General features: G+C 34.3%; 3 protein-coding genes and 1 long non-coding RNA gene across 4 annotated transcripts; 1 reads left to right on the forward strand and 3 right to left on the reverse strand.

The window, feature by feature from the left end:
• Window positions 1–3,603: 3,603 nt before the first annotated feature.
• Window positions 3,604–55,722, forward strand: LOC128551288 (uncharacterized). Its single transcript, XM_053532075.1, has 7 exons — window positions 3,604–3,766; window positions 34,597–35,227; window positions 41,003–41,030; window positions 50,589–51,161; window positions 51,750–51,821; window positions 51,929–52,315; window positions 55,601–55,722. The coding sequence occupies exons 2-7, from the start codon at window positions 34,616–34,618 to the stop codon at window positions 55,720–55,722; spliced, it is 1,794 nt and encodes a 597-aa protein (XP_053388050.1). The 5' UTR covers window positions 3,604–3,766; window positions 34,597–34,615.
• A 29,086-nt stretch (window positions 55,723–84,808) lies between these two features.
• Window positions 84,809–92,316, reverse strand: LOC128551121 (zinc finger protein 43-like). Its single transcript, XM_053531557.1, has 2 exons — window positions 92,300–92,316; window positions 84,809–86,957 (listed from the first exon to the last, which is right to left on the reverse strand). Exon 2 carries the CDS (start codon window positions 86,390–86,392, stop codon window positions 85,028–85,030), a length of 1,365 nt encoding a protein of 454 aa, XP_053387532.1. The 5' UTR covers window positions 86,393–86,957; window positions 92,300–92,316; the 3' UTR covers window positions 84,809–85,027.
• Window positions 86,932–114,044, reverse strand: LOC128551289 (mucin-like protein). Its single transcript, XM_053532076.1, has 8 exons — window positions 113,793–114,044; window positions 112,524–112,698; window positions 111,519–111,821; window positions 110,950–111,123; window positions 104,686–104,862; window positions 103,988–104,194; window positions 102,234–102,365; window positions 86,932–86,957 (listed from the first exon to the last, which is right to left on the reverse strand). The coding sequence occupies exons 1-8, from the start codon at window positions 114,042–114,044 to the stop codon at window positions 86,932–86,934; spliced, it is 1,446 nt and encodes a 481-aa protein (XP_053388051.1).
• Window positions 114,045–118,981: 4,937 nt separating this feature from the next.
• On the reverse strand, window positions 118,982–123,330 carry LOC128551122 (uncharacterized). The gene is made up of 3 exons (XR_008368628.1): window positions 123,147–123,330; window positions 120,062–120,155; window positions 118,982–119,064 (listed from the first exon to the last, which is right to left on the reverse strand). It is a non-coding gene; the product is annotated as an uncharacterized LOC128551122 (long non-coding RNA).
• Between the last annotated feature and the right edge of the window lie 20,849 nt (window positions 123,331–144,179).

The raw sequence follows: 144,179 nt of genomic DNA on the forward strand, positions 1-144,179 counted from the left end.
TTACTTTGGACTTCTTTCAAAGTTAGGATCTATTTACTTTGGACTTCCTTCGACTACACCACGGAAGCACATTTTCGATCGAGTCACTGACCTTAACCCTAAAACTAAAAACATATACTAAAGAACTACTAAATCGTACTACAGTCCATATAATAAACAAACGGTATATTTTAAATCTATTTAAAATAATTAATTAACGACGATCACGTTTCTTCTTTCCAGTCGTTAAGTTTTTTAGCCAACCTCATGAATCTCTCGCTAATTATTATTATTGGTTGACTAGTTTATATAACGACGCTTTGGCGCCACTTGTTGAAATTTCTAGTTTACGTGTCACAAGTCTACAAGATAAAGTTGGTAGTACATGTAGTTTGAAACACTCAGAGGAAAATAGTATTTGGATTTGAATAGTTATTACAGCCACAGTTAGAGAGACAGCAGAAGGTATTTTCGTTCAAATAGGCCCATTGGGTTTGCTTTTAAAATTTTCGAACATTAGACTATGTTTTAAAGTGTTTGAGAATACTCGCTCTAAAAATGTGGAACAAAAAACTATGATTAAAGAGAAAAAAACAGTGTTTGGCATGTGAACTAAAGTGAAGTGTTAATTAGAGGATACGAGAACAGATACGTTTTACCCATCTGAGACATTTGTTTCGTTTTGAAACTAAACAGTTGGTGTAATTTCCCGAGCCCATAGTCAGATCTGTAATTATCGTGGAAGACAACAGATTGTTATGCCGAAATTACGAAACGGCATCAAGAAAGATTACAAAAAGGTGCACGAAGGAGGCGCAGAATCTGAGGGAGAGTCGTCTAGTACAGTAGGCATCGCACCACCAAATGTATCTTCAAAGGCCGAGAAACGCATGTCTTCGTCGGGTTTGACAGAGGAAATTTCGACAGAAAGCGAAGATGACATAGAGGCGAATAAGGCAAAAATCGAGCAGTTAGGCCATGAATAAGCCAGGTTACTAAGACTTCGAGGGAAGGAAGAATTGCGTCAGAAACTGGAGGAGAAACGGGCGAAGGTCAATGCTCTGAAAGGTAAAACAGAATTTTCAAAATCAAATTCTAAACCAGTCAAATTAGACATTTTTACAGAAATAGCCACTTCTAAAATCACGATAGATAATCTAACAAAATCAAAGACCCTTAAAGCTAGAGCAGAAAAAGAATTCAAAAGTTTAGTTTTATTTAGTTCAATTGAATTTGATACAGATTCGGACAGCAGTAGTACTTCGGACAGTGATACTGAAGACGGTAGTATTGAAAATAAAGGTTATGTAGATAATTCTCAAAGTATTTCAAACAAATCTAAGAAGAAAAAACACAAGCACAAACACTAAAAGTATAGTAAAAAGTCAGGAATAGCAATGAAATCGTCTGACAAAGTCAAAAACAAACAAAAGTATTTGTTTGTAAACATGGAAGGATCCAAACGGAAGGGGAAGAAGCATTTTATAGCACTAATTCGATGGCAAAATACAATACATATCGTAGCCCTGACCAACCTGTAAACCGGATCAGTCTATTTTATAAGTTAAACAACACGGCTGGCTGTAAAATAATTTGATCACGTGATGCTACGCTTTACGATATATTCTATAAATAGACTGGTTTTTCCAACCCGTAAACCGAGTTTCCCAAAACTCGCTTGATTGATTGTGGCAGTCTAGTGTTTCCTTACATTTTCTTAACAGTCACACAGCAACGGGGAAAGCACATATGTTTTTATGATTATTTACTTGGACATATCGGTAAGATACTATGTTTAAATCTATTTGTACAAACTTTTTCGCCATAGCTGCATTTAACAGTGATTCACATGTCATGGTGCAGGAGAGTAGTTTCCCTAAGGCTGAGTTGTGTATTTAACTGTCACGCATTCCTCAATAATGATTAGTATTTACAAGTAACTTTCTGCCTTCATGAAGCATTCATAGTTATGGAAGCGTCCTGGTGCCAGCAGAGAGATTTAAATTTGTCTTACGCACGACTGTAAATAGTTCTGCCCAAGAAAACATCCTCCAGCAAGACTTAAATAGGTTACAGATATGGGAAAGTAAGTGGGACATGGAGTTCAACCCCTCAAAATGCACTGATATGAACAAACAAGGTAAAAAAAAAACTTTCAAATCAAAGTACACACTCCATGGCCAAGTGTTGGAAACAGTTCCTGATGCAAAGTACCTTGGGTCACTATATCCTCAGATCTTAATTGGAATAAACACATCAATTTAGTCACGTCCAAAGCTACCCGAACACTTAACTTCATCAAGCGAAATATCCCATGCAAGAACCAAAAGTTCGAGAAGTAGCTTATAAAGCCCTAGTCAGGCCACAGCTAGAATATGCTAGCTGTGCTTGGAACCCTTACACCCAACAAAACATCCACCAGATCGAAATGATTCAGCGGAGGACAACGCGATGGGTTAATCATGACTACTCCCCTTACAGCAGTGTCACAAACATGCTATGTCAGCTGAGATGGCGTACCCTTAAAGATAGGAGATCTGATTCACGCCTCCTTATGTTCTACAAGATTGTGAATGGTTTGGTTGCTGTGCCACTCCCTCCCTATGTCAGCCCCCCATCCCGTCTAACAAGACATATACATCCCCACTCCTATACTCAGATCCTCACTCCCTGTAATTACTATAAGTACTCTTTCTTTCCAGTCACCATAGTGCTTTGGAATTCCCTTCCAGTACAACTTGTGCAAGCCCCCACCCTGAACCAGTTTAAGCAGGGTGTGACCAAACATGTACACAATGCTTAACATGATAGACCTGTTTTTAAACTCCTTTTATCTGTAAATCCTTCTTGTTTTTAACACTATCAACTGTATTCATGCTTGCAATACACATCGTTTATTACTTTTATCCTCCTATCCAATCTACTTTCAACTTCTTGTACAGGCGCGCAGCTGCACATAATACTCGCAAAGAGGAGTGCTGCAGTATAAATAGATAGATAGACTTACTATCTCCTACGTAGTACTTAGTATCTCCTACGTAGGACTTAGTATCTCCTAGTAGGACTTACTATCTCCTACGTACGTAGGACATAGTATCTCCTACGTAGGACTTACTATCTCCTAAGTAGGACTTACTATCTCCTACGTAGGACATAGTATCTTCTACGTAGGACTTAGTATCTCCTACGTAGTACTTAGTATCTCCTATGTAGGAGATAGTAATTCGTACGTAAGACAAATATAAATCTCTCTGCTGGCACCAGGACGCTTCCATACATAGTTGAATAATGTTTGAGCGCAGCGGAAGATCTATTTATAAACTGGTAGTAAATTTATTAACGCATTAGAAAACCATTTCTATTTCAAACCAGACAGGTACATGAAAAGTTAAACTTCATGTTAACGTTTACAATAATTAAAAGACACATTACATGGTACTTAAAACTCATTGCACTTTTTCACTGAGTTTAACAGTAACGTTATAAAGTGATGATATGAAAAATCGGAATTTAAAATTGAAAGTAGGGAATTACATCTACGGTGGAAATAACCTATTTCAGTGACCTTCAAATATAATTATTTGCACATTGTTAAAGTTAAAAGATATCATAAAATAGCAATTCATCGTATATGACACTAGTGCTTGCTGAAAATACATCAAACGAAGCATTTCTTTTATCGAAACTTTGTAGATATGGACTTAGACTAACAAAGGATTGTTGTTTTTCAGTGCGTCGAAACCAAAAGTGGAAATATCAGGAGATGAGATGTCTGTCTGAACTATCAGTAAGTGTATCTGGTATTTATTAATATTTGTCATAAGACTAATGAAACCCTTTTTTTTTAAGTTTAGTTGCTTTTGTTTCGGGTGTCATCGGGCTCAGTCTACAAACCAAAAACTAACCGTCATGTGAGGAAGCCATCATGTTGTTCAGTAGACTACTGCAACATATATCTATATAGTCACTCCAGAGTAAGGGGCCTCCGTGACCGAATGGTTAAGGTCGCTGACTTCAAATCACTTGCCCCTCATCAATGTGTGGTTCTACACAGGTGCCCGCTCGTGATGAAATAATGCACGGAGTGGCACCTTCCTTTATCTTTAAAGCTGGAAATTCGCCATATGACCTATCATGTGTCGGTGCGACGTTAAAAAAAAAAAAAAAAAAAAAAAAAAAAAACTTACCACATATAGATCTAGAGCTACTTAGGATTTGTACGAGCTACGACCTTATGTAACAAAGACCATCGGAGAGCATCATAGTAGCTCCCAAAAATAGCAATTTAAATTAATTTAACCTTTTTTTAAATCATGAAGATATCCACAGTGCCTGCCTTTTGATCTTCTAGAATATAAAAAAATCAAGTATCTTAAAGTTTTTAATTTTGACAAAGTCGTTGTTCACTGTTGACCTTTGTTTGTAGAACTTTTAAGAAGTAATTTTAAGTTTTATAAGAAATTTTAAAATAATATGAAGTTTTGAATTATAAATTGAAATGACTCTCTAGTTGAAATATATAGTAGTTTCATTATATATTATACAACTGTTCAGGGGATAATTTTGACAAATTCGTGTTTACTGATAAAATTTGATTATTTTAGAACCAATTTGTTTATTTTAGAACCTTTGAGAAGTAATTTTAAGTTTAAGGATTTTTTTATAAAATAATATGAATTTTAAATGTTTGGTTGGAAGTTGAAATGACTCTCTAGTTGTAATATACAGTAGTTTGATTTTATATTTTACGGCCACCAGGATATCTCTGCAAAACCAGGATTTCGGCAAACTTCGCGACCGTTTCGAAGTGACGTAGGGGCTTCTATTTTAGTTTGGATGGTAGTCTAGGGACCAGGAGCAATAAATGACTTAGTTTTGTAATATTTGTATAATTGATGTACAAAAAGTCAATTAGATATTTTTGTCCGATCGGATTTTTCTAAAATCCAATTGGATATATGGTGTCCGGTCGGATTTTTAGAAAATCCAGTCGGACATTTTCTCCACATTTCGGCGTGCTGACGGAAAACCTAAAAATGGTATTAAATAAATAAATGGTATATTTCACTCAGTTTTATGTTGTACAGTAGTTTTGTCTAGGTAAGAAACAATCCGATTGGACATTTTCAGGAAAAAAATAAGATATTTTGTTTGCGGTTATTAATATTATAAAATAAATACCCTTCTACATAAAGCGTTTAACAAAAATCCGATCGGACACCATATATTCAGTTTGATTTTGGAAAAATCCGATAGCACAATTTTTTTAAATTGATTAATATGTATATAAATAATTTTGAAATTTTACAAAACTCAGTCATTAATTGCTCCGTGGTCCCTAAACTACTATTCAAACCAAAACTGAAGATCCTTGGTCACTTAAAACGGTAGTTAAGCTCCAAAATCCTGGTTTTGCTAAGATATCCTTGTGGCTTTTTTTTGTGCCCCCCATGAGTGGTGTGTGTGTGTGTGTGTGTGGTAGGGGCATATAGATTTGATCTTGTCCGTGCGTGCGTCCGTCCAACCGTCCGAAGTTCGTGACGCGCCAAGCTCAAAAAGTATTTGATATAAATAGATGAAACCTTGCATGAGTCTTTATTATATGAACTTGCGCACCTCCTATTTTTCGTCAGGCTCCGCCCCTTTTTTTAGCTCACCTGAGCACGAAGTGCTCAAAGGTGAGCTTTAGTGATCGTCATGTGTCCGTCGTTTGTCGTCGTCCGTCAGTCGTCCGTCGTCCGTCCGTCATCCGTCCGTCGTCGTCAACAATTTGACTGTATTCTAGAGGTCACAATTTTGGCCCAATCTTAATGAAACTTGGTCAGAATGTCACTCTCATTAAAATCTTGGATGAGTTTAATATTGTTTTATCTCGGGTCAAAAACTAGGTCACCAGGTCAAATCAAAGGAAAAGCTTGTTAACACTCTAGAGGTCACAATTTTGGCCCTATCTTATTGAAACTTAATCAGAATGTAACCCTCAATAAAATCTTGGAAAAATTTGATATTGGGTTATCTGGGTTCAAAAACTAGGTCACCAGGTCAAATCAAAGGAAAAGCTTGTTAACACTCTAGAGGTCACAATTTTGGCCAATCTTAATGAAACTTGGTCAGAATGTTACCCTCAATAAAATCTTGGATAAGTTTGAGATTGGGTCATCTCGGGTTAAAAACTAGGTCACCAGGTCAAATCAAAGGAAATGCTTACTAACACTCTAGAGGTCATAATTTTGGCCCAATCTTAATGAATCATGGGCAGAATGTTACCCTCAATAAAATCTTGGAAGAATTTGATATTGGGTCATCAGGGGTCAAAAACTAGGTCACCAGGTCAAATCAAAGGAAATGCTTGTTAACACTGAAGAGGCCACATTTATGACTGTATCTTGATGAAACATGGTCAGGATTTTAATCTTGATGATCTCAAGGTTCATTATTATTTGGGTCATGTAGGATAAAAAACCTAGGTCACCGGGTCAAATCAAAGGAAAAGCTAGTTAACACTGTAGAGACCACATTTATGACCATATCTCAATGAAACTTGGTCAGAATGTTAATATTGATGACCTATAGATCACTTTCAATCTGGGTTAGTTGGGATGAAAAACTAGGTGACTGGGTCTAATCAAAGGAAAAGCTTGTTAACACTATAGAGGCGAAATTTATGACTGTATCTTCATGAAACTTAGTCAGAATGTTAATCTTGATAATCATTAGGTCAATTTTGAATCTGGGTCATGTGGTATCAAAAACTAGGTCACCGGGTCAAATCAAAGGAAAAGCTTGTTAACAATATAGAGGCCACATTTATAACTGTATCGTCATGAAACTTAGTCAGAATGTTAATCTTGATGATCTTTAGGTCAAGTTTGAATCTTGGTTATGTGGGATCAAAGACTAGTTCACCGGGTCAAATCAAAGGAAAAGCTAGTTAACACTTCAGATGCCACATTTATGACCATATCTTAATGAAACTTGGTCAGAATGTTAATCTTGATGATTTTAGGTCAATAGGTCAGGTGAGCGATACAGGGCTTTCATGGCCCTCTTGTGAGAGGTTTGACCCCTGAAATAGTAAAAAAATGCACATTTACACCTTGTGACACGCCTAGCTCAACAAGTATTTGATATAGATTCATGAAACCTTGCATGAGTCTTAATCATGATATGATCTTGCGCACCTTCTATTTTTCACTTTGGCCTGCCATGTTTTGAGTTATGGCCCCTGAAATAGGCAAAAATGCCCATTTTCAACTTTTGACGCGCCTAGCTCAAAAAGTATTTCAAATAAATTGATTAAACCTTGTATGAGTCTTTATCATGATATGAACTTGTGCACCTTTTATTTTTTGTCTGGCTCTGTCCCCTATTTACAGAGTTATGGCCCCTGAAATAGTCAAAAATGCACATTTTCACTTTGTGACGTGCCTAGCTCAAAAAGTACATGTATTTCATATAAATTGATTAAACCTTGTATGAGTCTTTGTCATGATATGAACCTGCGCACCTCCTATTTTTTGTTTGGCTCCGTCCCCCCTTTTTTAGAGTTATGGCCCCTAAAATAGTCAAAAATGTACATTTTCACCTTTTGACGCACCTAACTCAAATACTATAGGTGTACATTTATTAGCGCGGCAAAAATTTAACGCAAACGCAATTTTTGGTGAAATATCTAATTAATGCGTGGACGTGACTTAGCGCTCTCGCGAGACCGCTAATTTCTAATTTTAAGTGAAGGCAAAAAACAAAACTAAAAAGGTATATATATATATATATATATATATATATATAATATATTATATATATATATATTTCTGCACTTAAAAAAAATACGTCGATTATTATGAAATGAATACCTTCCTAGGAGATAAAAACAGGTGTTATTACGCCATTACAAGGTCAAAATTTCTTATAAGTTACTTGAAGGCTATCTCTCCATCATGATAATTATGATGATCAAAATTAACGACGTTTGAGACAATGTGGCGCGGCGTAAGTGAAATTCTATAGTTTAACTACAGTAAGTATTCGGAGGTTATTTTTTGACAAGTCGTAAAAAACGGTTACGGCGTTGATTTATAACAATAACTCTAAGGCTAATATTTCTTCTAAATAATCAAATAGTTAAAAGCGATAGTATTGTATACAGGGTTGTCAAATTATCTCTGTTTTATTGTTTTATGTTTTTGTTCATAATTACTAAATGTATACAGTTCAACAACTTATGAATGACAAATACGTCGGTTTAACGGCACAATGAAAACCAAACTATTTATATAAAGTTTGCCATGATCAAAGGAAATCGCATGGCTTGAGTCGATACTGACATATATAATCCACTAAATAGACGTTTTGTTGTTTTGCCAATATCTTAAATCTTACCGAAATAATGTCTTTAATTTTGCAGAGTAAGAGAATGTATATCATTGTTTGTCATACTTCAATTAATTTGAATGAATTTAAACCATATTGCTAACTTTTTTTTCATTATTGACTAAATTACAGATATTATCTTACGAAATTTCAATATAAAACATATAGAATTGCAGAAATGAGCTGTTATCTGTAACATAGAATGATATTATTTGACACGAAACTTGTCTAGTATGTCCTAGTATGTCCAAACTAAGCTATTTGTCATCAAAACTGAGTTGTTGTCACATAAAAGATATCAGTGTTGCACTTAATCGAACCGGTATTAAATTTGTGTCAGCTGCGTAAGTTTGGTCAGTACCTGACAATAATTTTCACAACTGCACATTTTAATACCACCAACCATTAACCGTCAATGTTCGAGTCTTAATCTTGACTGAAGATTTCAGAGATGTGTAAATATTTCAAGGTAATTTAACCCCTGAAAATGAAGAAAAAGTGTAAATAAATTATGTGTCGATGTTTTGTCGATGTTTGTGTCGATGTTTACGGTCGAGCTTTTGTCGCGTCGGCGCATTGTCGTGTCGGCGTTTTGTCGTGCCGATGTTTTGTCTGTTGATGTTTTGTCGCACTCCCAGTATAATATTGCCTACTTATCTGTATTGTCTTCTTGTATTTAATTGTAATAATCTGCGTGTTTTATATTCTGTATACTAGTTACAATTGCTGAATTAAAACGAGATTGTCACACATTTTAATCATTGAATCCCCTTTGTCCTACATGCATTGTGTCTTAATACAAACGTTCACACCTTTCCGTAAACGAGCGACTGCAACAACGGACATGCCCGAAGGTGATATGGAAATCGATAACAGCTTGATCAAATGAGAAAAAAAAACACAAACTACAAGCTTAAATATTTTATTTTGCATGATCATGTATTTAAAATAATAATATGAACAATAAACAGGAATATCATACGAACCTTAAAATATTAGCAAGCAGTGTAACTAGTGCAAACTCTCAAGAGTATTTATTTGCAAAAGTTCGAAGAAAACATCATCAAATGAAAATGTACATGAAAATGCTTGGACAAATTGATGCGCGGACATGAATTAGCGCACGTGCGATAGCGCTAAAAGCGCTGTTATTAGTACACAGCTAAAAAAAGTAAGCCTACAGTAGTATTTAATATAAATGGTTTAAAACTTGCATAAGTCTTTATCATGATATAAACTTGCCCACCTTTTATTTTTTGGCTGGCTCCACCCCTATTTAAAAATTATGGCCCCTGAAGTAGTAAAATTTGCACATTTTCACCTTTAGAATTATGTGCCTAGCTTAAAAAGTATTTAATGTAAATTCATGAAACCTTGCTTGCATCTTTATCATGATGTTACCTTTTACACTTGGCATTCTTGTTGAGAATCTTTGCACTTATTACAGAGTTATAGCCCTTGAAATAGCCAATTAAAAATATATGGCCTAGAATAATGAATCCTTTTCATAAAGTATTTGTTGAGGCTATACCCCTTTAACACTGCAAACATTTGAATTATTGCCCCTTATTTGTGACAAATGTATCTATGGGTTGGCGGTTAGGGGGGGGGGGGGGGGGGGCGCACACCCTGTCTCCTACAGACCAGACACATTCTAGTTATCAAATAACTTTAATGACTCTTGAAAATTGGAAATTATACATTAGCTTACAGTGTAAAATGAACATGATCATTCTTTCTTTCTGCAACTTGCTTTAAGGATTTTAGATGAAATGCAATCTTAGGAATAGTCATAAATCTTAGGTGGGTTGTAAAGCTATATGATATGGTGATTAATTGGCTAAATATCATAATATTATATAATATTGTAAGTCTGTAAATTTTTAATATTGATGTTTAATAGTCCCTTATAATTCCAATGAAGGAGTGGCTTTGTGTTATGTAAATGGTTTTATTTGTATTGTTTTGTACCCAAAGATGACACTTTAAAAAGTATGAGTTGAACAAGTAAGTTTTTTGCAGAAAACTTGAAGTAAGTTTTTGCAGAAAGCTTGAAGTAAGTTTTGGCAGAAAGCTTGAAGTAAGCTTTGGCAGAAAGCTTGAAGTAAGTTTTGGCAGAAAGCTTGAAGTAAGCTTTGGCAAAAACTTAAAGTAAGCTTTGGCAGATAGCTTGAAGTAAGCTTTGGCAGAAAGCTTGAAGTAAGTTCTGGCAGAAAGCTTGAAGTAGCTTTGGCAGAAAGCTTGAAGTAAGTTCTGACAGAAAGCTTCTTGTGCTGAGAAACATCCAGTAGTAAATATCGGCTTGCCTAGATCAATGTTTGTAGCAGAGGTAAATCAAAGCCTCTCTTACGATCAAAACGAAACCTCAGTAAGTTACAAGAAGTATCTTTAGAAGACAGATTTATGAACCGTCAACAAATCTCATGCTTGATTACCTCACCAACCGAAAGCAACAAGTTAGACTGGGTGATTTCTGTAGCGATTGGCAAGCTGTTAATAAAGGTGTTGCTCATGGGTCAATTCTAGGTCTCCTGATCTTCAATATTGTCATCAGCGATAAATTTTATTTCATCAAAAAGTCTTCTGTTTACAATTATGCAGATGACACGCTTTCTTGTAACCATAAAGATATAAATGTGCTTAAAAGGAATGTAGGACAAAAACCCACCCGGACAAAAACCCACCCAGTGTTTTTAACATAGGCGGATAAAAACCGACCCTAATTATTTTCCAGATGGACAAAAACCCACCCTATATAATTTGTAGGCGGACGAAAACCCACCTGTGACAAAATATTCAAGGAAGACGAAAACCCACCTGTGACAATAAATTGACTATTTTTGTTAGGATATTAATCGCATTTTTTTCTTTTAAATAAATTAATCAAATATACAGCAAAGTTAAAAATTATTTTATCAAATTCCTCATTCCTCTAATTATTTGAAATATCATCTTATGAAGTTCAAACTGATGTTTATTTGAAGTGTCACCCTTCCATAATTGCTGCATCCCAGGAAATTTGCTATGTACTTTGTAAATGTGCTACTTCAAAAATTTATGTGCTACTTGTGTTTCGTACAAGTCATATTATTAATTCTCCGTGTGACTGGTATACCTGCATTCTTCAGTTACATTTACTTTTAAATCAGGTTCAACTCTTATATGTCGTTTCGATAAGGGTTAACATTGAATACAATATTAATTCCTTAATTTAAGTTTGAATCTAATTATTATATCATTTTAAATCTATTTCTGATCATGTTCAACTATTTCATTTTGATAAGAGTTAACATTGATAAAATAGTTAATCACTCAAATTAATTGCTCATTTTTTTCCGAGTAGATATTGAATGAATATCTAGCTATTTGTCTTGTAATTACATTCATTTATTTATTATTTGTTAATATATAAATATTATAATGTTTTTAGCAGTTTGCATTCAATACCATTGAAAATATTTAAAAATATCTTTAATTGGATAATTTCATCCAATTTTATCATCATCAGCCTTTATTCTTTGTCATGTTATGCAATTAGAAAAATAAAAACTGTTGAATAAAATGTTTCTATTCACTGGCTTTTATTTAGAATGAATGTTATCTATTTCTAGTACTGAAAACTGTTTCATATGTGAACAAAATGTAAGTAATATTATATATTATATAATATTACTTCTACAATATATATAGTATTCTTAATCATTTTGTTCAATTTTGAAACAGTTTATAGATCTAAGAGAGTATAAACTATAGCAAAGGAAAATGTCCACAAAAATGATCAAGAAAACAATTATAAACTCTACCCTTCTGGTAATCATATAGGAATAATAATACAGCAAAAACAGCTGGCACAATACTCACTACTTTATTCCAAAAATTGACACAATATATCAGGTGGGGTTTTGTCCGCCTACAAAATATATAGGGTGGGTTTTTGTCCGCCTGGAAAATATTTACAGTGGGTTTTTGTCCGCCTATGTAAAAATCACTGGGTGGGTTTTTGTCCGGTGGGTTTTTGTCCGTCTCCCGCTTAAAAGACAGTATTAATATGATAAACTGGTTCGAGAACATTTTTTTTGCAGGCAAATCCAGACAAGTTCCAGGCAATATTCATTGGAAGTAACACATCTGATAATATCAAAAGCTTTGAAATATCAGACACAAATATACCTTGTTAATCCCAAGTAAAACTGCTTGGAATTAAAATTGATTCACTAATGAAGCGACTAACCCATACATCGTGGAGTGAGAATTTATAAGATCAAACGTTTACCTATACTGACCTTTAAGTCGCATATTTAATGTTGTGAAAATGTGTTTTTCATTGAATTCTGTCCAAAATCGTAGTTTTCCTAATAAATGCAAAATAAAACCATTCGTCTACCATTTCTGATAAGGGTTTTCCGGTTTACAATAAAACGGAATCCCCGGCCTTCGGCGAACACCTTGCAGACATCAGGTGACAATAGAGCGTGCAAGTAAAGGTATCGCATAATGTAATGACGTTTTGCAAATGTAATTAAAATAGATAAAACAATAATATAAAATGAAATCAGCTCACTATTGTCCTTAGCAAGCGCGGATCCAGCCAATTTTCTCAGAGTGGGTACGACCGAAGTCTTACTATGACAAACATGCGTCTTTATACACTAAATAATCTGATGTGACTCGTGCGGATACTAGCCGTTTACAAATACAGGGTTGCCAATAAGCTTTTGTTGAACAGGCTGAAAATGAAAAGTAATCGAACAGCTAGAGGGTCCGGGGGTGCCCCCACCCCCTCCCTGGAAAACTTTGCAATTCAGCCTTTCATTTCCTGCATTCTGAGGCATTTAAGGAACGTTTAAGAACACATTTTCTTTTCACTGCAATTTTATAAACAATATACCCCTTATTTTCACGTTTTTATGAACTCACCAGTTAAATTTTGGAAAATAATAAGATTAAGTTTTCTTATAGGTAAAATTTCTTGTTTCTTTGAGATAATTAACATAAATATGAATTACGTTAAGGTCGTATTTATCAGCAGCCATATACACTTTGAATACGGTCCTATTGTTGCATTTTCGAAAAAACAGTTTTCTCCATTTTTTCTTTTCTTTTCTTTTTGAATTTTCCAGGGGAAGGGGTGTTAGTATTGACCTGGAAGGGGTGAGGGTATCGAATCTTTTCCGCCCATATCTGCCGAGCCTGATAACATTGATATCAAAAGACAGTTGTATGTTATTCTATTTATCATGAAACTCATACAATCTACCTGAAACAACATATGTCCTCATCTCTTATTTCGTAAAGGTTTACTTATGAAACAGAAATTAATAAATTCATGTTTTATGGATTTGAACATTCATCCGCCTCTGAAACACTTTAACGAAACAATACGACAGCCATACAGAACTTCGACTATGTTTATTGACTTTCTGATATTCCTATAAAAATATGGTATCAAAGAAATAAACTCTTATCTGCGTAAAAATTATCCTCTTGAATAAATCAAATCATGCTTTATTTCCACATTATTAAACATTTGACTCAGACAGCTACATGTCCAAAGCCCTGATAACACAAACATATTTTGCTACTCATTAACAAAAACGGAAGCCTTAAGTTAGGCATAATTCAAGAATAAGTAAATTGTCAAGTGTATTGTAAACCTTTCCAAGAATTGATCTTATGTACGGAGTTCCGTTTGGACAATCGTGACTTTTTATTCAATACTAAACCGCGATGCACGATGGTACGATGATGAAACAACGATTGTACGATGGTGAAAACGCGATGGCACGATGATGAAGTTGCGATGGTGCGATGGTACTATTGTGAAATGTCGATGTAATATCGCGTTTTCATCATCGTACCATCGCGTTTTCACTATCGTATTATCGTACCATCGCGTTTTCCTCATCGTACCATCGCGTTTTCACCGTCGTACCATCGCGTTATCACCATCGTACGATCGCATTTTCACCATCGTACCATCGCCTTCGGGTGGTCATGCGCAGTGGTACAGTATAAGTGTCAGTAAAATACAGGCTTGATTCAATCTCGTTTTCACATTGCACTATGCTCCTTCTACATCCAGTTTGAATAATACCATGTGACTACTACACTCAGATTTTTATTTACTTTCATGCATACATAAAACACAAAGGACGTGGCCTTGAAGATTTTACAGTTTATATGAACTGAGTACTATACATTTTGTGAAACATTTTGCAAAACACCTGAATCTAAATGGAAAATTTCGTCTCACAAAATACATTGAGACACATTTATCTATTGTTGTCAAAAATACAAGTGTACGGGACTACGCGTTTCTAACCGGAAGGCGATGGTACGAAGGTAAAACGCGATAGTACGATGGTGAAAACGCGATGGCACGATGGTGAAACCACGATGGTACGATGATGATAACGCGATGGCACGAAGGTGAAAACACGATGGTACGATGGTGAAAACGCGATGGTACGATGGTGAAACCACGATGGTACGATGATGATAACGCGATGGCACGATGGTGAAAACACGACGGTACGATGATGAAAACGCGATGTCACGATGGTGCGATGGTGAAAATGCGATGGTACGATGATGAAAACGCGATATTACCTCGACATTTCACCATCGTACTATCGCACCATTGCGATTTCATCATCGTGCCATCGCGTTTTCACCATCGTACCATCGTTGTTTCATCATCGTGCCATCGCGTTTTCGCCATCATACCATCGTGCATCGCGGTTTGGTATTAAATAAAAAGTCACGATTGTCCAAACGGAACACCGTACTTATGGCATATAAACATTGTGATGTCATGATGAACGCTCGCAGTGACGTCATTAAGTAATATTGTCTGTGTGATAAATGTGGAGACAAGCATATTTAAAGAAATGAGATGAGATTACAGAATTTGTTTTTTTTTAAAAGTCATGCAACATCAAAACTGGATCTGTAATAAAATTCGATGTGGAAGGAAGCTTATATAAAAATGTGTCTATCAATATGGGAGGTACTTAATTTTTATAGCAGTTCAATGACCTGATATCAAAATAAAATATCAAGCAAGTGATATCAGGAACTTTGCAGTTTGCATGATTAATTACTTTATAATTTAACTTGTATCGCATGTGCAAGTACCTGCACGGACAAATCGTTTACCTGCCAATTTCGGTGTTGATTGTTCGAGTACTGCATCTGACATTTATTAACTTTCAAATTTCATCTACAACGCCGTGAAACCATCTATTAATTTCCAGCGTATATCTTCACTTTAAACGAGAGTGCTACTTATTGTTTTTGTTTGTATTTTGATCAAAAACGACACAATACTGTGCGATACCTATACAGTCCATAAAATAAACAAACGTGTTTGTAAACATGGACGGATCCAAACGGAAGGGGAAGAAGCATTTTACAGACATATTTCGATGGCAAAATACAATATATTTCGTAGCCCTGACCAACCTATAAACCGGGCCAGTCTAATTTAAAAGTGCAACAACACGGTTGACCCATTTAAACGAGCTGTGTAGGACCACATTCGTAACAGATCTCATTTGTAACAGATTTCGTACGTATGCGATCGCATTCGTAACAGGTGAAATGTGTTACGAATGTGTTTGTCCAACATGGGGGTTGACATGAGAAGCACGTATCATGTTGAGTTATATACTGCAAATGTTCAATGAGTTGGTTGTCATCGCAACATCACTAAATGACTGCCATAAGCACCAACACAAGTTAGCGTCGTCGTCGTCGATGTCAGTGACGTCATAAAAGTATATGAGCCGCATCATGAGAAAATGGACCTTCAGGAATATTCGAGGCATTGCAACCAGTGTGCCCAGATAACTCGCGTTGGTCAGATTTTCAAATACTTTGGTAAAAATAACCACTATATATTGACAATCTGTAGTGATCATATTACACCTATTACTCCAAACGTCTCAAATTGTGGCACCTTGAAGAATGGTTTTAATGAATATTATGTTTGTTTGTTGGATTCAGAGCGCCTGTTTTCAACAGTATTTAGGTAATACAGTTTAGGGCAGCTAATCTTACCATTGATCCTAGAACGGACCAGTCCAAGATTATTATTATTATTATTATTATGATGATGATGATAATGATGATAAAAATGTCAATAATATTAAAATTAGTACAACAGTATCTTTATGTTAGTAACCAACAACTTCCCAGCTTGAAACATCCTCGAGTGCCAAAAATCGCAACAGATACGAGTAGTTTTCACCCGGTCTGGAACGTGTGTCCCTCGACACTCTAGTCGATGTTTAGTTTTTCCCATTAATTTCAATTGAAATTATACCCTTGCTCATATACGAGTTTACACTTCGTTCGGTCTGGTAAAACGCACCGATACACGTGATGTCTTAACTGGGTGGATGAGAGACACAATATCTCTGGAAATTCCGGACCTGACTAGGAGTTCAACCCGCTCCGCCGGTTTCGTAATCTGCAAAACTATCCACTGCCCCACCCTCACCGATGGAGTTACTCGTGCCGCTCCTATAGAGATACAAAATAAGAATGTTTCCATACGAATGAAGACACCAGGCCTGGCAAGAAAACTCTCTTAGTAAATATCATCCAAAAAAGTTCATGTCAGGGTTTTAAATGGGACATAATATTATTTCATTTGATGTATCCATTGTCGTCAATATAAGTGTTTTTGATGTTTAAAGCAATGCGAATTGACAAAGATAAACAAAACGAAAACTAAAAACCTTGCAGCGAACCCGCGGACGCCGACGACATCAGCATCAGAACAATTGCCATGAGCAGTCTTCCAATAGTCAAGCTAGTCACTATTTTTAAGTATATATAAATGTATATATACCCGGTGTTCAGCTTTTACAAGACTTTCTATGTTAGTTGAGACTGCCTTGATCTTGATTTTAGTGCACTTTATTTGTTGTTGAAGCGATACAACCAGCGATTTGCCGATTATAAAAGTTGAACAGGGCGGCATGTGGTATGCATCTTTCCCTTCAATCATACATATTCATATACATGTATTCATGCATTTAGTAAAAATGAAATCTTACAAACCAAAACCTATATGGGAAATTTATAAGTGACATGTAGATGTAGTACCATGCTACTATGAACAGACCAGCCATGATAATGGTATTCTTGCCAAGTTTAATTGCCAGATAACAAACCAGTACCAAGATATTAACCTAACCCGAAATATCCCTCTAATAAACAAGAGGGCCGTCATGGCCCACTATAGCTAACATGAGTAATATAACATTATACGTATTATTAAATGTGCGATTTTTGCCATTGTAGGGGTCATAACTCTAAGACAAATAGCGTGATATGGTAAATCTTAAAGGAAAAAAAGCAAGATCTTAATAATATATAATTTCAATGCAAGTTTGGTCAAAATCAAATAATAAATGTGATCTCTGTCATGTTAACAATGCTAAAATTAGCATTTTAGGGGCCATAACTCCAGCACAAATGTTGCTATATAGCTGGTTTTCGTAAGGAACCGAGATGTTATAGATATATAACTTCTATACAAGTTTGGTCAAGATGAAATAATAGATATGGTCTCTATTGCGTTCACAAGACTAAAATAAGCAAATTGTGCCATTTCAGCCATAACTCCGAGACAAATGGCGCGATATAGCCGTTTTAAAAGGAAGTGAGATCCTATATAATTTTATTAACAATCAAAAAAAAATAAATGTAGTTTCTACTGTGTTGACAAGGATATAATCATCTTTTTTTCTTTTTTTTTGCCAATACAGGGACCGTAACTCCAAGTCAAATGGTGTAATACGGTTGTTTTTAAAAGGAACCGAATTCTTATAGAAAAATAAGTTGTATGCAAGCCGAGTTAAAATAACAAAAATGTGGTCTTTATCGCGTTCACAAGGCTAAAATCAGTAATTATTGCCATCTCTGGGACCATAACGCCTAGACGAACAAGGTGATATGGCTGGTTTTCGAAAGGAACCGAAATATCATAGATATATATAAGTTCTGTGCAAGTTTTGTCAAACTCACATTATAAATGTTGCCTCTGTCGTTTTCACAAGAAAAATGTGAACGGACGGACGGTCGGACGACGGACGACGTACAAAGGATGATCACAATAGCTTACTTTGTCACTTCGTATACATGTTACCAATGTGTTTCAGATGTAAAAATGCACTTTTTTGTTCATTTTTCCGATTGAAAATGACATGTGACAAATGTGATCAGATGTCACATCAAAAATCGGCATCGATCACATTTGAATCAAAAATTGTTACATATGTGCTTGATTTCTGTTACATAATGCGATCTCATCTGTAACAGGTGTTACATATGCAATTGCATTTGTAACACCTGTTACAAATGCGATCTGTTACGAATGTGGTCCTACAGAGCTGTATAAAAAGGTTTCGCACAGTAATAAGGCGCTTTGAAATGTAAACAGACAAAACAATAGCATAAAATTAGGTCAATACACTTCGTTTACGCTGCAAGTAACGAATCCTTGTTGGCCGAGCGGTATTGGTATCCGTCTTATACTTTTTCGTCGGGAGTTCGATTCTCGGACCCGTAAAAAATATTTTGAAAACTGTATTTAATTTCTTTTTTTTTCAATACGATCCAACGCAAACAACAAAAATCTGTTAATCTAGTTCTAACTTGTTCACTAACTTATATTTGTCATTGTCAACACATAATCATGTTTAAATAAGCTTCATCTTTAATATGATTTAATGTTTTAGGCTTTCGTGAATAAATTAGAATTCAGAGAAAAACAAACTTACACAAAGTATATAAATTAAATGCAAAATTAATAAATGACGGGTGCAAGTTTCGAACCATCAAAACTATTACTTTACTACAAAATGATTATATGTCTATCCACTCAACCAACTGCGCCATCAAGCCAACTATTAATCTTACTTTCAATATTTTTCCTTTTAAAAGAGATTGCTTAGGACTGATTGTTTATTTACCTGTTGCTAAAAATAAAAACGCCATAATACTGTGCGGTACTTTTTTTTTATAGATACTTATCCGCCCTATTTTTAGAAGCAAAATAAACGCATGCACAGTGTATGGTTTGCTGCCCATGTGATGTTACAGTTCGTTTTTGTAAACATCGTGTTTGTAAACATTAAAGATTATGTTTTGTAACCTTAACTCCGGCTTCCATAATTTAAAGTTTCTAGTATAAGAAAAACGTGAGCTCAATCTAAAACAAAACATAATCAGAAAGTAGAAAGATCATTTTGTAAGTAGAAAAAGTTTAATTTGAAAATGTGTAAATACGCATGACCTAGTAAACGAACTGTAGTGTCATAAAATACTGTCGCGTCTCATTCTATATTTATATCAATGTTTACAAAATAAAGCCAATGTTTACAAAATAAAGCGTTGTAACGGTTTGTAAAAATGCGTGAGAAAAACTGCGAAAACCCGAATGTTCCCGTAAATCTGGAAACTAGAAACTTATCAACCATTTAGTTTCATGTATATATTGTCGGGGTCCAGGGACAATGAATTTAAAAACAATCATTTAAAAAATGTGCGGTTCAAATCCTAGTTCATGCAAGGCTACTTAAGCAATTTTACCTAAGGAGCCATACCCTAATTCCCCGATATACCTATAATATACCACCTAAAGAATGAGAGACATGAGGGATGAAGTACAAGCCATATATGATAAGTTTCAACAATATAATTGAAAAATATTCTCCAAAAAAATGTGTACAAGTAAAATTCATAAATCGTATTTATCTGTTCTGTTCTGTTCTGTACCCCTTGTTATACCAGAACTTTTAAATGACTGGTCAGGATCTAGGTCTTCAATCATGGACATAAGAAGGCACAAAGATGAGCATTACTCATCTAAGCTGTGCAAACTGCAAATATGAGAGTGAGATGAGTGAGACACTCATATACCACTGCCCATGTAAATAAATACAAGCAAAGTTTCATGCGAAAAAGTATTAAATCTGTATCTTGAAATTCAGCATCTTCTAAATGAATCGAAGTTCCTCAAATATAATGCAGCACTCGAAGAAAATGAAAAGGGTTGGACACGAGCATAACCCGCATATCGCCCAATTCACAAAGATAAAAACATCAGTTAGGCTAAACATTCATCTTTATGCATAATTAAATAATCGTTTCTGTACATCAAGTTAATTTATGAATCAGTCAACATCAGCAACTCAGAATATAAACAGAACGGTAAAAACTATCAAAGTAACAAGTTTTCATAACGATCAGCAGCTGACAGTACTCCCAGGATCATCACATCATTTCTTTCTGTCTATCCGTCAAAACGAAAGAAGAACATGTGCAAAACATAAACAAAACAAACGTCATCGGCGCTGAGCATTCTGATTGGCTGACCGCATCACACACCGTTGTATAACAAAATAGTCCAAGAACTGTCATCAATCTTCAGGATAAATAATCACCGTCCGCCATGTTCTTGTACACGATATTAAAAAAAATAGAAAATAGAAATTCAAAACAAGAAATAACTTAACTGAACTCCAGAAACTCCAACTTGAATCCAAACATCGAACGCCATCCTTACTTTCACTTTCGAAATGTTCCTGTTCCGAGTACTAGTGTAAATAGCGTGGAAGAGGTAGATCCAAGGCGCGCTTTTCGTTATATACCATGCGATGATGGATTTGCAGGAAAGTCGGTCAGAATTGCTGGAACTCAAGGTCTCGGGTCTTCCGCCATTACTATCGTTAAATCGTCAGCGCACTTGCTCCACAAGTCTTTCGGGACCGATCCTACCTCCTAATAACTTGTGCTGTACCTAAAATAAATCTTTTAAACACATGCAAGACATGCAAGACAAAAATAATATATTTGTAATAAAATTCGTAATTTCTAGCCTGATATACAAGTTTTATCGACTACCGGAAGGGGTTACTCAAAGATGGAATGTCGTAAACTCCAACATTTCCAGCCACTGTACCCGCAAAATCTACGAGAAGTTATGAATATTTACCAAACGGCCTAACAGAGACACCTAGCGTTAAAAATGACAATCTGTTCATCTGTCTGTACGTTGTTCATCAGGTAAACTATGCAGAAATAGCGGAAAATAAGTCGATAATAACATTTTAAGTTGCACAAATTCGGATAAGCCTTAAGACCGGATTCGAACCATAACAGAGTATCATATTACTATTCTTGTATCCACCAACCATGGTCACCTAGGCCCCACATCCACCCTCTGCTAAATGTTTGTTATAATAAATTATACACAAACATATAAAGAAATAGCACAGTATAAACTATTTATTCATGAAATTACAAACTATTTCATGAGTCTCTAAGTCTGAAGCACATCATGATTTACAGTTAATGTCGAGAACGTGATCTCTCCCGTGGTTTGGCTACATAACGCCTCGCTTCCCTCTCTCTGCACCGGTCCTGCTCTCTACGTACCGAACAAATGAGTTCATAAGCTTTGTTTGATCTTTCTAATACCTTGTCCATAAGAGCACTCTGCTTCTCTAGGGCTGCCTGTAAGTCACAGATTTTAGCAGACATAGCGTTCAGTTTTTCTTTATTTGACGGAAGCAGTCCTTCAGTCTGTGTCTCTGCACTACAACTTGATTTCTTCTCTTCAACTTTACCCTTCTCATTTTCCTCGTCTGTAAAAATATTTCCATCCTCGCTCAACATGATCTGCTCTAACACTCTTTCCTCTGAAGGTGTGCTTGCCTTGTTGCCTAAACTGAGCCAGTGGCTCCTGGATTCTTCCCGAGAAAGTTTAATAATGTCTTCGCCCCACCTCAAAACCCTTGGATTCGGTGACTCGGTAATTGATAGAGCAGCTGTAACGAAATCTCCATTACACTTCTCTTTGTCTTTCTTTCCTGCGTCACCACACTTGAAGTCACATGTCAGGCACTTGAAAGGTACATCATATTCACTAACATGGCTTCTATAGAAATGTGCCTCAATCCTGGACTTCTCGTCTCTCTTGTTACAGGTTACACACTGATAGACTCTGCCCCTCTTGACTACACATTTCAACATCGCTGAGGCCATCTAGAGAAAGAAGTTACACAGACTAAATATTTGCATGCAAAAAAAAAATGTATATCCAAGATTAGACCTTGGCCTTGACCAGTTTAGAACCTTATTTCCTTCTGTAATCTGTCTACCCATTTTGGAACCTTATTCCCAGTATACGGCTTCAGTTTATCATGATGAACCACACGCGATGTGTCAGAATCTTGAAGCCTAATCACGTAGTTCAAACTGTTAACGCGCTTCAAAATGACACACAACTTGTACATAGTTTGCAACTTTGGACTTATACCTGGTAACCTAGTTTCATGAAGATACCATGCACAGTCACCTGCTTTATACCTGCTTTCAGAGAGCTTGACATCGTACCCATACTTATTCCGCAAAGAAGCCTTACCAAGATTCTGCCTTGCAACCTGATGTGCTGTAACTATTCTCTGACGCAACTTTTCTGCATACTCACCATATGATGTTTCACTATTGTCATCCACGACATTTCTAGACAATTCTGCTGGAATTCTTACCTCACGCCCTAACATCAGCATGTTGGATGTCAACCTGTAGAACTATGTGGTGTAGCCCTGTAGGCCGCGGCAAGACATCCAAGGTTCAGGTCCCAATCTGTTTGTTCACCTTTAAGATAAGCTTTTATCATACGTACCAATGTGGCATTGAATCTCTCAGCCTGACCGTTACATTTTGGATTCTTGACTGAAGTTCGAGTCTTACGGACTTCCGTTAACTTACACAGTTCTGTAAAAATCTTACTCTCAAAATTACTACCAAGGTCACTATGAATAGAAATTGGAGACCCATATCGTGAGATGACTTCATTTAAGATAACATTTGCAGTAGTCATTGCAGTCTGATCAGGAACAGCAAATATTTCAACCCACTTTGTAAAATGATCAGTAACAACTAGTATATATCTGTTGCCACGAGGTGTTAAAGGAAATGGACCTAAGATGTCTGTAGCCAAACATTCCATTACACTACCTACAGAGAAACTACCAAGTTGCGCTTTAGGCTTCCTCGCTGGTCGCTTGTCAGCTTCACATGCGTCACACTTACGAACCCAATTATTGGCATCATCTTTCATTTCATACCAGTAGTACTTCATTTTCAGTTTTTGATAAGTCTTTTTCCTACCAAAATGTCCCCCTAACACTGCGCCATGAACTTCATGCAATACTTCTTTCATTAATGATCTAGGCACCACCATTTGCAATACTGGGTTGAGTCCATTTTTCGGGAAAAACTTCTTATAAAGAATACCATCTATCAGCTGTAGGGAATCCCATAGTAACCAATAGTGTTTAGTCGCTGGCCCTGTATCAGTGACATTGCTTGAGTGTGGTCTATTATCAGGGTTTGACATCTTTGCATCATATACGAGTTTAAGGTCTGAGTCTTTATGTTGTAAATCTGCTATCTCACTGCTAGATCTCTGCTGAAGTATTGTTCTCTGTCCTGTCACATCTTTGCTCGTGGTTGGCTGACCCCCTGCTAAGTCTAATCTCTCACCTTTGTCTTCCCCTGACTTCGAAGGTCAACCTTCCTGCAGATCTGTCCCAACTGCCCTCATCGGTTCCTTACTGCAATTATCCCCATTCATACTGTTTTCCATCTCTGTACCAATTTTAAGCTCATTCACCGAGTTTTCAATCCCGCCTTCCTGTGAGACCTTTACCATACTATGGCTGTAGGATTGTCTCAAAGAGTTGTTTCCATTTTCGTGCGTACCGGCTCTTACTGTATTTACCTTAATGATCGGTTCCTCGTGTTCTACATTATTTTCGGCGCCTATGTAGGACATTTCACCTCTCGTTAGGTACAGTCGTCTCTGCCTCAGCCTCTCCAACAGATTCAGGACTCTTTGTCGATCGACGAGACACTTCCGCACCGTTACCTTTACTCATCTTATTAACATATCTCTCCACAGGCACCGGCATGTCTCTTCGTACTCCCGCCTCACACCTTTTACATGGCCCACACCTTAAAACCTCCATCTCTACGAAGTAATTGCACTGACAATCCAAGGGCTTTACACACCTTGACATACCATCTGCATTTGAATGTTTCTTACCTGAACGATACTCAATGACAAAGTCATAGGAAGACAAGATTTCTAAAAACCTTGCCAACCTCCCTTTAGGTTCCTTAAATGAGAACAAATGACTAATGCTTGGTGGTCTGTTCTCACTACAAATTTCCTACCTAACAAATACTGCCTATAGTATTCTACAAAGTATCTCAGAGCTAACAGTTCTTTGTCTGTTACACAGTAGTTCTTCTCAGACTTGGTCAACATTTTACTACCATAGCTAATCACTCTCTCAACACCATCTTGTACTTGGCTAAGTACAGACCCTATTGTAAAAACACTCGCATCGCAATCTAATATGTACTCTCCGTCATCTCTAGGGTAAGCCATAATTTCAGGACTAACAAGGCAAGCTTCAAATTCTGGAAACTGTCCTCACACTCTTTTGTCCAGTCAAACTGTTTACCTTTCTTTGTCAGATCAATCAGAGGTTTCATCATCTGTGAGTAGTTTTTAATATGGCGTCTGTAATAGGACCCCATGCCGAGCAGAGCCCGAACCTGAGTGACTGTCTCTGGTGTTGCAAACTGAAGAATTTTGTTAACATTCCAGACAGACGGAAGAACACCTTCTGCTGAAATAGTATGTCCCAGAAATTCAACTGACTTTTGAAACATATGACATTTTTCTGGCTTAAGTTTAAGACCTGCTTGCTCAATTCTTTCCAGTACCGCACTTACTCATGCTACATGTTCGTCAAAGTTACTTGCGTACACAACAATATCGTCTAAATAAATTAAACATGTAGTCCATTGAAGTCCATAAAGTGCAGCCTCCATGCACCGCTGAAATGTTGCGCTGGAATTTGTCATACCCATAGGCATGGTCAAGTGTTCATATAACCCGTACTTGGTCACAAATGCAGTTTTAGGAATATCTTTCTCTCGTACTGGTATCTGATGGTATGAACTTGTAATATCAAAAGTAGAGAATTAAGTTGCTCCAGCTACCGCGTCCAGCCAATCTTTAGTTCTTGGAATTGGATAACTGTCAGTCTTAGAAATTTTGTTGATAGCGCGATAGTCTATGCATGGCGTAACTTTTCCATCCTTCTTGAACACAAGACACAGCGGACTGGCCCAGGGGCTCTTAGACTTTTGAATAATGCCCTGTCTCTCCATTTTTTCCAAGATTTTGCCCCTTCATCAGCAAATGCGATTGGGACCCTTCTAGGAGGCACTCTAATAGGTCTTGCATCCCCCGTATCGATTTCATGTTCAACCAGCTCCGTGCGTCCAAGGTCATTTTCATCTTTAGAAAAGGCCTTTTCATGATTTAAGAGCAGGTTTGCTATTTTTGCTTTCTCGACTGGTGATCTTTCCTTGCCAGCATCCTCAAAGAGACTCTTCAAGTGGTCAGGTACAACCTTTCTGTCTTGAACTTTGTTTTTAAATGAAACTTCAGAACTTTTTTTCTCATACTGAATCCGCCGGATAGCACCAAAGTTGTCTCTATCTGCAGGACTCTCTTCAGACATAATAGTCTTCAGATCAACATAGCCCTCAGCTGTACCAATCACACTGTCTTGATTTATAGACACCGCTTGCGAAAAAGGATTCATTATACGTACCTTCTGAGTAGGACTGCTGTTAATGTCGACAATGGTATTTGCAATAACAAGAGAATATCTATCGGTAAAACCTGAATTAGGTTCGATTAAAACATCCTTAGCCCTGTCATAGTCATCTTCAGGTAACCTTTCTACAAAAACATCTATCACCTGCTCACTTTTACCTGGTACTACATAATAATCAGCAGCTGTCACTTGTCTTATTCTGTTATCTTTGCCTACTTGCAAAATTGGTATTTCATTTCCATGAAAATTCAATACTCCCTTGCTTAATAGTAAGTCGCTAGGTCCACTTACATCCTCTTGCATTATATCTGCACCAAGTAAGCCTTCATCATTAATTTCAGCAACAATGATGTCTCTTGTAATCACCAGAGGCCCTAGCTTAATTTCAAATAAAGCTTTGCCATATTCTTTCAGTACATTACCACCTGCACCTGATAAAGTTGAAGTTTTTCTCAGAATAGGTCTTACCTGTTCTGGAATTCTTTCATAAACCTTCTTGCTAAGAACTGTCTTTGAAGCACCTGTGTCAATAGTAAAATATAATTGTATATCTTGCACAGTAGAATCTATGTAAGCACCAACACTGTGTGGTAGTTTCTTTTTCTCTCTAATACTATCTTGACCTTTACCTTCAAAATGGCCATGTTTCTCTTTAACAGGGGTCGTTTCTCGGCCAACAGAACCGACCCCTAAAAGTTTAACGACTGTGCTTGCATAGGAGCTCTTTGACTATTACCCATAGGCCTGAAATTTGTCTGGTCATTTCTCTTGTGCATTCCTCGATTCACCTGTTGATCTCCATTAAGCATCGGACATGCTCGTTTAAAATGCCCATAGTTGCCACAATGGTAACATCTGTAGTCCTTTTTCTGATTGGAGTTGTTTCCCCTGTTAATCTCGTCAAGCTTTTTAAGCAGCTCACTCAAAGTCTTGTCAATACTCTCCTTCGTTCTCTCTAGTGAATTCTTGACCAACCCAGTGTCAACCTTCTTTGGCTGCCCACTCACCTTTGATGTTTCTTTTGACCCAAGATTATTTACTGCATTGATCCGTTTTGTACTCATCTTACCAGGTCTGCCTTTGACATCTGGTGCAGTCTCATCTTCACTATCCTCTGTATCATACCATACTTGTCTAGCAGATCTCTTCATGCCCCTATCAACATTTGACTGTACCATAAATGACCTGTCTTTTGTTTCTTGGAATGCGACTACCTGAAAAACTGCTTCATCAATATCTGTAGGCTCCTTGACAAATTCAACCTGAAAACTAGCTTTATCATCATACAAACCATCAAGAAAACGTCGAAGTAAATCTTCACGTCTTGTTGCTGGATCTCTCTCGGAATAAGCACTGTCGTATAACCTTTTAAGATCTAAAGCATATTCTTCTACTGTCCCATTTTGCTTTTGACTACGCCTACTAAACTGTGCACCAAAAGTCTCAGCTGTACTAATTACCCTAAAACGATTGTTAAGCTCTTCTACCAATTTAGTGTAATCATGCCTAACATTTGGTTGCAATTGACCAAATACAAAATCACCTGCATCATGTTGTAACCTAGGCAACAGTTCATCTAACCTATCATCGTCTGTCCACCCAAATCTGTCTGCAACTTCAGAAAATCTGTTAAACCAAACTTTCCAAGTTTCTTTACCTGTAAACACCGGCAACCTAGTTCTTTCTTTCATAACTACACGGTGTACATTACGCCTTACCTCAGATGTGCCTGTATCATTGCTCGAGGAATCTATATCACCGACACCGTACCTTATACCCCTGCGCCTATGCACTCCACCTGCTGATCTCCGCCCTCTGTGTCTAGCAACACTTACTGGTACATCATTCCCTTGAGTCTGCCTGTCTCCATCTAACCTACCCCTTACCTCTGTCATCAAATCACCAAAACCCTGCGTTAAAGCTATATTAGACTGACGAATGGTATCAACTATAGCAGAAGTTATTTCTTTAAGAGCTTGTGTCATGTCAGGATTATCATTACGCCTAACAGAATCACCCATAACATTATCACGCATTCTAAGGTTTTCATGGTTACAATAATCATCAGTTTCTGAAAGGTCAGGGTCACGACGTGGCATGTCACTTACTTGTTGGTTTTGATTAGTATTAGATGAATGCCCCCCTTCAGCTCCCCCAACATCAAAGTCTGTATCAGCATTACTTATACAATCACTTAAATCGGCACCTTCACCCTCATTGTCTCTCTTTTTAAGATTCCTTCTTTTCCCCATAATGCCTACAAAAATTTAGACAACATTAAGAAAAGAGCAAAAAAAAAAAAAAATGAGTTGAAAGCATTTAGTATATGACACAGCTGCTTTAATAATGCTTTTATTGCTTAGTACAATACAATCTGCTGGATATGCAGGAATCTTGATTTCTGCAGGATTTGCTGGATTCGCTGGAACTGCTGAACTCACAAAATCCGCCATTTCCAACAAATTCTTTTCCAACAAAACCAGCACACTCTTCGCCAGGACGCACCATCATTTTCGCAAGGTTCGCATCACTGGATATGCCGGATTCATCTCCCAACTTCAGATTCACCAATCTTCGCCAAATTCCCTGTTGGTAGACATCACAGCACATCCCACTTCTGACACCATAAAATGTGTCGGGGTCCAGGGACGATGAATTTAAAAACAATCATTTAAAAAATGTGCGGTTCAAATCCTAGTTCATGCAAGGCTACTTAAGCAATTTTACCTAAGGAGCCATACCCTAAATCCCCGATATACCTATAATATACCACCTAAAGAATGAGAGACATGAGAGATGAAGTACAAGCAATATATGATGAGTTTCAACAATATAATTGAAAAATATTCTCCAAAAAAATGTGTACAAGTAAAATTCATAAATCGTATTTATCTGTTCTGTTCTGTTCTGTTTTGTACCCCTTGTTCTACCAGAACTTTTAAATGACTGGTCAGGATCTAGGTCTTCAATCATGGACGTAAGGAGGCACAAAGATGAGCATTACTCATCTAAGCTGTGCAAACTGCAAATATGAGAGTGAGATGAGTGAGACACTCATATACCACTGCCCATGTAAATAAATACATGCAAAGTTTCATGCGAAAAAGTATTAAATCTGTATCTTGAAATTCAGCATCTTCTAAAATGAATCGAAGTTCCTCAAATATAATGCAGCACTCGAAGAAATTGAAAAGGGTTGGACACGAGCATAATCCGCATCTCGCCCAATTCACAAAGATAAAAACATCAGTTAGGCTAAACATTCATCTTTATGCATAGTTAAATAATCGTTTCTGTACATCAAGTTAATTCATGAATCAGTCAACATCAGCAACTCAGAATATAAACAGAACGGTAAAAACTATCAAAGTAACAAGTTTTCATAACGATCAGCAGCTGACAGTACTCCCAGGATCATCACATCATTTCTTTCTGTCTATCCGTCAAAACGAAAGAAGAACATGTGCAAAACATAAACAAAACAAACGTCATCGGCGCTGAGCATTCTGATTGGCTGACCGCATCACACACCGTTGTATAACAAAATAGTCCAAGAACTGTCATCAATCTTCAGGATTAATAATCACCGTCCGCCATGTTCTTGTACACGATGTTAAAAAAAATAGAAAATAGAAAACAAGAAATAACTTAACTGAACTCCAGAAACTCCAACTTGAATCCAAACATCGAACGCCATCCTTACTTTCACTTTCGAAATGTTCCTGTTCCGAGTACTAGTGTAAATAGCGTGGAAGAGGTAGATCCAAGGCGCGCTTTTCGTTATATACCATGCGATGATGGATTTGCAGGAAAGTCGGTCAGAATTGCTGGAACTCAAGGTCTCGGCTCTTCCGCCATTACTATCGTCAAATCGTCAGCGCACTTGCTCCACAAGTCTTTCGGGACCAATCCTACCTCCTAATAACTTGTGCTGTACCTAAAATAAATCTTTTGAACACATGCAAGACAAAAATACAAGTTTTATCGACTACCGGAAGGGGTTACTCAAAGATGGAATGTCGTAAACTCCAACATTTCCAGCCACTGTACCCGCAAAATCTACGAGAAGTTATGAATATTTATCAAACGGCCTAACAGAGACACCTAGCGTTAAAAATGACAATCTGTTCATCTGTCTGTACGTTGTTCATCAGGTAAACTATGCAGAAATAGCGTGTTAACACCGTTAGCGGAAAATAAGTCGATAATAACATTTCAAGTTGCACAAATTCGGATAAGCCTTAAGACCGGATTCGAACCATAACAGAGTATCATATTACTATTCTTGTATCCAACAACCATGGTCACCTGGGCCCCACAATATATATGAAATAGTGGCGTTATTTTGACTTTCGGTGATACTTTTTTTTTCAAAAATTATAATTCACAATGTGCGGGTTAGTCGCTTTAAATTTTAAAGTTCACCTTTCAAAGGTCTGTGATAAGGCAACAAGGTTAAGCCACTGTTTAAAAAAAGATACTAAGAATTTAATTTACAAATGTTTCGAAAGATCGAATTTTAATTATTGTCCTTTAGTTTGGCATTTTTAGTAAAGAAAATACCAATAAGTTAGAAAACGAACTCTCTTGAAGTACCCACAGTAAGCACATCCACGAAAGGTAAGAAGAGTTTTCGCTTTGAGGCCACTCACGTCTGTAACAGTCTTACAAACGAAGTTAGGTGTATCGCAGATTATATGGAATCAAAGAGATAGATCCAGTCTTGGAGTGGTCACAAGTTCCATGTGTACCTAAATCATACCCAATCGGCTTAGTATTTTCTTTCGTTTTGATACTCTGTTATGCATCACTCTTGATTTTGCTGTATTTTATCTATTTTTAGTTCTGTATTAGCTGCATGATGTAGTTATATTTATTTTGCATGTATGCCATATGTATTTCTGTTTTGTTTATAATACTTTCATGTTTAAATCTATCATGGATGGTAGCTGCTGATCACTCTACCTAAACTCGTCTATGAGAAGTTTCAAGTTTTGGCTATAATTTTTTATCGATTCCTGTAGTTTTAAACTCTTAATCATGATCAGCAGATACTACACAGGTCTTAGTTTTTGTTAGCTCACCTGAGCACGAAGTGCTCAAAGGTGAGCTTTTGTGATCGCCCTGTGTCTGTCGTCCGTCGTCGTCCGTCGTCCGTCCGTCGTCGTCGTCAACAGTTTGACTGTTAACACTCTAGAGGTCACAATTTTGGCCATATCTTAATGAAACTTGGTCAGAATGTTACTCTCAATAAAATCATGGACGAGTTCGATATTGGGTCATCTAGGGGCAAAATCTAGGTCACCAGGTCAAATCAAAGGAAAAGCTTGTTAACATTCTAGAGGTCACAATTTTGGCCCAATCCTAATGAAACTTGGTCAGAATGTTACCCTTAATAAAATCTTGGACGAATTTGATATTGGGTTATCTAGGGGCAAAATCAAGGTCACCATGTCAAATCAAAGGAAAAGCTTGTTACCACTCTAGAGGTCACAATGTTGGCCCAATCTTAATGAAAATTAGTCAGAATGTTACCTTTAAAAAAATCTTGGATGAGTTCGATATTGGGTTATCTGGAGTTAAAAACCAGGTCACCAGGTCAAATCAAAGGAAAAGCTTGTTAACACTCTAGAGGTCACAATTTTGGCCCAATCTTCATACAACTTGGTCATAATGTTACCCTTAATAAATCTTGACAGAGTTTGGTATTGGGTCATCCAGGGTCAAAAACTAGGTCACCAGGTCAAATCGATGGAAAAGCTTGTTAACACAGTAGAGGCCACGTTTATGACTGTATCTTCATGAAACTTGGTCAGAAAGTTAATCTTGATGATTTTAAGGTCCAGTTTGAATCTGGGTTATGTCGGGTCAAAAACTAGGTCACCAGGTCAAATCAAAGGAAAAGCTAGTTAACACTCCAGAGGCCACATTTATGACCATATCTTAATGAAACTTAGTCAGAATGTTAATCTTGGTGATTTTTAGGCCAGATTAAAATCTGAGTTAGGTGGGTTGAAAAACTAGGTCACTAGGTCAAATCAAAGGAAAAGCTAGTTAACACTCTAGAGGCCACATTTAAAATGTATCTTCATGAAACTTAATCAGAACGTTAATCTTGATGATCTTAAGGTCAAGTTTGAATCTGGGTCATGTGGGGGTCAGAAACTAGGTCACCGGGCCAAAACAAAGGAGAAGATAGTTAACACTTTAGAGGCCACATTTATGACCATATATTAATAAAACTTCGTCAGAATGTTAATTTTTATGATCTTTAGGTCAATAGGTCAGGTGAGCGATACAGGGCCTTCATGGCCCTCTTGTATAAATATTTCTTATTTCGCTGTTTTATAAGTATACTTCATAAGTACAGAAGTCTCGGTTAATTTTATATGCTTGTCTCTATCACTGTGATGTATTTCAATAATAGTTTTAGGTTGCTACAAAATATTTAATTTTTAGAACCCCATATTTTAATCATGTCTTAGCTATGCTCTTACTTACAGTTTGTTTGTTTGTATGTTATAGGATAGTATGTTTATGTCGGATACAAGCTTCTGCTGGGAATCTATAACCGACGTTAAATAAATCTTGTCTTATCTCATCGTCATCTTCTTTTTCATCTTCATCTTAATCTTAATGGGATGTGATCATTTTGACCAGTGTTATGGCACTTTGCTAACTTCCTTATATAGGGTATAGTGAAGAAATTGTGTGTGTTTCAAAGTTACATAGGTGAAGAACCTTGATATGCAATTGTGCAGTATGTGGTATGTGGAGGCATCCATGCCCTGTAGATACAATTCAAGTTATTTTATCATAAATGCCTTATACCTCTATGTTGTGCAACCATTGTCAACAAATTACATCTCAATTATTGTCCTTTGATTATTCAACATAAGTAAACTATAGTGCAGAGTATTCCTCAGCAACCACTGGCTTGAATTTATCGAAACTTCATAGGAAGCTCTTCTCCGGATGAGATGCACATTTTTTCTTCTTGTTTCAGTTGGATGACTTTTATTGAGTTATTGCCCTTTGGTTACTCAATATTAGTAGATTATAGCGTCTTCTTAGACAGAAGTATTTCTCAGCAGTCAGAATTCTTAGGATGCTTCACTCTTGAGAGGAAATGTGTATCTTCATGATCCGGTGGGATAATTATTTTTAATGAGAAATTGCTCTTTGATTATTTAACATTAGTAAACTATATGTGAGTAGTCAGTGAATTCCACTGTTGTGCTTTTACATGCATTTATCATATTTCGGAGATCATCCATCGCTTTCTTAGCTCATCTAAACTTTGTTCAAGGTGAGCTATTAGTATAAATGGATGGTCCGGCGTCCGTCGTCTATTGTCCTGCGTCAACATTTTTACTTAAACACCTTTTAAACTACTGGTCAGAATTACACTAAACTTGGTCAGTAGCATCATGGCATGGACCTCTATCAAGTTAATTAAAATTTATTCCAATAGTTTACCTTTGCCCCTTTTAGGGTCCGCCAGAGATAAGAATAGAATAACCTTTAAAGAACTTCTTCTCATGAACCGTTCGATGGATCTTCATCAAACTTGGTCTGTATCATCATTATAGGGTCCTCTTCCAATCCCTCTTATCCAGGAGGAACTTGGTCCCTTTTAAGGGACACTAAAGCTAAAACTAGAAATACCGTGAAAAGATTTTCATCGATCTTGGTCTGAAGCATCATTATAAGGTCCTCTCCCAATTTTGTTCAATTGGGGGTAACTTGGCCACTTTTAAGGACCGATAGAGCTAAAACTAGAAATACCTTTAAACGACTTCTTTTGATGAACAGCTAGATGGATCTTCATTTAACTTGGTCTGTAGGATCATTATAAAGTTCTTTCTCAAAGTAATTCAAACTGGGGCGCTTTGGCTTAAAATAGAAATACTATTTAATGACTTCTTCTCATGAACCGCTCTATGGATCTTCATCAAGCTTGGTCTGTAACATCGTTTTAAGGTTCTCTCCAAACCTTGTTCAACTGGGAAGGGGCGCTTGACTGATTTTCATCAAACTTGATTTGTAGCAGGATTATAAGATCATTTAACAAATTTTTCAATTGGAGACACTAGAGCTTAAAATAGAAATACCTTTCAAGAACCGCTTGCTGGATCTTGGTCTGTAACACCACTATAAGATCCTATGCCAAATTTGTTCAAATGGGGGCTCTGGGACCGTTTAAGGGGCCACTAGAGTTAATATATAAATATTTTTAAATGATTTCTTCTGATGGTTATGCGTTTTTGTTGCATGAGAGCAAAATATAGAAAAAAGCTTTAAATAGTTTGTTTTAATGAACACCTTAAAGGATTTTCACCAAACCTAGTTAGAAGCAAAGTCAGATGGTTAAGATTATCTTCAGGTTAGCGACTTAGGCTCATTTGGGCCTCTTGTTTCCCGATTATTCTTGTTTATTTTGACTTGAAAGAGACCAGTGATTGTAGATTATCATCTGAATCAATATACATTTTTTATGTTCTAATTGAATATTCAACAGGAAAACATCTCCTTTGGCCATGTCGGACAACCCGGAAAGGTGTGCCAACTATTTAAAAATCGTAAGACTAATCGTTGACGTTGGGACGGATACTGTTAGAGACCTGTTCTATTTTTATAAACCAAAGGAGAGGGTAGCCGCCTTTTTTGCAAGCCATACAATTCTCGATGAACTATTTGACTTAAAACAAAGACATGTGATAACCTCGGAGCAGTTTGAGAAGTTAACAAATGATCCAAACCCGGATGAAATTGATATTTCATTACTCATTACAATTCTGGTAAATTTGTTTAAATGGACAGTAGATGAACCTGAAAATGGCTGGAATAACCCAACTGCTGAAGATGATGTCACACTCGGTGCTGACCTTTTACGACTGAAGAAATTAAGGAATTCGATAGTAGGACATAGTCCAGACGGTAATATTTCTAACGAAGTATTTGAAGATTTATGGGAACAGACTTCTTGTATTTTAACCAGGATTGCAGAAATTACACACAGTGATACAATTTCAGTTGTAATAGAGAGGTATAAGTCCAGTCCTTTAGACAAAAATGATGATAAATACATCCCATTATTACGACAGTGGTATGAAGAGTCGATGTCAGCTATTTCGAATCTTCAACTGAGAGTAAGCTCTTGTTTATACATATAATAAAATCGAACATAAATTATAAAAAACGGTTAAATTTTCCGTAAATGTACGTAAAAATGGTCATCCATTTGTCTGTCAAATCTCTACTTTTAGCTCAATAGTGCAAAACGCGCTCAATGCCAGCTATTGTGCTCATTCACCCTTTGTAGTCCATCCGTCTCTAAATGAAACCTTTGTTGGAGAATGACGGCATGGGTATTGCTCTTCCGAAGATGTTCCAACGGTGCTTCTTTGTTGAACATAGGGGCCCCCAGAACTAAAAATTGAAAATATCTTTGAACGACGTCCCCTTTACACCTGATCCGATTTCAAAATAGTTTTATAACTTTTCCCAATATACACATTGTAAAACAAATTAAACATCTTCATGACAGAAACGTCTGACTTGATTTTAAAATATTTTTTCACACGTGTTCTTTGCTCACTAGCAAGAATTCACAAATTATTTCGATCCGCTACCAGAGGGCGTGGCTACTTTTCTCTATATTTTTGTAGTTGAATTTTTTAGCTCGACTTTTCGCCCAGGTGTCGGCGTCGGCGTCGCCGTTGGTTAAAGTTTTTGATAAAGTCAAATATCTCTGTAACCAGCTAAGCTATTGACTTGAAACTTAAAAAAACTTATTTACCATCAAAGTCTACACCAGGAGAAACAATCCCTATAACACTGATCTGAATTTTGACAGAGTTATGCCCCTTTTTAACTTAAATTTTTTTGTTAATTTTTTTTTGATAAAGTCAAATATCTCTGTTAATATTAAAGCTTTTAACTTGAAACTCAAAGTAGTTATTTTCTATCAAAGTCTCTACCAGGAGACACAATTCCCATAACTCTGATTGAAATTTGACAGAATTATGCCCCTTTTTAACTTGGAATTTTTGGTTAAAGTTTTTAATAAAGTCACATATCTCTGTTAAAATCAAAGCTTTTGACTTGAAACTTAAAATACTTATTTATCATCAAAGTCTGCACCAGGAGAAACAATCCTCATAACTCCGAATTTTGCATTTTGACAGAATTATGCACCTTTATAACTTAGACTTTTTTGTTAAAATATTTGATAAAGTCAAATATCTGTGTTACTATTAAAGCTTTTGACTTGAAATTCAAAATAGTTATTTACTATCAAAGTCTACACCAAGAGACACAATTCCCATAACTCTGATTTGAATTTTGACAGAGTTATGTCCCTTTTTAACTTAGATATTTTTTACTGGCAAAGCTCTAATTCAGGGCCAAGCACTGAGAGCGCGCTGTCTTACGGACAGCTCTTGTTAAGGGTATTGTTGACAGAAACTGCTGTTCTGATTCTAAAACAATTTTACATGAATGTTCCTTGGATCACCCGTTACGAAGATTGGTCAAATCATTCTAATTCATCAAGAATATATTGCCGTGTCTCTAATACAGGTGGTTTAATTTCTAGAATTAAATTCGTGGAATATTCCATAGATGACCTATACAAAGATTGTTAGAATTATTCAGATTTTTCAAAACAAATGGGGGTTGTGGCTACCTTTCCTTATATGTACAGAAACTACATAATCAATTTTAAAATGATGTTGCACAAACAAGCCTTTTGTGACACTTTACTAAGTTTGTTAAAATTGATTGATTTGTCAAGGGTCATTGTCGTAAGAGCTAACAATAGAGATATCTTCAAACAAAAAATCCAGTTTTCATTATTTTTACGGAAATGTTCCTTTGGTGATTATTTGCGAGTATTATACAACTTATTTCCGATTGAGAAACATGGCCAGTAGAGGCATGCTATTTTTTTCACAGATACTGGAACGCCTTGCCTTACAACATCAAGGACAGTGTGAACCTTCAGTGCTTCACATCTGACCTAGATTCGTATATGTACTAATATCATCATTCTGTTTTTACTTTTAACTACTACTCTTACTATCTTAACACATGCATATTATGCGTCATGTAACATAGCAACATGTTTTAACAACTTCCCCGACTTCCCAGTTTAAATGATCAGAAATTGATTGTTGGGAGTATCCCCGTAGATGTAGTAGATGTAGATGTTTCTCTGGGTGACCGTGTACTAAAATTGTTAAAGCCATCTTGATTTGTCAAGAAACGTGGCTGCCGGATCTGGTTTTTAGCTCACCTGAGCCAAAGGCTCAGAGTGAGCTATTGTGATCGCTCACCGTCCGGCGTCCGTCCGTCGTCCGTCCGTCCACACTTTCCTTTAAACAACATCTCCTCCTAAATGATCAGGCCAATTTTGATGAAACTTCACAGGGATAAGTTGTTCAAAGAATTGTCCAAGAAACAGGGCCTAGGGCTTTGATATTTGGTATGTAGCATCATCTAGTAGTCCTCTACCAAATTTGTTCAAATTATCCCCCTATGGTCAAATATGTCCCCGACCTGGGAATCTCATGGTTTATATTGACTTATATAGGGAAAAACTTTGAAAATCTTCCTCTCCAAAACCACAGGGCCTAGTGCTTTGATATTTGATATGTAGCCTTATCTAGTAGTCGTTTATCAAGATTATTCAAATGATCCCCCTAGGATGAAATATGGCTCCGCCCCGGGGGTCACATGGTTTATATAGACCTGCATAGGAAAAAAAAATTTAATAAAAATATTCTTGTCTGAAACCACAAGACCTAGGCTTTTGATATTTGGTATGTAGCATTGTCTTGTGGTCATCTACAAAGATTGTTCAAATTATTCCCCTGGGGTGAAAATGGGCCCTGCCACGAGGTTCCCAAGTTTTACATAGACATATATAGGTAAAACCTTTAAAAATCTTTTTGCCAGAAACTGCAAGGCCTATGCTTTTGATATTTGGTATGTTGCATTGCCTAGTGGACTACTACCAAAAGGGTTCAAATTATGCCCCTTGGGTGAAAGAGGCCCTGCCCTGGGGGGAGTCCCAAATTTTACATAGACTTGTATAGGAAAAAACTTTAAAAATCTTCTTGTCTGAAAGTTCAAGGCCTATGCCTTTGATATTTTGTATGAATCATTGCCTAGTTGATCGCTAACAAGTTTGTTTGAATTATGCCCCTGGGTTGAAAAGAGGCCCCGCCCTAGGGGTCACTTGATACATGAGTTATATAGGAAAAAATACTTCAAAAATTATCAGATCATATTTCCTAGACTGTTTAATTGTAATTATCTGATGACCCCAAGTGATAAGGGTCACCCGAGTGTGACCTTGACCTACTAACCTACTCTCTTGTTTTTTAAGATACAGCCTTGAAATTTGGATGACATGTATAGTTTTGCACACCGATCTGAAAACTGACTTTCAGTGACCATGAATGTGACCTACTGACCTTCTTTCTTGTTTTTTTATGATACAGCCTTGAAATTTGGATGACATGTACAGTTTTGAACACTAATCTTCGAACTAACTTTCAGTGACCATGAATATGACCTACTGACCTACTTTCTTGTTTTTGAAGCTTTAGCAAAGAAATTTGTCCAAGCAAGCAACTTAACTCAAGTGAGCGATATAGGGCCATCATGGCCCTCTTGTTCCTACATGGCATTATATTTAAAATTCTTCTCCCCTGTATCTGTAGGACAGTATTCATGATAATTTGGCTGACCTCTTTCTTGTTATACATGTTTGAGCTGTAAAACTCTGGTCATCGTGACCCTTTTGTGTTATTACACCACTGCAGTAAATCAGTAAATGAACCTGTACGAAATTTTACAGCTGTAAAAGATCTGTATTTTTGTTCAAAATAACAGTCATAATTATTTCAAATTTACGCCTGTAGATTTTATATAACAACATTGATATAACAGCTGTAGATTTCAATTTACAGCTGTAAAACGACTGCAAAACAGTTCGAAGTATGCAAATGAGCTACAGCTATAAAAAAAGAACAGCTGTAGAAATGAAAACGTTACAGCTGTAAAATGCCTAAAAGTTACATCTGTAGAAAAAGTATAGGTGTTGAAAAAAGGGCATTATTTTAAGGGACGACAGTAGAGGTGCAAAAAGTTTTAGGATGAATTGCATTTGTCTAGATCGGATAGCAATTACTACAAAAACGGCAAAATAAATTATCTAGTAAGTAAAGAAAAATATATAGTATGTTTACAGTATAGCAGTTGCAAAATTCAAGAGTAGGATACAAAGTAGAGCATACGCAGATCTTGTTTATAAAACTTTCTTTGTCATGGAAACATTATTTTATTTTAAACTTATCGGCTTCCAATATAGTGTAAATAGTTAATGTATGTACTTAAACGTGTCCTTTTACAACTAAAATAGATAATTTTAATAGTGTAAAGAATATACAGAAATATTACGTAACTGTATAAAACATGCAGTATATAGTTGTGAAAAATTTTATATCAATAAAATTAAAAAGGCATCATTACACATGATGCGAGACACATCAGTTCTCAAGTGTATATTTTTATAAAGCATTGCGTGTCACACTATTTCGCGACCAAGATACTATCTCCCAATATCGGGCCGATATCATTTTGATGTTGGCCAAATATCGTTTGCCAATATCGGACCAATGTCATTATGTTGTTGGCCCGATACCGTCTGCCGACGTCGGGCCGACATCATTCCTATTTGCAGCCGAAATTGAAGCCGATGTCGGGCCGTTATATACAACGACGTCGGTTTGATATCGGGCCGTTATCTATGGCTGGATAAAGACCTGTAAGTGGAAATATGATCAGAAATACAGTTGAAATTTACAGGTGTAAAATATGAAGATCTCAATTTACGGCTGTAAAAATTTCACTGTTGAAAGTTACAGCTGTAAAATGGCCATGTCCCAAAATTACAGCTATAACATTTTTGGAGGGAAACATGAGTATTGTCAGCCATCTTTAATGCATTTTGGCGGGATATAACTGAAATTCTCACAGACATCACATCTTCTAAAATTTTGGAATTAAAGTGGTAAAGAGTGTTTAATTAATGTTCAATAAGAATTTTAAACATTTTTATATTTGCATTTTTTTTGTAAATATAAATACTTCTATGACGGCCTTTTCCATGAAAATAAAAATGCATCTTAATTATTACCTCCCTTTGTTATATAAAAATTTATAAAATTTTGACAAATACCGTTTAAAAATTTTGTTTGGAACCTAGTTTGATTAATTCTGGCATACATCACATTTGTTTAATAAATAATTAATAAATAATTAATTAGCATATATAAATAATTAGATTACTTTTTTCACGTTTATCAATAATATTTTGAAAAGTATAGTTATATTAGAGAATCCAATATCGGCCCGATGTCAATCCGACATACGAAATAGTTACACTAATTGTTGCCGATCTACCGATTTCAATACTCTGGGGCACTACAACGGCCGACGTCGGCCCTACATCGGCACATTTTGCCGACATTCCGATATTATACCTATATCGGGCCGATATAGTCATGCTGGCTGGATTACAGCTGTAATTTCAAAATACAGGTCTGTTACAGAAGTTTTACAGCTGTAAAACAGGCCCTATTTCCGTACAGATATGGTGTTTTTTTTTTAAATATTTTGCACAAGTCATCTTTATATAAACGGGATTGTTGAACAAGTAGACAATGGCCGTGATCTGTTTGCAATTTTAAGGTTTTTAATTGTGTTCCAACAAAAAAGTTCTTTTACGTATTTATGATTTTTTAGTAAGAATAATATGCACATAAAACAAAACTTAAAAAAGTTTCTAACAAAAACATTTTAGTGATGAAATATTTATGGCAAGTGAATCCTTCATACTGCTTTTTTATATTTAGGTACAGGAACTTTGCGAGAAGACCAACGGTAAGTGTCAAGAGTTGGAATGCATGCATGTCTGACAAATGTTACGTTTTATTACTTCGATGTAGACTTACTGTCTAAAAGTTGCTGAAAAACTTACCATAAAATTTCGCTTGCTTAGCATTCTCGATTATGGAACATTTAAGCAGTACTGAACTAGAAAGTTGTTCATTGGATATTTTATGCAAAACAGTGTGGAGACAAGTAAAAAATACACATATTTGTTTTAATTTCCTAAAGAAACTAGGAGCGAGCGAACTGCACCGAAATGTATCTTTCTCAATTTTGCTCAGATTTTTATACATGAGAAAAACATTAAATTGAAGCAACTCGCACAGTAAAACACCTCGACTGCAAAAGGTGAAATACAATAGGGTTATTATAAGAGTAGCTCGATCTGGGGTGCTGTATTCACACTCTATAACGTGATAACGCGATGATAAGATGTTCTGTCTGACACCAACATTTGATCATACGTTTTCTTGCCTTTATTTCGCTCGGTCTGCAGTATTTTATCGAATTTACACGTGTTTTCTGGTATAACGGGTCGTTGTATTCATTTTTGTTAATAATTAATTAATTTAGGTTATACGCCTTATCTAGCAATTCACCGTAATCCGGTCGAAAATGTCGAGATTTCGCCGGGATATTTGGCAGACAAAGAGATAAAATGTTGGGCTGTTTATTGAGGGTAATGTCAAGCTTGTTGCTTCAGAAATGAGAAAAAAAAACCTCGGTTCAATATCCAAATCAATGAAAAGCTTGCCGTGGATTAGCCATTCGTGTGATTATTTTTAATTCAGAAAACATTCCGTTACATGCCTCTTTCTATCCTCGAAACCTTGCAGGAACCTGGTTTTCAGTGATTCACATTGTATATAGACACATTTGAAAATACTTACTTCAAAACGACAACAATCTCGTTAAAGTGTCACGTTGTCCGAGCTGGTGTCATGTTGTCTTGTGGTGTCGCGTTATAGAGTGTGGTATTCGGCTCGAGTGTATTTTGCCAGATCGGCGCGCCGAGTGCGACCCGTTCTTGCAAAATCCACGAGAGCCGAATATAAACTCCCAGATCTAGTTACTGTTGTAATGATCCTTTTATTATATACCTCCACCTTTGTGTTTGTTTATTTGTAATCGAACGAAATCTTAAATGTTTGTTGATGTTAAAATCAAATGTGTGGTGTTTATGTGTGCGCTATTTTTATAACCGTGTCACCTCATGCATATTAATGAAAGCAGTCCGGCAACATACAATACGGAAGGTACAATACGGGATTTTTGGAAGGTACAATGCGGGATTTTTTCAGCCTGTATGTATTTCCTTGTGAAATACAAGCTGCATTTTTGACAGAATTTATATAGGTATAATAAATATATATATTAGCGTATAGGTTATAGCGAAAAGATATTTCCTTTTGTGAAGAAAGCACCAAACTTTGTATACAACTATCATAAAGTATGCTAAATCCAAAACAAAGAAGAGACACGCAGTTCGCTAACCTCAGTTAGCTTAAAATGAGGCCCCAAAACGGGACCTATATTTTATTTATTTTATTCATATATTTTTGAAAGCAATGTCAAAAAAGTTAATTTATGACCTAAATAAGTAATTATTCTTGACATTATATTTATTCAGTTACATTTTATACACATTTACTATATAAGACACAGACAAATGACATACATGAGGCCCTAAAGTGGGAAAATTGTTTTAAAATTTCGTATACAGGATGTCTTTATTTTTAAGTATGAATATATTATCACTCAAGTAAACAAAACTAATTTTAGTATTTAACTATACCAAAACATTACTTAAACATTTTTTACATTTTTAGGTTCATTAAGGGTATTTTATAAAACAAGTTCACATATACGTTCATACTGTAATTCATATAATAGACTGCATTCCTGTTCCATCCAATTTTCATTCTCACATCGATTTGACAGTAGTACGAGGGGTGTTCAATATGTAATGTTACTCCGTCTGTAGTTCCGTAACCGCTTATTATTCTTAGATGCGGTTTTCGGCACATTATAGAACAATGTATTGGCAACACAATGCTATATAAATTATAAAAATTGGTAGATCCAAAGTAAAAATATAATCATTTGAGTGAGATCTACTCGGGTATACTGGACAATTTTATGTCCAAAATATTGAGATTGTAATATGCAATTCCTTGATTCTACTATTCAACAACTAGAACTATAGTTCAATGTTCAGTTTAAACAGATAAAACAAATCTTGATCTTCACAAAAACATATGAAAACTAAAATAAAAAAAGTTTATAAGAGTTTTAAATTGAGCGTATATATTTTTACTCGAAAATGATAAGGTGAGTACAATAAGCCTCTGCAATTTTGTCAGGCGCGTTAATCATCGTTTAAAAAAAAATATTGTATTTAAGTTGATACTAGTATCTGAATTCTCGATTGCGAAACTAGTTCTTACAACTTTGATTAATTGCTCTCAACATCCATTCAAGATGGAATCAACCTCGAGTTTAGATAGTTTTAGTTGTGTTGTAAAATTCAAAATGCAATAAATAGTTTAAAACAAACGCAAACTCATCACAAATTGCTGTACCTCGTAGAAAAAAGATAGAATTTTGTGATTTTACAAGTTATTCTATTTTTCGGAGACTCTCGATTCCCAGAACAAACCTAAATTATAATTATGGTCCAGTACACCTGAGTACACCTCGCTAAAAGGATTATATTTTTACTTTGAACCTGTCGATTTTTATAATTCATATAGCATTTGTTTCCAATAAATTGCTCTATAATGTGCCAAAACCCACATCTAAAAATAACCAACGGTTACTGAACTACATACGGAGCAACATATTGAACGCCCCTAGTAATACTGTACATGGGGTACCAATGATTAGATTTCCCTATTGATATATTTATTAGGCAAATATATTTACATTAAAAACAGAAGCTAAATAAGGGGTCATTTTGTGTATGTGTGTGTGGGGGGTTCTTTTGTATTGCAATCTCTAATTTATATCCCTGTAAAACATATACAAAACACAATTTTATATGTTTTTCAAGACAATTAATGACTTCAAGCTAAAGCATACCAGTATCCTAATGCTTTCTTTATAACAAAAGAAAATGGTGGAATGTGTACTAAATGTATTGCTGTATTTATTATTGCTAATTCATACAGTTTGGTTGCCAATAACGGATCACTTACGAGTTTTTTTTAGCGATGATTCATTTCACCTCACAAAAACTGTTTATCAACTGGCCTTTAAATATGCGTTATTATTCCCTTAATAAAACAAAATTTAAAAGATTTTAAAAGATTTTCATTACAGTGTTGAAATGATGGTTTGTAAGTCATCGGTGTATTCTCCAATAGCGAATCATATTCACCAATACCGGATTACGTGCCAGTGTAGGGTGGGGATCATCCTAAAACCATATCAAAAAACAGATATCAGCTGCTTATTATTCTTTAATAGAACATCTAAACATATGAAGAATCATACTTAAAAATTTCAAGTTTCGCTGTTTTTATTACAAGACAATGGAAATAACCTTTAAGAAACCATTTTTAGTCTAACCAATACAACTGTAATCTATTCCATTTTTACCAATTCCATTACACCACCTTCTTTGGTAATTTTAAGCAACTGTCTGAGTTTAGCAAAGTAAAGATCCATACATCTCCTTTTTTGAAAAGTATAGTTACATGGCAACACAACACCACCACCTTCCTTACCAGGAGCCGGCAAATCTTTTGCACCAGTTAACCGCTAATGACAACTTCACTACAATTTGCTTTGATAGCTACACCATCTTTGTAAGAGCAAATTATAAGTTATTTCTTGGTAATACTGGTCTAGACTGGTTTACCTCTTAGATGATGTAGGTTTCCGGTCACCTTATTTTGTTGAAAAGAAATGGGAGAGTCGTCTGCAAAATTTCACTTTCAAAGTGAGGCTTGATTTCTGTGTTGAGCAAATGCTTGGTCAAGAGGTTCATTGACCTTGATTGTGCTGATGCAGTAAAAGTAAATAAACATTTTGTATTCATAATTGTAAAACATTTGTATTCAATACCACAAAGTTTCATTACCTTTGATAAAAAAATTTAAAACTTACAGAAATTTTTGAGTGCAATACTCTGCAACATTTTATAGCCGATGGAGCTCATTCAGCACGGGTAAAATGACTATTGCAGACCATCCTAGTTATAATCATAGCTGATTTGTGCTCTTATATAGTGTTAGGAATACCTTCGAGTAGCGCAATTATAAGGCCTAGAATAATTGCTTGTTTAGGGTAATGCCCCAAGAATTTGTCATGAACTTTCAAAAGTTGAAAGAAACGTTATGATAAGATTACCCTAAACAAACAACTTTAACTTTAGGCGTAAAAACCCTTTGAATATTTAACTAAAACTGTAATAGTTTCCAGTATTTCACTCTCTAGCACAAAGGTCTTCAAAATGTTATGTCTGAGTACACAGCATTGGCTTGATACATTTATATCTGCCTTTGTAGTGTATAACATAATTAAAGCCAAGTAACAGTTCTCTTGTCCGTTTCCAGTCGACAGGATTAGCAATGCCAATGTATGCTATAAGTGCCTGTTTACAACCTGCTTGATACAATGTTCTTAGCTACATACGTGAACATCTCTTAGGAGGTTGCTTTCAGTACGTCTAATTGCTTAAGAAAATATACTCTGGCTTCATTCCTTGCATGATAGAACAACCTATCCTTCCAGTTGTCATGTGCCCTTTTCAGATCTTTAAACGAGGCATAACCGTAAGTAAAGACAGCCTATGCTTGCAAACTTGTTGAGGCAGTATCACAACTAGATAATGCATAAAGAATGTTAGCTTTAAGTGTTGTATAGATGGCTACGTTCTTTTTTTCTTGTTGGATTTTTTCCTTGTTTTTTAGCCAAAAAGACGGCTTAATAAGGAATTAGTCAGCATGTACCGGAACTGTTTGGAACGGCCGAACGAAGCAACAACTAACAACTAGCAAACTGTTTTACTACAGAAAACACAAGTGTGTCTCAGTGTCTGTTGCTCGTAACATTATCCCTTTGTGGATTTGTTCATGCATCTGCGGCAAACAAATGCGTACCATGCACATCTTTCTCGTTAGTGCATATAAAGTGCTGGATGTATCGTTGAGAATTATATTCTTTAATGTATTATTTGCGTTTGCAGACATTAGCATGAAGAGAACATTTATTTATGACACTGCTTCATCGCATACCTGATGAGGTTAATAAATCACATGTGACTGTATACACTTTTGGAACAAATCATGTTTATGTTACAAAGGCATCAAGCTGTAAGTCAAATGGAACCAGACAAAATTCTAGTTCCTAAAGGAAATAGGCAGCTTGAAAACATCTAAACTACCTGATGTTCACATTCCTAATATGTCCGCAGAACAATTTATTTATGAGACCATGCTTGGGGAGAGACATTAAGGTATGAACTTACTAAATACTAGTTGCTGGCCATTTTTTATTCTAGAAAAAATTTACAAATTTAAAATGGCTACAGCACACACCAGGGGCCGTTTTAAATGTCTGTAGCTTACCTTTTCTTAAAGACTGAAAAAAAATAAATAAAAAGATGTATCGTGACTCCAATGGTCACATTTTCAGAAAAAAAATCTGCTAAATCAGCAGTGTTGGTGTATGACCTAAGTTTCCATGATAAATCTGTCATGCTATCGCATCATTACGAAAGTGCTTCCTAAAAACGGAGGACTCCTTGATTCTGCCATTTGTGACTACCATGATTTTTCCGCGCCAATTTCCTATTTAGTGTCTGTATACATTAATTATGACCCTAGTATTGCTTATCCTGTTGACTCTGGATTAGCCAGCAATGACACTTGAGTTACATTACTGTATACACTTCATAAATGTCAGTGCAATAATAGTCATGTATAGGGAATGTAACTTTGTCAAACAAATGTATTAGAGAAATACTGGAACACCAATTACATTTCTTAGGCCATACCGAATTGATATGTCGTTCGTCGGAACTACCGCATCAATAATTTCATTCCCGAGAAAAAAATTCATCCGCCCGCAGGTATATAAAAAGTCTCCGAAAAAATGTGCTTTTTTTCTGATTACGCGGTCCGGAATGATAACGGCAAAACAGGATTTATCGCTGTTTTAATGCGTCAAAGTGATATTGATCGGAATTCATGCGTCCGTTATACATGTAGCTGATGACCCAAACTCAAGAAGTCAGGAATTATGGTATCGTTATGTTCATCATTTATTTTAAATCTAGAGAGTATGTGCTAGTGCCACACATGGCCTTCGATGTGCCGGTAGGTGATGAAGTAGGCACGTTTTACGATTGTTCAATACAGTGAAAAGAACGAAGCCCGACTTGTATTGTAAGACGTGCACGAGTGACAAGGATGCAATTAAATATAGTTGGATTAAACAGAATTATTGTTCAGATATAAAGTTTTCAAACCATTTGTTATCAGTTGCTAAGTTCAGTGTGTTAGATATAGAGCCATAGCCGATTGCTATCTTAAAAAAAAGTTTGTTCACAGATCCTGACCGATCCATTACATTATCTCGGCCCAAATGTTTTTGAAAGTAACTTCTTTACTACAGCAGTCAGATATTCAATCAAAATGCAATTAGTCAATTTAAAATTGTATAGCTTTTCAAATAGGTAGTGTATATATAAAAATAATGTTTAAGAAAATCTGTCCTATTGTAACCCCATCCAATTTTTCCTGTTTGTATATTAATTGGATGTGAATTGATTGAAAGAAAGAAACTGAAAAACAGACCTCCCCAACACTAAATTTCTATGTCAATCAAAGCACAACAATAACAATTTTAAGGGTAGCCATGTTGGGATCATTCTTTGTCCGTCTGTTATCATTTTTGACTGAAATGAACCTCTACCACAAAAACGTAAGCTAGCCTGATCTGATAAGACATTATTCCAATGCGATTCGAGCAATGTCAAAGCATTTGTATGCCCAGCTCTGTTTGGTCTCACTGGTCAAGTGGTTTATTACTTTTCCTCTATGGGTTGGAGTTTCACTAGCGGTTTCGCTCATGTGTCGAAGCCATCTAATTTGGTTTCAGAAGATATGTTATTCCACTCAGGTGCCCATTTTGTCTTAAATATTCCTCATTCTCTGCCGTTAAATGGGCACGCGTTAGGATTAATGTAGAAAAATCAAAATTAAAAATTAGGCACTCATCCCTTAGTAAATAAACAAAAAAAAAAAAAAATCAAAATTAAGAAAGAAAAACAAAATTCGCTCGCTCGCTCCCTTTTTTCCTTTTTGAAAATTTTCCGAAGAACTATTAATCAATTTGGTATGGCCTTAGATATCTATTGAAACGGTACAAGTGTCAGTTTTTTTTTATTTTATAGGTCTTTGGCTGTGTCATTTGATTTGAAAATATGAACATGTCATATACTGTTCTGTAACAGACAAAAGATTAAGGGAGTTAATTTTGATGTTCCCTACAAAAACATATAAATATGATCCATTAAGGGACCTCTCCTTTTAATATAAATATATTGCCCCCATAAATACAGCTATATAGGTTTCCTCATGGACCTCAAAATTTGAATATTTTTTACCTTTTTGATATCTTATACATGATATATATGAATGCAGTATCTTTATTTATGTTAAGTTCAGTAATATGATATTCTAACTACTAACATGAATTAATTAGCCCTTTTCATGAATTAACCTTTTAGAAATTGTTCTTTATATATTTAATTGAAATGAATAAAAGACTGTTCCCCTTTGGGCTTTTTTTTTGGTTGATTCACCCCAACAAAACGTACATGTAATCCTTTTCTTATGCTGAATACTTTATAATAGTTAAATACAAAATTTCATGTTTTCTTCATACGAAACATTATTTCACACTCGGTTTTAAAATTAAACATACAGTAAATATCTGATTATGTCCCTTTTTAGTAAGTATCTTGAGAAATGTATAAACTTTGTATATTTGTCAATACCAAATGGTTGTCGGTCCATGATAGTGATATGTTATCCATGTTTAGATCATATGAAACATTACTATACAGATACATTTCAATTTAAAGGAAACAATTTCTTTTCCAAGACATTTTACCTCCCTTTTTAAATTGATTTAAAAGGAGGTTTCAGGACAGATAGAGCGTAAAGTAAGGTAGTTTCATGCCAAATTTGCTTTCTTCACAAACGGGAACGTCTTTGCCATTTTGTGTTCCATATCTTACTCCCTATATACATGTAACTCCGAATAATATCATACCTCAAAGTAGGTTTATAATTATGTTCTGGACAAATTTTATTGAATCTAAGTAAACTATTTTCTGTAAAAAGATATTTCGAAAGTGAGTGTGTTCCGTTTGTTGTAAGTTACGTATTCTGTTTTAACTTGTTTTCCAGTTTATGAAATTGTGTTAATCGACGATCATTGAATGGGTGATTATATGTTTTATTTTGTTAAAAGTATATTATAAGACGACATTGGACTGAAACTTACTCTTTTTTACTCTTTTAACGTTTGTAAAATGTAACGCACTAACAAATTTTAACAACATGTATTTCAATGGTGAGAGCGGTGATAGCAAACAAGACATGTTTGTGTATTTCTAAAACTGTTTGAGGGCAAATCCAATGAACAACCTTTCGGACTGATAATGCTTTATTCAACCAGTGATTCACAACAGCATCTGTGTAGGTACAGTATCTTCCCAATTTGGATATGATATATTTCATACTGAACAATGAAATTATTTTTGTACCAGATCTAACGTTAAGCCGCGGACCGATGAAGTTATCGCAAAAACTTCAACTTCAGTAATCTCTTGACCAACTGTATTTGATTGCATTATTTGTTGTTCCGATCTCCAGAAATGTAAATAGAATCGTGCTTGACTTAATTATATTTCATTTTAAAAAGAGAAAATAAGCATAAAATGATATTTCGTAATCTTGCTGTACAATGTGGCATATAAATCGTATTTTCAACTATTTTTTTGTATGGTACCGTCGTGTTGTACAGAAAGAACAACTTTCTATTCTTTCTTTTAATTGTAATGTGGAACTCACTACTTTGCAGACCTTTACTTTTGCATAAAAAATATAGCACATTGGTCAGGGTAAGTAACAAGGACTTTCTTAAGAGGTTGTGGTGTTTCGAAATACAAATTTACCCTGCATACCAATTATACCTCGACAATCTATTGTCTATTTGGTAGATTACATGAAACGTACATATTCGAAAATATGTTTGCACTGAATTTATAATTTTGCCTGTTCAACACATTTCTTAAGATAATACTGATTGTGAAAATGATACACGTACAATGCAAATAACTGCAAAATTAAGAACTTTTTAAATGATGGCAGAACATTCAATGTAACACTTTACATATACATTGTATATGCCAAGTTGTGTAACAGTTTTATGAGGTAGGCGTAAATCGCATTTAAAATAATACCCTGCGTGCGCCTTAAGCAAACTGCTTCAATTTTCTCATATCGATTATGTATTCGTAATTGTTTTCAGAGTTTATGTTGTTCTTCAAAAGTGACATTCCCGATAGATATAAAAGATATGCGCTTCTTCTTACCGAAGGTGGCATGTTAGTTTTAGCAGATGTTTTCAGGAGAGAATTATCGAAAAATGGAGATTGTTTAGAAAAAATACTTGAAAGAAAGTGGGAGTTTTTTAAAACGTTAACTGTCAAAGAAGGTTCAGCTTGTAGTCATGTCAAACTTGGAACAAATGTCTCAAAATGGGGACTTCAGACTCTTGCAAAAACAATTTTACATCTGTATGCTCCCGGACTTAGTAGAATGGAATATAAAGCTGTTCGTGCCATAATGGAAGCTAGTGGAGACTACGCGAAAACGGCATTGGTGTCTTTAGATAGTGACAAATTTCGGCCATATTGGACAGACATTGTAACAAATATTAGTATTCTCGCAGTTGGACTTGAAGACAACACCCAAATATTGTGCCAAGATCTCATAAAAAAATATGACACTGAACCGATCGATGAGTATGCTGCACATAACTGTCTAACACAGCTTGGTAAAAACTGTTCTGAAATGCAAAGGCTTGTTCATCAGTATATTGGTAATTCCGTAGTTGTACATTTATTTCTTGTGTTTCTGATCAAATTAATTTACCAGCACTGCGTTTTGTTAGAACAGTTATAAATGTATTTTATGTTAAATTGAAAACTATGAAATGTTATTGGAAATAAAGTAGTTTGTGTTTAAATCATGTACCACTTAAGTATTCATCAGTAAGTAACTAACAGTTTTTCAAAAATGAAATTTCTCTTTTCTCTTTACTTTGCCACTTATTTGTTGTAGCTATCTTAGAAAATTCTATGCAAGTCAAGATGTGTCCGAAACAATTAAACAGACTTACGTAATTATAAGCACTTCATTTTCTTGCAGTTTTGGAACAATATTTATCTGTAATAAATCTAGGTCATAAATGTAGATTACTATAATAAGAAAATAAGTCTACAAGATCTATATTGCTATCTTGAATATTTTTTATTTATTTTCCTTTTAAGCTCAATATTTTCCTGAAAGAAATAGGAGGAATTTGACAAATACATAACCCTAATCTAAATAATTGTGATTTGTTATCTATTTTATTATCATTGACTGTTTTAGTATAAACGACGAATTTCGTTGTTTTACATTGCAGAAACAAAGGAAAAGTTGAAGCAAGCGGTGGAGCAGATGAGACGAGAAGGGGCTGGCTTTGGTTCAGATCATGGTAATTTAATTTGAAAACATATGTGTTTTTCTTTTGCTGTGGTTTTCTTTTAAATATTTGTATCTTTTTTTTTCAAACTTGATATTCGAATTATTCTTTTCTTTTAGCCGTCGAACTAAAAATGATGACGCATGGGAAGACGGAGGAGAAACAGAAACTAGCAGAAAATATACTTTTTACGGTGTGGCAAAAGGCAATGAGTCTATCCGATGATCCCGGAAATTTTGAGGCTATCGAGGAAGCAGTAAACAGAATCTTGGAAGGGATAAAACACTTGCCAAATGTCAAGGTTGAAACTGTGGAAAGACATTGTATTATAGTAAATGTTGTGTGTTCATTCAACGTTGGTCTGTTGCAGCTTTTAGATTTCATAGAGTCTGTCTTATTTACGGAGTGTATGCAGTCTCTTAGTCAATCGCTCAGTGCATTCTGCGGAGAGGAAATTGTTGTAACTGCTTTCTGTAGTATAGAAAGTTTGTTGGAAACAATGAGTCGTAAGTTATTCAAATATACATATATTTATTACAAAATCCTTAAGATGGCTAGAGTGGCTAGACAAAATGGTCCTGAACTGGTAATGCGTTTCCCACTGTTGTTTTCTTCCGAATTTAATTTTGAAACGGCAAGTTACATGTATGTTATAAATGAAAACAGGGGAATATCTCGCTTTTTTGTACATTACCGCAAAACCCTAAAACATTTAACCACTTCTTATTATGAATCGCTTGAAGGATCTTCACAAACCCAGGCTGTAGCATTCTTGTGTGCACTCCAAGCCATCTTTGTTCAAATACGTCCGCTTTTTCTGCAACTAAGGGAAGCAAGAGGAACAAACATTCAGTTTCTGTTGAAAACACTTCTGGATGGGTCTATATTTGGTCAGAATCATTCTTCAAAAAGTTCCATGATCTTTCTCGAGTGTTTTCAAATATTTCTAGTTGACTGCAGCTAAAATAAAATACAAAAGTACTTCTTTCCTAGGTATATTTGATGGATGTTCACGCATTGCCTAAAGTTCAAGGTCAGGTAAACTACTTCGGTCCTTTAGACCCCTTTTATACAAGATTGGATGAAACTTTATCAGAAATGTCAAGGCGAACTACTGTTTTATATCCTGTGGCATCATAGCATGGACCTCTCTCAAGCTTTTCAATAAGTTTGAACTGACCTTTTTGGCATTCAGAGCTGAAAATGGAAAATATTATTTTAATGACCTCTTGTAATGAAACTCTTGATGACTGTTCACAAAACGTGATATATATTATACCACATTTATATAGCACCCTTAAAGCTTTTCATGCACATGTACACGTTCAAAGATGCTTTATAGAATAAACTGTAAACAATACGAACAAATAAGCATTCAACACAAAAAAAAAATGCATTTCGCATTAACAAACTCCCATACACACATTACCACAATACCATCCCCTTAAAAATTGTTTCTTGTTTCTCGATATTGTCTCTTAACAGACCATCAACCACCTTAATCAGAATCTTGTTGTAGGTATTTAATTCTATTAATCACATAAGTTAGTCGCCGTGACGGAAGTAAACAGAGTTATTGCGATACTCCCGTAGTCGGCGTCATGAGTGGATAGACAACTTATTAATGATTTTCAGGAAGCTCATATCGGTTATTACGCATCACACCTAAATGAAACTTCCCACATGCATTCTGAATGATTATTCCAACTGCATGACACAGGTTCCATTACCCTTTCTATTATTTAGATGAAACTTTGCCGCTTTATGGACTTAGCAATTGTTTGTCAACACTTCACACACTCCTGGAATGGTATGGGACCTGTTGTTTTAATTTTGATTAAATTATGCCCCTTTTTCTACAAATTTCTTTTTACGAAACCATCCCGACATTCTTTAAACTTTTAGTTTCTTGTTTTGTTTTTTTCATATTATCCCAACCCGACTCGCAGATTACACTCCCACATACATGTAAGTGGCATCAATAGCCCCACCGTACACATTACACTCCCATACACACATTACCACAACACTTTCCTTAAAATTTGTTTGTAGTTTCTCGATATTAGAAGCCCATTAAGCACCATAGTCCTTCCTCATACAAACCCTACGTCCAACCACACACTAGGCCCCATCCATATTCTTACTTTTATATTCTTGTTTTTCTTGATATTGTTTTTTTGTATCCTATCCCCTCTAAAACTTTACCGAATTGAGTAGAAATTTTGTATGCACATAAATAAGAAATTTGCATATGCCTTTCTGAATTAAGGTAGTTCTGCACGTTTGATAAACCGGAAGTGATGGCGTAACGTCATTTATCCGGAAAACTTAGAATAAAGCCTGGATTCGGCGTACGGAAATGAAAAATCAGTTTATGAATTAAAGGCAACCTGTGAATAAATTTATTAAATTGTAACATTCTCTATCTTTCTAAAGTTAAAATATGATATTAAAACTCTGACACGTTAAATAATTCAAAATAATGTCTTAAAATCAGCTTCAAATAGGCGGTTTACTTTAATCATGGCCGAATATCTCAGAAATAAGCACACGGACCTATACATTTTATTTCACTATATTATAGGCCATATGTTTTTTACGACTGTAAGAAGTTTCATTAAAATCTGCATTGTGGAATTTTTTTTCTTTTCGCGAAAATGTAATGGAAGAAACTGTGGCTATTTTCCCATAGACTCTTATTACGAAAACTTGCGCGAGGGGGTCCGAAATTTTCAAATCATTCCTAGTAAAAGAAAACAAACACACGAACCCTATCCTTTTCATTTGCTGAATTTTCAATTATAGTCTAAAGTTTGAAACATCAAGTTTAATCAAAATTCTACATTGGCAAAAAATTTCGATCCAAACGTGCAGAACTACCTTAAGTTGAGTCCTGGCTGTCCTTTCCGTGGAATTGCTCCATTCAGGTCTTTTCGGTACACACACTGTGACAAGTATTTTAGTTTGAAACTAATATTCATTAGCCGAACACGTAAAAAACGCAGAGAAGCTCATATTTCCATGCACTTCTCCCTTAAAAATTAAGATTGTTCGATTATTCTGTGTGTTATATTATTCTTTTACTTCCCTTCAACAGTGAACGCATAATAATTGTCTTACATGCCACTTACTTATTAACAAAGAATTTCGTGAATTATTTTTAACATAATGACTTGAAAGAGTATTTAGATCCAATTGATATGAACTCTATCTTCAAGTTGGATGATTTCGTGCGTATATCTGACAATTAACGAAGAATTTAGAGTACTAATAGAATTTGTTTGTTCAGTGTAAGATTGAAATATCTTTCACGAGTGATGCAATATTTTCAGAAGGGGCATAACCGCGAGAAAATGTAAGATATGGTGTACTTGGGTGAAAGATACTTTAATCTTACATGTAAAACAAAATAATTGTCTTTTTTCATGTGTTGATTCAATTTACCCCCCATTTTTATTCGTTTTACCTTAGGAGAAATATTTTTATAGGTATTTTTCACGTGGATACTGATATATTTTCTCGGTAACATTTCGTAAATCCTTGAAAAACCCAGTAATACCTTCATGGTCTCGAGGACACCATAGTTAAATAAAATGAACGTTGTACATTTATTATTATTTTGTAAGGTTATGCAATATCCATTGTTTCCTATAAAAATTATATTGACCCCTGAGTTTCCCAAGTCTTCCTTAGATTTATCTTAGACAAATAGTGACCCAAGATAATGAAGATAAAATAGTCCATTCATTATTGATATGTTAACAGTTATAATTGTAAATGGCATTTTACAGACATCCGGGATGAAGAGGTCATTTCGAGCACGATGAGTGTAAAAGTAAAATGTTTCCACTGTAGGTTGCGGGTGCAAGTTTCACAAGATGATACAGATGACAAAACAGTCAATAACTATTAAAATATAGCACAGAGGCCTGACAAAGCTCTAGGGAAAGATATCGGATAGATACCAGCGTGGATGTTAAAGGTTTAGATTCCTTGATTTGATGATGATCAATTTGTGTACACTAGTGGCATGGAATACCACACACTTAGTCATTTAGAAAGATCAAGTAGTCAAGCCCTCTTTATACCGAAGACCACTCCAGGGCGTATCGTAGCCGACATCAATATTCAAGTCGTACTTACAAGTCTCTATAAACGAAAATATTTCCCCTAGATCTTACTAAGTCACTTCCTGATTACACTACCTTACTGCATCCCGAGAGTGAATTTTTAGAGACAAGACACGACAGAAAAGGCAACATTCAAAATCCTCCGAAAGTATACGTCTTTGGGATTACAAACCTGAAGTAGAGTTTAACCTAGAGGATTTCTTCTCATCAACCGAGTCATTAGAGGAGAGCTCTTTCGAAATTGATGATGGGTCAGTGGATCTTCTCGCTTATGAATTTCATACAGGTACAGCTCTTTCGACAGTGATGATTGGTCCAGGAGCTCTTTATGCCTGACAAGGCATTTTTTCCAAGAAATTTTGGATGGTTCGCTGGATCGCTTGCTTCAGGGCGCTCATATTCCTTCATTTCTGTTTTTTAAAGACATTCATCGACAATTATTGAAACATGTGCATAATACTTAAAAGCAGGAAAAAATCGTTTCATATTGACAGAGGGTGATATTTAGGCATTCATTCGATACTATGTAAAATAGATCTGCCGTTGATAGCCTTGTATGTCCATCTAAGTAGTTTTACTTTTCTTTTTTGTTGTACTCTATTTCAGCATCACTAATACCTCTGTCTCGGAAGGTTATACTCTTTAACCTTTTGTTATTGGCCAGTAATTGCTACAAAAACATTGGCTGAAAGGCATTTTAATCATGTCACTATCGTACAGCTAGATTTATCCTTCTGGCCTCAGGACGAAGGTAAAATGTTAACAGGGTATGTTTCTTTTCTGCTCCATAACTCTGAAATATTTAACCCGTTTTAAAACACTTATGCTATTCAACGATAAATGTTAAACCGTGAACGTTTATTATTAGAATAGTAGGCAAGTAAATTGTTTGTTTGCGAAGTCCAATCTAACCACCTCATTTGACCTTTTAACCAACCCTTGGTCCGAACCGACCAATGCCGGCCATTTAATCCACAGTTTTTAAACCCATAAAACTCTGATTTAACTAAAGAGATTTAAATTAAAGATGATTTATAAATGAAGAAACATAGGTCTTTTGTAAAATAGTTTCCACGTAAAAACTTTAAACACTACACCGAGAGACATAACTGTAGAATAGTTTGGCCGATATACCATACAGGAAGTAAAATATAATGTGGGTTGAATTTAGACCACATTTATTTTCTGTTAAATAACTCTTTAACTTCCTTGGTTTGTAATCCTTCTACATAGATAAAACAACGGTTACAGCAAGAATTATAAATGACACAAATGTACACAATACCAATAAATACAACATTAATAATTATCCATTGAAACAAGAAATTTTTCCAAACGAAAAATAACACAGACCAGGGAACAAATTGCTAAATATAAACAACTAAAAAATAACACAGACGGAACCAAATGCTAAATATAGACAAATATAAAATCAGGTCTGTTAATTTACAATCTATCCCTCTTTTTATTAAAAACAAGGTAATCGCTCCCTTTTGATCATTGAAATTCAATATATATACAAACGGATTTTAATTATATTGGAAGAATAAAATTACTAACTACTTTAGGAGTTGTTATTATAGAAACAAAGTAATTGAATAATAATAACACATAAAAATAAAATCTGATAATGTCAAAACCATAACACTATTATAATCAAGGGAATCATACACTATATATAACCGTTCAACTTTTATATCATGTGAGTCGAGTTCTGTTATGCTTAGTTTCGCGGAAGTCATCGGACTTTCCTTGTCTGTTTTAAAGGTATCTTCAGTATGTTTGTGTACTGACTGGATCGGCCTTGTCTGTTAAACGGTTACAGCCCAACTGCCTGTTTATGACATTGACTGGTTGTGCACCTAAAGAAGTCTTCCGTCCTGTTTGTAATAGCACTGAATTGCCTACTTCGTTTCTGGTCCTCTAGTTTCGATGGGGCGGGAGGCAAGAACAATGGGTTTAGAAGTGATTCTGGCTGCAAACCGGCCGGTTGATGATTTAGAGGAAAAACCAGCTGTTATGTGACCTACAGATGAGGTCTCTTAGGCAAAGACCTAATGGTTTCACCCCGTCGTCGTGGGGTGTGCCCGTAATAAATTTCTACCTGGCGGTCGGGGTTAAAATAATGTCAGACCACGTCTTTTGGCATTTTTAAAACACTATTAAACAAATTTACAAGAGTTAGTACAAACAACTGAAATTATCACCGTTTGAGTATACCATAGGCCTATATGCATGAATTGAATTATTTATTAATGTTTTAGAAATTGTTTCCTCAGTGTTTTATACAAAAATCATAATGTTTATACCATTTTGTAACAGTTTATGAAAAATAAACAAAATAACCACAAATGTGTTTGTTTTGTCGTGAGTTGTATGTTTATTATACTTAACGCCCAGGTATATTATCAATCACTGTCCTTTTGTTCATCCGATATATAGAAATTGCTGTAACTACCCGCCAAAAGCGAAAATGTTACTTCTCTGTAGATCCCGATCGTCATAAGGAATGAATAATCAATCACGGTTCCCCTTGTTTAGAGATAAATTTTTAAAGTTTTCTTATACATAGATATTAACTATCATGTAAAAGTTCCTCAGCTGTGTATATTTACAAATTAGCAAATACCCCATATTACAAGAATTGTAATGCTTCACATCCACCAACCCCCTAAATATAAAATGTGATATGGGCTTTTTTCGTTTATTTGGTTCCCTAGGGGCCTGGTCCCCGTTTAATAAAATCTTAATATCTATTATATACATTCCGGATTTTTTAACTTTAAACCAAACCACTCAAACACATCTTGTTGCAATTTTTTTTTTCTTAAAATTTTATATTCTTGGTTTTGTGTTTTATAAAATCTTTATAATCTAAATCTACAATAATCCAGGTTTTAATTTAAAATGCATTTAAATAGTTTCAGTACCGGTCATATTTTCAAAAGAAAAAAGAAAAAAAAAAGAAATGTTGAGATATATCCCATGCACCACACTGTTAAAATACTTTTTCATTTTACGTAATCATAAAGATTGTTATTATAGTTTCAAAGAGAAAAACCTTCAAGTCACCCTTCCTCGACCTTTCTTCTATTTTCCTTTTCCTGTCTTGTTTTTTAAGGTTGAAGAATGATTTCAGCTAAATCATCAAGTCTTTTTGTTGTGGCACTTCAAAGCAGATAGATTGTCACCATTATCTTGTTCTACTAGCTAATTGTTTTCTTTTTGAAAAGAAAACATTTTTTACTTGTGTAATTTCTTGGTATTAGTGGTATTTCTCCACATTCCTCGGTTATTGCTTTAGTATTAGCAGTAATTTACTTGAGTATATACAGTGATTGATTCTCCTGTTTAGTAGCTGAATTCAACTACAAGAGTCCAAACATTTAATTATTTTTAATTTTATCACTTCCAATTTATCATAATGTATCTTTAAATTCATTAATACTTTTTGTATAACCTTTAAAGTTGACTAACTCTTCGTACTTTATATTGTGATGTGCATCGACATTATAATCATGTTTACAAGTGTTTTCTCCCTCAATTTTCGAAGCTATTATTAATATTTATTGCTTCAGTATTAGCAGGAATTACTCCCTTGTTTCTGATTTTTCAACTACAAAGTCCAGTTCACATTTTTTATGTTCTTCAACTTTCCAATTAAATATCATTAATAACATCTGTAATTTTTTTGTAATATTACTAAGGTCGTCCATACTTAAATTTACGGTTGTCAACATACTAATCCAATTTTCGAATTTGTTTTTTAAAGTCAATCTATTTTAGATAATGTTCTTTTTTTAACGGTATTTAATGCTGTATCATGATCATCACCGCCTCTTTGTGAAGCTGGCCTTTTCCAATTCAGCTTTAATATGCTGCAATTTTTAATTACGAAAATGTATCGAGTAAATCTTGATTCCCTAGTTTGCCATTTCTATTTTAGTTTATTGATTTCTGTTCTGATTTCTAACTGATAGCTATTTTTGGAACTTTTCTCAGCTTCAATAACTGCTTTTAGTTCTTCATGTAATCATACTATCTTATCTTTAATTCTTGGGGAAAAAAAAAAAATTTTTGGGGTGATAAATGTTTACTTAACCGAAATCCCTCTTTTATGTTGTCATCTGTCAAAAATCAGATTTCTCTTCAAGTCTTTTAATAGAATCACCATATCTTTCATTTCTTTGTCGCTCTCTTCCATGTTTCCCTTTTAATTGATTAATATAATGCCATTCTTTTAAAAAAACCCCCCTCCTTTGGTTTATTCGTCAATATACTTTACCTTCTACTTCTAAGTGTTTGTTTTATATGATTTGATATCTTCAGATTATAGTCATCTATTACACCTTTGGAACTTTTTAAAAACATAAATCGTCTTGAAACTGCATCGTTGGGTTTCTCTGGATTCCCTAGGTTGATTATTTCATTACCATCCCATATCTAATGCTCTGTTCATTGTGTTATCAAGTTCCTTATATTTCTGGAAGATCGATTCCGTTTCCTTTTTAAGCTTTTTGAAATTGTTTTTAGTAGCAATATCACTTAATCAAATATAAATTTACTTTACTTATACTGTCAGTTCCACATTATTTGTTTTTACGTCATAAAACTCCCATTATATATTATTTCTATATTACCAGTACAGTTTTTTTTAAAAAACTTCCTTGGTTTGTCATATATAAGAAATCATGTTTGATTTTGTTTTACATTAGCAAAAGTATCACATCTATCATTTTGTTCATTACAAATCCTATTTGTCCATTTTATCTGGATATTTAAATAAAATATAATGTGAACAGTTAATTCGAATATCTTTTGGTGTTTTATAGTAAGACTGACTTAATAAATAACACACAGTTTTTGTGACGTCCTTGCAATAAAGTATTTTGTATTCTTTTGAACTTTTTAATCTTCACATACAAAATCATCACATATAAACTACTTTTTGGTTTTCTGATTCAAGATCTCACAAGGTTCAATGTTGGTTTTGGGATCAGCTGAAATTCAAGTATTTCATTTTGTCTACTTTTATTTTTTGTTTTGGCAATTTGACTTAAGAGTTGTTAATTAAATCTTGATATTTAGATTTGTGCTAAGTTTTTTAGCATCAAGTTATAATTTATCATCATATATAGAGGTTTTCGAAGTATATGGCATTAATGTATTTTTTTTTCCATCCAGAAGATCCACATATTAACATCCTAAAACATGAAATCTGGCATAAAGGATAAAATTGTTTACATTCTTGGATTTTTATCATTTTTGTATCATAAGTTGGAAGTTCCATTTATAAATTTACATTATTTAAATATCCTACATTATCTTCATTTATTTTACATTTTTTACTTACTTCCTATTATATAAATGCCAATCAAAACTTAATGAAATGATAATAAGAAAAAAATTAGTTGGGCAAAAGATTGAGAAATCTTGTAGGAGAAGAATAATGAGAAGAAAAAATAAGAAAAGCTCAAATCGGGAGATTATACTGAATTTATAAGCCAATTACTGAAAATAGAAAGCCAAAAGAACAATTATCAGTCCGTTTAAAATCATTACCTGAATAACACCATAGATTACTACTTCCAAACAGTTTGCTGATAAGATACATGAAATAAGGAAAATCTAGAATGGGGAAGAGCCATCGGAAAAAACCCAACACGATGATTACCCGACCCGCCGAAGAAGATATGGGTTTGGAAGCTATCCGAGAACCTCAACGATTATTCCGCCGAAAGATCAATGGTTTTGGGATATGAAATGGTGAGCTTGAAGACACCAAAAAACTCCCGAAGATTAACAGAAGCATTTTATAGCAAATTAGATATAAATATCGATAGAATAATTCAGAATATGATTCCTACAAATTAACATAGTTAGTATAAACAAAATACAGATGATGGATAAAACCAGAAAAGAGGTTACCGAAAAATTAAAGGCCTTTACTCGGATATAAAATAAATAATAAGTCAAGACAAACCAGATGAATCATTGAATTGACCAAATCAGAACATCCGACTGTCAGGTGAGTATGTTTTTCGGATTTTAGAATGTACCTAGATAAAATCTAAAAGATACAATGAACGCTTGATTAAAATTATTAAGACTCAAGGTATTTGGAAGGGGAATAAAATACATACCCATATAGTTTCACCAAATGGAACAATAGGTAATTAAATATAACTTAAATAAACTTTAATGTCAAAATAAATTAATTTGCAAGGAATAACATAACTGGTGAAAGAATTAATTAACATTAAGTAGAAATGATGAGTTTAATTGATTTTGGATTAATAAAGATATAACAATAAGAAAAAGCTTCATTCATTCATAAAAATATTGAAAGAATTCAGAAAATTCCGGATTACATCATTAAAGATCTTGAAATTTAAAAAGTACTTAGGGGAACAAGGTTATGAACTTGTGTCCAGGTAATCCAAAAGAATTTGGTTAATACTTGGAGTTAATTTTGTGGTTCAATTGATCTGGAATAATAATGACGGAACTAAAAAATGAAGGTATAGACTAATTGATGAACTATTAAAAATGAATGCTCTTTTAACGCAACAACATGAAAAGTTAAATAAAAATTATTTTTCATTGCATATAGAAATGGACAAAAAATAGTATAAGTTCTGAACACAGTTAAGATAATAAAATATAAACCGAGTGATTTACAATCAGATTTAGTCTTCTTTAATTTAGAATAAAAATAAATCTTATGTTGTTGTTGGGATATATTAACACTATGACCTCTTCTTGGGATAATAGTAGTGATGATATGACAATAAAAAAAAATTCGTGTCTAATAATGTAAGGATTGGAAAGATATTATATTTACAAAAAATGGTGCTTACAGTTACATTTAACACAGATATTAATAATTATATTAGGTACACATTAATGAGAATGGTATTATGAATTTGATAAATCGACATGCTCCACTAAGTTTGGAATTTGATTTAAAAGTAGTTTTTTAGATTTTGGATTTCAATTACAGATAATTTTAATGTTGATTTGGAATATCAAATTTTCATAACATTGCTTGGATTTGAGGAAAAAAAATAGACAAACTGATGGGGAAACTAACAAACACCAAATATCCTAACATCTGTGGATACAAATTTTACATTCATTGGTGCATCTTATTGATAATTCACCGTGTTGATGGGAATGTCAGTGATATTATCTATGCTTTAATACTGCAGATTTAACAAGTAGCTTATCCCTTTACAAAAGAACCACAAGAGTTTGATATTCTGAATTAATAACTATATTATAAATTCAATTAGAATATATATTCCAGGATTATTTGGTAGAATCTTAATTTTAATGAGGTTGAAACAAGTTTTAACACTAATTTTAAAAAAAAATTATTAAAATAAAGTTTTAAACTTAATTATGAATTAAAAATTTTAGTTTTATATAAGTACAAGAAAAAAGTTATGACAAAAATAAGGAAATATTTATTTATGTTGATGCTCCACAGGAGACGAAATCATAACACGGAACAGGTATCTTGACACTTTAACGATATTGCCTTTCAAGCGGATTTTGCATCTGCTCTTCAATTAGTCACAGCTGGAAAAAAAGCTTTGGGAAACAGCAGGAAAGCAGCACTTGGAAAGTGGAACAAAAAAGGTTGGAACAGAAAAGTGGAAATTTAGCTGCATATAAAATTGTTTGAAAAACTTAAAAGAACCTTCTCCGGCAGTTTGGTATTTAATTGCCACGTAATTACCAGAAAAGATAATAATAAAAATAATAATGAGGATGCTTTCATATGAGAATAACTAGAATATTGTCAGGTCTTGGACTTTTTAGCTCGTGCTGGAACTTTCAGCTCACCTCAACAAAACGTATTAAAACAGATTAATTTATAAAAAATAAAGTTTTTAACTTTAATAAAGAGAAATAATATATAATATATACATTGTTTTAGAACAAAGAATATTGTGAAAGATATGAATTAACTCCTATTCAATTTAGATACAGCTTAATATCTGTCCTGAAATAATGTTAACAAAAAAAACAACAAAGAACGGATATCACTTTACAATAAATGTAGAAGTTCACATATTTTGATTGGTTTATGCTTATTCTGAGTAAGTTTTTAAAGTAAATAAACCTTGCTAATGGTAATAATTATGTGCTGTTGGAGATGATAATCAAATTGCTTTAATTAATAATGCAGCTTCTTAATTGATCATAGTGGGTGAAAAAACAAAATGGAAAAATTGTTTATGATTTGATAATTATAAAATTATAATGGTAAAGGAGTTTGGTTGGACTACGAGGATAAATGCAAATCAACTGGAACAATATGATATAGTTGTATTAGAACTACTGCGTTTCTGAAAGTAGGAATGACCAAGCTGGATATAAAGTGGTTTCCTCTTAGAAAAGGCAATTTAACCCCAAATAATAAGAGGTAAATGCTACATTCCATTAAATATTATTCATTTTTTCAGGGTAGAACTAATATTTTGTACCTCTCCAAGTTCTAATTCAAAATAACACTGCAGCTGACAGAATTATGATGAATTAATTTTTAGAGCTACTGCTGTTGATGGCTGTAGAGTAATGTAACCAATAATCTAGGGTTCCACGTTTATAATTTCATGAATTTGTGTTTGATCTAATTCCTAACTATACTACTGAAAGATTTAAAAAGCAAGATGGTCATACCTAGGAAATGGTGACACAATCAACTTATACCACAAACTAATTAACCTTTAGAAAACGGCTGGGTAATAAACCAACAACACATGGATTTGTTTAATTTACCACGCCCTGATAAAAGTAATTCACAAAATACATAATCCACATTTATTAATACATTAAATGTAAATGCAAGCAAAGAAAACTTGCATTTTGAGCTCTTGTCGTCTTGAAGTTGGTAATGTGTGGTTTTTTTTATCCAGAAACAAATACACAAGATATCAAGAATAATGATATGTAAGTAATTTATTATTATCAAAACAACATAAAACTACTGGAAGTCCTTAATAGATCAAATTTATTCGATATTTTGATTTTTGCATTTAACTTGGATATAAGGACGTACCTACGAGACCCTAAACACATTACACAACAGCTAAATTATATTCCACCAGCACTAATATCGTGGGAAAAGAAGTTTTATACACTATGTATATAACTATGAGGAAGACAGTTGAAATAAATACTATTGGAAATGAACTTGTTATGGTTTAAAATAAAATAATATAATAAAAGAAATATAAGTATAATGTCATTCAAATTATATTGAATATAACATTACCTTAACAATGGACAAAATACAAATTGTAGCACAAGCTTAATAAAAATTCCCACAATACTTTTAGATAAAACATGAACAATTACCTGGAAACTCCCTTTTACTTTTACAAAAACACAAATTAAGCAAATAAAAATAAAGCTGTTGCAAATAAGAAGGGTTAGAATTACAATTTCAAACAAATGTCCAGTCAAGGTCAAAATTGTGGAATTTTTTAGGAGCTTTGGCTGGTTTTGTTAGGAAAACAATTCTTTCTTCTTCCAATGGCAGCAAAAATAGCTCCAAAAATTTTTAGCCCCTCTATGCTCTTTTGGGGCGCTTATCTGGGCAGCCGTATGGTGTTAGTAAATACTTGAAATGGTATGATTTCAGTAGCTAATGATAGAGAATATATATCCCATATCTTACACCTAATCAAAGAAAGCAACTAGTAGGATCTGGAGTGATTACATGAGACCAAAACAAAACAAGAAGACGGTGGGCTTTTTAGGTATGTTGCGGCTAGTCCTAGGAATCACCTTTGATTAATACATCTTTGTTCAGTGGAAAACTAACAGATTGATTCGCACGGAGACCTTACAGACGAATTCCTAAGTAAAAAAAAAATAAAATTTTATAACAAACAATATCTAACTTTGAAATTGAACAATGGGTAAACATAACAATGAAAAACTTTAGGGGTTATTTGTGAAATAATTTACTAAAATAAAAGAAAAGGTTGAATGGCAATTAATAAATTTGGACGACTCACTGTTGGTCCTGGACACATTGGGTTTGTTTACTTTATAATATTACTGATCCCGGTGGACTTCCTCCACCAAAGAAAGTAATCGTAGATACCAAATGTACAATCAACAATTTCAATATCAAGACAAGAAAACAAGTTACACTTGCGGATATTATTGTTTATTTGTCATTAAAATGTTCAATATACAGTACCGTGATGATTATTGTAAACACACTAAAAATTCATAATCCACAAGAGTAAATTAACAAACTATTATAAATTACTTTAAGTACTTTACCAATAGGACTTTATTTCACTGGATAATTAATAGAATGGATATCAATATATAAATGAAAAGGTAAATAAAATAGAAAAACAAATAGAAAGCATTAATAGAAAACCTCCATTTGGTTTTTAACAAGTTTATCCCCAAGAGCCAGGGGGGGGTGATGTGGATTATTTCAATGGAAACGGTACATGCTATTACCTGGTTTAGTTCAGGGTGGTAATATTGTGGCACTTAACCAAATTGCAGATCTTAATTAATTCTTTTGATGCCAATTAATTAGATAAAGAGAAGCTAAATTACATACAAAATAAAAAATAAAGAAAGTGTAATTCTCAAAGTTATCATGTAAAAAATAATAGAAAAAATGAATCTATTTCTATGAATATGCAAATGAATTTAAAATGGATGATTTTTTTATATTAATCTTTAAACGTTAGAAATTCACGTTAAACAATTTCAGGTTCTATAATTTAAAAGAATTATTTAAGTTTTAATTTAAGAATAACTAATGTATCATACCATAGCAAAGAATATATCTTTTATCGTCATAACATGATAACGATGTTTGTATTTATAACATACTGGAAAGATTGTGTTTATCAGAAACGAATAACTTTAAGGTGTGATTACTTTGGGGGTTGAATTAAACAAGTAATCTTTGTAATTTTATGAACTAGTGTTTTCTTACAACAAGTGTTTTATTTCCTTACATTTTTTAACCATTAACTTCGTTTTCTAATAATATGAATACATTTTTACTACTTCTTAATTCCAACACATTCACCAATGGGAATGCGGCGCAGCTTCATCTTAAATTTTCAATTACTTTTAATTATTATCAAATAAAATTTTTGAATTACTATCGTAAGCACTATTAATCAAATAAATCTTTGTCCTTATAAAACCTCATATATGCATCTAATAACATAATGAATGCCTTGGCAGTAACAATAATTTACAATTAACCCTCATTACTTTTTGTCCCTTAATATAAAATTATAAAAAATGAAATTCATACATTAAATATTTTGGATAAATCATATGCACATCCCACACATAACAATCTGTTAATAACAAACTTTCTTTTCTTCTATAATACCAAAAAGGTTAGAGTTAAACATCGTTGACTAACAATGACGGTTGGCTATGTATTTTAATAAAATTTTTCATCATGAGTTAATTTAATTAACCCTCTTGCGTAATTCCTCCATCGTCTTAATCTGTTACAGTCTTTTATCAAACTAATGTTGGGACTACAGTTCTTGAGGCTTACAGTCCATCATCATTTATTTTATCATTTATTTTATCAAGTAATTGCAACTGTCCACATGGTCTTCTTATTGATATTTTGATATGTACAATGGAGAAATTCCCGTAGGTGTCTTCATAACCAATAAATTAAATGATATTTCATTTAAAATCTATTTTAGGTATTTGATGTTAATATGTCACAGGACAATTTTAATTCCAGTCATAATTCAGATCGTTTATATGTTTTTTTTTATAATTTGAAACTCTTTCAGAATGTTTTGGTTACAGGAATTTTGTAAGCTAAATGAAACCATCTAAACATTCATTATCATCATTCTTTATATTGATTAATCCTTTCTTGATTTTTTGTAATGGTGTTGTAATTCTAAATAACTTGAAGCAGCCAATGGACTATACTTATATCTATTTATATAATGATCACAACTGACTCTATCTCCAGCCACTCCCCTTCAGAATCCAATTACCATTCTATTTATATTATTTCATCAAAAGCTTGATGTAAATTTTTTTTTATTTTCGGTTGTGTTAAAATTTCTAGCCTTTGATTGAAAATCAAGCTGATTTTATATATTGCATCAAGTCTTTATCCATTTTTGCAAAAGTTAGTTTTAAACAACATTTATTTTTATCCCGGTTAAAGTTTTAAGAAGTTCATATTTAAGTATTCACCATAAGAAAGTCGTTATGAGTTAAATATAATTGATCTTTGGAATTGCTTGTCTATAGTAATTTTAATTTCAAATTTTCTTATAATATTGTTTTTAGATCTCTCGATTTCATCATATATATTAATTTAGAAAAAAATCTCAGCAAAAAGGATGGAAAAAATAATTAAAAAAATAATTAAAAAATAATAAAATAAATAACGTTTTAATTAATCGTTAAGAAGAAATAAAATCTTCATTTTAATATCTTTTTCCATTAACTTTGTGATATTCCACTTTTACGTTACTCGTTTGTCCTTCACAACACCTTTTAATTACCCCAGGCATTATACCAAATTCTTTATCTGATGCTTTTGTAAGTGCTCTATATTTTTTTTCTTTCATTAGTATCACAGTCGGTTCAAGACTTTTAGGATTGTTTCGATAATGATTTGGTCTGGGAAAAAAAAAAAACAAGACAATCACAATCTTTCATCATTTTCCATTCTTCGTAATAGACAACCACATCCCATTCAAATAAATTCTTTTGTTAAACGATAAGGCTCGATAACATTGTGTAATTTATCAATACATGATTTTTATATTCAATCTCTAACCTATTTGATCCAGTTTTGATTTTAATAAAACATTTCTTCTTTTAAGAACGTTCTTAATGAATTTCATCTGGATTTCATTTTTCTCCTAAAGTGCTAGATAATTTGGGCATAATCAATTCTATCTACCTTTCGATTACCATCTATATATAATATACTATAGAAAAAAATTTTAAAAACCACACGTAAATTTAATACAGCTTCTTCTTTCTTCTTTTTTAACTTTTATATCCCGTTAGTTTAATTCCTTCATATGCAATTTCAAGGGTTTTGAATATTTGTTTTTTTCTTTCTGCATCTAATAGTATTTACCAATATCCTGAATACTTTTTTCTCTTCTCTTTATTTACTTTTCCAATCGTGCTTGTGTTATAAGTTGTTTTATTTTGTTGGTTATGTGATTTTTAAAAAAAAAAAAAATTTTCTTGTCGTCAAGTTTTATCTGTTGTAAAGATGAATTACTGATTGAAACAGCACAGCACGCTACAAATATAGGAATAGTTGTAACAGTGCTAAGCAAAGATGAGCAAAACCAAAACACGCTTCTTAATAATATAATCCAGTACTTACTCGTCCGCAAAACTTATAACTTTTTCTGCAAGCCGCATCTAGTTTAGTTAGTGAATCATTAATTTATCTATTGTTTTCTTATTCCATTATTATTGAAATAAGATGTTTATTACTCAGTTATAAAAATTAAACAACTTTTTTTATTTTTCCTAATTAACTTTGTTCAAGATCGCTAAACCGGAACCCAACTGATAAATTTTTCATTGTAACCTTTTTCCATTTTATAACTAAAGCTGTTTTTTCTCTTTTCCCTTATGTCTCGTCTACTAACTTTTTCTATTCTAAAAACGTCTTGTGTAGTAGGTAAAAGTTCTTGTTCATAAAAGAACCTTGAATTATTTCATATTTAAATCTTTATATGTTTATGTTCTGGGATTGTTATTATTAATTTTATAAATTATCTATTTTTTTCTCTTCCATTTGGTGTATATCCTTTTTCAAAAACAAATGTCTTTTAAGTTTTACTTAGCGAACCGATCACCAATTTAAATTTTGCTTTACTTTTGTATCTTTAAATCACACCATATAAATTAAAGTAACAGTACCTTTATTTAAGTTTTACTAGCCTTCGGTTGGTGTCATTTTTATATCTGAAGTTTTTGTTTTTGTTATATTTATCAACATCTCCTTCAAATTATCTAAATAGTATAAGTCTTATTTGCTGTAAATATTTCCACATTTATTCTTTTTAAACTCTATTAAATCTTTCTATTACTACAACAAACTACAAAAGCCTTTCATTCATTAAATGTATGATACATATTATCTTAGTTTATTCAAAGATTCAAAGTTTATACAATTCTTTTCCTTCATCGACCCAAAATTTACTGGTAATCGTCTCTAAACTTATTTTTTTTCAATGCTTCATCAGTAACATATTCTCCAGTTTATATTCTTAATGGAATAAACCCAAGCATATTACTAATATCATAACGTTAACAAGTATTTTACTCCTTTATTTATTTTGAAAAGCTGCATGTCGGCTAATCCAGCTGACCAAGTAATCATCAGTATCATTAACTATCAACTCTTCGTTTCCTACTTCCTTTTAATTGTTTGTAAGTCTTCTGCGAATTCATCGCTCCACGGTAGCTTTGGTGCAGTGATCCGGGTATACTCTACCCCCTTTTCCCGTTTTTTGACTTTTGTTTTTGGCCGAGACCAAGTGTGTATTTTTTTTTAATTATAGGTTTTCATCACAACAAATGTTTGTGTCAATCTTTTTTCTTCCAATGGTTGTGATTGTAGTTTTCTTTAAAATTGGGAAACATTTGCTTATCACATGTCACCCTTTTTTCCATCTCTGTCATAGCATAAATCATGGTCCATACATCTACTGCAACCCAGTTCGATTGAACCGGGGGTCCATATCTAGGGGATTTCCTGCCCACAATAATTATATCCTGGAAGTGTTAAAAAACCTGCTTAGTAATAACGGTAACAATTGCTATGTTAATATCTCCAATTACCTACCCCCTGTACTTTTAACCCAAACTTTGTTTCATCTTTCCACAAGATGACAAGGTAGCTGTTAATCATTTTTCTCCCATTTGTTGTTTAAACATAATGGGGTTTATATTATCCAAAATCTTCTTTCTTTCAAACAATATATTTTATTTTGTAAACCATCTATATCATATGTATTTAAATTTAACTTTAAAACTTTTAAATGGGTTTAAAACCTGTGGATTTTAAATTGGCCGGCATTGGTCAGTTCGGACCGAGGGTCAAAAGGTCAAATGAGGTTAGATTGACTTCGCACAAACAATTACTTTACTACTTAGAATTATTATTACCTTTATCGTCAGTTTACATTTACTGTAGAAAATTAATATATCATAAATCCAGTGCACATCGTTTCATTGCCCGGTGGAGACCACCCCCTGTTGAGCTTATTACTCTACCATGAACAGGTGTAAGCCGTGGTAAGCTGCAGTCAAATTTGTTCATTTGTGGGGAATACGTAGTGGGTATATGCCTTTAAATAAAATCCCAGGCATGTGCTTTACTTGATCTTCTGAGATAAAAAAAAGACCTAGGTCACTAGGTCAAATTCTTGAGAAAAGAAAATAACAACGTAGAAACAACTCAACGTGTCTCCCTGATCAGTATCAGATCTGGTCTGAAAGTTTGTCTTTATGAGATTTTAAGTAAATTAGAAATTGGATTATCTGACATTAAAGAATACAATTATGTCAATCTGTCATACAAGAGAAAAGGCTTTGGTTTCAGTCTAAAAACAATATTTCTACCTTAAAGAAACATCTGGGGCAAAAAGCTAGGCCACTAGGTCAGATGATATAAAAACTTTTTACAATGCAGAACAAAATGTAGGTCTATAAGTCAAGTCATAAAAAGTGTTTGTCTCACTAAAGGTCACATTTTCTACCGGATCTACATGAAACTTGGTCAGGTTTGTGTTTAATCAATCGATGGCAAGTATGAAACGGAGTCATCAGGTCAAAACCTATGTCCCAAGGTAAAGCATAGAAAAATAGTGTTAACACTTAAGATAATACATTTTCTACGTGTCCGATCTAAATAAAAGCAATACTGGTTTGTTTTTTTCTTTCTAGAAAGCGTATTCGGGAGTGATTCGAATAAGCTGTAATCATTCATCACAATCGAGCTAAGATAAATTAGTACAAAATAAATCATTTAAATTCATTTAAACTCCAGGGGCCACCTCATTACCTGATATACATGGAACCTGGTTATAATGTTTGTCTGTACCAATTTTGATCTACATAAAATAAAATATTGTCAGAATGTTGACTTAATAAAATCTTAGTCTGTTTAAAATTTGGTAATATGGAACCAACATACTAAATCATGCCTCTATTTGTGTCGGTATAGTGTTAAACGACTAACACCAGAATTGCACTGTATCAAATAATAGATGTCACATATTACATTTAATACATATTTAAAATCAGGTAGCAATTGAAGTTTCCAAATATACCTATTCCAAAACATATTGCATTATAGCATGTTGCATATACATGTGTAGAACATAATATTGTATATGATGTCTTTATTATATATCTATATAAATTCTATTAAAATCTGGCTTGTATTTCATCAGTAAATACGAGCAGTCAGAAAACAAAACCCGTATTAAACTAAGTTGAAATCTAATCCAGTACCAAACGTGTACCCGGACTTCTTTCACTAATATTCATGAACATGCAGGTGCAGGTTCTATAAGTAGTTCAAACAGAAAAAAATGTGTGTTTTTTTAATGAAATCAGGCACATAAATATTTTCCGTTACGACCCTTCTTATTAATGTTAAACATCAATCAATAAATCTGACATATAGACTAAGCGCGGAAATCAGTCGCGTAGTATTAACAATAAGGCGTCAGGAGTTGGAAATATTTTGTTAGTAATGCATGTATTCACACGAAATTTCACATACCAGCATTTGAACAGGTACTGCAGCTTATTATTAATTCATTTTTGGCGATTCATGGCCAAAGTAATCGCAACAGGACTTTTGACTAATATAACATATTTTGCACGTGCAGGGCATGTGCATCAACATCATTGAACATGCATGTGTTCGTTTGCACTTTTGTTCATTTGGATTTGTGGGGAATACGTAGTGGATCTATGCCTTTAAATAAAATCCCGGGTATGTGTTTTACTTGATCTTCTGAGATAAAAAAGACCTAAGTCACTAGGTCAAATTCTTGAAAAAAAAAAAAACAAAACAAAACAAAAAAAACAACGTAGAAACAACGAGGTGAGCTATTGTTATCGATCACCGTCCGGCATCCGTCTGTCCACACTTTTCTTCAAACAAAATATGCTCTGAAACCATTTGATGGAAGTTGATGAAACTTTGCCTGGATATTCCGTGGGTGGTCCTGTACCGAAGTTTGTCCAACGGTTCCGCGTGGTTGCATATAGGGTCCGCCAAGGTAAACAAGAGGGCCATGAAGGCCCTGTATCGCTCACCTGACCTATTGATCTAAAGATCATCAAGATAGTTTCATTAAGATATGGTCTTAAATGTGGCCTCTAAAGTGTTAACAAGCTTTTCCTTTTATTTGACCTGGTGATCTAGTTTTTGACTGCATATGACTCAGATTCGAACTTGACCTAAAGATCATCAAGATTAACATTCTGACCAAGTTTCATGAAGATACAGTCATAAATGTGGCCTCTAGGGTGTTAACAAGCTTTTCATTTGATTTGACCCGGTGACCTAGTTTTTGACCCCACATAACCCAGATTCGAAATTGACCTAAAATCATCAAGATTAACATTCTGACTAAGTTTCATGAAGATACGGTCATAAAATTTATATATGTGGCCTCTAGAGTGTCAACTAACTTTTCCTTTGATTTGACCTGGTGATCTAGTTTTTAAACCTACATGACCCAGATTCAAAATGGACTTTTAGATCATCATGAGTAACATTCTGACCAAGATTCATAAAGATACATCATAAATGTGGCCTCTACAGTGTTAACAAGCTTTTCCTTTGATTTGACCCAGTGACCTAGTTTTTGATCCCAGATGACTCAATATCAAATACATTCAAGATTTTATTAACCGTAACATTCTGACCAAGTTTCATTAAGATTGGGCCAAAATTGTGACCTCTAGAGTGTTAACAAGCTTTTCTTTTGATTTAACCTGGTGACCTAGTTGTTGACCTCAGATGACCCAATATCAAACTCGTCTAAGATTGTTATAAGGGTAACATTCTGGCCAAGTTTCATTAAGATTAGGCCAATATTGTGACCTCTAGAGTGTTAACAGTCAAATTGTTGACGACGGACGGACGGACACAGGATGATCAGAAAAGTTCACCTTGAGCACTTCGTGCTCAGGTGAGCAAAAATGGACAAACCTTAGACATCAACTCCTTAATCTATTTAAAAAATCGCACATAAGGTCCCTGTGCGACCTATTACCAAGTTTGTTCCGTCGAAAACATGGCCGTCAGAGAGTGTGGTCACTTTTTCCTGTATATATATAGTGGAAACTTTCACAACATTCTTATATGAACTTGTCCTCCGATTTGAAAGTAATTTCACACAAAGTGTCCCTGTGCGATCTTCTACCAAGACTGTTCAAATTATTTTGATTTGTGATAAAACATGGCCGCCAGGGGATGTTGTCACTTTTTTTCCTATATGTATATACTGGAAAAATGTTCTTGTCAGAAACAGCAAGTTTACACAAATGTTCTTTGGGTGACCTTTTACAAAGATTTATTTTGTCGAAAACAATGGCCTCTGGGGTGTGTGGTCATTATTTCCTTTAAGTATGTAGTAAAAACATCTTCGTGTTTGATGTAGAGGAAAACTCTGTGATATTGTCATATCACATCATTCCCCCCAACTTACCCCATCTAAACCCCCACCACGTCCCAACACACATACCTACACATTACCTGTCCATATGATTTTAGTAGAAACTCTTTAAAAATTCTTGTAAGCTAGCAGCGTAACTCAGACTGCACAGATGCAAATGCACATTTTTGGTTTTCTCATGGCGCGGCTCATATAGAATTTAACAGGAAGTGTTAGAATACCGTGCTATATTATGCATCAGAAAACCATGGTATGCTCCCAGTACTAAGGATAACACAATAAGAACATGAATAGGATAGATACGTTACCATAAATAACAGATACGTTACCAACAGTGACATTGGAACAGTTCTTTAAATAAACTGCAAATCATGGTAACAAGTTCGAATATTGACCTATATGCATAACATAATATCATAGGGTAAATAGATGTTATGTTTTTCTGTATAAAGTTATGTTTTATATTTTTGTCTTAATTATGAAACATTAACTGTAGATAAATATCTATTATTACATACTCGTTTCTATTCCCCGTTAAGTAACACTGGTACCAGAAACGTCAATATTTTTCCATACACTGACGCCTGAATTTTTATATCGGGTGCGTGACGTAATTCAGTGCGTGTTGTTGCAATATTTTTTCTATTTAGTTTAATATTGTCAATCCTATTGAGGCTATTGAACAAATTTATGATATTTACAAAGCAATAGCTTTGATAGTTTAGGAGAAAAGCTGACTTAAACATAATACTCAACCAAGAAAACTGATTTTCTTAGTCCAAAAGGGGCAATAATTATTGCAAAAAGCAGGATGGAGTTATGTCTCTTGCTGTACAGGGTCAGTTTATGATGGTGAACAAGTGTTGCAATAGCTTTGATAGCTTAAGAGAAAAAGTTGACCTAAACATAAAGCTCAACCAAGAAATCTGATATTTTCTAAGTCCAAAAGGGGCCATAAATCTTGCAAAAAGCAGGATGGAGTTATGTTTCTTGCTATACAGGGTCAGCTTATGACGGTGAACAAGTGTTGCAAGTTTCAAAGCAATAGCTTTGATAGTTTAGGAGAAAAGCTGACCTAAACATAAAACTTAACCAAGAAAACTGATTTTCTAAGTCTAAAAGGGGCAATAATTCTTGCAAAAAGCTGGATGGAGTTATGTTTCTTGATGTACAGGGTCAGTTTATGATGGTGAACAAGTGTTGCAAGTTTAAAAGCAATAGCTTTGATAGCTTAAGAGAAAAGTTGACCTAAACATAAAACTTAACCAAGAAATCTGATATTTTCTAAGTCCAAAAGGGGCCATAAATCTTCCAAATCGCAGGATGGAATTATGTTTCTTGCTGTACAGGATCAGCTTATGATGGTGTTCCAAGTTTCAAAGCAATAGCTTTGATAGTTTAGGAGAAAAGCTGACTTAAACATAATACTCAACCAAGAAAACTGATTTTCTAAGTCCAAAAGGGGCAATAATTATTGCAAAAAGCAGGATGGAGTTATGTCTCTTGCTGTACAGGGTCAGTTTATGATGGTGAACAAGTGTTGCAAGTTTCAAAGCAATAGCTTTCAATTGATAGCTTAAAGATGTTTTTCACAATTATTTCTAGCGGACAGAATTTTCTATAACTTTGTAGATTGATGTATGACAAGTTAAAATAAAAATAAAAACGATAGGTACCCGTGCTTCTTTTTTCAATATTCAAAGTTTATCAAGAACACCAAATCGGTACTTTTGTCTGAAGAAACAATACATACATGTCATAATAAAACTACTGCAAACAACTATTTACTTAAAATTTCACTCTGATGTTACTGTTATGCATCACATTTAACGAAACCACTATAACTATGCATAAAATGTCAACGTATAGATATATTAACTCAGAAAAGTTACTCTTGACAGATGTCGAAAGTATCTGAAACTGAGAAAAACACGAAGCATTTCTTAATGATATGAAAAATCTAGCGGACAGAATTTTACCAAATTTTATATTATGTAAGCTAGAACTAAGACAAAAAATTCTAAATCAAAAAAGATAATATCAACCCGTGCTTGTTTTCAAAAAAAAATAAAAAGTATTCACTCCACCCAAAAAAGTATTTTTTTTATTACCCCACCCACATAAAAATTATAAACATTTTTTTCTTACACAACAAACTGCACAATGTAATAATCAGTTTCTTTACCAGTTTTCTTACTCACATGCGGAATAATGCTCCTTTAAGGTTGCATGTCTCTAGGTCAAATACTGTTTGAGATACGTGCTACACAAGCTTTCACATGCCATTTACGTCTATATTTGACCACGTCAAGAGACGTAAATCTGTTTTTACTGAGTGAAACCTAAAATAAAAGCACTGGTGCACAACTTCCCATGCTGAATTTAATTCTTGTATGGTTCCATGACTCTTGGCGCATATACTTTTGAGGTACATGCAACACAAATGTTTAGATCTTTTATGTACATTTTGACTGCCAAGGGTCATAACTCCGGTCTTACTAAGTGAAATGCGGGATGGGGCACAAAAAGTATAACAACATTTTAGCAAGTCACATTTAAACTTGAAGGAGATAGATCTACGTTAAGATTTTCTGGAATTTTATGAGACTTGGAGTCGGCTAAATCATTACTGGACAAAATAGTTTACTTTGGCTGTCCACAATGTATTCGATTCGAGCACTTCCTACGACTACTCCTCCAATAAAACATCATCACTTTTAAAGATAAAATATGCACGACCTATATTGTCAGTACATACGATATTTTTTGCGCGAGTGCACTGCATATCCGAAATTATGCACTTTCGGTGGCGAATCCTGAACTTTACAGCAGTTATCTCTTGCTGCGCGATTATGCTGCGCACAAAATATTGTAATGAACTCCTTTAAGAGAAAAGTTGACCTAAACATTAAACTTAACCAAGAAATCTTATATTTTCTAAGTCCAAAACTTTTAAAGGGGCCACAAACCTTGTAAAACGCAGGATGGAGTTATGTTTCTTGCTGTACAGGGTCAGCTTATTATGGTGTTGCAAGTTTCAAAGTAATAGCTTTGATAGTTTAGGAGAAAAACTGACTTAAACATAAAACTTAACCAGGAAACGCCGACGCCGACGCCAACGCCGACACCGATCAAGTGATGACAATAACTCATCATCTTTTTTTCAAAAAATTAGATGAGCTCAAAAGGTTATCCTCTTTGCATCGGGGAATATGCACTCATTCTTCAGCGGAGGAATATTGCGCTCATAAAGTCACGCAATATTGTCGCTGAAGAACTCGTGCATATTACCCGACATAAAGCTAATAACCTATAATTACAATTGTTTAAGATGTCGCTGAATGAATAGTATCACCGGATAACAAGTTAAAAGTTATCATTCAGATATTAAACTTTCACATTCAAGATGAATTTCATACAATTTTTCAACATTATACATATGAGCCACGCCATCAGAAAACCAAATAGTGGCTTTGCGACAAGCATTCGCGCAGTCTGGTCAGGATCCATGCTGTTCGCTAACGGTTTCTCTAATTGCAATAGGCTTTGAAAGCGAACAGTATGGATTCTGACCAGACTGCGCGGCTACTATGTTGGTTTTCTCAAGGCGCGGTTCAAAATATTGGTAAATAGTATCATGTAGAATTTAAATATTGTAGGACGCTTAACTCTATGCCTTCAAATGAGTTCAAGCAACCAGAAAGAATTATGTTTAGTCAACGGGAAACAAGCAGAATCCCGTTCGATAAATGTATTACGTTTCAAGGGCCGCAATTAAGCCACGACGAAATTCATGGCACAAACGTGCGGGGCCTTGAAAGTCGACAATCAACAGAAGGTGTTACATCTTTGAAGGACCTCCAATTTTACGACGATTATACTGAAGACAGGTTTGAGCAATGATTCGGGGACAAAACCACGTGACATAATGGAAAGACTTCCGTACATTTGTATTTTGACAGTACGTTTGTGCTAAATTATCACAGTTGAAAATTTGATATTCACGAATTCATTTATCTCACAAGTCCGGTGTAATGAAGTATTTCGACCCCCATAGAATAACGACCCCCGGTCATTATTCTATAGAAAATGTGACTCCTTTCCTGTAAAATGTTGACTCCCCTTATAAAAAACTGACTCCCTTTGAAAACTCTATAGAATAACGACCCCCCGGTCATTATTCTATAGAAAAACTGACCCCTCCAAGTAAAATACTGACTCCCTAAAGATGACTCCCTTCGAATCTCATAGAACAACGACCCCGGTTATTATTCTATAGAAAAAGTGACTCCTTCCATGTAAAATACTCACTGCCGAAATTACTACATTCGAACTCTCATACAATATCGATTCCCGGACATTATTCTATTTAAAAAAGTTACTCTTTCCGTGTAAAACACCGGCTCCTAAAAAGACTTTCGACGATAATATCTATTAAAAAGTGATCCCCACCAAACCTAACGGACAATTTTACTAGATCTACAATTCTAATACCCTCTATTGCCAATAGTTAACATTTTGATTGTACTACTACTACTGGTGCCGCTACTTCTATTGCTATTACTACGTGTACTTCTTCTTCTTCTTCTACTACTACTACTACTACTTCTACTACTAATACTACAACTGCTACTACTGATACTACTAGACCTGCTTCCACTAATACGTCTTGTACATCTACCTCTTCTTCTCCTGCTGCTGTTGTTGCTGTCACTTATTCCTCTGCTGCTGCTGCTGCTGCTGCCACTACCACTGCCACTGCCACTACCACTACCACTACCACTACCACTACTACTACTACTACTACTACTACTACTACTACTACTACTACTACTAACTCTAACCTTTAGTCAGTTTATGATGCATTTTATACACTAAATGCGTGCGAACATGCACAAAAAGAGTAATTTTGCAGTGCGCTCCAATGGATAATAATTCCGCGCATGCGTAGAACGGCTGCACCAACTCTGCAATGAGAAACAGTCTTTACGTAATAGTGTTCACGTGTTGATCTTTCTTTTCATGCTCACTTACACATGACAGTACTTACATTAAAAAAAATTGCAGAAAAGTCGCATACATCTCGAGGCCGGTCCCATCTTCACATTGCTCAGTAATTTTTTATTTTTTTTGAGTCGGAAATTTATCCTGCGTTTGTGTATGTTACAAGGCATAACACAGGTCGCAAATGCACTATGTTGGTTTTCTCATGGCGCGGCTCATTTGATTCACTGATTAATTAATTAATGAAATCAAAATTGAACGAAGAATGACTGCACTGAATCTTACACTGGTAACTGGAGAGAGAAAAGTGATTTAATTGGAAGAGTTAATTTACAATGCTGATGTTACCATAAAATAACTTGGAAGGCCTATAATTGTGTCGGTGCGACAAAAACAACATCAAGTGCTCAAGATATTTAGCATAGATCATAAAATTATTTCACCTGGAGTCTTAAACTATGTACAGTGACCCATATTGGGGACACCTGCATCCTTGGACACAGAGCATAAAGAAGGGAACAAATTCAGTATGTATTATCAGATTAAAAAAAAAGAGTGCAAGATTTTTAAAACTTACGGACATATCCTGTATTTTTGGCCTATATTGGCGTGGTATGTCCTCGAGTCCCATAACGGTTACTTTCTCAATTTATTTTGAGTATAAATTTATCATAAATTGATACACTTCGAATTGAGAGGTTCTGTTTTTGGAAATGACTATTCCTTTTGGATATTACTCTTCGTTCATACATTTTTGACGCTAATTCATATGTTAAATTTGTTGTTCTGTTTGTTACTTTATTCTTTATTTGGGTTACTGAATTCAAGACATACTGATATCGAAGTACAAAGAGTATCAATAATTTTTATCCATAATCTATGTCAGCTGTTGCAAAGGTATATATAAACCTGCTATATGCGGATGACTCTGGTTACAATTAAATCTGAAGTGGCTAACAGATGACAGTTATCTTGTGAATAAATGAGAAGTTTACAAGAAGTTGTCACAACTGGACAGTTGTCTTAGTTTAACGTCGCACCGACACGACTGTAGGCAACATGGCGACTTTCCAGCTTTAATGGTGGAGGAAGACCCCCAGGTGTCCCTCCTTGCATTATGTCATCAAGGGTGGGCACCAAGGTAGAAACGTCGACTTACCGTAAGCCATATTCAAGGTACAGTACTGGTTATAATCAACCAAAATTGTTCTCACATTTCAATATAAACATGAAAGACACAAATTAGATCATGAAAAATAATCGGTATATATGGATAAACAATTACATTCTAGCAATTCGTAGAATAACCCTTGCAAACATACAAAGTTTCAGAAAATCTGATTTGTTACTAGTGCATATTAATTTTTCTAATGTCAGCTACACGTCATCATCATATAAATATCTAATTTGATGCCTCAAGCTTCCAAGGTGATAATGATACTGGCACTCGTACTAAATCGCAAAATACAGCTTCTATCGCATACACAAGCTAAATGTAGACGGACGACAGACGACAGACGCTGGACATCGCGCGATCAGAAAAACTCACCGGAGCATTTTATTTTAACCACTACCAATATCGTCTGTGTCCCAGCTCTGTGTAGTAAATTTGACATCAAACTGGCATCTATTCTCCTATTCTTTGGACAAAAAAAATCGTGTTGTAACTTGTCTTGTGTTTTTTTTTCTGAGCATTAATAGAATATGGTAATTTTTAACACGCTGAAATGGTAACAGAAGTTGTTGTATGATCGAGACATGTGTCCAGTTTGTTTTAAAAAAAAATATATATATATTAATTGAGGGTTGTCAGGGGCGGACTGAGATCGGGAGGGGTGCTGACTCTCAAGTGTCTGTGTACTATACTATGCTACATACCAAATATCAAAGCCCTAGTTTATGTGGTTTAGCGCAAGAAGATTTTCAAAGTTTTCCCTAAATAAGTCTACATAAAAATTGTGATCTCAAGTGCGTGGCCACATTAGACCCCAGGGAGATAACTGAACAATCTTGGTTAAGGACTACTATATGATGCTACATATTAGATACCATAATCCTAGGCCATGTGGTCTTGTACTAGAAGATTTCTCAATATAAATCTATATAAAACATGTGACCCCAGGGCTGGTCTTATTTAACCCTAGGTGGAAAATTTGGACATATTGTCAGAGGCCCATTAGATGATGTTATATACCAAATGTCAGGGCCCTGTGATTTGGACAAGACGACTTTTAAAAATATTCCTTTTGATTGCCACCCCAACTACAGTTTTGTATGGATCTAAATTCTTTGGGCGATTTTCAAAGGGCCACCCAAGGATAATCCATGTTAAGTATGGTGCAAATCTGCCCAGTAGGTTTGAAAAGGAAGATTTTTAGAAATTGATGGACGAACGACGCATGACTGAAATCAAGCGGTCACTAATTCTCGCCTTGAGCCTTTTATTCAGATGAGCTGAAACTCCAATCATAAATGAAACCGCTTCAGTGCAGGCAAAACCAAAAATAGCAAGTTCCTGACCCTTTCAAGGCACCTAACCCTCGAATCAATAGTGGACTACGGCTGGTTCAAGACAGGAGCCGAGATCTTATGGTGATATTTATGTGCCAGTTTGGTTAAAATCAAATCTCAAATGAAACCACTATTGTGCAGACATGACCAAAATACCCTATGCTTTGCCATTTCAGGGGCCATAACTATGAAACCCACTGTGAGATATGGGTGGTTCAAGAAATAAACCAAGATTTTATGGTGGTACAAGCTGTGCGCAAGTTTGGTTAAAATGATAAATGAAACTGCTTTTGTGCAGACAAGGCCAACGTAGCCAATTTATAGCTCATTCAGGAGCTGTAACTCTAAAACCCATAATGAATTTGACTGGTTCAAGAAAAGAATTGAGATCGTACTGGTCCAGTGCCTAAATCCGGACACTTTTGGTGGTTTTATGGCCATAACTTTGCATTCCGAAACCGCACGTGCATCACATTTCAAATGTATAATTTTAGGTTCTTTATAAATCTCTATGCAAAACAACAAAATTGTATATTGCTGATTTCATCATAAAAAAGTCATCCGAAGTGGGCCAGTAAAAGCTGTTAAAATCGACCTTCAGAGTGCTTAAATATTCGGACACTATTTCGGTATGCAATGCAACGAATCAGTGCTCCAGAAAATAAAAATGAACACGACTTTGTTTGAAACAAAGCAGTCAGATTCAGTCCTGTAAATTTTGTATACAGACATCTCCTTTCGACTGAAGTTATATTACCTGTTAATCACGTGATCATGTGGACTAGTTTCTAATTTAATGTATAACTGCCAAATATAACAATAATATAATACGCAATAAAATCTATCTTAGCGAAATTAATGTTTCACACATGCAGATTCTGTTGATGTCGTTATACTCTTGATGCAACTAGGGCACTATAATGACGCCGCGCCGATTTTATCTTATGAATTGCTTCGCTTGTCTGCAAAATGCTGGCATTTTCTTCTCTATTGAATTAATTATTATATAACAGAAATCGGTTAAATTTCTTATATAAATACTGAGGGTAGTACAGAAATATAAAACATGTTTTACATCAGTTTTGATCAACTAAGAAAAAGAGTCGTCTGCAACAGGAATAATTGTTTTCTCATTAAATTAGTACCTCGTCGCACCTAAAATAACTGGCGTGCGCTGTATGACGTCATCTCCCGCAACACACAATGTTTACTTATAGCGGTGCGGATATTTGAAGGTAATTTTCTCGGGAAATACTTACATTCACACACTGTTGTTGACAACTGGTCATCAAAACGTTCGTCTGCGTCGGTCATGTTCATTCCAGTAAAAAATCACGACCGTAAAGCGTTTTTTAATGGTGTCCGGATTTAGGCACTGGATCAGTATAGTTATACAAGCTGTGTGCGACTTTAGTTTAACTCAAATCATAAATGAAACCACTATCGTGCAGACACGACCAAAATAGCCAATTTAGGGGTTTAACTCTGTAACCCAAGGTGGGATATGACTGGTTCCAGCAAAGAACCAAAAACTTATGGTGATACAAAATGTGCGCACGTTTGATTAAAATCGAATCATAAATGAAACCACTATCGCGCAACCCAGACGCACCATAGACAACTGCCGATCCACGAAAACGGACATCAAGTGGTCACAAAAGCTCACCTTCAGCCTTTGGATCAGGTAAGCTTAACATACATAAAAACAGAATGTTTATTTCGACCATACGGTAAGATCGAATATATATATTTCACTACTGAACACCATAATTTACCGCAATGCTAAAGGTGAAAATGTCCCATACATAGCTGTAAATGCAAATCTGTATCAAAAATTAGGTCTAGTATTAAATTACAATTCCTTTTAATGTTGATCAAATTTAGACTTATGCAAAGGCAGCTCTGACTGGGTTAGATAACCAGGTTTGGAATTTCACATTTTGAAAACACAGGCACTGAAAACCTAATGTAGTAAGCGCTAAGAAAACATATATAACAACAGTGCAATATGGAGCAAAACATGCCCAAAGGTATGACCATTGACCATTAAGTCTGACCTGGACCTTAAAGCGAGCCATCCGAAACATGCGCTCTGCATGTCGTCTTAGTGAATATTTGTGCCATTTTTCAAATCTATCAAGCTGTTCAGCAGTTACAGAGCAGACATGAAAAACAAAGTCATATGACCTTTGACCCTTACGTGTTACCTTGAAACGAGCCCTCAAAAACATGGCATTGCGCTTTGAATGGTGGGAATATTTGTATCAACTTTCTTTGAAATCCTCCTAGGAGTTCAAGAGTAACACAGCGGACATGAAATTGTTAATGGATTGACAGACGGACATCAGTGCCATATATATAGAACTTTATTCATGATAAACATGTTCAAATGCCCTTTACATAGCTCAAAGGCAGTCACTCATGACGCCAATTTCATCCTCTGCTAATACAGACAGAGTGATCTGACAAGAGGGACAGAATGAAACAAATCCCAAAGAACAGAGAGAGAGAAATCCTTTCCAGAGGCTGGCCTAGCTCTGTGATGTTCCCAGTGTAAAACACCAATATAGCCGGTTATCTATCTTGGGAAGAACAAGTAAGAACAAGTAAGGGCCTTTTAGTTTGGTGCGGACAAATCAAGAGCATATCTCGCCAGAATGAATCCAGAGACACTGACTTTCATAGAAGACTTTGCGCATTATCTGCCACGTATTTATTCTTTCCTTAAGTGTTTTTTATCTTTATGTAGTTTTAACAAACTTTTTTCTTTGAACTCTTTTTGGCATAGTTGACAACTGTATAATCTCTCATCACTATGGCAACGCTTATGTTTCGTTAAAGCATATCAAAAATGGAAGCGTTTTTTGCAAATGTCACATTCGTAACGTCGTACATCTGAATGAATGCGCTTGTGCTTCAGTAGAAACGCTGCAACTCTAAATGATAGATTACATATGTCACAGTGATAGGAACGTTCTGTAGAATGAAAACGCATGTGGCGTTTTAGAGTATTAACCTCTCTGAAAGATTTTTTGCAAATGTTACATTCATTTGCATGAATACGTTTGTGTTTCTTTAGATCTGATGAAGTTACATAACGTTTTGTGCATATGTCACATCCGTAAGCTCGAACACCTGTATGGTACCGTTTGTGATCCCGTAGATATCTCTCCGTTTTGAATGATGTACCACATATATCACACTCATGCAAGCGATCAACATTGTGTTTTTGCTGTTTATGCCCCTTTAAGCTTGCAGCATACTTGAAAGACTTTCCACAAATGTCACATCCGTATGGTCGAATACCTGAATGAACGTGCATGTGATTATGTAAATCTGCGGACACTTGGAATGTTATCCCACATTTTTCACACAGGTACAGATGTCTAGTAGAATGTGAAAGCCCATTAGAATGTTTGCGCTCATGTTTTTTAAACAGATGCAAGGTCAAAAAAGATTTTTCACATTTTTCACAATTGTATAAATTCTCTGCAGAATGAAGTTCCCGATGAAACTCTAAATATCTTTTATTTTTGAAAGATTTCCTGCATACGTCGCACTCAAACGGACGCACAACTGAATGTGTGCGCCAGTGACTTCTTAGCTCTGCTACAGATGCAAAAGTCATACTGCAAATTCCACACGTATGAATGCGCCGGTGCTCCCGTAAATTTCCAGATGACTTAAACCGTTTACCACATATATCACATATGAAAGGGCGTTCTCCAGTATGGACACGCATATGTTCTTTTAAACCTCCTGCAGTTGTGAACAATTTTGTACATATTTTACACTCATGGATACCCTCACCAGTGTGAGTGCGCATATGTTCAGTTAAAGTTTTTAATGCCTTAAACACTTTCATGCATTTTTCACACTTGTAAGACTTTTTATATTTCTGAGGTATTTCACTATGGATAAGTTTATGCCGAGTTAATTGCTCTTCTTTAGCAAATGATTTCAAGCACACTTCACACAAAAAAGGACGTTTAATGTGAATATCCATATGAGCTTTTAAATGACCCATTTGTCCAAAAGACCTCTTGCATATCTTACACTGATATGAAGGTTTGTCAACCTTAACATGAACACTCCTGTGCATCGCTAACATTTCTTTGTTTGAAAAAGAAGTTTTGCATACTTCGCACACGTGCGGCAGCACAAGAGGTTTTGTAATCTTCCCATGAACAATTTTGTGTTTCATTAACATTCCTTTGTTTGAAAAAGGAAGTTTTGCATATTTCGCACACGTGCGGCAGCACTATAGGATTACATTTAGTCACACGAGGATTAGCAGTCTTTTGTTTTTCTTAATTTTTTTCCTCCATCAGTTATTTACAGCAATCACAAAAGCACATATAAATAACAACGATATTTTTCAAAAGATAAAAATTACGTGTCTAGAAACGTGGCTATATCTATGAGTTTATTCCACGAATAATTATTTTCTGCAGTCAAGATACCGGATACAGAAAAGAATTTGCAAGAGTTAATCTATATGTCCGTATGTGACTATATTTATGAGTAAACTCTTAAGTTCATGGTCTGCGCTGTCCGCTATTAAGTGAGTGAATATTCTGTGATCACCCCTTCAAATGAAAAAATGGTATTGCCCAAACTGAACGATGGACCAGACGATTTTAGAAATTTAGCAGGGTAAAAGTTGACTTTCCCTCTGACTCATTTGGACTGTTGTTTGTCGTTATCTGGTGTAACTTGGTAACAATGAAGATACAAAATTTAACTATTTCAATTCCTCATAGCATGACGTTCCTCTGAAAAACAACATAATTAATTAAGAATATTATGTATAAATGTTGCATTTTTCTTAAAGAAGCATTATGTTATTGATTAAACTTGGTGAACTGTTTACATTACAAATGTAATAACTGAGACCAAAAATGATTATTTCAAATAAAAAAGTTCTTAAACTTGAAATAAGTTTTGAATTCATTTTGAAATAAAGTTAAATTCTAATATGACTAGGCAATCACAACATCATGTTCATGTCAGGTTGATTTGATATCTAGTACGCACTGAGAAATAGCGCTTTCAAATTTGCTCAACTATTTTACTTTAAATCAGGTTAAAATGAAATGTGGCATAGCACAACTGTCTTGATTAACTTATACATACACAGGACGCATTCGGCATACAAACCCGTGTAACTACGACTAGATCACCCGAGTGACACGAGTAACAATAATTGTAGTCCGAACGCTTTATCGAGTAATTGAAAATGATGGAGAACGTTACATACATGCTAACAGTTCAAAAACTTCTGAGCTGTAACAGTAATAAAGAATGGCTGCTACTTTTGACGCATAACATTATGACTTCATTTTCCAAAATAAACATCTGATGGGACGAGACAGTATTCCTCTATCAGAAACTGTGTTGAATTAGTGGTTTGCATGTATATGTTTTATGTATGCGGTATAGTGCTGTTAGTTGACTGCATTGTCGATTTGTATGTATATGTTTTATGTATGCGGTATAGTGCTGTTAGTTGACTGCATTGTCGGTATAGCGCTGTTAGCTGATTGCATTGTCGATTTGCATGTATATGTTTTATGTATGCGGTATAGTGCTGTAAGTTGAATGCATTGTCGATTTGCATGTATATGTTTAATGTATGCGGTATAGTGCTGTTAGTTGATTGCATTGTCGATTTGCATGTATATGTTTAATGTATGCGGTATAGTGCTGTTAGTTGATTGCATTGTCGATTTGCAATGCATGTATATGTTTAATGTATGCGGTATAGTGCTGTTAGTTGATTGCATTGTCGATTTGCATGTATATGTTTAATGTATGCGGTATAGTGCTGTTAGTTGATTGCATTGTCGATTTGCATGTATATGTTTTAATGTATGCGGTATAGTGCTGTTAGCTGACTGCATTGTCGATTTGCATGTATATGTTTTATGTATGCGGTATAGTGCTGTTAGTTGACTGCATTGTCGATTTGCATGTATATGTTTAATGTATGCGGTATAGTGCTGTTAGTTGACTGCATTGTCGATTTGCATGTATATGTTTAATGTATGCGGTATAGTGCTGTTAGTTGACTGCATTGTCGATTTGCATGTATATGTTTAATGTATGCGGTATAGTGCTGTTAGTTGACTGCATTGTCGATTTGCATATATATGTTTAATGTATGCGGTATAGTGCTGTTAGTTGACTGCATTGTCGATTTGCATGTACATGTTTTATGTATGCGGTATAGTGCTGTTAGCTGACTGCATTGTAGCTGACTGCATTGTCGATTTGCATGTACATGTTTTATGTATGCGGTATAGTGCTGTTAGTTGACTGCATTGTCGATTTGCATGTACATGTTTAATGTATGCGGTATAGTGCTGTTAGTTGACTGCATTGTCGATTTGCATGTATATGTTTAATGTATGCGGTATAGTGCTGTTAGTTGACTGCACTGTCGATTTGCATGTATATGTTTAATGTATGCGGTATAGTGCTGTTAGCTGACTGCATTGTACATGTTTTATGTATGCGGTATAGTGCTGTTAGCTGATTGCATTGTCGATTTGCATGTATATGTTTTATGTATGCGGTATAGTGCTGTTAGTTGAATGCATTGTCGATTTGCATCTATATGTTTTATGTATGCGGTATACGATTTGCATGTGTATGTCATATGTATGCGGTATAGTGCTGTTAGTTGATTGCATTGTCACTGCTTGTATCTTAAATAATGTTTGCATTTTCATTGACATTAAAATAAATTATTTTTATGAAGAACCTAATATAAGTTTTGATGACAATAATGAGGACAGACAGTCTGGTGTCGTTGTTAGAGATGAATTGGAACGACTTCTGTCAGAGTGAAAAATCAGCCTGGACTATTATCAATCGACTTTTCAGATTCTGGGATCAAGTGACACTTGGAAAAAATGTTCAGCCCATAATGTTTAATAGACTAGAAATTTCTATTTGACATGTTTGATGTTAATGTATACTTTAATTCCTTTCTGAAGCTAGAGCTACAACTTATATTAATTCTCTTATGTCTTAACGTGACTCTACTTCACCGGACCATTTCAAATTAAAAGGGTGTTTGGTATCTTTTTTTTCATTGTTGTGACTGAAATTTATTTAAGAAAACAGCTGAGACCCCGATCACATGATCTGTTTAGTAGAGTTCAACTTAGTCTTCACTGTTTGCCAAGACCCATGTATATGACACTTGGCATAATAATCACTCAGGACGGTAACCATTGCCACGCAGGTCACGGTGAGAGATCCACTTTCCACATTTTAGCTGAATGCCAAGGACAGTTGCTTATACATTTTCCATTTTCAACTACGTTTGTATATCCTGACAGGTGATCCAATCCGCAACCTTTAGCCAGGGACGTTGATCTATCACTTAGCCATGTCCACTGAAGAAATATGTTACGAAAATGAATAAGCTCAACTCTGAGGTCCCTATTCCCCTATGCTAATGAATTTCTATTTTTGAATGAAAATGTCATTGTTTAAAATGACAAAACGGAATTCAACATACTCACAAATAGCAAATAACAAATAGTACGATTTTTTTCAAACTTTGTACGTAGTACAGCCATGAAATGCGCTAAATGCTAGTTTGACTTTTAAAAGACCAAGTATCAGTTCTTGACTTTGTTCATTTGGGTTCAACATCATTTCCAACAACCTTATTGCAACATATGACTGACAGTCACTAATGGTAACAAATGTTCACTCTCCCTGGCAAGCTTAGCAACCTAAGTGCACTTTTATAAGGAACTGACAACTCTACATTCGCATGAACTGAGGTAGACTGCAAATGGCCATGGAAGGAATTTCTTCTCTAACCGGATCTAACCCATGACCATTGGACTGGCAGTATAGTACATCAACTACGGAGATAACAAAACAACAGTACCATATGTGTCTGTGAAAATGGTTTGTCTACAAGTAGACAGGTTGAATTTTTTACTTATAACTGCAACATCAATGTATGGCTTCTTGTGGACTGTTTGTCGTTATCATCAATTATATGTTCTTGAGCCCATATTTTTATATTATATATATCTTTATATTTTTTGTCAAAGTTGCCCCTTGTGAACCTAGAAAGAAAACTTAGACGCTTTAAGAATCAGATCGAGAACCCTCGAAATATGCTTATTGCTGTAAGAATCAGATTTCTCAACTTCTGTCCTATTCAGCAGTATTTACAAAGGGGGGCATGAATACCAAAAGAGCATTTCAAAGTTACTCTTCATTTAGAAGAAAGTAAAACGTTTTAAAAGAACAATGACAGCACGCTCCACTATTGGAAGGCAATTGTCAATATAAATGGTTTTCGGTTCCAGAATTGAAATAATGATTCAAGGATTATTTGACTTGATTTTATGATCTGGCTTTAAAACTCTGAATATAAGAAGTTTTCAACCGAGTACCGCCCTTAGTTTTGGCAAGAGCAACTTGACTACAAAAAAGGGACATAAATTTGCCAAGATTAAAGCAAATGTTAGATGTTTTTACTTTGCTTTACAACCCTATATTGCAAACCAAACAATATCTATGCACAAGAAAGGGGATATAACTTGTCCAAAATTACGGTTATGGGAATTTATGCTTTGACCTTCCTTTACAACACTGGAGACATGTATGGAAGTTTAAATCCAATATCTGCATTAGTTTCCGAGATAGTAACTTGCATTCAAAACTTTAACCAGCTTTTTCTAAGTTTAAACAGCGGGGCATAACCTGGCAAAAGTTCAATAAAGAATGATGGAATTGATGCTATGTCCTTTACAACATGGAAGACACGTGTGAAGTTTCAACCCAGTATCTGCATTAGTTTCAAAACAATATAACTTGCATGCAAATTTTTAACCCTAAAAAAGGTTCTGACTCAAGTAAGAGTTATACAGCTTGTGATATGTTGGTATGACCTTAAGTTACAGATCCGAAGAAATGTATGAAGTTTTAACCAAACATATGCATTAGTTTGGATATACCAACTTGCATGTAAAACTTATAACTGCATTTGTAAGTCCAAAAGTGGCATAATTTTCTCAAAATACATATTAGAATAGTGGGACTTGATCATCTGCGGTTAGTGAATGATCTTAAAAAGTAAAATTAGATTTCAAAACAATATGTCTATAAATGAGACCCATAATTTACATTAGATTCGATCAAGAGATATCTAACCTGGTTATTTTGGTAAGTCTGATGAGCTGAAAGACTTGTTTGAAGTTTAAATTCAATATCATCTGCGGTTAACCGTTATTGAGATAAAGCCTTGATAGTAATTGCACACAAAACTTTACCAGTTACCAACAACGCCATGTTTAAAGTGCATTCGGATACGATCACCCGCCTTTCCCAGCTTCAGAAGGTGGGTAGAATTTGGGTGACACAACTACCATCGCCCGGGTTACACGAGTTATACTCGAGTTATACCCAGGGTGCTCGGGTTAGCTGGAGTATATATGCCAAATGCGCTCACAGAGTTGGAAATTCACTGCGCAGAATAATTTGTAGTCATTTGCGCTCTAAGCAATTTCTACAGATGATGTACCTTGCAAGCATGCTATTTTTGCAGGCAGAAATGAAATCATTATCGTATTTACAAGCGATCGATATGCCTCCAAAACTTTCAATCATATAATGCCACGGAAGTTATGAAATTCTTAAGGAGAAGCAATTATTCACTTCCTGTTATTATCGCCACTAAAGGGGAAGTAACTAAAACATTGTTATTTGTGCATTCTGGAACTTATACCCTTGCTGGATGTAGTGGTCTCCCTTTTGTTTACTTTTTTTCTTGCATCAAGAGAGAAAAAGTAGCAGAAACATTTTTATGGAACATAATCTTTTTTTGCAATAAATTCAACTAAGATTTAACATTTTTCGAAAGATATTGCCTTAAGAAATTAAGTAATATTTTGTAAAATAGGAAATGTATTTTTATAAAATCTCATTGAAAGAGCTAATTTGAGGTTACCCGAGGGCATAAAACAATCTGAACGTCGAATTATTTTGAGCACTCAGTGAAGACCTAACAAATGTTTGTTTTAGAACAAATTTGCTTGTCATTTCATTTGATGAAAATAGCAAAAAATAAGAGTTAGCTTACATAATTTTAGATTTTCTTTGTCAGTTACAAATGGTGTAATTTTATACAAGGGAGGTAATATATATTTTCCCAGAGGTCGTATCTCTTTTACGACACATTAGTCTTTTGCGGAGCTTTGATTATCATGCGGGGATAGGGTGGGGGTCGCTTTATTTGTTACCCGCAATAAGATCGATGGGGCTGATTTTTTTTAAAATTTCCTAATACTTTTATTGTTAACTGATCTATTTCTGACAGTACGATCCCGGATTAGCTTAAGATACTTCAGCGCTCCCGGTTTATTTGCTGGTCAGTCTTAGTTGATGGAGAGACTTAAGATTAAGTCCCAGTTATATCTGTGTTGCCCCAAGGTTCTTGTTTTAGGTCCTCTTCTTTTTTTACTCTATATAAACGACCTGCCCGAAAACCTAGTTTCACAGGTCCGGTTATACGCTGACGATACTGATGTTTACATCACTGTCCAAAACTCTTCCCACGAAAGTATCCTCCAAAAATAACTTCACAGGTTACAGGTCTGGGAAAACAAATGGGACATGGAGTTTAACACATCGAAATGCACAGTGAATAATATCACTAGGTCAAAAACTCATTTAGGTCCAAATACTCACTCCATGGCCAAATGCTCGAAATGGTGAGTGATACCAAATATCTTGGTGTCACTATCTCCTCAGACCTTAACTGAAACAAACATGTTAACCAGGTCACCTCCAAATCAAGTAAAACCCTCAACTTCCTGAAAAGGAACATCCCCACTAATAACCCAAAAGTAAAAGAGTTTGCCTACAAAACCCTAGTCAGACCCAAACTTGAATACTCCAGCTCTGTTTGGAGTCCAAACAAAACATCCATAAAATTGAAATGGTTCAGCGCAGGGCCGTACGATGGGTTTCAAACGACTACTCCACATACAGCAGTGTCTCACAAATGTTGATTAAACTGGGATGGTCTTCACTTGAACACAGAAGAACTGATGCCAGGTCATTAATGTTCTACAAAATTTTAAATGGACTGGTTGCAATGCCCATGCCACCTTATGTTTTACCCCCTACCCGCTTCACAAGACATATGCAACCCATATCTTACAAGCAGATCATAACGCCCTGCAATCATTACAAATTCTTCTTCTTCACAGCTACTGTTGTCCTATGGAACTCTCTTCCGGCCGAAGTTGTGCAAGGAGTGACCAAGTGTTCTTACACGATATAAAGTGAAGAATGCTGATATTAATCTCTTTTAACTGTTTATACTCCTCTTTTTTAATAACACTGCCGTCTTGATTTTTCCACACTTCACAAATACATTAGTATTGCTTTTACCCTCCTGTACATTTCTTCTTTTACATTTATCGCACAGACGCGCACCTGCACGTAATACTCGGGGAAAAGGGCGTGGCAGTATGGATAGAATAGAGAGATAGATGGATTTAACGCAAATATAAATAAAACAAAATATGAAAAAGCGGGATTTAGCGTTTTGGAAGCCAGGACTAGTCCCCGGGGAAAATAAAACTTGCTAGGTTAAACCATTACATAAAAAGAGTAGTTTTTTAGAAGTTGGTAACTATAGACTAGTCAGCATTTTAAGTGTATCATTAAAGATCCCAGAAAAAGCTGTCTATGTACAGCTAGAATCTTTTTAGCTAAGAACAATTTGTTATATGAACATCAGTCGGGGTTCAGGAAATCACATTCCACAGATATATGTTTAATATACCTTTTAGATTTCATTAAATCAAAAACCTCTAAGGTTTGTTTACAGGTATGGTAATGCTTGATCTTCAGAAAGCTTTCGACGTAGTAGATCGTGACATACGTTGTGGTAAATTGGTCTTATGGGTGTGAAATCTGTCCCGTGGTTATGTCATATTTATCCTTAAGAAGCAAAATTGTCAACACAGGTAAAACTCATTCTAACCCTAATACGTTCACCTGTGCGTGCCCAAAGGAATTATTTTAGGATGTCTGCTCTTTCTTTGCTATGTGAACGACATGGTCGCCAGTATTGATAATTATTGTAAATTTATACATTATGCCGACAATAGTACAATTCTTTTTACTCATAAAGACTCCGACTGCATCTCACAAAAGCTCGGTATTGTCTTATAAAAGTGTTCTGATTGGCTGGTTGATAATAAGCTATCTTTGCATCTGGGGAAGACAGAATGTATGCTTTTTGGACCAAAGGCAATGTTATGTAAACACGATGAATTTTCCATCTCGATGATGGTCATATGATTAAGAGCACACTGTTGGTCAAGTATCTAGGTCTCCATATTGATAATTTCCTGTCTGGTGATACAATGGTTAATAATATCAAAAGTTAATTTTAAACTTACATTTTTATATAGGTACAGTAACTGTTTTATTTTAATACTAAAAAATTGTTATACTCTGCTCTTATTCAATGCCACTTTAATTATTCTTTTTTATCTTGGTTGAAGGTCTGAATAAGAACCTGAAAAAAGAAGCTGCAAATAACACAAAACAAAGTAATAAGGTTCCTTAAAGGCTATAGCTCTATAACTCCCATTACTTTTCATAGTTCCAGGATGTTAACTTTCTGAACGTAGGGCATAGAGTTAGACAATTGAGACTGAACCATAGGCATAAAAGTTATTATAGGAATGGTCCTGTATATCTTGGGAGAAAATTTCATTTTTTGTAATGAGGCTAATATTCGCTCTAGTGGTTATAACATTATTTTACCTCATTGTAACTCTTTAACTAAACAAACTTTTTTATTTTAATGGAATCAAAGAATGGAATTCACTTCCTGAAAGTATTAACCTTGGAAAGTACATGATTAAGATCTGCCGTTTTCGTTTCTATTATTAGCCATGGACTACTGCTTTCACAAATTATCGTTTCTTTTTAAACATCCGCATATTTGGGGTGTTATATTGGTGGTGCTGCTGTCAGGAAACAGGTTTCCCACAGCTGTTAACTTGCAGGTAGCAAAGAAAGTTAGAAATTGTCAGACTGGATCACCTGGCTATGTGTGTGATTAAAATCGAATGTAAAGTCTCACTTCTGTCATGCTGACAATATAAAAATTAACAAAATTTTGGCTGTAATAATGGCCAATCAGGGGCCTTAAGTCCAGAACATCCGATTGTATATGAAGTGTTTATCATGAAATCCACGTTCTTGTTGTGAAATATATTTTGCAAGTTTGTACCAAATCAAACCAACAAATGTCTTAACAATTTTATGGCTGTAACGAAAAACAGCAAATTCTTCTCCCTTAAGGGACAATAACCCAAGACCCCATGATGGGAACTGGCCAGTTTTCAAAAGGATCCAAGATACTAGTATTATTCTTATATAAGTCGCTTGCAAGTTTGATTAAAATTTATTAGATATATGGTCTCTATTGTGTTCACCAGCTAAAATAACAAAATTAAAATTGGCCCATTTAAGGGGCCATAACTCTGGAACTTGTGACTGGGTCTGGCCAATTAGAGAAAGAAAATGAAATTTTATGCAAATACAAGTTGTATGCAAAGTAGAACTAAATTGATTGCAAAATGTGGTCTCTGTATCATGTTAACTAGCCAAAAATAGCAAATTTGGGCCCTTCAAGGACCCATAATTCTGGAACCTATGACGCGATCTGGCTATTTTTCGAAAGAAACCGAGATATTATACAAGTTGTGTGCAAGTTTAACTGAAGCATGTTGCAAAATGGGGTCTCTATCTTGTTCACAAGACAAAGCAAAAGCTGTCCGTAAGACAGCGCACTCGACTGTTCTCGGTGCAAGACCATGAATTAGAGCTTTGCTATTAACAAAACAAATTCTAAGTTAAAGAGGGACATAATTCTGTCATAATTAAAATCAGAGTATTGGGGATTGTTTGTCCTGGTGTAAACTTTGATAATTAATATTTTCAGTTTCAAGTCAAAAGCTTTTAAAATAACAGAGATATTTGACTTTATCAAAAATTCTAAAGAAAAAAAATTAAGTTAAACAGGTGCATAACTCTGCCTAAATACAGATCAGAGTTATGGGGATTGTTTCTCCTTGTTTATACTTCGATAGTAAATAACTATTTCAAGTTTCATGTCAAAAGCTTTAATAGTAACAGAGATGTTTGATTTTATCCACAACTTGAAATAGGAAAATACAAGTTAAAAAGAGGCATAACTCTGTTAAAATTCAAACCAGATTTATGGGAATTGTTTTTCCTGGTGTAGAATCTGATGGTAAATAAGTATTTTAAATTTCAAGTCGATAAATTTGATAGTAATAGAGATATTTACGGAAGGTCAGTGGTTCTACCCAGGTGCCCGCCCGTGATGAAATACTGCACAGATGGCACCCTTACACAAAAAATTATACGCCCTAAGCGGGACTCGAACCTACATTGCTGAGAGGCGCGAATGATCTAAAGTAAGCGACATTTTACATGCGGCCACTGAGGCCCCGATTTACGTATTTAGCCACGTGGCATAGGTCATTGAAGGTCATGGAAACGAGGTAATACGACTGCGCTGAAAAAGTGAAATGTCATTAGTTACACTACAGAGTCACTTATACACTTCATTTGTGATTTTTTAAATTTATTTTTAAAGATAATTAACAACTGTAATACTTGCACATGCAAAGTTAGTCTGCTATATTAATGAATTAAGTAACAGCCCCGAAGCGCGGTAGGTTAACCCAAAAAAATTAAGAATCGGGTTTTGCTAGTTTTATTCCTGAGTGCGGCGTATATGACATTTGATAACAAAACATTTGTAAATTAACTGTTGATTCGTGTAAACGAATCGACAATTACTAGCAAAAGAGTAGATCTTTGTTTTTAGTGATGCCTTTAACATGACGGTTTTGTTCTTAGATATCCACTATACTTGAACTATGAATTGAAACTTGTAACTAACTATTAAACTTACATTTTCACATCGATAATAGTTTTTACAAAAGAGACAAATAAGGCCTTCCAGAATAAACAAGAGTGCCAGAATGTCACAATATACGCCCGTCACAGCAAATTTCTTTACACTAGCACACTATTTGCAAATGGAATTTTAATTTTGTGGTTGTTTACAATGTTTTGTTTAGTAATTATTGTAATTCTTTTGTTTTTCTTAATCCACATAAAAACTCCTTACCAGGTAGAGATACCTTAAAATACACCTAAAATTTGAAAGTAACATCTATGTTGTACCACAGAAAAGTGGTCTTGGTTTTTCCCTACGGTCAGTTATAAAAAAGTTGCAATGTAAGTTATTTATAGTTACAACTAAGGGAAGTTAATCTTTACAAAACCAAAATCCCCCCAAGTCCACACAAAAAATCTTACTAGGTAGAGATAGGTCAAAATACACCTCAGAATTGGATGTAACATGCATGTTGTACTACAGAAAAGTGATCTCGATTTTTTCCCTACATCTAGTTATGGAAAAATTACAATATAAGCTATTTACAGTAACAACAAAAGGAAGTAATTCTAAAGAAGGGACCTGCGCATGACACACCGTCTCTTGATGCTGTACAATTGTGCCAAGTTAAATCAAAATCCCTCTATACATGAAGCAGAAATGCTCCGGACAAAATCATTCTTGCATCTGACCTTTGGCCTCTAAGTGTGACCTTGACCTTAGACCTAGGGTCCTGGTTCTTGCACACGACACTTGTGGTGGTGAACATTTTTGCCAAGTTACATCAAAATCCCTCCATGCATGAAGAAGAAATGCCCCGGACAAAGTTTTTATTCTTGTATCCTTTGACCTCTAAGTGTGACCTTGACCTTAGACCTAGGGACCTGGTTCTTGCGCATGACACTCCGTCTTGTGTTGATGAACATTTGTGCCAAGTTATATCAAAATTCGTCCATGCATTAAGAAGAAATTCTCCGGACAAAGTTTTCATTCTTGTATCCTTTGACCTCTAAGTGTGACCTTGACCTTAGACCTAGGGACCTGGTTCTTGCGCATGACACTCCGTCTTGTGTTGATGAACATTTGTGCCAAGTTATATCAAAATTCGTCCATGCATTAAGAAGAAATTCTCCGGACAAAGTTTTCATTCTTGTATCCTTTGACCTCTAAGTGTGACATTGACCTTAGAAGTAGGGATCTGGTTCTTGCGCATGACACTCCGCCTCATGATGGTGAACAATTGTGCCAAGCTACATCAAAATCCTTCCATGCATGACGAAGATATGCTCCGGACAAAGTCATCCTTGAATTTGACCTTTGACCTCTAAGTGTGACCTTGACCTTAGACCTAGGGATCCAATTCTTGCACAAGACACTCCGCCTCATGATGGTGAACAATTGTGCCAAGTTTCATCAAAATCCCTCCATGCATGAAGAAGATATGCTCCGGAAAATCTGTGGACGCCGCCCGCGCGCCCGACCGCCCGCCCGCCAGGGGCGTTCCCATAATACGTGCGTATAAAAAGGAAATCTGTCCTTTTTCTCGAGGGGGGGGGGAGGGTATTGAAATATAGAGATACTTGTAATAATTACTCAGATTTATTGACAAGATGGAGAAACATCCCTCCATGTGCACTTTTTATAAAATGGAACAATGTGTGGGAAAAATAGCATGAAAAGTATAGCCATTGACAGGGGAACATCACCCCACGTTCTGTCCAATGAAAAATCATCTCAATCTAGTTATTGAAATATACAAATGCTGGGGCTACGCATGCTTTAATGTCATTGATAGCATATTAATGTTTAAAATCATATACAACCACTTGGCATGCATAAAAATACGATACGAGTTTAAAATGGCACATACAGTATGGAGATAGGGGCACATTCCCCCAAGTTCTATTCAAGAAAATCACTTTTCATTTTTTAAATAATATACAACGTCGTGGTTTGCATAACAAACTAACAACGCGAGTTTCAAATGGCACATACAGTATAGCCATAGACAGGGGGACATCCCACCACGTCCTGTTCAACAAAATCACTTTTCATTTTTCATTATATAATATACAACGCCGTGGTATGCCTAACAAACTAACAACTCGGAGTTTCAAATGGTATATTCAGTAAAGCCACAGATAGTGGAACAACTCCCACGTCCTTTTCAACACGATCACTTTTCATTTTTCTTTAAATAATATACTACGTCGTGGTATGCATAACAAACTAAAACAACCCGGAGTTTCAAATGGCATTCACAATATACCCATAGATAGAGGAACATTCCCCCACGTCATGTTCAACAAAATCCATTTCATGTTTTTTGATAATATAAAATGTCGTGGTATGCATAACAAACTAACAAGGCGAGTTTCAAATGGCAAATACAGTATAGCCATAGATAGGAGACCATTCCCCTACGCCCTGTTCAACAAGCTTCTTTTTCATGTTTTTAAAATAATATACAACGTCGTGGTATGCATAACAAACTAACAACTCGAGTTTCAAATGACACATATAGTATAGCGATAGGGGAACATCCCCCAACATCCTGTTAAACAAAATCACTTTTCGTTTTTTTTTCTTTTAATAATATACTACGTCGTGGTAGGCATAACAAACTAACAACTCGAGTGTTAAATGACACATACACTATAGCCATAGATAGGGGAACATTCTCCCATATCTTTTTCACCAAAATCACTTTTCATTTTTCTTTGAATAATATACAACGTCTAGGTGTGCGTATCAAATTAACAAAGCGAGTATCAAATAACACATACAGTATAGCTATAGATTTCGGAACACCTCCCACGTCATTTTCCACACATTTACTATTTCGTATGCCGAAAAATAACCCGAGGTTAAAATTGCAACTATTAGACAACCTAACAAGCTAAAACGTAACCTTAAAGAAAGGAAAAGACTTGTTGTAGGTTTTTGATAGTCTGTTGAAAGAAGTTGTTTCCAGAACTGTAGTATGTAACAGTATGTGCGCCAGCAATTGAAGTCACTAAGACTATGTAGTCTGTTCTTTAAATAATGATGAAGATATTCATGTGCAGTGTGAATTTTATAACGATAATAGTTTAAACATAATTGAAAACGTCCTACTACAAAATAACTTTTGCATATTGGCAATAGACCAGAATCTAATTGCATTATTGCAAAATCTTATCTCAGGAGAAAGTACATTATCACAGTGGGGAATCACATGATCAAAATAACCTCTAAACAAAAGTTATATTTTGAACAACATGAATAAATTTCTTACCATGATAAGATATGAAATTTATACATAGCCTAACATATGACTAATGAAAATTGTTAAATTATTATGTAATTGATAATAATGATAAATATCATGCAATTACAAACACTAAGGAAAATAAGAAGACTCAGTTTCTTGAATTGTTCCAGATAATCAGAAGGTGATTGTAACTGAAATCTATGTAGTTTTAGGATACATCTATGTTGCTATATAATAGGCTATATTTGAGCTTAACAGCAAAAGTTGCTTCAATATTATCCCATATTATTCATAAATTTGTTTTAGTTTAGAGATTATTTTAGTCATTTGATTCCCCACTGTGATTATATAAGGCCGAAACCCCATAGTTTTTTCTTCTAGTTATATGCGTATCTTTCAATTGTAAAAACACATTTGTTACTCAAAATGGTTATACTATTTTCCTATGTTAATGTCATATCTTTACACCAATCAAGTATCTTAGTAGTAATAGAACAGTCTAAATGTTTCAGTAACATTGTGTACACCTGGGGCCGTATTCATAAAGCATCTTAAGTATAAGTATAAGAAATTGATAATTTACTTAAGTATTACTTAACTAAGAAATTTATTTTACTTAAGTATATGTGTTATTCATAAAACAACTTAATAAGTAATTCTTGGCTTTTATTGTGGACGAAAACATTAAAAAAACAACATTAATTTCAGACAGATACAACATGCACAATTACGTATAAAGTGCTTTTATCTGAAAAACAACACTTTAATCGTACTCACGATGCTATTTTGTTTTCTGACTTAAGTCATTTCTTACGTATCTAAAGTATAAGCTGTTTTATGAATAGAACTTAAGACTTAAGCTGAACTCACCACAAACTTAAGTAAAATCTTCAACTTAAGTCAAAACTTATACTTAAGATGCTTTATGAATACGGCCCCAGGACCCCCTTCAGTCTTTACCTGTGTATCGATTACATGTAGAAAGAGAATCAGTTCTATTTCTTGATCATGATGTATTGGAAAGGAAATGTTAATTGCTATTGTATTAAGAAGTAGGTTTACAAGTAAAAGTATAGCTTGTATAATTAAGGTGACGTATAGGTCCACTGGGCTGGCTGCTTATATATAATCAGTAAATTTATTTATACAATGTATATATGTTTGATTGTTATATCAGCTAGCATCAGGTCACTATGATATACTATATTTACTTACTTGTTAGCAAATCAAAACAAGATTGCGTGTATTCTAATTACCCGGTAATCATGTGTTTTCAAAACAAAAGACAACAGATTAGGACTTATTGAAAATGAGATTTCTATGTTTTATCTGTTGTTCCTTGCATGCATTCCCATTATAAAATTTTATAGCCGTTAGTTAGTGGTAAACCCGCACTAACAGTACGACTGCCGCACAATTTACTTGCAGAATTGACCCTGTCACGAAACTTGATAACTGAATGATGGTTTAAGTCAGAAACGTGAATCAATTCTAGAAATTTTACGTTTAAAGAAAAATGCGATCGTCACATTTGACATCTATATTTCATTTAAAAAACTGCAATTGACTCATAACTAAGATGTCTTCAGAAGCATAAAAGAAAATAAGATTATTACCTTTGCACTTGTGTCTATCGAATGTATTATTATTATTATTATTATGTTAGGAAATACCATAAAAACGGTTATGTCTAACCAAATTGTAAACTACATCTTTACACTTTATGCCTAAATAGACGAATTTTGTTATGAAATCATACAAAATTACAGGAGCTTACTAAAATGTTTGTATCTATCTTACCATCACAGGTATGTTTATCAGCATTTAATGTGTATCCACTTCTACAGCTACAAGTAAACGACCCATTAGTATTAGAACAATTTTGCTGACATTTATCTTTACCAGTGTAATCTGAATCACACTCGTCAATATCTGAAATAGAAAACAAATTGTTATAGCCCTGAGATAAATCTAGAGAATTTGTTTGTTTGTTTGTTCTTTGTACACAACACAAACTTTATTTAAATTGAAACACCCCGCTCTTATGGTTAAGGGAGTTTTTTTTATTATTGTTCACGGGGTACTTGCAGTATAAAAGCATTGTCGACGATTTAACACGACGCAATTCCATTCCTGACAATTGTCACAGTATAAATGATGAGAAAACTGTGATACTGTGGTATTGCAGGGCTGCGAAGAACTTGAAACGAGTACAATTTGGATAAAAATGTAAATGTACAAAGTGTTTGTTGAAATTTATGGGAAAAAACACAGACACTTAACTGTTTCGATCTTACGACCTCCTGGTTTCAAGCTATTGAAAATGACCACTGAGCTATCCTGACTTGCGTACATCTATATACGCGCTTTAAATATATACCATTTTAATTGCTGGTTACTTTCCGTACACTGTACGGAATGTACCGAAAATCAACCGATGATTAAAATATTCTGTGCACCGACCATGTAATTAATATGCATTTGACAGTTTAATAAAATAGAACAATACAATAATAAAATCTGTAAGATCCCCTGGAAGCATAGAATGCAACAAAAAAGAATAATTATAGCAGGCTCGGTTTGGTTGAGTCTGTTCATGAGCGGTTATAAAAGGTGCAACACCTCTCACGCCCCCTACTGTAGCACCGGCTTAAGCATAATTCTATTACATATCTATTGAATGGACGCCATGATCGCAAAGGAGTCACCAATACTATTTTTCAAATGCATTAAATGCAGGTTCCTATCTATGGGATGAAAACGTTAGACAATGAGTGGGTTAGTCGCTTTAATAACAATAATTTAGAATCGTAAATGCCAAATTCGACTGACACTGTTGATCTTAGGCTCTGTCCTAAGCTAAGGCGCTCTGCAGTTTGTCGAACAGACCAGGGTTAAATAGCAAAACCGTGAAGTCAGGTGTGTCAACTGCTGATCGTTTCTCATGCCATTTCAGTGGAATTAATATATAATATATTCAAATAAGGTATTTTTAAGGAAAAATATCCATTAACATTTATAATTATGATAAATATCAGCACGCTGAATAGATACCTCTGTGGCATTTCTCATATTTTATCTAAAGTTGATTACTCCTGAATGTTAGTATTGTCTTTACTATAGTCAAGCTATTTTAAAGAAGATGAATACGAGTTCAAGTTAATGAAAACTATTGTATCAATCAAAACTCTTCACAATAATTACCACAGCGATACAGTCATAGTATTATACTAACCGTCGTTGTAAACTTCCTGATTTGTTTACTCTTTACAAGTAACTTTTGAGTTGCTGGATTTTATAAATCAAAGTTTAGGTTTGGTCGTTATCACATTTCACCAAGTCAATAAATCCTTATATTGGCTTCACTAAATAACATTACATGTTCAATATCACCTATGAACTTTCATTAATTTGTAATTTTGTATGATTGGGAATAATATGAGAAAAAAAATGAATCAATGTTTGTTTAAAAAAGTCATTGACTCTGAGCATCACGACGCAAAGCTGTCGATTTTATACATATTTATTCTTAAACACGAAACAGATTTACCTACCTTCACAAGTTTGTTGTTTTGGAGTCATTACTTGACGTCTTCCATTCGGACATGGAGCACATGGCCAGCTATCTGATAGTCGGTAGGCCGTCGCATTGCATAAATCATTTTGGAAGCATGTAACATTTGGACATGTGTCTTTCATTTTCTCGCAGTACAATCCGGTGGCATAATCTGGACAATTACACGATGCCTTGTTTACATTATCTGAAAAATGATTCACATAATTTAAAACCTTTTAACAATGTTTTATACCTTTATTCTAAATTATTGACCGCCTCGACAGCCTAGTGGCGAAGTGTCTGCTTCGAATGGGTTAGATCATAGGTTCGATTCTCTGCCCGGTCATACAACAGACGTGTACAATTATACCAGTAGGACTCTTGTTTGACGCTCAGCATTAAAAGGGAAACTGCTTTCGCTCATACCATCGTGGCGATGGATTCTATCAGGAATTAGGTTTCGAAAGCGATAAGTATACTGTATAGCGAGATATATTCACAGTGTCAATGTTCACATTTTCTGGAGGGTTTTGATTTCACGTGTCTTAATTTTCGGAAACTAATTCGACCGTGAATTATAAACCTTGGTTGTATACAACAGCACTCTTCCTGGACATGCGAATATTAATATGTCAAAATCGACCTCAAGTAAATTTGTAAACACTAATTTTGTAAGCAATAATTAATACACATTACCTGTAGAATTTGAATTAAACGTAATAGAAGAGCATTGTACCGGTTCTTCACATCCACAATAATTGATAGTTACTACACTGATTTCTGGAGCATTAAAACTGTCTGTAACGGTGAATGTGATGCCCGTGTCTATATACCTTAAACCAGTGCCAACTGTCCACTTGAATATACCATACTCTGTAATGGAAAAAAGTGTCGAATCACATGTACAGTTTAGTGTGAACCTGAAAAAGCTAGAGAAAGTGGTTTAACGGTCACTTACACATAGCTCGTAAGTTAAAGAAACAATATCCGACAACTGCGTTAGGGAGTGAACTCTTTGGCTCGCTGGTAATACTTCAATTTCTGTTAGCTCAAAACGGAAAAAATGAAAATGTTTCAGTTTGATTGAAACTTTAGTGGAAATGCATACGCCATCTAGCCCTGGTTCGGGCAAAACTCAGTATTGACGCGTATTACAAGAAACAGAATAAAGTTTAAAGACATCCGCAAGTCTTTTCATACATTTGTTTTCATGGAACCTTCAGTAATACACTAGAGTGCAATTCCATTGAAAGCGGCGTACGACCCTTAGTGAAACTAATTGACGAGCCCTTAATGAGAAAACTATGGACAAAAACAAAACAAATTAGAATTTAGAGAACAGAAACTATAAAAAGACAAAAAAAAAAGCAAGCACCATTTTTAAAGGGTCATGAAACGATACCAAAAACTATGGAAACAGTCAAGCCGAAATGTCTAAGCTGAAAAATTAGACAGTACCAGCAACACAGCATTTATATCGTGCTGAACGATCTGAAGAGCAGCTTTTATTGCGGAAATTTCGCTCTATTGACGTAAGTTCTTTCAAACAAGACATCTCAACGTCCCTAGCACTAAATACATTTCCAGAAGGCACATACGTAGATGAGCTAGTGAGTGCACAAAAACAATCGTTCTTCGATCTAGCTGTCTGTGTTTTACAGACAAACCTAATGAGGCTAAACACTTAAAACGCAAGCTTGGGCGGAAATGGCGTACATCTAAACTAATAATCGACCATCAACTTTATAAAGACCAATGTGTTAACGTAAATAACACCCAATGCATGTCCGCTACTAGGAGACAGTCATGATGCTGTCCGTCCCTCCAACATATCTTCAAAGGAACTTGCGCAGAAGGCATTTTTTGTCGAGTAAATTACAGACATTTTAAATGATATTATTTCGCATAGTAAAACTGATCGTGATTCAGCAGACTTAAATTGTTCAGAACATCAGGAAGTAGCAAAATGTCTTGTTGATTTGGCTCCGGCAACGACAGAAGAGGTCAAAGAAATCATACAAAACACTCAAAACAAATCTTGTGAACTTGACCATTTTCCAACATGGGTTTTGAAGAAATGGCTTGATGAGCTCGTGCCGTTGATAACAAACATTATAAATACATCATGGGATTAGGTTATGTACAGTGCGAGGATAAGACCTTTGCTTAAGAAACAATGTCTTGAACAAATATTATCAAAAACTATAGGTCTGTATCTAATCTCACTTTCATTCAAACAATCGTAGAAAAGGTAGTAGATGCGCGTCATGGGCGGCACTTGAGTGAAAAATAAGCTATATGAGGGACAGCAGTCTGCGTACAGAAAATTTTATTCAACTGAATCGGCTTTGATAAAGGAACAGAATGACATCCTCACATATATCGACCATAATTCTGTAACAGTCCTCGTGCTACTCAATCCGTCTGCAGCTTACGACACGACTGCCCACCAAACACTGTTACACCATTTTAGAGTCATGAACAAAGCACTTGGATGTCATCATATTTATGTAACCGCTATCAAACTGTGTGCGTTAATGGTGAGTTGTTGACGCCTAGGTTGATGAAATACAGTGTGTCCTAGGAATGAGTACTTGGTCCAGACTATATCATGTACACTAAACCGTTGGAGCCATATGCAGACGCCATGGATTTCTTCATGATTTCTACGGCGATGACTCTTAAATATACCTGTACTTTAAGCCAATACAAGCTGTGGCTAGAAGTAAGGTTGGGAGTTGTCTGGCCGAAATTATTTCGTGGATGCAGTGCAACATGCTGAAGCTAAATGCTCATAAAACGGAGGTCATTTGTACACTTTTAAGCATAACTTAAAGCACATTAAGGACGTCTCGGTGAAGGTATGTGACTCTGTGAGAAAATCCAAAAAACATCTGTTTTAGGAATCTTTGTGAAGTATTTGACAACAGTATGGTTATGAAACAACAAATCAAATGTGTGCCGGGTTGAATATGCATAACTATGCAGAATAGGTCATATCAGACGGTATCTTATAAGTAATGCCAAAAGACCATTGTCAACAGCCTAGTTACCTCACGGTTAGACTACTGTAATTCCTAGTTAAGTGTTATTCCAAACAACACACTTAACATGTTGCAACATATCCAGAACATAACAGCTCGCGATAGAACTCTCTTTCCGTCAAAATTAGGGAAGCTCGCTCGCTGTCTGCTTTCAAAAGCCTGCTAAAAATTAACATTTTGGTACAACATTTCGTTGACTGACCAACGCATTTTGTGTTTTCATAAGAGAGCGTAGAACAGTATTTCATCCTAGAATCATTTAAATGATTTTAAATATGCATGTGAAATGTGAATGCGTGTTTCTTTGTATTGTTTGCAATTTATTCTCTAAAGCACTTTGAACGTGTACATGTGCATGAAAAGAATGCTATATAAATGTGGAATAATATATATAATATTAAGCTATAATCGCTTTACATAGGCTAATGTTGCAACTAAGATATGTAAAAGTTTAAAGATGTTCATTCACTAGCTTTAATTGATAACTTATATTATACCCATCATGATTTTATAAAGTTACAAAATCTATTAAGTACATTTCATTGCATGTATACAAATGTGTAAACTACTGACCTGGCGAGAAGGAAAATATTAAATATGGTCGTGTTTGCATGCTATACCATATCCTATATTTAGAACAAACCATAGTCAAGAATGGGAAAAATGCTAGCCCATATCAATTGCACATTTCTTAGTTCAAACGAGGATATCGACAAATGCGTACATACTGAAATTTTTATTGTTTGTTTCAAAGCCACAACATGAGTGTGTAAAGGTAATTGTTAAAAACTCAGGCACTTATTTTATTAAGGTTTATCAGTATATCACAAAACAACAGATTTTTTTAGCGAATGAACAGCATCTTGACACATAACTTTTCTGTCTGATACATGTTTTACTGTTCTGTCCCACGGAGTTGGATACTTAAAATATTCTAAATGAGTTGTCCCCCTTTAAATAAGAGTGCCATTTGTAACGAAATAAATGTAAACAATTGTCAAAACGATGTTTTACCTAGTTATGTAAAATTTAAACCCTCGCACGATGTTGCAAATGCATCAAAACGAAGACTTGTATCAGCTTTTTTAAAAATGGTGAGAAAGGCGCTGGACTGTCCAGAAGTGTGGCCCCTTCATGTAGTCCCTTTCGGAATTCAATACATATATAAATAAATTGACAATGGTTTTGTACAATAATATAAATGTTTTATATGCTTTTACATTTTCATGTAAAACAATGCTTTCTTCCTACGATTTGATGACGTTCGAACCTTTTTCCTCCGAAACATGGACCTATACCTTAAGGTTTCGATGGAGGACTTGAGAAACAAAAATCAAACAACACCAAATCATAGAAAGAAAGAGTTGTTCGACATGAAAATTGAACAGCATGTAAAACATGTATATTACTTTACGAAACAAGTGTCAGTATACTAATATAAACATTGAATTCCGGAAAAGGGCTGCCTAAAGGGGCTCCACTTCCGGACAGTTAAACGCCTTTAAAAACTCACCATTTTCAAAGAACTGTTACACATGTTTGTTTTTATGCATTTGCAATAGCGTACGAGTGGTGAAATTTCACGTAACAAGGTGGAACATAGTTTTCAGCAATTGTTTATCTTTTTTTCTTTACAAATGGCATTCATTTTCAAAGGGAGACAACTTTTTCTCAAAGATTACTTAAAATAATCGGAAAAAGTTGTTTCCCTTTGAAAATGAATGCCATTTGTACTTAAAATAATCGGGAACAGTTGTCTCCCTTTGAAAATGAATGCCATTTGTAAAGAAATAAAGATAAACAATTGCTGAAAACTGTGTTCCACCTTGTTATGCGAAATTTCACCACTCGCACGCTATTGCAAATGCATCAAAACGAACATGTGTAACAGTTCTTTGAAAATGGTGAGTTTTTAAAGGCGTTTAACTGTCCGGAAGTGGAGCCCCTTTAGGCAGCCCTTTTCCGGAATTCAATGTTTATATCAGTATACTGACACTTGTTTCGTAAAGTAATATACATGTTTTACATGCTGTTCAATTTTCATGGCAAACAACTCTTTCTTTCTATGATTTGGTGTTGTTTGATTTTTGTTTCTCAATGCCTCCATCGAAACCTTAAATACAGATGTTAGTTAAGACCGAAACACATGGTCGATCCCCAGTTATTTACGCTCAAACTATTATCATAATATTCTTAATGAAGCAACAAAGTTTTCACTTTCGTTTTTGTCGACCAGTAAATTTAACAGTGTTTGTTTACATTGTATTGACCTGTGACAAAGGTTGTTTACAAATTTATTGGAGATTGATATATATTTAACTATAGGTAGACCGAATGTGATTACAGGATTAGCTGTTTTATTGATACTCATAAAGGAACATCATTCACAAGATGTGTCAATAGAAACTCCTTACTAACGGTAAATGTCCTTTGTGGGGAAGGTCCATTTTGAATTAAACATCAGACTGAATAATTTGACATTAGTATATCCACATTTAAAATGAACTGATTCATTAAACTTATGCGCAATGATTACTAAAACTATCGACATATGTATTTGACAACATGTGGCGTGTATTGGGGAAAATATATATGATATATCTTATTCCGGACCTTTATCGTGGCTTTAAATTAGAAAAAAAACATCATTTTATTTCTAAACTTTCTTATTGGAGAGAAATTCTACGTCATTAAAGTGTGTCTGGAAACGGCTGATAAATTCCTGCAAAGTTTCTGAATTATTTTACCTTCATTTCTGAATATGTACTTGTAAAATAAATGAAAACAATTAAAACGAGGATGTCAAGTAATTACAATTATAAAAGAACTCCCAAACAATGGTAGGCGTTTGTTATGTTAACTTAATGTATAAAATTCATATTGCTCATTCATGTTTCATATACACTTTTTAGTCCATATGTGTTGTTGAAACGACACTTGCCGCACGTCTTTACATCAGCAAATCAGAATATATGTTGTCGTCATAATCTGATTTTTACAACGGTAAAGTGCCTAGTGTCCGATTCAACGTATTAAACAATCAATTTTCAATAAGCATAGCAGACATGATTGGAAAGGGCTTGTGTTTCGCCCTTCATGACTGCGGTTAATACTACACATAAACGTACGGTCAGAGTATGACATGTTCAGAATATCATACTTGTTTCTCGTTTGGGGCAAGTGATACAAACATGCAATCAAATGCATAAACATGGGTTTGGACAGATGTTCCTGAACAATGTTTACACTATTACAAAGCTACACATGTAAAGAATTATTCATTCATCACGTCAGCACTTAACTAAATTACATTATAATATGACTAGTAATGCTTAAACCATCACAACGGTATTATGTTGACGTCATGTCGACGTCAGTTGTAGCGCCATGTATGCACCTAGAAATAGCGCTTTCAAATTTGATCAAATATTTAACTTAATAGCATGTTTAAAACGAAATGTTACATTGCACAACTGTCTTGGTTTACACACATACCAAATTGTTTATTCGCTTGGCAGACTAATTCGCCATCATTTTCACCCAAATTTAACACTTCCGCAAGACGTATTACAATGTACCATTTCTGGTCCTGGCGTGTAAAAACAAAGGAACATGACGCCCTACCATTTGACGCCATGCATGTGCGAAAAAACAGTTCTATCATCTTGATCTAAATTTTACAACAGAAGACATATTAGAATCGAAAGAATTTACAGCAAAACCGTGTTTCAACACTGTTTATACACTCAGGCGGTTATACGTCGTTCGAAATAGTTTCATTCGGGCGTCGCCCTCGTCAAATTATAAGGTCCGACGTATAACCGCACATCCTGCATAAGTAATGTTAAAACATGACTTTGCTATAAATACTTAATTAAACATTAGTTTCAACGAAATATATTTCTAAATTTTTTACCAAATGTGTACTCTGACTTCGGCAGTTTCGTCTTAACTTCAAACTTTAGGTCTTGCTGTTTAGTATGATCATCGGTGACAAAGTCCGTTACATTAATCGACCAGATGGAACTTTTTTTATACTTTACAGTTATATTATGTGGAAATCCATGTGAAAATTGAGGAGCTTTGTTGTCTGAAATAGTTGATCCCATCTTTAGTTAAACATTTTAATAAGAAACAGTAAAATGTGTAATATTTAAATAAAACTACAAATGACTGGGTAGTCTGCTTATATAACACGTAAATGATCCTCTACTGTCTATTCAGTGAAATGTTTAATTATATCTGTGTATTATGTGGTTGCAGCACAACATTAGTTATCAAATATCTTAATATTATCTAATGTCCTTAATCTAAAATGTGCCTAAAATATTGAGCCGTAAACAAGATATAATAATCCATTAAGGTATCATGCAATGGCAACCCATAAATAGCATATATTCCGATTAAATAGTTAATATATATCAAACATTTACTTTTGCATTTAGCAAAAATTAAGTGTTAACATTTTAAGATTGTAATAGTTACGCTGTATTTCCCAGGCGTGACGTGATGCATTTGCCTTTAACATTACTGCTACTCCAAGACCGTAATTCCCTGTCCTTGCTATCGTGAGCAAACACTGCTCGTTAGGTTCATTGTTCCAGTAATTCATGCATGTGTTGTTAAATTTCGTGATGTTTGAATGTGTAAAGTTCTCAAACAGAGCTGTCAGATTTCCCAACAAATCTTCAAGAAATTTTGGACGAGTATGGTGTTTGTTATATAATGTAAAATTTCCGCTTGTGTTGCTATATTTGAAAATACTGTCTGAGGCGTTTCGTAGAGACCCTGAAACGACACAATTATTAGAGTTGTTATGCTGCCAGTTTGAGAAACAATATTAGCCGCGCCATGAGGAAAGTAACATGATAGTGCGTTTGCGACCATGTGGTTCGCTAACGGTTTCTCATATTGAAATAGGCTTTGAAAGCGAATAGCATGGATCCTGACCAGACTGCGCGGATATGCATGCTGGTGTGGATCCATGCTGGTCGCAAACGCACTATGTTGGTTTTCTCATGGCGCGGCTCATATGACTTGTTAAGTTGGGACGTTTTTTATCTATCGCGTGAATCAACACATCCCGCATGGACTATTTCTAAAACAAGACATGTCTTAAAATTAAATGCCGTCACTAATATCTTACAAATAAGACATTTTTATCATGTATCCTGTCAACGTCGGTATTTTGGAAAGATTTGATAAACAGATGAAAATTAACTAAACAGATTCGAAGTTATCTTCTAAATTTCATCAAATTATGAATAAATTTTAGCACATATATAGCGTTACTATCGAAAAAAAATGTGACATTAAATTCAAACAGATCAACGAGACATAAGGACTTTATAAAGAACATGCTTCTAAATCAGCGTGTTTATATTAAGTTTGGGAAGTATTTTTGATAATTCAAAATCATTTGCATTCAAATAACTCAGACGTATGATAGCTTCACAAAGAACAGGTTTCGTTCAAGTACACAAAACTTACACGATTCTGCAAAATCGAACCGCTTAGGGGCAGATGCATTTACAGCTACTTGTGACTTATTTCGCATTATGTAGAAACCGTCTTCTTGGTGTCCTGCAAGCCCAGTTAAGTTTTCCGTATTGACGTGTTTTGTGGTGATCTGTATACTCATAAAATTAGCAGTTCCGAAAACTATCTGAAAACATGAAACAAATAGATAAGTCTAAATTGCAAGTAAGAGTTAATTTAAATTCAAAATTTAAGAATAAAATGTTATGGAATATTTCCTTATAAGACAATGCAGCCTAGTTTTGCCTAATTTTTACAAGACATTTACTCATTGATTGCGTTTTAACTGCTTTGAAACTTGCAACTACTCTTCGATCAACATTTCCTCCATGACTTCTCTTCAAAACGGCAATACTATTCATATGACTGTAAAACCCTTATGACAGTAATTTGATATTTTTAAATTCACAGAATATCTTTATTTGTTTTTGAATTTATCGCAAAATAATTTTAGTTCGCATTTGTTTTTGTAAACTAAATTTCTGCAGAAAACAGTTTTGGACCGTAGCATGTTTCAAAATTTCTGTTTTGGTATATTAGTCGAGTGATTGTTATAAACTAGCTGAATAAACAATTGCATTTTATAAACAAAATGTTTAAAAACTCGAAAAAAGAAAAGAATTCCTTTCATGGACCAGAATTTTACATCGGGAAAATGCATATTTAGCTATAAAATTGAAATTAAGCTGTCTGAAACATTAAAAAAACGATGCTACCAGTCCTTGATACCTTCACTTATATAACAGTCTTGCAACACAAAGCATACATTCACGAAATACTCTGTATGGATTCGCTTGATCAAACAATAGATAATGCGCCATTTTCCGCTTATTTGATAAAAACCTGTTGCGAAAATACACTGTGTCATTCATCTAATCCATTAGTTCGTAATTGTATCATTCCTTATCAAATGCATGTAAGAGTAGCATAGTTACTGGATATGTTATTCCACATACACTTTTAATGTTATCTATTACATTTAGTTCAGCTTATACTAATTCAAATGCTGTTGAAAATTGGCGCTGAATCAAAAGCAAACAAAATCACCTCTCAAATCGTAAAATAACTTCTTACTGTGACGCACACACTTAACTTGTAAATACAGATTACGTTGAGTAAAATCAAATCCAAAGAAAAGATTTTTTGTCATATGTTTTTCTTGCAATAACATTTGCTCTCATTACATTCGTCAAAAAATGCTTTACTTCATCATTTACTCACCTCTTTTGCATAGTCACCAAAACCACATTTAGAGACAATAATTTGTCCACCGCCTGCTAGAATTGAACAGTTATATTGTGTAGGCATTTCACAGGGATATGGTCTGCCGTTTCCTTTTAGAGATGATGCACTACAATCCTCATTTTGTTTGCCGTTTCGGTAAAAGCAAATGTCATTTGCACTTCTATTATAGTGTAGTTCTATTTGCTCATTCTGTTTATCCTGTTGAAAATGAGTTTCAGCATTTACCATTACTAAACACTTATAATCATCTTATCATGAACACTTAGAGTGTAAGACGATTATACAATGACGGGTGTAATTTTTTATTTCTACTGTTCCCATTCTGGCTGCAAACAAATCAAGAAGAATCCCCGAAGTCAAGAAGTATCTGGTTTACCAAACGGAACCAGTTATATATTAAACTCCAGAGTCAGAATTTGTTGTGAACCTTTAAAGGGTATTACACTATTGCATATATATGGATTAAGGTGTTCATGTTGAATGCCGAAAACAATTTATAATTTATGCGCTAATGTTCTTGTAATGTTTTTGTTTTTGTTTTCAAATTTAAGAAATGAATCCTGAAAGGTCTATTCCTTTCAGGCGGTTGTTTCTCTTTATTTGTAAAATAATCATTTTAATTTGAAAATTAAAAATTGGTTTCTATATGTATCAAGTATACGCGCTTAATAGGTAGAATAAATGATATATCTGGGATAACAAAACATTAGGTCATATTTCGTAATTCAAATAAATATGGGCGATAATCGTAGATTTTATATAGGTTAATTTTGAGTCTATTACATCTGGCAAGATTGTTTTGCAACAACACAATATTCTATCACAAGCAATTTCATATGCATTACAATGGAAGTACATATTAATTTGTCATTCATTCCCATCTTTACTCATTTATGGAGGTAGGTTACCTTGTTACAAGATAAGTTCAAATTAGTTGAACCGCAGTATTTTTTTTTGTATTTCGTGTAATTTAATGTTTTAACTGCTACATTCTCAATTTCGTTTATGTCATTTAAAGTACAATTATTATCCAGGTTTGAAGTACCCGACACTTGAAATATATTTTATACTGAAAGAAGAAGGAAAATACGGATATTTAACACTTTTCAGTGTATTTTGGTTTCATTGTTATCCGTAGAAGTCTGCATAATTGATAATTTTACTACTATGCGCATTAACTTTCTAAAATAAGCTTAAAATGTATATGTCGCGGTGCTCCTGTTTCCATGGTAACGTATTTTCTCTCATTTTTAAACAACTATGTATGAAAACGGGGTTTTTCGACGGCTTCAGTGCCATTCTGTTAATGACTAACATAGGATATTTGGGTAATATTATTAGCAAAATACCAAGCACTTTACATGGTACTCTATTTTTCTTAAAGTTTGAACAATATTATATCTTTCTGTATGTGTATTTCTTTATTATTTCTACACTTCTATAACATTTTGTTTGATATCTAGCAAAATAGTTATTAAACTTCTTTTCAATATTTCTTTTTGATGCATATTTTCCAAAATTCTTTGTTTAAACCTTGAAATTGTACAACCAGTCACACAACCTTAACACATTACTTTTGAGCTACTTATAAACTGACTGTTCTGGGGAGGGCCCTAGATAATGTTAGAATAACTTTTGGCCCAACCCATTTGTATGTATTTGATTTAATGCTTGTATTAAATGTGATTTATATATGTGTATATACAATAAAATATGATTAAACTATATTAAACTAAAGTTCGAAGTAACCATGGCAACAGAGATGTTTAAAATAGTTTATATCATGCTTTTTTATGGTAATATATTGTAAAAAAATATTGAATAAAATTATCTTTCTTGTTATTGTAGCTTTAAAACATCTTATTTCTAAGGTAAGTAATATTTTCGTTTTATTTGCTTTTATTTAAACAAATTTCACAGCTTAAACTACTTACAGCAGTACCCATCGTCTGACATTTTTAATGGAAAAATGGTACTGCGTGCTGCTATTGTTCTCGTAGAAATGCAAATAAAAAGCCGAGGCTATGTTCCTTGAATAGACTAGTGTCAGCGCTTTTGAATTTTACATTTACATATATAGGTCACGGTCTTCGTTTCCATGGTAACATCAATTTAATTTAAGAAACAACAATTTTCTACTGAAATTTGGGCAATTTTAGAGCTTAGTTTTAGTATATAAGTAACAAATTATTAAGGAAACTGGAAAATAGGTATTACAAATCAAACTGCCCAACTTTTATTTCAAAATAGCCATAATAAGTAACCTTTCACCAAACTATATTCCCAATAACATTAGTTACCATCATCCATTTTCTTACATTTCGCATAACATTTCAATATAACTGCATAAAAGTAGCAAAATATTGATCATTATCCAGAGCGAAAGGCTCATAAAATATATATCAGCAAATAATGGCTGTTTTAAAAATTGTTCAAATAAAGAAAATGCACAGAATTACGTACTTTCAAAATAAAAGCTATTAACTTCGCGCGGCAACTGGCACGTAACGTCATGAAGTCAATGACGCCATTTTAAGGCAACAATGTTTTGAAGCGTTTCTGTGGCAATTTATTTATTATATCTGCATTACTAAACCATTCAGAATCAGAGCGGAGACAGGTTCATGATTTTTTCCCAGAAGAATGGATATACAAACATATTTAGTTTGTCATAAACGTCGTCGTATATCGTCACGTTAGCTTCCGGTTGGGCATGCGCACATACAAATATTAAGGTAACCTACCTCCTTATGCATTAAAGTCCTGTCCATTACCACTAAAACAAACCTCGCGCACCGTAGCACCGGCTTAAGCGAATTCTATCATTCTTATTAAAAGATATTGAATGAACTTCCCGATCTCAAAGGACAAGGAAATATAACGGCCACTAATGACTTGATAACTCATACGTTATAAAATGCAATTTAAAATCATTTTACAACGTTGTATTGAATGCTTTATTGAGCCAAACATGTTGACCTCGTGAAATAAAATTACCATTACTTTGAATTTAATAAATGTGTTTAGGTTAAATGTCTCGTAAATACTGCTGCTCTGACATTAAAAGAGTCATTATCTTTAATTCACGATACTACCGTTATTTCAGTTTAGCTAACTTTGAACTATACTTTGAATGAAGGCAAAATATGGCAGTATAGTTTGATTTGTTTAACCAATTATGATCTACTTGTGTGACAACGTAGTTTTGTATATCATTAGTTTTTGTTTTCTATATGTTTTGCCTTTCAGTTTCTTGTGATAATTTGAATCGATAATGGATCCTAAGGACAAGTTAAAAGTATGACAGTATTGTGTAACATTATAACGGGATTTGCCGACGTCATATTATTCAAGTGACCTCGTAATATTATTTGCTATTATTTTTTCTCAGAAGAAGGTTTGAAGCCAAAATATGTTAGAATATAAGATTCTTTTACTAGCTGTAGACGCAGATTGGAATATCCGACTGGAGGATAACTGTTTAAGCAGAAACGAGACTGCAAGGTTACCGTGTAAACATTTACCCGAGAGACGGATATTGAATAGATATCTCGTAAACTTTTACTCAAGAGCCAGATATTCTTATCTGTACCTACAGCCAGTTATAGGATCTATTCTTGCATGTCCTTTTTAACAAACAAGATAAAATCAAACAGATGACTTTTCATTTAGCATTTTGTCCTTACGGTAACGTATTAAAACCGGCGGGAACTTTAGGTCCGTAAACAGGATGTACGTCATGAAATTACAAAAACAAAACAACAAAATTGTTCCGGCTTTTTTTATCATATCAGTGAAACGTTTCTTTTATACATAACGAGAAATATATTATATAGACAAAAATATTTTAGTTTTATCCGATTTTACAATTAAAAGTGCACAAAATGACTACATGGATGTAGTTCGTTATACATCATTTACAACACGAGAGTAAAATGGAGTTTTCCATCACCGGCGAACTCTTTGGACACCCTTGAATGTTTTGTAAAAAGAGAAATCGTAAGAAAGTACAAAATTTAACGTTGTGCTGTTCTCTGTCTTCTATTCTATTATGAAAATACATGCACATTTCTATTAAAACACGAACATTTGACATCACGTTGACACATTGACACATCCCTAAGACGGCTTAAGTGGAATTCAATCATTCAACAATTTATTTTTTTAGGAAAGAAGTGAGAATGAGAAGTATATCATTTAAGATATTACAAAGTTAACATAACAACATAAACATGCGTGTCTTAATCCAAGCTTAACCATTTAAGTAGCAGTAGCCAAGTGGCACTTAGCCTTATTCAGGAAGCATTAGGTAATCACTATTTCTCACCATAGAAAAAAAAAAGAACATGGAAATGAAGTAAAGTTAGATGTTTACCAGTCGCTTCAGGTCTTCTTAATGTTTAAAATATTAAAATATCTGGTTTATAATTTTTATGTTTATTATACTCATTATCCTTTTCCTATTTCTTATATATAAGGAAGTTCGCTTTACAAAAGGACACCTAATACGAAGAATGTTGTTAAGTTGGTTTGCAATTAATGAATAAAGTAACATTTAATAATAAAGAAAATGTTGTTTTGCTGTAAGTCCCAATAGAAAACCCCAATTTCTTTTGTTTTTGGATCTAAATACGATCATGGCGGTACTAATTGTACATGGCTGACATAAATGCAATACTATGCAAATATGTGTAATGAACTGTTGTATATCCTAACGTACATTCTATAGACATATATGATATAACTTCTCTTATTATGAAATTGTACGAACCTTACTTTTTGTTATGAATCATTGTTAATATACACTTGTTCCACCATATATACACAAATTGCCTTAAAGTTTGTTCTTTTTTTTTTTTTTTTTTGGAAACACTGCATCTCTGAGAGTTTGACGTTAAGGTAAAATACCCGTAATGAAAATCGGCAATTTACGTAACATTACGTAATATTTCGATACTACTTCGGCAATTTCCGCTTGTTGATGTAGCTTGTATGAGCACCCAGACGGGAAAATGCCGACCTCCTATACGGAGAATACGTAATCACACGGAAATAACCGATATTCATTACGGGTCCACTACCTTAAATCTTAATGTCTTAAAATGATAGAACATCGTTTTAACAAAAAGTGTTGAAGAAGAGTAGTGAACAAGAAGACTGACTTACAGATAACGCGAAAGCTGTAAACATCGTTGAATCATTGCTTCCTTTTACAACGTACCCCGTCCTAGCTTGTATCTCAAAATTACTGAAATAATAACATAATGTCTGTATAATCTTTTTATTCTTTCCTCAAATCTGCTAACGCCTTTCGGAAAATTTATCATGTCACTTGCAGTATTTTCGACCAGATATCAGGGTGCCGTATATTTTTCTTGATATACCGTCAGTTGATCATGTGACCAGTGATATACGGTCAGTTGATCATGTGACCTTATGATCGATATTGTTGTCATAAGAAATTTTGCAACGAAACCATCATCACTGTGTTAGAAATGTCCGAACTAAGAAAATGAGTGGTCAAATAATGAGTTTTTATTCAAAAACGAAGAAGTTATTGCGATTTTGCCGGTAATCACGTCATTATATAAGTGACGTCATTACGAATATGACGTCATTAAAGCGGTTGTCACAGACTTATTTTTGTAAAATTTTTGTAAAAAAAACCTATTATTCTCTATATCTTTTAAAAACATTATTTTTGCTTTTGAAATTAAACATATTCACCAAAATCTAATCATTTGTTAGTACCATAAAAGAAGAAAAACGGTTCGTATATGGCGGAACAAAACGAAAGACAGATTGGTGCCTTATAGCAAACGTACTTTCAATTTGCATGTAATTACGGTAAGACCTACGATGCCACAATTTTACCATATTAACGCCTAGACTTCATATCTGGTGCGTAACGTCATTTTGTTTTATATCATCGCATTAAAGAACGTCGATACTTTCTATTTCGCGGATTGATATTGCGAAATATTTCTGCTTCAAAACACGTGTTTATTTATATCAACGACCAGCTAATAAGCTATAATCAGTTTGACATTTGTGGTGTGGCTCAAAAAAATATCCAAACAAAACTATTTTATAATGAATACTCCACTGCATGATGTCATTGGTAATACTCTCCTAGTTTCACGCTTCAACACCAACTTAGAATAGTTCATGTGCTTTAGATTTCTTTACATATAACTATACAAAAGAAAAGGGAGAATATAATATGGAATGTACATGGTACTTACGTGTTATCAGTGAGAAATACGTATTCTCCGTGTCCATTGAAATCATAGCTATTTCCATCTATTGTTTCAATCCTAGGATCACCCGAAGATGTAACTGAAAATGATTTAATTGGAGACAGTTGGTACACCATGGATTCAATTGCTATATCAATTTAGCACTGTTTTACATTTATTTGAATTAGTGCAAATTCATTTCATCATTTACTCCAATAACCCGCTCGCTTAGCTCAGTAGGTAAAGCGTCGGTCTACGGATCGCGGGGTCGTGAGTTCGACCCGCGGAAGGGGCGTATGTTCTCCGTGACTATTTGATAAACGACATTGTGTCAGAAATCATTAATCCTCCACCTCTGATTCATGGTGGAAAGTTGGCAGTTACTTGCGGATAACAGGTTTATTGCGGAGAACAGATCCAGGAACACTGGTTAGGTTAACCGTTACATGACTGAAATACTGTTGGAAAACGGCGTTGAACCCAAAAGAAACAAACAAAACATTTATTCCTAATAATTCAATTTAAATGTGCTTTTTGTGTCATTTCTAGCGTCGTTTGACAACACGCCTTTTGGTCTTCCGGTAGTTCTGCAGGCTTGAAACAAATATTGATGTACAATGTAGATTTTTAAAACAATATTTTATTTTTTTATAATAAGTATCCGGAGGAAATTTTGCCTGTAAAAAGATAGAGTCGTGTTCATGACTTTAGCTCACCTGTCACAAAGTGAAAAGGTGAGCTTTTGTAATCGCGCGGCGTCCGTCGTCCGTCGTCTGTGCGTCCGTCCGTACGTCCGTAACGTTTGCTTGTGACCATTCCAGTGGTCAAATTTTTCCATGGGATCTTTATGAAAATTGGTTAGAATGTTTATCTTGATGATATCTATGTCAAGGTCGAAACTGGGTCAGGTGCGGTCCAAAACTAGGTCAGTAGGTATAAAAATAGAAAAAATAGAAAAACCTTGTGACCTCTCTAGAAGCCATACTTTTGAATGGATCTGCGTGACAATTGGTCAGAATGTTCGCTTTAATGATATCTAGGTCAAGTTTGAAACTAGGTCACGTGTCGTCAAAACTAGGTCAGTAGGTCAAATAATATAAAAACATTGTGACCTCTCTAGAGGCCATATTTTTCATGGGATCTGTATGAAGGTTAATCAGAATGTTCATCTTGATGATATCTAGATCAAGTTGGAAACTGGGTCAACTGTGGTAAAAAATCTAGGCAAGTAGGTCTTAAAATAGAAAAATCTTGTGACCTCTCTAGAGGCCATATTTTTGAATGAATCTTCATGGAAATTGGTCAGAATATTTACCTCGATGACAACTAGGTTAAGTTTGAAACTGGGTTACGTGCCGTCAAAAACTAGGTCAGTAGGTCAAATAATATGAAAAAACTTTCTGACCTCTCTAGAGGCCATTTTTTCAAGGGATCTGTATAAATGTTAGTTTGGATGTTTATCTTGATGATATCTAGGTCAAGTTCGAAACTAGGTCAGCAACTAGACAAGTAGGTCTAAAAATAGAAAAACATTTTGACCTCTCTAGAGGCCATATTGTTTAATGAATCTTCATAAAAATTGGTCTGAAAGTTTACCTTGATGACATCTAGATTAAATTTGAAACTGGGTCACGTGCCTTCAAAAACTAGTTCATTAGGTCAAATAATAGAAAAACCTTTTGAACTCTCTAGAGGTCATATTTTTCAATGGATCTTAATGAAAATTGGTCAGAATTTTTATCTTGATGATATCTAAGTAAAGGTTAAAACTGGGTCACATGAGCTCAAAAGCTAGGTCACTATGTCAACGGGTGGACAGACAGACATACACCGACGGTATCACATTATACGTCCCTTCGGGTTCAAACAATATTGCAAAAGTTACGTTATAACTGCCATTATAAAGATAACTTATTGTAAGTTATTTGTTAAATCTATCGTCAAGATTTTTACCAAAGCCCCCTAATAAGAATTTGGCTTAGCATCAAGACTATACAGAGTGCCCTATAGCGAAAAAGTCCGCTTTTTTCATATTTTACTCTGACTTTATTGCAGAAAGACAAAAGAAAAAAAAAAAAGAATAATGTACACCCGAAACTTAATATCTCGAACTCGATATCTCGAATACCGACTAGTTTGAAGACATGTTTAAGTCCCGTCCCGAAAACAAGAGCACGAAATGTCATTCATAGTCGGAATTCAGTTATTCCGAAGTAAACACACACTCCCTTAAATTTCGAGATACCGAGTTATAACTATGCTTTAAATTCACACCGGGCATTCGTATATTATTATAAATAGAGAAGTACTTACTAACTAATTAGCATTTGAGCCGCGCCATGCTAAAACCAACATACTAGCAGTGCGTTTGTGACCAGCATGAATTCAGACCAGCCCGCGCATCCGCGCAGTCTGTTCAGGATCCATGCTGTTCGCTTTCAACGCCTATTGCAATTAGAGAAACTGTTAGCGAACAGCATGGATCCTGACCAGACTTCGCGGATACGTAGACTGGTATTATTTTTTATTATTATACCAGATTTATATAGCGCCCTTTTCATGATCAATTTCACGTTCAAAGGCGCTTTACATAGTTCAAATGCAGCCACACAAGGGCGCATAATTCATCCTCTACTAGCACAGACACAGAGCGATCTGACCAGAGGGACAGAGTGAGACAAAGCCCCCATGACAGAGAGATCAGAAATCAGATACAGGCTTGTCCGGCTAACTTAGCCTAGCTCGTTTCGAATAGACAGCCTGGTTCTTTAACGTGCCCAGTGTATAGCACTGATACACGCAAGGATTGCCTGGGTTCCTGACCAGTACACCTTTAGTTGGGTGGGAAACACTGAAAAGTGTTTCTGTAAAAATTCCCGAGTAGCTGCCGGGGTTCGAACCCCCGACCTCAGGATTGGAAGGCCAGTGTATGGATCGGTGCTGGTCGCAAATGCATTATGCTGGTTTTTCTCATGGCGAGGCTCGTTAGAAAAAGAGAAGTACTTACTAACTAAAGAGCATTTCATTCTTGCTTAAAGCTAAACGCATTCTATTTGTAGTGAGGAAAAGGATAAAAATCTATAATTCTAACCTGCTGACGGTGGATGATATGTACTACAATTATCTGGTGAATTGATTTCATAGAATGATTGGCATGAATGTTTATATATAGTTGAATCGTTTCCACAGCAGTCTTTATGAGCTCTTCCGATGACTTCCTCCCTGCTCTCAAGTAGAAGGTATCCGGCAGATGAACCTTCAGTTATCAGGTTACCATTTTCACTAAAAAATGGAAAGGAGACTTGATTTTCTAACAGTTCAAAATTTATTTGTTCGAACTTTAAAAGTATTTGGAGTTTTTACCTTTCTAGTCTCATTGATTCAATATATTATCTGTGTGACTGAAATCTAATTACGCCGGCGTTAGGGGTGGAGGGGTGTTGCACCTTTCATAACCGGTCATGTACATATTAAAACGAGTTTGCTATTATTTTGCTTGATTCAGTTCATTGTCTCAAAAGATTCTTTAGGATTTTTTTTTTCTAATACCAAGAAAAATGTGCGGGAATTTTTATATTACCTGTTCTTTTGAAGGGATATAAAAAAACAGGTTCTTTGAAGAATTTCCAAACATTCGAAACTAAAAAACATATTAACATTTCAAAAATTTTTTCAAAACTTTCCCAAATTTCCGTAAAAAAGGATAAAGGGCAATGGTAAACTTTTAAATGAAATAAATAAACCCTTCGATAAATGAATGAATGAATGGTGGTAAATGTTTAATGAAAAATGACGATGACAAATGAAAAAATAGCGATAAAGATAATGACGTTTTTTCTAGATTTTCAAAAACTTTATCACTTTTTTTATGAACATACCCTGTTTTCCTGTTCGTTTTAAAATTATGGGGAACCAAAACAGTTACATTAAAATGACCTTCTTTTTTTAAACCCTCTAATCATCGGGGTTTTTTTCCCCATCCTTTTAAAGGATATAGAAAAATTTAAATACTTTTTTTTGATTTAAATAAACTGTAAAAACGTAAGTATATTCTTTTACATTTAAAAGCATGTAATGTCAAAAAAAAAATTTACAATTAAAACTTATGTTTTTTAGGTTTTTTTAAATAAAAATGTATTTTTTTTTGTCAAATAAAATTATAAAAGTAAATTTATTTTACCTGTACAAACACTTTTTTTTGCGCCCTCCTGAAAAAACCCCCTGTCTGAAAAATTTTCCCAGTTTTCTAAAACTTTTTATCAAGTATGAATTTTCTGTTTAATAAAGGGACATGGCTCTGCCCTCTTGGGACCAGACCTATGAGTTTTCGAATTTCTTTACCCTCTGTAAATTTTTCGGCAGCAGTCTGACTTTCAGAAATCTGGAATGAAAAAAATGTAATTTCCTTGTTTCTTTTGAAATGTCATTCTCATTTAAAAACCAAAAAGGGGTTTTAATTTAAAATCCCGGATACTTTTAACCAAACTGTGAACCTTTTTGTCCTTTTTTTGGCTGTGTACTGCCCTTGTTTGGGAAAAAATTTTTTTCTTAGCCTTTCCCCTTGCTTTTTGAAAAATTTACGAAACCCAAAAAATTGACTTTCTAATTAAAAATCATACGGGGTTTTTATTCAAATGGTCCTACTTGATATTTATTTTAACCCTTTCACCCTAAATTGTTTTGGTACTTGTAACATTTTTTAAAGGGGTTAAGTTTTGCTTAACCCGGGCTAAGAGTTTTGACGGTAGCTTAAATTTGCACTGATGTTTAAAGGCGGGCCTCAAAAAAACCGACCTAAAACTGTTTCTTTGATTCGGTTGGGCAAAGGGGGTTTTCCCCATTTTTAACGGGTTTTCAGTCAATTTTTTTTAAATTGATGTTTTCAACACTCTAAAACATTGGGAAATTTTTTAGTTGAAGTTTTAAAAATTTCAAATCCCAAATTTGGGGGAGTTTACGCCGAGCAGAAATCCTATTGAAAATTATTTTTGCAAAGCGTTTTTTTTTTGTTGAAGAACCCAAAAACGTAAAAAATGGGTTTTCTTCCAGCTTTATACGTTTAAATCTAAAGCACAGGTGGGGGTTCACTCTTCTATTTTGGTTTTTTTGGGTTTTAATTTCATGTAACTTGAAAAAGGGCTTAAACACCTATAAAGATAGAAAAAAATTGACTTTAATTTCCCAAATATCCTGGGGTTTCAATAAAATTTTTTTCATCTTTCCAAAAAAACTTGATTTAAAATCTTTTTGAAAATGATTATTTTTTCTTATTCTTCAAATGATACACTATTTTAAAGGGAAAAAGTTGTTTTGTACTTTTTTTTTCCTTGGGCACATACACTAATGTTCATAAATTCCTTTTAATTGTAATTTTTTATAATGGCCATAGAAAATACCATTATAATCATATGTAGGCAAACATTGACCTCTCTTTGAAAATATGTATTCCTTTTTGAAAAAGAAAACAAAAAAAAAAAAAAAAACGTATTGTTATCCTCGAGGGGAAAGGGGCCTGATTGAAGAAATGGTATTTTGTCCAAAATGCTTTTTTTCCAAAAAAAACCCGTCCTTTTGGGGTCCCCTTTTACTACCAAGGTTAATCCCGAATATAATAAATTGAGCAATTTTAACAAACTTAAAAAAAAGAAAATTTAAAGTTAAAAATATGCAACCCTTTTGGGGAAAATTACCAATTTTTAAAATTTTTAACTTGTTCCTTTCATTATCATATATTGGGGACAAATGAGAAATTAAAAATTTTTAAATAAGTTGTATTAATTTAAATTTAAATTTAAAAAAAAAAAATTTTAAAACCCAATTTGAACAACAAAAACCATATTTCGAGCGAAAGGGCCTTTCCCTTAAAGTTATTCAAGATGAATGCCCAACGAGCAAAATTTAATTGATAACAGAAATGTTGCTTTATTTAAATGTCCCTTCTCAAACGTTAAACCCCTTTAGATAATCTTATCTCCCAATTTCATAAAGGAAAATATGAATTTAAAAATCATGTTTTATATTCCAAATTGTATGCATGCCTGCATAACTTTTTTTTTTTTAAAATTTTTTGTGTATCCTTTTTTTTACAATCACAGTATACATATTTTTAACTTTAAAAAACAAAATGTAAAAAACCCCTTTTTTAACGGACGAATGGAAAGGGAAAAGGGTATCCTCTTTCGATCATTTTTTCTTACCATAGGCAAAAAGCTCATGTGACCTTAAACATCAATAACAACCCAAAAATTTTTTTAAAGGGAAATAGCTTAATTTCCACTATTCTTAAAAATCATTGCGCGTACTTTAATGAAATTAAAACGTTTTTTAAATGTGGCGCCTTCCCACAAAGGTGATTTCCTGTTTTCCTAAAAATTTTTAAAAAAGACATAGTATTGGTATTTTTAAAAGGGGTGGAAATTTTGGGTGGGGATTCGATTTTTAACTTTACTTTTTTGGGAACGTCCCAAAAAAGAAGAATAAAAAGAGAGCCTAAATAAAAAAAAGTTTTAAAAAAATTTAAAAAAAAGTTCGTCCAAATTTCCATTTCGTTTTAAAGTTAGAATTGTGGAAGTAAATTTTCCCAAAAATTTATTATGTATAAACATAAGTTTTTGAAAGGAAAAATTTTTTAAAAATAAACGTTAAGGGGTCTGCTTTAAAGCCTATGGGTCACAAGAAATTTCACAAAACTTTTTTTTTTTGGGAAACCCTTTTTTGGTTTTAACTCTTTAAAAAAAAATTTAAAATTTCCCAACTTTTTTTTAATTTAAAAATGGTTTTTAACGGTTTTGTTAAAAAAAACTTAATTTTGTAGTAAAGCTCAAATAATTAAAATCCTTCCTTTCATTTTTGTTAATTTTATAATTTGTGTCCCCTTTTTTACTTGTTGGGGTTTCATTCCAAATTCAATACACGTAAAACGTTGTTTTTTCTAGATAAAGTTGATAATTAGTTAAAATCGAAACAATTTTTTTATTTTGTAACCCCCCCGTAAAAAAATTTTCGAAAAAGGGTACTTCCCCCTTTGATTTTGCCGTAAAGTTTTTTATCTATAATATAAAAAAAAATTCGCGTGATTACAAACATTTACAAACATTACAAAAACCAAAAAAACAGGTCCCATTCCAAAGAAACTTTACAAATTCGAAAGGGCTGTCTTTTCATTAATTTTAGTTTTATAAATAAAAAAAGAGCTAAAAAAATGAAAAGTCGCAAGTTTTAAAAATTTTCGTGGTTTTACCGGGGTATGAAAAAGAAAGCAGGAAAGGGTTTTAAAAATTTTGTCTTTGAACAAATTTTTACCAATCGTTTTTTTTTTAATTTAATGGTTTTTTTTCTCTTTTTTTTTTTGTTAAATATTTTTTTCTACACGGTGGGAATAAAATTTTTTATTCGAAGCTGAGAAAACAAAAGTGGGCCCCTTTTGAAAAAAAGGCCGATCTCCATGTTTAAAATAAAATTTAAAAACGCCCGGTTTTATTTTATTTACAGGTGATCCAAGTCAGCAAAGCGTTCAATAAGATAAAGCCGGTTAAAGCGGTGAAAACAACTACGATAGATTATTCTCCTGTTTTCGATTCTTGGGATTTTTTTACGTCTTTGAAATAACCCGACTGGGAGGAAAGAGTCTAAAAGGGAATCTCTAAATGAAAAATTCCGCTTTTTTTTACTGGGAAAAACTTACCTACAAGAGACGGGTTTTCTCAAAACCCTTTCCCAAAAAAAACAGCACCGTGAAAAATATAAAAAAAACTTAAGTATTTAGATTTGATAGTTATACTTTTAATAAATGTTTTAAAGATCTAAAATGTTTTTTTCCAAAACGGAAAAAGTAAATAAAAATTTAACTCACTATAGACCAAAACATGTTAATAAGAAAACAAAACCCTTTTTCCAAAGGTTGTTTCCCAAACCTAAAAAAAAATCAACTTTTTTCACCATTGGGCTCTTTCTTCCACTACACCCCAAAAACAATAAACCCAAAATTAGCAAATACCCCCATTCGAAATAATTCCATTTTTTAATACGTCGAAACTCATTTTTTTTTTAAACCCAGTTTTGAGATTTATTCTAAACTCTTCAATACGCTTCAATCAAAACCCACAAATTTTATTCCAAAGTTTAAAAATCCTATAAAAAAATCAAAATCAAATCTTTTTTTTTAAAATTTTGAAGAAATTTATCGTATTGCAAATAGAATTTCGGTATGTGACATTGTCATAAAAAATTTATAAAAAACGGGCCCCTCTAAAGTCATTTCAATGGGTAACTTAACATAGCCCCCGGATGGGCGATTTCTCGCCGGGTCAAAAGTATAATCGCTTTTTTAAGGAATTTTTTTTTTTGTGTGCATATTTGCAAAAAATGAAAATGTAAGAGGCTAAAGTATAATAGGGAATGGAATGGGCTGGGACGGGCATTAATCTGTTGTTTTTCCGAAGAACGTGTTTAATGATACATTTTTTGGGGTTTACTGTTTTAAATTTAAAGTACTCAACTGAAAAGGTAAATAAAACGTTTTTTTTTTAGTATCCCAAAAAACGATTTTGTTTTCTCGGTAATTTTCCCTGTGAACCCCGGTTTTCCTCGGGAATTTCCGGTTTATCAGGGATTTTTGTTTGGCATTTCGACATTTAAAGGGGGTAAAATAGCTCATACAAACCGATAGATTTGCTTTCATGGGCAAAAAAACCCAAAACCCCAAACGTTTGTATTAAATAAAAAAACTTTCCCCTCTGTCCCTTTAAAGAATGCTGGAAAATTGGGTTTAATTTTTAGACCAAATTTTGCTTATAAAGAAAGGGTTTAAAATTGCGGGGGGGGGCCTTTTTTTATTCACCAATACTTTCGAGTTCGTTTAAACGCTCTTTTTTAAAAATCATCAAAACTAAAATACCTCATTCTTATTAAAAAAAACGACAAAAAAAAAATAGAAGGAATAAAAAAAAAAAAAAAGAAAAAAAGGATGTCACAAATTGACATACGGCCTTATTTTATCTGAAAGTGTAAATGCGGGTATTGCATCATCTTTTTGTAAATTTTTGATTATTGAGGTAAATGTCAGATTTCACGCCATGAAATACCTCTCATGTTTTTCTGGTATTTCATAACTTAAATTTCAATGTAAATTTCATTAAATTCTTTTTCATAATAGAAAGGTTGATATTTTATAAATTTCCAGTAATATATTTTTTATCCCCAAAACCACTATAATGGGCCTCAAATTGTCAATTTAAATTCGCGCCAAATTGTTAGATTTCCCGGCTATATCGTAAACCCGTGAAAATGACAATAGCCCATAGCTCACGGCTTAGCCGTGAATCCTATAAAATTTTAGTTATTTGGCGGACATTATCCTTTAATAGACGGGGCTAGATATGCCTTGCGCACACCACATTCCGACTTTATAGACGAATCTATGTCTGAATTATTTTCTTGCTAGAAATTTTATGCTCAAATCGAGGTAAGAAATTTATTTGTTAGATTTTTGTATGATTTTTGCCATTAACGAATTTTTATTTGGTAAATTTTTGTTCATTCTAACAGAATTCTGTAACATTTACTTTTCGGCATATGATTTTAGCTAGTTTTCGGTATGTCAGGATGATTTATTATTTTTCAGACTTTTGAAAATTATTTGGAAAGGGGAAATCTAAAATGTTTCATTTATCTAAGATGTTAAATTTGTACTGAAATTTGTAACATGATAATTGTAAAGCACTGTTTCAAAAAACTTTGTCAAATATTTTGTTAATTATGGAACGCCATCACTGCACTGTATTGTTATGTATAACTCTATAGGCAAGTCTAGTACCAGGGTAGTAATAATTATTGTAATTTGTAATTGTGTGCCAGTCTATAGCACATCTAATTAATGTCCTTTGTAGTGTATGGCATTTGATATTATATGGATGCCAACTATCATTAACGTTTGATTTACATTGAATTTGTTAATTTGTAGTTGTAAATAATAGCTGCCAGTTTACATGTCCGTATCTATAATTTTCCTCATATACTTTTCATATCATTTCATACTTTAACTTTAGTCTTTTAAGTAAGTAATCTTTGTAATAATGGAAGTAAAAGTGACGTATTTTAATCATGTGACGTTTGAACTTAGTAGCACATATATTTTGTAAAAAGTACACGTATTATTTATGGGAGCCTACGGAGGTATGGTATACCCAAAGGAGCAGTTTTTAATGCCCTGACTTTTTTGTTTTGCTATGGGCTTACCATATGTTATATATTTTAGCTTCTTTCCCCCAAAGACGATTTACCGGGTGATGTCATAACCCCGAAGTACAATGCCCGAGGTTCACTTGTCTTCACTCGCCTGGATGTGATATTCCCAGCGCAGGGGCTTTCGTCCCATGGTTGTGCCGTAAACCGAAAAAGGACGATGATTTTTGTTACCCCTTGAAGTCAGCTCAGGGTTGCAATCACCTACCACCATAGGAGCCAACACGGATCAACGTATTCACGGTTTAAAGGGACTGAATTTAGAAATCGTTTTGTTTGTGCTACTTAAAGTTCACAATTACATTAAAGACCTGTGTCCCCGTCAGATTAGAATGGAAGTATAAGAACTTTTTACTAGAGATACTAAAACTTCTTTTTTTTTTCTTTCTTCTAATCAGTTTTTTTTTTTTTTTCATATCTTTTCCCTTGTAAATAATCATCTTTTGTAAATAAATTTGAAAATTTATTGTAAAGGGTGTTGATTTTTCTGATGGTTACTGTCGCCGGTACGGCCTTTCCTGTCACAATGGTGTCAGAAGTGGGATTGGTCGCCCCAACACAGTAGCTATTCGAACATTATTAACACCCTTTTTTAACTGCAGGCAATAATTTGTAAGATTCCTTTTGTTTTGTTCTATTGGTACACATATAATATTTTTTATTCATTTTTCAGAGTGACGGCTTACCTCAGACAAAAAAGGGACAATCCGTAACTTCAGCTAACCAGCTTTGTGGTCACAGACGATAGACAGTTGCTTACGACACTTGGATTCTGGGTGATTCGTTCCTTTTATTTTTCTTTTGGGTTTATTTTGTGTCACTCTATGATTAAGCCACCATAATCTGTGCTGAGAGTGATCGCCCTTGAAAAGGAGAGTTTATCCTACTCACTTTTAATTGTGCTCGCCCTACTTCTCCCAGTGATCCTATTTTGTATTGGTGTACTGTATACATACCAGATACAGTATTTTTCTTGTGTGTGTTAGCAAATTGTTTACTTCATATACTTTTACCTACTTTTAAGTTTTAGTGCTACACAGTTTTTGTTATACCTATATTTTTATCTTAGGATAAACACTTTGATCTATATTTGTTTTATTTTGTTACACTAAAGTGTTAACACCAGTTACAGTTGATTGATATTTGATAAGGCTAGGGTATTGTTACAGCCTACTGTCACTGTATTTTGTTGCTTTTTGCCATGCAACCTTGTTTGACCATAGTACTGTTGCGAAACTTAGTGTATTATTATTTAGTGAGGACGTTTTGTTTAGTATATACTAGTGTATAGTACTTTGTTTTTGGCTTCAGTGGAAACTGTTAGAGCCTTAGTGTAAACTAGTGTAGCCCTAGTTTTCCCTCACGATTGTTCTTTAGTGCCCTCAGGTTGTTATAGTAGCTGTTGTACTGTAGTGTTAATAGTGTTAACGTAGTGTAATCATGACTAGGAGTAGAGTTAACGAAGGTAGGAAAGGAGTTAGGTTTGAAGGAAGAGTTACGTAACTTTGTTAAGGAAGAGCAGGCTAGGAACGTGAAAAAGACATAGTAGATTAGAAGCAAGAAAGATAGATTAGAGGCAGAAAAATTTAAAAGAGGAGAACAGAGAAAGATAGATTAGAGTTAGAACTAGTTGCAGAAAGAAAAGATAGAATATGAAAAACAAGTAGTTTAGAACAAGAGATTAAGAGTAGAAACAGAGAGAGAAAGAGAAAAGGGAAAAGGGTTAGAAGCAATAGGGAAAGATTTAGAGTTAGAAGTTAGGTTGCAGAAGAAAAGATTAGAAATGAACGACGTAGTAGCTTAAGGCTGAAAGGAAAATTAGAGTTAGAACGTAAGTTTAGAACTAGATAAGTTAGAAATTTGGAAAAGGAGAAGTTAATGTAGCTAGGAAGTTAGAAACAGAAAAGGAGGAAGCAGAAAGTGGGAAAATTTAAACAGAGCATAAGTTTAAGACAGACTTAGAAAAGATGAGTAAAAAAAAGGTAAAGGTTAAGATGTCTCCCTTTGATGAGAAAATTGATTCCAGGGATGCGTACTTGAATGTGTACGAAACGTACGCTGTTGCGCAGGATTGGGATAAAGAGATATGGTCACTTAACTTACCGTTCCTTCTAAAGGGTACGGCAAGAGAGGTTTTTGATGGGCTTCCGTTGGAAAAGGAAGGATTATGAAAACTGAAAGCCGCTTTGCTACGTCAGTTCGAACTCACTGACAAAGGCTAAAGAAAAAGTTAGAACTGAGAGGCCTCGGGAAATGAGACCTTTGTGATGTTTCAAGCCGAATAAGTAGATATTTAGATGGTTGGCTTAGATTGAGTAAGGTAGATAAAACGTACGAAGGATTGTTGATTTTATTCTTAGGGACCAATTTTTAGATGTCTGTAATAGAGAACTATACCAAATTTGAGTAGTAAAAAGTTAGTTTAAAGCTAGGATGTTAGCAGAAGATGCAGTTTTGTTTGCAAAGACTCGTGGAGGTCCCAAGTATGTCGTGAATCGAACCAATAAGGACCGGAGCTATAAACCATATGAAATACCTCAGAGACACTATCCTAGTAGTCGTATGTAGGCACTATAATAGAGGTAGTAGCAATGTTGCTAATAAGGTAGAAGTTTTCAACCCTTTGGGTGTACTGAATGTAATAAGTGTGGCCCGAATAGGGCATAGCTCATATTACTGTAGGAGTGAAAGTACGGCGGTAATATGCCAATGCAGCAGCAGAGTTAGGGGTAGAGCAGGAAAGTATAAAGGGGAGAATAAAATAGTAAGGAAAGTAGAAATAGAAGTAAGAGGCCGTGACCGATCTAGGAGTAGAGGTAAGGAAGAAATAGAGATAGAGATAGGAGTAAGTCAAGTAGGTCAGAGAGTGGAAATAGCATTATAGAACTAAGTGATGTTGAGGAGTTAGGTATGCTTAGTGTAAGTACATGTCCTACAAAACCCGGTACTTGAAAATGGTAGGGATGTAATCGCTATGCGGGATCAGGTTGTACATGTGTGATAGTGAAAAGGGACTTAGTAGAAGCAAGTCAGTTTTTAGAGAAAAACCCGTAGATGTAAGTACATAGATGGGAGTGAACATGGGCTAGATGTAGCTAAATAGATATTGATTTTTCCGTTTTTTCAAGGGTACAGTAGAGGCTTGGTTGTAGATAATCCTACCAATGATGTTATAATTGGTAATGTAGAGGGAGCTGTAAACCTCATTTTCAGTAGCTTACGCAGCAGTAAAACTAGGGCGCAAGCTAAAGTTAAGAAGCAAGTAAAGCTTAAAGTTCCGTCCTCAGATTTTAGATATATCTAGAGAGGAATTCTTAGAAAAGCAACAGAAAGATAGCACGTTAGATTTGTGTAGAAAGAAGGCTGAGGAAGGTACGATTAAGCATGTAGAGGTAAAGGTTCAGTTAGGTTTAGATAAGGAATAGATTGTTATATAGAGAGTAACCGCCCAGAATTTAGACAAAAGTAGACAGTTGATTGTACCTAAATGGTCTTAGAGAAAATGTGATGAAAGTTGCACATGATTCGTTACTGTCAGGCCATTTAGGTATAAGGAAAACTATGATAGGGTATTAAAGGGGAATTTTTTCTGGCCAGAGTAATGGCAGAGGTTAGGAGGTACTGTCAGTCATGTAGTATTTGTCAACGTACTATAGCTAAGGGTAGAGTAAGTAAAGTTCCGTTAGGGAAAAAAATTTCCTTTGATTGATACCCGTTTAAGAGAGTTGCCGTCGATATCGTTTCCGATCGAACCTATGACTGATAGGAAAAACAGGTACATTTTGACTATGGTGATTATGCTACTAGATATCCAAAACTATAGCCACACCTAGTATTGAAACTGAAGAGTAGCCCAAAGGGATTAGTAAATATGTACAGTAGATTAAAGGGGTGCCAGAGGAAATGCTTTACCGATTGTGGATCGCAGTTTACGTCAGAACCTTATGGCAAGTTAGTAGGTTTTTTGTCATTAAGGCAGTTTTAAATACAACACCGTTTTCACCCTATGTGTAATGGTTTAGGTAGAGAAGTTTTAACGGTAGTTTAAAGCAGATGTTGAAGCGTATGTTATGAGAGACCTAGAGATTGGGATAGGTATTTGAATGCTATGTTGTTTGCTTACCGTGAAGTTCCGCAAGAAATTGGGATTTTCTCCCTTTGAGTTACTTACGGTAGAACAATCCGTGGGCCGATAACTGTGCTAAAGAGAGTTATGGCTGGTAAGACGGAGAATGATGAGGTTTAAAACCCCCTTACCAAATAGTTTATGGATTGCAAGAAAAGTTGGAGATACGTTTTAAGATAGCTCAGCAACAGTTTGCAAAAAGTAGTGCTAGATACAAGAAGTATTACAATAGGAGCTAGAGATAGGAGGTTTAAGGCAGGTATTTAAAGGGACTTGTATTGTTACCTACGAAACATAATAAGTTGTTTGTTACATTGGAAGGGGCCTTACGTAATAGTAAAAGGTAGTAAATAACTAAAATTACAGGATGATGTAGACGGAAAGTTGAAAACGTTTCATGCAAACATGCTGAAACAGTACTGTGAAAGGAAGGATGATAGTAAGTCCCATACCAGATAAGGTATTTTAAGTAAGGGTTTGGGGCAGCTATTGTAGAGGAAGATCAGAGAGATTTTTGACCGATTAGATCCGAATGAAAGTAGTGATGAGTTTTCGAGTAGAGTAGAAAAGATATAGTTTTGTGTCCTATAAAGCAGGGTACAGAAACGACAAAAGCTGTAGAGGTAAATCCAGAGTTACCAGTAGCATGTAAACAGGAAATAGTAGTTTGTTAGACAATTTCTCAAAAGTATGACAAAATATATATTTTGTATGCGTACTTCTATTGATACTTTTTAAGTTTATCTCAAATTTCGGCGCCATTGCAAATTCCACTCACAGATTTGACGAAAAAGGGGCGCCAAATCTTGTAGAGTGGGGTGAAAGTCAAAAAAAAAGGCTTTTCCCGAACCCTGAAGGCTAGCTTAATGGGGCCGCCTATTTTGAAGTTGCCAGATTTAGATCAGACTTTTATATTGAGAGTAGATGCTTCAGATTTAGGTTTAGGCTCAGTATTGCTTCAGAAAGTGAGGAGAGAATTACCTTAGCGTATGCTAGTAAAAATTGCTACCTAGGGGGCAAAAATACTCAGTGATAAGAAGGAGTGTTTAGCGATAGTATGGGCAGTACTAGTTATCACCGGGATTTGTTCGGTAAAGACTTTGTATTAGAGACAGATCATCAGCCGCTCACTTATTTGAATAAAGCGAAACTTTGCAATTCCAGGGTGATGAGATGGGCATTGGGATTGCAGCCCCTATAGGATCATATTAACAATTCCTGGTAGAGAAAATGTAGGGGCAGATTATTTGAGTAGAGTGGTAGACAGGGGGCTATATTTTATGGTGTACAGATAGTGACAGTGTTTTTTTTCTTTTTGTGTTTGCTATTTTTAGTATGTCATTTTGCTTTCAATTAAGAAAATTATAAATTTCTTTTTAAGGGGGGGACGTGTGTCACAAATTGACATACGGGCCTTATTTTTTTCTGTAGTGTAAATGCAGGTATTGCATCATCTTTTTGTAAATTTTTGAGTTATTGAGGGAAATGTCAGATTTCACGCATGAAATACCTCTCATGTTTTTCTGTATTTCATAACTTAAATTTCAATGTAAATTTTCATTAAATTCTGTTCAGTAATAAGAAAATTATATTTTATAAACTTCAGTAATATATTTTTTTTATCCCCAAAACCACTATAATGGGCCTCAAATTGTCAATTTAAATTCGCGCCAAGTTGTTTAGATTTCCCCGGCTATATCGTGAATCCCGTGAAAATGACAATAGTCATAGCTCACGGCATTAGGGCCCTGAATCCTATGAAATTTAGTATTTGGCGGGACATTATCCTTTAAATAGACTGGGCTAGATATGCCTTTTCGCACACCACATTCCGACTTATAGACGAATCTATGTCTGAATTATTTTCTTGCTAGAAATTTATGCTCGATCGAGGTAAGAAATTTATTTGTTAAGATTTTTGTATGATTTTTTGCATTACGAAAATTTTTAAATTTTGGGAAATTTTTGTTCATTCTACAGAATTCTGTAACATTACTTTTCGGCATATGATTTTAGCTAGTTTCGGTATGTCAGGATGATTTATTAAATTTTCAGACTTTTGTAAATTATTTGGAAAGAGGAATCTAAAATGTTTCATTTATCTAAGATGTTAAATTTGTACTGAAATTGTAACATATAAATTGTAAAGCACTGTTTCAAAAAAATTAGTCAAATATTTGTTTAATTTATGGAACGCCATCACTGCACTGTATTGTTATGTATAACTCTAAGGGCAATCTAGTACCATGTATTATAATATTATTGTAAATTGTAATTGTGTGCCAGTCTATAGCACATCTAATTAATGTCCGTTTTTAGTGTATGGCATTGATATTATAAGGATGCCAACTATCATATAACGTTTGATTTACATTGAATTTTGTTAATTTTTTAGTTGTAAATAATAGCTGCAGTTTAACATGTCCGTATCTATAATGTTTCCTCCCTATACTTTCATATCATTTCATACTTTAACTTTAGTCTTTTAAGTAATTATCTTTGTAATAATGGAAGTAATAAGTGACGTATTTTAATCATGGACGTTTGAACTTTGTAGCACATATATTTTGTATAAGTAGCACGTATTATTTATGGGAGCCTACGGAGTATGGTATACCCAAAGGAGCAGTTTTATTGCCCTGACTTATTTGTTTTGCTATGGTGCTTACCATATGTTATATATTTTAGCTTCTGCCGCCAGACGATTTACCTGGTATGTCATAACCCGGAAGTACAATGCCCGAGGTTTTACTTGTCTCACCTCGCCTGGATGTGATATTCCCCGCGCAGAGCTTTCGTCCCATGGTTGTGCCGTAAACCGCAAAGACGATGATTTTTGTTATCCTCTGAATCAGCTCAGGGATGCAATCACCTAAACCCCAAGGGGGCCCAACACGGAATCAACGTATTTCAGGTTTAAAGGGACTGAATTTAGAAATCTGTTTTGTTTGTGCTACTTAAAGTTCACAATTACATTAAAGACCTGTGTCCCTTCAGATTAGAATAAGTATAAGAACTTTTGTATCTAGAGATACTGAACTTTCTTTTTTTTTTTCTTTCTTCTAATCAGTTTTTTTTTCTTTTCATATCTATTCATTGTAAATAATCATCTTTTGTAAATAAATTTGTAAATATTGTAAAGGGTGTTGATTTGTTCTGATGGTTACTGTCGCCGGTAGGGCCTTTCCTGTCACAAAGGATACAGTGTGAAAAGGATATGTAAAACTTCCTTTCTAAAGTTAAAGTTGCAGGATGTTCTTGTTCCTTGTAATATATCAAAGGGACGCTTTATAAATGCACCACCTCTTATAAATGCATAACCTCTAAATTTCCTTTCTCAAGTTGATCCACTCACAGTTTAAAGAAGGTGGATCCGTAATGACACTCGGCAATTTCCGTGGAATTATGTATTCGCATTACTTCTTCAGCATTACTTCGATTGTGAATGTTGCTTCATCTGGAAATAAGTTTCTGTAAAATTCGCCAAAAAAAAAAGCCGAAATAGCATAGGGGATTACGCAAACTCTCGATTGTTAGTACGGGCTCAATATCTTAAAAGTATAAAGATTTGTTCATCTTTGCATATCTCTCAAACTTGAATATGTCTAATGTTTGCACCCGAGTTGGTATTTTTTTTTTATTAAATTTCTTTGAAAATTAAAAAGCCCCTATTTTTAAAAATCTTTTGTAAATATACGTTTTAAACCATTATTAACTGGGGTGCTAAGACAACAGCAAGAAACCTGGCATTTTAGTTCATAGCAACCTCGAAATAACCTAACTATTTAAACTATTGATTTCTCAGTGTTAATCAGTACGCAACTGAAATCCAAATAAATTTGAAAGAACAAATTTAAAGACATATCTTCCTAAGGCGTTGCTCTATTTACATAGGTGCACACTAGCTGTCCCTAAGACTTAGATAATCAAATTGCTTTTGTTATCGTTCGTGTATCAATGTAAACCTGACTTACCCTGAGTTTTTTCGAAAAAGTTATTGGGTTTGATTTGTGAGTTTTATCATATGTATTAATTTTTAAAACACATTTCTTTTAAGGTTTACCTCGTGTCTATTTCAGCATTAGTAAACTGCCTTTAAGCTTTCATAAATTTGACAGTAGTTGAAATGCAAGCTGACATTAAATCAAAAATTAAATTTTACTAATGAAATACATTAAAACGGTTTGTCCACACTTATCACCGTATGATATATGTCATAGAATAATTACTTAACACGTATATATTTACAATGACTGAAAAGAATGCCACTATAACATATTGTCTTAAAAATAATGAATTTGGCTCATAGACAGGGGTACAATTACTATTTTACGGTGTTAAAATACCTGAATCTATTTCTTTAACTCGTGGTTAACATTCCCATGTCTTGTTATCAAGTTGTTATCTTGTTAACATTAGATAATTCCTGTTTGAAATATGAATTATTCGACTACATTTGTAGTATTGTTGAGTTGATACGGTTCGAACCCATTGAAAAAAGGCGTCTGCCCTCTAGAGATATATGATTAAGTTGCAAAATAATTATCTTGCACAAAGTCTATCATTGAATGTTATGATAAACACGTATGGGATATGTCATGAAATACATCTCTATAACTAGATTTCTATCAAAAACTACCTGTATGAAATTTTACAGCTGTAAAAATCAGTATTTTTTTCAAGATTACATCCATGACGATTTCAAATTTACACTTGTAAATTTCATATAACATCATTGTTTTTACTGCTGTATAATTATTTCAAATTATATGCCTCAAAGTTAAAGCTGTAGAAATATTGCAGGTGTTGAAAAAACACCTGTAAAAGAGGAACGAATGCAGAGGTACAAAATATGAGAATGAATTGAAAATATCTAGTAAGCGTAGCAGTAACTGCAAGAATTGCAAAATAAATGATCTTAAAAGTGAAAAATAAAAACAAAAGGAAATAAAGTATAGCATATGCAAAATTCAAGAGTAGGATAAAAAAGAAGAAACTATGCATCAGATCTTGTTTATAAAACTTTCTATTTCATGAAACTATATGACAATTTTGTAATTGTTTCGTCTTTAACTTATCAGGACAGTGTAAATAGTTAATGCATGCACTTATACATGTCCTTATACAGCCAAATTGCAAAATAAAACAGTTGCACTTACTCCATAATGGTTAAAATTCCAATATTTTAGAAGATGTGGTGTCTATGTGGACTTCAGTTATATCCCGCCCTAATTAATTAAAGATGACTGATAGTAGTCGTGTTTCCCTCCAAAAAGTTGTAGCTGTAAGTTTTAACTGCAAATATTTACAGCTGTAATTTTGAGAACTGCATGTTTTGCACTCTATATCAACTGTATTTCTGGTCATATTCCACTTACAGACGTTTTACCCCTGTAAAACAGTTCCTATTTTCGTACATGAATGCTCGAATTCAATAACGTTAAAATTATGAGACTTCATGGAGCGCAGTATTACTCCGCGAAAGTTTAGTGTAAATATAGCAATAATTTAGTACCTATTCATTTTCACATATGCCATGTAAAGATAATTATATGAATTGGAACATCTTCATTAAAGAAGAAATTTAAAGTGACAACCCGTTACTAAGACGTTGCGCCCCTGATTCGAACTTAAAAAAAACAAACAAATATGGAAGATTAGACATCCGTTTTTTTCAACATATCTAAACGGATTTTATGTTTGAGCATGTAATGATTCATAAATACATAATACGCATGTAGCTAGCATTGTGCATGTAATGATTCATAAATACATAATACGCATGTAGCTAGCATTGCGCATGTAATGATTTATAAATACATAATACGCATGTAGCTAGCATTGCGCATGTAAAGATTCAGAAATACATAATACGCATGTAGCTAGCATTGCGCATGTAATGATTCATAAATACATAATACGCATGTAGCTAGCATTGCGCATGTAATGATTCAGAAATACATAATACGCATGTAGCTAGCATTGTGCATGGTAAGATTCAGAAATACATAATCCGCATGTAGCTAGCATTATGAGGAGGTTAACAAATACTGGGAACAGGCAGTTAAAGTGATAAGCCAGAACTCATTTCAAATAGACTGTATTTTATGTTGATCATACATTTTGACTGTCATGCCTTAATTTAGATATGATGTTGAAAATTCATAAACCAACACAGTTCTGTCAAAACATGTTTCACTTTAATAAGCTTCTTCAGTTGACAATAACATACACAATGATATTTGAAATACGGAAATGACGTCGACGCGTCAAATGCCTAAACTTAGGTAACACTTATAGCAATTTGTTTGAAAAGACCACTTTTTGGCACCACTGGCCGTCATACACATAAAATTTTAGTTCATTTTATGGAGAGCTGGATGAAATCTTAGAATGTAGTTGTTCCTATTGAATTTTTGTCTTTTTAAACACATCGAAGAAAACACGTAAACCTTGACTACTTCTACAAAATAAAACAATTTTGCTAGTTGATTACAATCAGGACCCAACAGTTTTGTAAAAGAATAAAATACTAGTATTTTCATAGTAGTAAAACCCATGTCATCTGATTTTTATCCATATTTCTTTTTTTTCTGTCTTGAAACTAAATCAATCAACCGCCAGGGTGATTACCCAATGTTACAATACCTTACACACCGATAAAACGAAGTGCGTCGACGACAGCAAAATGAGTGCTTTCCTCCAGTTCTCAATACTTTTCTCAAACCAAAAGTCCAACTGCTTTTCGTTGACTAACATTTTAGGTGACGTTAACACTTTGGCAGCTGGGCGAAGTGTTCGAAAAAGTACTGGAAACTGGTTGCAGACGCTTTGTGCGGAGTAAAGTACTCACTGTGCTGTCTTCGATGATATTTGTCTTATACAAAGTACTGTAGTAGTAAGGAAATATAGGCCTAATTTCACCAGAATTTTAAATATCGTCTAAACACAAGACATTATGAATAAAAGACATGAATAAAACTCAAAGATTGTCTTACCAGTGGTACAGCTTACTGTCATGGCACTCAGCCATATTAAAAGAAGCAGCAAATCATTTCTATTTAATCCACCAGTTAAATGTTCTAAAGCAGCTGTTTTAACATCCGTCTTTGCCATGCTTTTTCACTATTCCCGAAGAAAATTTCTTAAAGGATCAAAGGAAATATGTTGCATATGTTTTACGAAATTGTCTGTCATTTAATTTTCTTTTAAATGTCATAATATGAAAACAAAGATAGATAATTAACTACGGTGTATACTAGCTTGACACAAAATAGAGTACAACGAGTACTTCAGTTTGGTTGTAGCAGATAACGTTATCACGACCAGATTGGTCGTTAGACCAGATTGGTCGTTATGTTCCGTAGGCTTAAACACCGATGTTTGAATTCACGAGTATAAATTAAAATGAAGAATTTAATCATATCTAGGTTATTTTTATCCTTGGTTTTCAGAAATTAAAATGTCAAAAGGATAGTCCGTGGATACTTGAAATGAAAATGAAAGAAATCTTCACAATTTTTCCTCAGTCTATAATGTAAAGAAGATATTAGACATGGGACATTTTCTGTGTCCGACGGATGCAGTTACCGACAAAGTAATAAAACAAACTAAAAATAGACTGAATTTTGGTGTTCAAGTACATAGATTTTTTAACCTGTTTATTGTAATTAATCTTTTGTATATACCGAAATGAAATAAATTTTTGCTATTGTCATTTTTCGTCAACCGGTTATACTCTCCATACTAAGTTGCATGTTCGCATTTAACAGGACATATTTAAAAACATGTTTGTTAAATAGAGTATGACTCTGTAGTTTTTTTTGTATTTAATGTTCTAACATGACAAAAGATATTCCCCCGATAGAAACTCGGTGTTCTTATTCAACACATTGCTTGTGCATCAAAATTACTACGCCATACCGTCATATTTCATAGCGGCGGGCTGAAAAAGAAAACAACTCAGGTTTTGTGCATGCTTTAAAGATATAGAGTATTATACTTGATTAAGTTTAAGAATGAAATCTTATATCTCAAATATTGGACACAATTATTATTTGGCGTTCAGATGCGTATCACTATATCACGAGGGGGCATCAACTCCAAACTTCATTCATCAACAAATCGTTGCATTGGAAACAATATTTTTAAAAAATACTTTTCAGTATTCATTATGATTACTACTGAATGTGCTTCTAACTTGTAAAATTAACGATAAATGTTGTAACAGATTGTGTATCCAAATAATTGAAAAGAATGTTGGCATTTAAATAGCTGTAAAATAAACTTGATATGTGAATGAAAATTAAACTTACAATGCAGTTGAAGCAACATCACGGGACATTACTGCTCTAATTAGATGAAATTAGACATAAACGGCAATGTTGTTGAAAAGTGCAACACCTATCATGCTCGCTGGCACCGGCTTAAGCGGAAACCTACTATCATAAAATGGAATAGAATGATAAAAAACGTAAACTAACCGGAGGATTTTTAAGGCTGCAACACACTTGATTAAATTTATAAATTAGATTCTGATTTCAGGGTATAGCCAAACCCTACAATCAGAATGCAATCAAACAAAACGATTGCAGGCTTGAGCATAGGTTTTGCAATGCATGGCTGTCTAACTTGATTTGAATACTTTGTGTTTCCAGAAAACCTGTCCTTATTTTTTAATCTGTTCATGGCAGCTAGTGGAAAGTGTAACTCCAGTCATGACCACTAACATACTAGGCTTTAAGTGAAATATATTGTAACAGAACTGAATGGAATTATTATTTGATACGATAAAATGGCATTGTGTTCATTTGGATTGTTTCTAAAATGTGTAATAAAGCTGGTCTGACATATGTGTGATTGTAAATTTGTAATAGAAAACGAAATCAAATTATTCTGCACCTAGATCAGATAGTGTAAACACTTCAAGTAGTGTAGATATGAAACGCCCATCGTTATCATTTTGATAACTAAAATGATGCTCGCATGATTATGTTTGTATCAATGTTATGGCTGCCTCGTTTTCAAAATACGCTATTTTGCACGTTGAATTAATACCTGTCTTTTTATCAATACTTCTGCACTATCAATATATTTAAACAAATATGATGCCATATTTTCTGGTCTTGAATAATAGGCTCCGTCAATAAACTTCTGCTTAAGCTGGTGCTAGGTTCATGAAGGATATTGTGTGTTTCATTACTTTAAAAGATCAGGTTAACTTATCTGATTAGAATAATTTGCTTGGTTCCTATCTAAGCTTTCAAAGCTTTGAATGTGTTAATTGATATAATACAAATACAATTGTACAATGTACATTATAATCATTCTTTTTATAATCTTGTACAAATCATAGCTTTTAAGTTATTTTGATAACAACCTATCAATTAATAAAATGTTTGGTATTTGTAAATGTTATTAACAAGACGTTTTATAACTTTTAAACTTAAAACAAACTTGGCATAACTTATCTTACATTCTTCCTTATGTCAATTACGACAACAGGCTTATCAGTCTGACACTGAGTAAGGAATATTATATACAGTTTGAATATATATAGTTAAAACGAAAATGGACACAATGTCACCAATATGGCATCTAAGTAATATACCTCGATTGAAAGGTCATTTTAAGCATGGAATTTAACCAAGCATAATATCAACAAACTATTAGATTTGCAACTAAATAATTATGCAACACATTTGTTGCGACATATCACAAACTTAAGCCGAATTCTTTTATGCAATGAGTTAATAA

The sequence above is a fragment of the Mercenaria mercenaria genome, chromosome 19 (genome assembly GCF_021730395.1).
Source record: "Mercenaria mercenaria strain notata chromosome 19, MADL_Memer_1, whole genome shotgun sequence".
NCBI classification, from domain to species: domain Eukaryota; kingdom Metazoa; phylum Mollusca; class Bivalvia; order Venerida; family Veneridae; genus Mercenaria; species Mercenaria mercenaria.

Bases quoted from the DNA above. Each gene is read 5' to 3' on its own strand.
- LOC128551288 (XM_053532075.1), top strand. From the start codon at position 34,616: ATGTCGGACAACCCGGAAAGGTGTGCCAACTATTTAAAAATCGTAAGA. The intron at 35,228-41,002 runs GTAAGCTCTTGT...TTTTATATTTAG, and splicing joins TTTCGAATCTTCAACTGAGA to GTACAGGAACTTTGCGAGAA. The intron at 51,162-51,749 runs GTAATTCCGTAG...TTTACATTGCAG, and splicing joins GCTTGTTCATCAGTATATTG to AAACAAAGGAAAAGTTGAAG.
- LOC128551121 (XM_053531557.1), bottom strand. From the start codon at position 86,392: ATGTTAATGAAACACAAAATTGTTCATGGGAAGATTACAAAACCTCTT.
- LOC128551289 (XM_053532076.1), bottom strand. From the start codon at position 114,044: ATGGTAAATGCTGAAACTCATTTTCAACAGGATAAACAGAATGAGCAA. The intron at 111,124-111,518 runs GTAACTATTACA...CAACTATTTCAG, and splicing joins TCACGCCTGGGAAATACAGC to ACAACAAAGCTCCTCAATTT. The intron at 102,366-103,987 runs GTAGGTAAATCT...TTTCTATTTCAG, and splicing joins AAAACAACAAACTTGTGAAG to ATATTGACGAGTGTGATTCA.